General features: G+C 38.1%; 1 protein-coding gene across 5 annotated transcripts; it reads right to left on the reverse strand.

Moving 5' to 3' along the window:
• Nucleotides 1–1,427: 1,427 nt before the first annotated feature.
• Nucleotides 1,428–94,050, reverse strand: MBOAT2 (membrane bound O-acyltransferase domain containing 2). 5 transcript variants are annotated; one of them, XM_066179890.1, is made up of 13 exons: nucleotides 93,929–94,050; nucleotides 76,376–76,521; nucleotides 72,827–72,904; nucleotides 36,192–36,287; nucleotides 32,199–32,254; nucleotides 25,621–25,675; nucleotides 24,640–24,823; nucleotides 18,767–18,959; nucleotides 16,249–16,352; nucleotides 15,840–15,904; nucleotides 10,933–11,065; nucleotides 8,312–8,463; nucleotides 1,428–7,808 (listed from the first exon to the last, which is right to left on the reverse strand). In XM_066179890.1, exons 1-13 carry the CDS (start codon nucleotides 93,998–94,000, stop codon nucleotides 7,586–7,588), a joined length of 1,557 nt encoding a protein of 518 aa, XP_066035987.1. In that variant the 5' UTR covers nucleotides 94,001–94,050; the 3' UTR covers nucleotides 1,428–7,585. The 5 variants fall into 5 exon arrangements, with proteins under 5 accessions (XP_066035987.1, XP_066035988.1, XP_066035989.1 ...); XM_066179891.1 differs by lacking the exon at nucleotides 72,827–72,904; XM_066179892.1 differs by lacking the exons at nucleotides 72,827–72,904; nucleotides 76,376–76,521; nucleotides 93,929–94,050 and adding an exon at nucleotides 44,104–44,184.
• Between the last annotated feature and the right edge of the window lie 28,983 nt (nucleotides 94,051–123,033).

Genomic DNA, 123,033 nt, shown 5'->3' on the forward strand with positions numbered 1-123,033 from the left:
GTTTATTCAGTTTGGAAAGATCATGTGCAGCCCTTGTGGAGAAATAACTCCTTTGCTACTATGTATGATTCCCTTAGGAAGAACTGTAAGATGTACTGCCAAACTCTGGACAGATCTCCAACTCTCATCTAGTAAATAGGTTGAAGACATCTCCCACTAGAACCATTTCTGTATTCTGTACTGAAACATTCTGAATGTTATCAGGAAGTTACTCAGAACTAAGTTAAATATAGGCACAGGAAAATATCTGCTGGTTCCAGGATGCTCTTAATCATGACTGTTCCTGTGCAACAACTTAAGAATTTACAATACTTAGTAGCAGAAAGCTGTGTTTTATTTTAATCTCTACAAATGAGTTTTTCACTAAATACAGCAAAGTTTAGTTCATGAGGACACTTCATATTCCTGACTGACTGTTGTGAATGCGTATTTGAGAAGGCAATTTCCATTGCAGTCTAACTTCTGGTTAAAATAAATTTGCCCAAGTTTCTAAAATTGCATCTGTAGTCCTTTGTCTTGGAATGGCAAGTATTTTCATCTCCTGTGATACAGCTTGCTAAAAGAGAATTCCAAACACACAAGGCTCAAAAATACCATTGCTCCAGTAGGGCCTTTCAAGGGAACATCACACATTCCACATTCCTCTACGGTGGGACCCCTGGCAGAAAGAGATCTGGATAAGGATGTCTTTAAAAAGTTACACCATCTTTACAAAATTTGTACTGAAGTGGAATTAATACCAGATCAAAAGAAGAGAGAAAATTATTCAGTGTGAGACAGGAAGTGATGGAAACAGCCCATCTTTAGTAGTGACACATATCCCTTCACCAACAATCTGAGCTCACACAGTAAAAACCTGCAGGTCCAGGGGTCTCAGCCAGCTTAAGCATACTGTCACCAGCCAACAGAAACTGCCTAATCAGAGTCCTGGTAACTGAGTTTCAAAAAAAAAAAAAAGAAAGAAAAAAAAAAAAGTGCATGTGTGGTAGACATTTAGCCCTGCTTCTTTGGAACCAGCAATTAAAGCAACAGCTTCCTCAAAGCACTGAATTTGATTTCTCAGTTATAAGGTTTCCATTTCTCAAGCTAAAAACTCCCCAGGTGTCATATCCAGAAGTAGTGCTCATCGAGTAGCAATATGCTCTGAGATGGAAGGTTTAAATTGCTTAAGCACCTTTCCCAAGTAACAAGAGGCTAGACTCAAAATTCTGTTTACTAGCTCTACTGAAAAATAATTATACACATATACTTGTATATAGGCTTTAGAAAACAAACTAAATAAAAGCAATTTTGAACTAGAACATTCCAAATAACGGTGTTAATACATGCAATGTATATTTAGCAATCTAAAAGGAGAAACTGCATTAAAATAATTTTGTTCTTCACCACTCATTAAAGACAGACAGCAAAGAATTTAGAAAAACAAATTCACTTTTTTAAACTACAGTTTAATCAGATTTAAAGACACAAATTAGAAAAGAACATTTATAGGCAAGTTAAAAACACCTTTAAAACATAACAGCATGCTGCTTCTGCAGCACTGCTCAGACAAATTAGAAATAAGTAATTATTAAAATATCACAATCACAGTGTAACTAACAGTGGTATTTTAATTTTACCATACACCAACACTTAGTTTATGGATCTGTTGAAAAATAACACTTTTTAAAAAATATAGATTTTGGAATAATAAAAATGAAATTCACTGACAATGTATTATAGTCTGAACCAGGAAAGGCAAATTTAGGAATACTGTAGCTATCCACTTTTAGGGGTGTTCTCTCACCTTAACGTACGGGTGGTTGGAGGCATAACTACTTCTGCATTGAGGTAAAACTATTCCTTTGAATGTGTAACCAAGGCAGGAAAGAATAAAGTTCCATATTTTAAACTCTTAAATTGAATAACTTATCACAACATCTTTGAATAATGCTATAATACCCATCTTACACTATTTTTCATCCAATACATTTTGATTGTTCTCTTCTAACTTATCTAGAACACATCTGAGGTCTGGGATTTAAGAGTAACTACCTAATTACTACTGTAGCATTTTGACACCTTTGTCACAGTAGGACACATGAGCAGATTCTTCATAGAAATAGTCAACACCACTGGACAAAAGAAGGTACAAAGAAAAGATGTAAAGAGAACTGAAAAACACACAGAAAGGCAAAAGATGCATAGGCAAATACTCCTTACCTTATTGTAGTAATTGTTGCACCTTTAATAAGCAGTGTTGCACTTTTCTGATTACCAGTCTCTGGGCACCCCATTCTCTCTATTTTTTCTTTTGTTTGTTTGTTTCAGATTACACCGTCCCAGTTTTCAAGTCTAATCTGGCTAAAGCATGGGCCACAGCTGTCTATTCATATGACATATTGTAGTGAAACCTAAATGAAAATCCAGCCTGGGGTACCTCCCCCTTAGAGAACAAAAGAAGGGAAGAAGATTGTGCAGAGGTCTCTTTTGCCAAGAGATTTGTTTGGAATAAGGTGCTGGACTAAGTCACTAGCAATACAAAAACTTTCCTCCAGAAGTAGCCCTACCTCAGATCTCAGTCTGAAGTCACAGTTCTTCAATTCAAAATTTACACCATGTTTATATGGATATGCACATGGGTTCAGAAAATCTAAAACCATCTACAACCAAGACCAGGTCTAAGTCACTGGACACACAGCTAATGCACAAATGATGATAAAGTGGCAACATTTACATTTGCACATTTGTATACCTAAACTGAGCAAAATTGTGGTTTAAATATTTAATGTGATGAAAATTGATATATTTGATGGTTAAATTCTGTAAAAAACCTACAAAAAGCCCATTCTGAAACAAGTTTTTAAGAAATCTTTTTTTTTTTCATTTAGCTTTTACCATAATAAACAAGTGTTGCAGTATTTGTAGTTGTAATTTTGGAGGGTGATTTTGTGCACGTCTGGATTTCATGGCGTTGTAAAATGTCTAGATTAAGAGCAAATATGTCAAAAATCCAGCCAGATGTAGCATAGAGCAGCTGCAGCCTGGGTCACAAGCAAGTAGAACCTCTGCCTGGCTGTGCAAGTAGGGCTGGCTCCCTGCAGGAATTGCGTGGCACAGCTGGGACATGTTCTGACTAGAGACTTCTCCACTGCCATCCTTTTCCACCAAGACTGTGAAGATGAAGACCTACAGCACAAACCAGCTGAGATGCAGGCAGATCTGGTAATCTTATGAGAGTAGGCTCAATTCACTAGAGTGTCTGCTTACTTATTCAGAGTAGCATTTAAATACTTATTGAAGTACTTATTGTCAATTGATTTTTAAACAGGAAAATTTAAAAATACACCAAGTGCAGTTCAGAGTGTTATTGGACCTAAATAAATACATAAAGGTCAATCATGTAGTGAAATGCTGTGATGAATCAGCACAGAACTAATGTGTATTTTTTTAATACATAGTCTGCATCATAATTAAATCCTTAAATTTATTTCCATCTGTTTTTCTAACACTGATCACTTCTACATAGATGGTAGTATTTCAAAATTTTCGATGAAAATTAAATTCTCAAGCCTGATTTCAGAATTCGATGAGAATTAAAAGTGAAACAATTAAAGATAAGGAAAACGAAAGCCTAAATTATAGTAACTTGTGCTTTTAAATTTCTTTATCTTTCAAGGCCAACTTACAAAGTTGAACATGTGAAAGTTTACATATAAGCAAGTTACATATTTGTATGCAAACGTGAAGACACATTTGACCATGTATTTAAACAAATTGTAAACAATTTGTTTGCAAAACTTCTGAGAGAAAATATCTAGATTTTGTTAAAATTACTTTGATATGAATTAGACAGGAGGTGATAATCTCAAACATCTCCTCTGCATCAGAGGATATTTTACCACTATCCAAATCAATGCCATCAAAAGAGGCAAAATTACCTAGTGTGCATCCTGTCATACAAGCCTAGCATTTATATTAATATTACTTATTCCCCTGGGGGAAACAGAACAAGTTCTTCAAGCGTGAAATTTCTCTAATAAATAATTTACTATATTGGTAAAACTTAAATCATATATCAGTGTAGAGCTGCGAATATACCAAGGTCTCTTCATGGTCTTCTCACTAAAGTGTAATTTGTTATCAAGAGCATATTGAAGTGCATACCAATATTTTTACATGTAATACATTTTCAAATGTCACCAATTACTGAAATCTTGTCTACATGTCAACTTAAGGAATGGCCAGGGAAGAACAAGTTTCCTGAATAAGAAAGGCGTATCTGTAACTGCAAAGCTAACAAAGCCTTTTTGATTACAACAGTAGTGGGCACCACTGAAAGTATTATTAAATATGTAATATATATCTCTCTCATTAACACAGAATCATAGAAGTTAAAAAACATTAAGCAAGCAAATAGTTACTATCAGGGTGACTACATTTACTAACACTAACTCATTAAGTGCCTGAATGAGCCGTTCACAATAGGCAAACATCTGCAAAGCACCATAAAATTATGAATGATATGTTGCATTAATTTTTCATAGTGTGCTGATCTGCAATACAGGAAACACTTTTGCCTTTTGGATATACATTATTTACTAAGTGAAAGAATACTTAAAACCATGTTTCTTTCATGTCCAAAATATTTATAGGAAATATACTTTCTACAATTTTTGTCAGGAAGGGCAATAGTAATCACTGCCATCCTTTCAAATTCAGTATTCTCAAACCATGTGTGTAAAACCTAAAAACTATCTAACGCATTGGGGCTGGCTGCTCTTGACTGTCTGACTGAATGGATAAAAAGGATCCAGTGCGATAGCAAGGCAGAAAACGAGTAAAGCAGAGGGAAAGAAACATCAAAACCCCAGTCTGACTAAAATCAGAGTGCTGCCATTAAAATAAAACAGTTCTTTCCATAGTCCCCAAGAGAATTCATTCTCGTGAAGAGCAGATTTTTGTTGAAAGTACTTTTATATTTAACAATGGCAATTAAAGGGTAAATTCTAGGACACTATACTTAAATTCTGTGCAGAATCAATTAATTGTCGTATTTTCTTAGTTGCAATTACTTAATGAGTTCAAATCATGAAGGAAAAAACTCACGTCCAATTTTGGAACCCGTATTTTGCCACCTGTGCTCAATGAAAGCATGAATGTTTTTTCTTAGTTGTTTCAACTTCCCTCTATACAAAAGTTCTGAACAAAACTGTACCTCTGAATTCACTCACATTCAAGTACCAGACTGCACTACCCTAAACCTGCTTATTTCCTGGGAGCCTTTACAACTGTTTCCATATTTCATTAAGAATTAGTAAGCCTCCATGCCAAAACAATACAAATGGAGTACAAGAACATAAATAGGAAAACAGCACATTGTACTAGCATCCAAAAGTGTTTGTTTGAACAGATTTGGAGACTGCACCAGTAAGATGAATTTAAGTTCAAGAGTAAGAAATGCTGAAGGAATCAACCTTATTTCTACTTACCCACCCAGAAATGTGCAAATCTAATTGCTTCTTTTATGTAAATGTCCCTTCAAGTACAGAAAGCAAAAAAATGTCTTTCCTGATTCTGTATCTAACAAGGATGATCAAACAAACTAGCATGCCCTTACTTATTAACAACAAGAAAACCATAATGTGGTATCAAAGAAGCATATGACAACCATAACCCCATGTAAGGGAAAGTCTACCTGGGCAAAGTAAGGATTTAGAAGTCAGATTATTTTATTCTCCAGATAATACAGCTGTCACTGAAACAATTAACATCCCTGCTCATCCATTCAAACAGACTCATCCATTCTCATTTCATATTCAGTTCCCCCTTTCTGAGTAGATTAATTAGTGCTAACTCACATATATGGGAAGTTATGTTCCCCTCCTCCTGGAGTTTTAGGCAAGGAGCCAATGGCCAGACACAGAGTTAGGACAGCAAGGAAATAACTCTGACCAACTTAGGATCTGCTTCTTCAGGGAGTACTGTCATGATGTTTGCCTGGCAATATCCCCAAAGCTGAGGACCATTGCTGCACTTCTGGTAGTAAGAATACTCATCCAATACTGGAACTAGATATTTGATGAAAACTTTAGGTTTCAAAATAGTATGACAAAATTTTCTCAATCATTGTTAGTTATTAATCAACCAGCTGCATTATTTTTCTCTGGCATTATTTTGTATCTGGCTTAAAATTAAAAATAAACCCCACGTGGATAAGCAGTTTGTGTTTACTTAAAAAAATTATATGAAAATACAGAATATATGCAATTAAAATGTAGCCCTTTAACAGTAGTACTCTAGCACTGACCATAATCACAATAAATGGTCGGGAATAGATATAACCGCTGCATTGTTTCCTTGACACACTTCCATAATTCAGACAGTCAGATATTCTGAAGAATTCTTTTTCTTTCATTATGTTACCCAGAAATATGACATGAAATTTGCATCTAAAATTCTAATTCAAAGAAAAAGGTTTTCCTCTAATTCACACACTTCTTTGGATAAAGGTTCATCAATTACGAAGCATACAGGAATTGGTGGTGATAGTCATTTCACGTTTGACTACCTATGTGCTGGAGCTTCAAGGTAATTTTGCTATTTTATACTGAAGGCATCATCAACTAACTGATGCCTGAAACTTCAAAATAACTTTAAGTATTAAAAATTACTTTTTGTAAAACAGTTCTATTCTAGAACAAGTATTTATGGTATTTAAGGGCAAAACTGCACTTTCATTGAAATCCCAGTGCTTGCACATTGTCTTCTGTGCCTCGTGGCTGCCTTTCCCCCTCTGGCTGCAAAGCCCACTTGGCAGTGTTTTATTGGGTTTAGATACTTTAAAGTAAAAGAAATCTACATTAGAGCTATCAATCCCTGGAAAAGGTAAATCTTGAGGTGTTTTTAATCCATTCAGAAGGGCCATTTTAATCATTCAGAGTAATTATACTCTTTATCAAAGAAACCTAACTATAATTTGGCATCAATGTTTACAGTTCTGTGATGTACTCTAATAGTTTGAGATCCTTTAAGAAAACCCTCCAAATACTGAGATGCTTATTGCAATTCCCTTTGAAAGATTCCAAAGTCTTCTAGCGACTTTGCATCTCCTCTTTTTATCTTCTTTATAGCACATAGTGTTAGATATTAGAAATACTTTCCACATAAAATCAAACTTGAAATGCCCACTTAGAAACAATATTTCAGTAAATAGAGGGTTTAAGGCAAGTCATTCAGTTGGAAAAATTAATTTCCATTTGTTAATCCTAGATTGACACAATTTTATTCCACCCCATCAGTGCCTTGGGATACACAACGTACATTCAGCAAAGGGCACACATATGACCCTATGGACATACGTTGCAAGTCCTGAGTGCCCATTGAAATAATGGTAATATCTTCATATAAGGCGTGACCCACAGGGACATGGCATGGGAGGGGTTAATTTGTTTTGTTTCCAGTCTTGCTATTGTATGTGATTTTCCTAGGTAATGCATTCTTTTCTTACTAAATATCTTTGCAAACAAATACAAACCCCTTTAAAAGGTGCTAAAAATGGGTTTCTGAAAACATACAAAATATATTCATCATAGTATTTCCTCAATCACTGTTTTAATGCTTGATATCTGCAGGTTATTTCTTGTTTCTGACTGAAGCTATTATTTGTTGTGGAATAATTGTTCTTTTGCAAAAGACTTTCTTCTTCTAGTTTTCTGGACCACACTGGCTGGACACTTTCATGCTTTTTACTTCCTTTTTGAGTTCTTTTCAATGGAAATACCAACAACACCAGGATGCTGGCAATATGAAGACAGAAATAGCAGGAGCTAAAAAACAAACAGAAATAGTAAATCAATGAAACTAACCACTTTTACAGATATACTTTGCAATTAAGATTTGAAAACATTAAATTTGCTTTAAGAAAGTAAAAGAAGGGGAAAATAAGAAATTAAGTCTTCCCTCGCATTATTTAGGACTGAAACAAAGTATAAAGTGAACAAAAGTGTCCTTTCAACTTTTTTCACAAGTCACTTCTGGGAAGTCAAAATCTAGTCTTCCTATAAAATAGTTCAAGGGCACACAGTAATTTCAAAGATGTCCTCTGGTTTTGTTCTTGGTTGAGGTTTTTTCCCTGCCCCCTGAAAAATAAGTCTGTTATGACACGAAAATGTGAGCAATACAAGACACACTATGTTCAAGCACTAGAAATACAGTTCACTCAGCTACAAGTTGATCTTAGAATCATCTCAGTAAAATAGCTTCAGAAATCTTCTGCCAGTGAAAATACTATTCCAAGTTAAAGTAAACGAAACAGGTAGAATGTGCTTACCTGTAAAAGGTGAAGGAGGGTTTTACAGAGAGAAGTACAAATGGCACTACTGTGTAACTTATTGCTGCTTGAGTTGCCATCCATGTTACAATATCATAACATAGTTTAACAGCGGGAGATTCAACAAAATAGTGTCTGATATTGTTTCTTATCTGAAAAAGCAGATAATACTAATTAGCTGAGGAATAAACCTTGAGAGCTCAGTTTGTTGCATTGACACAAAAGTAATAGGATGAATTTAAATGCTACAGTTTGGTCAAATATTTTTGAACTATTCAAAATGCCCATCAACTTCAAGAGGAATTGGCTCAAATTCCCTGCACTTCATTCACCATGGGAATTTAAGCATTTATCAATCTAAATGGAATTTAAATAAATTAATCCTACCCTAAATCCAATGCAAACTTGCACTGCTTGTCTGAATGAGGCAGACATATTCTATCAAGCCATTGTGTAAATATAGAGGGTTGGAGTAAGTGAAGGCCAGAATGTTTCTGACAAAAGCTTCTATATATCAGCCATTTTCATACATTTTTTAATAAAATATATTTTAAGGCAAGCAGAGTATATATCAGAATATACAAAGTATCAGTTCTAATTATATATTTCAGGAATCTTAACTTCTATCAAGTGGAATTATTACAAAATGACTCAAATTTCTATGCTGAATCCTCTTTTGCTCTAAAATTCTGCTCAAAAGATTGAATACCAGAAGTATTTAAAAAACCCAAATCCAAATCCCACACCGGCTTGGGTTCAGTTTTATTTAAGTCTATAATTATAAAGACATCAGTAAATCTTTGCCTCTCCTTCCTTTGACTGAACTGTTATCCTTGCTCACACTCTTCTGTGCTGAAAAACCAAGATAGGCTCAATTCAGCCTTTGACCCCAACTTGATACCACCAGTGCCACCTCCTAGTCACCTGCTCTGAAGCAGTGCTCTCTGAAAAGCTGCACACCAGACTACACTGTTTAGCATCCTTAACCCTCAGCTTCTTTAGAACTCCTTGTTCCAAGGAATGTATCCAAGGCCAGCTCCTGCTGATTTAATTCTTTACATTAAAAACCCTTTTTGACCCTTCTTGTTCTTCTTATTTTAATTGCCCTTTAAATACCAAATTCCCAATCAGCCTTTGCTTAGTTACACTAAGTCAAACAAATCATTCTAGCTACATACCCTTCATACTGCCAGCTCCCTCTAGTTATTCCTATGGTCACATGCAAGGAATTGTTCCTGAGCTCTGTAGAACTCAGATGAAGCTTCACAAAATTTCTTGTAATCTTGTACTTTAGGACTTGAAGAATAACTTTTGACACAAATCTATGACTGCCACTAGTAAACACCCGGTTATGAAATGTGTAATGATTAAAGGCAGTAAAATAATTTGGACATATGCTTAAGCATAACAGAACAAAGTGTGGATCAGTGCTGCCAAACTTTGCAGTTAAAGGCTAGTAGAGTTAAATAACAAATATGCTCTAACATATCTTATTTGATATTAAGTACCTGTTGATACAGAAACTCAAAATATTTTTTTACTAGCCTATTGATTGATACATATGAAACATGAATACATTGTAGTCTACTAGAGAAGCCCAGGATGAAGGGAAGTGAGCACTCCAATTTACTGGACTCATCTCACTAAGTAAACAACTTTTATCTGTGAACTGTCCCAGAACCTTGACTTTTGCACCAGCCCTCTGCTGATAAATGTCAAAAGTTCCCTGTGATAGATCTGGAAGAAGAAGAAAGCTGTATCTATTGTAAAGAAAGGAGTCAGTTCTGTCGAATAAGCACTATACCTATATCTTGTGAAGAAAAAGAAGCATTTGTTTTATTGATGTAGTAACAACCTAAATCTGAAGTACCACCTTTCCCTACATATTATAGCAACCACAGAGCAGTCTGCTTCATTTCTCACACTCCTAGTTCTTTCAACAAAAAAGTGCTCTGTTATGCTGCTCTGATCTGATGTGTAATTTGTTCCTTTTTTCCACCAAGTGACTGATAAACCTGTTTCTGTTCTTACACAGCTTTCTCAGGCAGAACTGTGAGAGATTTCTTGGCAGATTTGCTGTTTCCATACGGTTCTAAATAGCAACTGCAAAAGCTTGTTAATATGACTGCATACTGGCTGACCAATTAGAAATAGTAACTGCACTAAAGATTTTTATGTGCTGCTTGTGGGGGAACATTCTTTAGTGATGATCCTCACAATAGTACTGGAGATAAATTAGAGATGAGGCAGACTCTAGAAATATATATAGAAATATATTGACACCTGAATTTTAACCTACTGATCATCACCGATTTTTTTCAAAATTATTTTAGATAATGTCAACCTGTTCAGCATGCTATAGTAACACACCATCAGTTAATAGTGGAAGACCTTCCACAAATTATATGCTACAAAGATGTTATAGGCTGTGTCTTGTTCATTTCCACCAATCAAGCCCTCCTTTTAATTAATCATTCCCATTGTTCTCATAACTAAAAAAAGTAAACACCACTACAAGACAGATTGTGTATCAACAATAAAGGGCATCTTTGGAGCAAAAAACATGATCAACTTGCTTTTACAAAACTTATTATTTAAGAAGATACTTGGTTGGTACTTACAGCTCGTGCTGCTAGTGTCATTAGTACTCCTGTTAAAAATGTTAAATAATATCCTGGATAAACCCCATGCCAGATGGCAGAAAGAATGAAGGTTTGGATCGTTGGGCTGAAGGTGGCTCGCTCATAGCACACTCTAGCAAGTCAGAAACAATTCAAGATAAGTAACATGAAACAAATCACCCACAGTCTTCCCAGCTATCATCGGTACCAGTTTCATCTCCAACACAGAAGTTTCAATGCAATTGGAGTTTTCTATTATTTAATAATGTTGTCACTCTATTATAGAAAACGCTATTCACAGCTCCCAATTCCAGCCCTCAGTGCTAAACTTGTGCTCAGTGCCATCACACATGGTCCTTATTCCTAATGAAGTGATATACAAGCATCCAAAGATGAGTTTTGGCATTAGTAAGTGATCTTGAGCCATCAAAGAATGTGTCTGGAAAGCTGCACTGGAAGACACAAACTACCCCCAGATTCTTGGGGTAAGTCAGGTACATGTTTTCCATAAAATAAGAGCAGCTTATAGGAGCAGGGGAAAACTAACAACTGCCTTCAAATTTGAATAAGAAAGAAGCTACAGTTGAAAATGTGTCTGTGTGACACAATTAGGTGAGCATGACGATGAAATTGTAATAAATACTCTAGTGCTGAGAGAGTATCAAATAAGGAGAATGCTGAACTCTGTGTTATTTTAAAATTGAGACTGAATTACTAGGCAAGGTCCTATAATAAGGAATTCTAGAAGGAAGAAGGGAAAAAGGAATCCAAGAAAGGTGGTTTCTAGAAGACAACATTATATGACACAATGACAAACCATCATGATGTGGAAGAATGATAGGAAACATGGTAAGGTCCTGATAAGGCTTCCTCAAGAGTTCTTTAATGCCTTTAATTATCTGAAAACCAAAAAGCAATAGGAAATATGGAAACAGATACAAACTAAAAAAGCAAAAATAAACACCACAAGCATGCATGAGCACAAATCTACAGCTAACATATAAAAATGAGTTTTACCTAAAAAGGCTATAGACAGCAACATGTAAAAAGATTTTATAACCACATAGCAAGTAACAGAGAAAGAGAAGAGAATGCACATCTGTTATTCAAAGATGACAAGCTAATGATACCGAGAGCCACAACATCCACTACTAACCTAACTACTTTACTGCAACTTCCACATAAAGAAAAGATTACTGAAACCTACTGATGTAGTCAATGTTGCAGAACGGAAGGTAAAAAGACAGGATCTGAATAGGGGAAGATTAAAAGTGTAATTTGCTAATTCAGTTTATTCCAGTCAAATAGATGGAGTACGTTTTATCTTATGAGGTCTTCAGTGGGATATGTGCCCAACACCCTCCTCTTCCTAAAGGGCTTCACTCACAGTGGCAATTAAGATGAGAACATGGGGCTGGCATAATACTCAAAACTCTCTGAGGACATTTGCCCCAAACAGATCACCTTAAAGAGGAAAGCAACATTGGGCAGGCTGAATAATAAACAGAGACATTTTTGACAAAGAATCTGTCAGCCTCAGGAGCACCAAAGCATTAGGAAAATTTGCAGTGAATCAGGGAGACATGTTGGAGGAAAATATTTTTCATCAAAACCTTGTTTAACACTGCCAGAAGTCACCTCACCAAGTCACCCCTGTCTTGGCCAAGACAGAGAGTAGCTGCATCCAAATAGAGGCCTGTCAGTGCAGTGCACCATACCAGGGAGCAGTGTCTCATCCCTGTCAGCTGCAGGCACATGGATTTGTGCCATGCTTTCCTATGGGGCATGTGATAGCAGTAGATTCACATCAAGCTGGAGCACCCACATTTCCCACAGGCAGTGCATGCAAGCAGGGTTTTGTATCCCACACATCCTTAGGAGAGGAGATGCAGTTTGCATGTATTTGTGTACATACACGTGTGCTTCTTAATTGGCTTGGGATTAGTTACAGAAGAGTGTTTAAAAATGTTTATTACACCAAAGCACTGAACACATGCAAAATGTTATGTGTTCTAATACTGCTATTAATTCAAAATGTATATGACTGGTGGCTAATTACATTTCATTAATAAAGTAATACCAAGTCTCCAATCTTTATTTGGTTTAAAGTACTGAAACTGTACCTGGAAAGCATTCAGGAGAGAACAAAACTCACTAAAATAACTAAGCAAATTTCAGCTGTATCAATGCAAGTGAGGTAAAACAGTACCCAAAAAAAATCATCGGATTTCAATTTCAAAGAGTCAAAAGTAAACTTAAATGCTTCCATGGATTTGGCAATAATAAATAATGTTCAAATGCTTCATTTGATGATCCTAAAAACAAACCAAGGAAATATGGTCATACTTCCTTGGTTTGTTTTTAGGATCATCAAATGATATATGGATATATGGTCTCAACCCATTTCACAACAGATTGAGCAAATCTATTCAAATATAGGTGGTTCAGGTTATCCATAATGCTCTAAAAGTGGGAAGATGCATCAAATGTTAAACAAGATACTGTTTTCAGCCTGGTTCTATAATTTCTTTACGAACTTAGGTGGTAGACTGAGAAGTATTTTTTCCACCTTGTCTTCCCTTCCTTTTTTGAGGTGGAAGGTGGGATGGACGAGATTGGCACTGTTTTCTTAGTAGAGAGCACTAGAATCCAAAATGATCTTGGCAGACTTGAAGGCTGTTCTGAAATCAACAAGATGAAGTCCAAAGCATAGAACATCTAACAAGAAAAGTGGAAGACAAAAACCAGTACCATTCCTGAAACATTACTGAAAAAGCATAGCTGAGTATGAATATGGATCAACAGTATGAAACACTGAGTATTAGCTAAGCATGAATCAACAGTAGGTTGTTGCAAAAAAAAAAAAAAAAAAGACAGATATAACACCTTTTCTAATACATCACAGTATTACCCAAAGAAAATAATTATAACTAATCCACTCAAAATAATCAACTCTGCCTCTAAAAAGCCAGGGAAAAACCTTGAAGGTCTTAGCAGAAGTACTACATCTAATCTAAGATGACAGGAAGTTTGAAAAGATTTTAGAATTGAGCAACAAGATCCACAGAGGTTTTGGAAACATGACCAGAGACAAATGGGATGAAATGGTTTCTTTGGAAAAGAGAAAGAATGGGCTGAGGGGGAACATAACAGCTCTCCCAGCCAGGAAACATTATAATGATATATTGTTGATATATGCTACTATGTAAATATCTGTTTTAACTTACATGCCTGTAACAATAATTGCTTTAAATTGCTGTATATATGATCTACATTAAATATTTACTAAACCTCTTTGTGATCTTTAGGTCCATTAACTGTCTTTTTTACACGTTTGTTTTTACATACAATCAGGGTTTAACTGATGGTCCAGTTTCTAGCAATTATCAGAAAAGAACAGAACAAATGCTAATGTCGTATTTCATGTGGGATAAATGGCTAAAGTTTTAAGTACTTCTTTAAATGGTAAAAAAGTGTGGCATTAAAAGTGGATGTTTAAGGTAATCCATGAGCTTTGTCCTCTACGCAAATGGTTCGAGCACTGCAACTAATCAAATGATTACTAACAAAATATATATTCTCTACCACTATTTACAGACCTCATATATGATCAGCTGAAACAATTTCTTACTTGCAACAATTCTTTCACAGGACATCCACCTTTCCACACCCTTTCACTTTGACAGAATCAATTTAGACTATCCCCACGGATTCTTCTATTATTGTTTTAAAAAATACTTATTAAAGGAGATGCTTTAATTTTTCTTCACATCCTGTTTCATTATCCCCCTGGGAAATTGATTTTCATTTCTTTTCTTTCAATTTTAAACAGAAACATTATGCTTCTTCACTAATAATTTTAGTTTAGAATCATTCCATTAAGGAAATTTGAAAGTTTGTTGAAATACAACCTTTTCCTATTATGTTTTAATACTCTCAAACTTCTGTTCTTTAACTAAATCAAAATAGCTAAATTATATATTTGGTTTTTGAAATGCTACATTTCAATATCTGCAAACACACAATTTTTTGCTGACTGTCCTAGCAACAGATTCCATTGACTATTGAGACAACCAGAATAATCACATAAAATTCAATTTCTTTTTTAAATTGGGTGAGCAAAATATTTAGGGATGAAATTATGGAAGAAAGAGAACATACTATGAAGAAATCTGATGGAAGAGACATCCTGTTGCCAGCTATCCTAGAACAAGGGGCAAAGTCCTCTAAGTAATCCCAAGAAAGGGGTCTCAGTTAAACCTGCACCTGTGGACAGGAGATCAACTCAGCAGTCTGACTGGAAGGGAAACAACACGCACATGCTACTCAAGAACACTTCTACTTTCTCCTTACCACAAAGAATCAAAATGAAGTAGTTCACAGGGCACTGTACCTGTTTCCCAGGCAAGGAAAAAGAGTGCAGCTGAGAGAGATTCATTTGGAATTTTTGCTGACAGCCATTGTAGGGTTTGATGTCTGTCATGCAGTCATAATGGAAGGAGCACAGAAAGTTCTCTCACAGAATGTATGGAAGTTCCTGTTCCACTCTCTGGCTAAAAATAATGCAGAGCTTTCACAGGCTGAGATGTACACTTTGCCTGCTGCTCTCAGCAACATGCACTGGCTGAATGCTAAGAGCGGGGAAAAAAGACACCTCCACAGATTAACATTTAGGTTCCCTACGGCCTGTGAAGAAAAACAGTTTCTATCATAACCTGATAGTTTACACTAAGAGAGAAGTCCTAAACTCAGAGGCTTTAATTCAAGTATTACAAGAACAATCTCCTGTAGAGTCGCTAAACAAGAGATGTTTTGTGGGAGTTAGCTTCAAATGTTATACCATCTTCAAAGAAACATTTATCTAAGAAACTTCAGTGGAAAAAAAAATTCCTTTAAGAAATAAATACCTTTTGAGCCAAAGTGCTGTTTGGATATTCCAGTTATCAAGAAACATCTTGAAACTTGTGGAAAACTGTAAAGTAAAACAAACTAATTATTTCCATAATTGCATAGTGTCACAATGTGTCTCAAAATTCTTGTGTATAAATTATACATCCTCCCATACAATTCTGTGATGAGTTGAGTAAGGTATTTACCCAACCACTTATAGCCACAAAATATTTTGGAAGTCAATTGACAAGTAGAACATGTTCAAAACAGGCTGTTTTCCACCCTTTTCTAAAGGTGTGAACACATCATTTCTGCCTTAAAACACACTCACTATCTAAAGGAATGAATGTGTAGGAAAAGTTACTGAAATTAAGAGCGACTATCTACATGGGCATGTAGGTTTTTTTGAAAGAATCAGAAACAAACCTCTATTTGCTGGATTCTCAGATTTGATATTAGATCCCAACGTGTAGCTCCATTTTTATCGTAGCCTCTAAAACCAAACCCTGCTGCATTATTAATTGCATCTGCTGCAATGAGACAAGAAGAAAGAAGTTAATTATAAACTGTATTACAAATTGTGCATCACACATGTAGTTTGTTCAAAACATTTATCACATTTTAAAGACTGCATTTATTTTTTTTTTCTTTTAAATACTGAGGATCACTTGAACAAACAAAAAACAATCCAAGCAACACTGGCTTCCAATTCAAAAATTGAGCAAAAGCATAAGAATGAGAGGTAGCACTAGCTACTTCCCAGTGCAGATGTTCCGTGTCTCCCATACCACCTACTTAGACTTGCTTGAGCAATCAGACAGAAAAACTCAATGAGATGGATCAAGACTACAAAACAGTGGCTGGCTGTAATGATTTGAGACAGCTGCTCAGTGCTCAGATGCAGGTCTTTGGTCTTCATTATGCAGCAACAGTGATGCTTAAAGCATAAAGATTAAATTGTGATGCCCTCTAGGCAGGTGCACATTCACAGCACCTCACGGAGAGCAGTGCAAACCTAACAGAAGAAAACAGTAATTTTCTAAGGAATGCAGAGCTTGTCAAACTTCCACTAATGGCACAAGGCCACTGTTACACCACCTTTGAATGTGAAGTGTATACAGTGCATGTCAAAGGTCAGATGTTCTAAGCAAACAATATTTTTCCCCTAGGAGCAAAAGCTGCTACTGTCATCTGGACTATGCAGGAAAATACATGGGATTTTCAGAGGCAGAAAGTGACTGCCTGTCACTTTCAGTCATCACCTTCACCTGAGCTTTGTTAGCTCAGACACTAACATTTCCTCAATTGTATTTTTCAAATTAGGATGAGCACATACAAGGAAATAAGGTGGTTTTGAATTTATAATGTTTTCCTTTATTGTGAAATTTTTTAAGAACATCTTTGACAACAAAATTTTCTGCCTTACATCTGATGTTGCTATGCCAACTTCAAACACTGGACAATAGTTTTATGCTCAATTAGAAAACAGTTGGAGACACAAACTCCATAATCTTTTGCAAGCTAGAATGCAAAGATCGTAACTGGATTAAGCATTCATTTTATTAACTAGCCTTTTAGTATTCATTTTAAGTAATTAATTTCATTAACACATTCTTTTAAAAAGTGTAAATGATAGTAATGTACAACTCAAAGGTGTAACATCCAGTAAAACTGTTAAAGCCCCTCACATTCTACTTCTACCATTGTAAGTTTAGATGAGACAAAGTGGAAGGAGGAAGACTAACAAACTAGAAGTACAGAGTTGGCACAGTTTATTTTCTTTGGTATTTGTCATAAGAATGCTAGCTCTATATTGCTAGCAAGTATAGCAAGTGCACAAGGAGGAATCCAACTGAAGCATTAAAGGCAAAAAAAGCTCAACTAAGATTATTCACTTTTCAGATGACTACTGCTATTTAGAGATGATGATATGGGTGTATAAGAGCACAATATTCAAAAGTATTTCTTTCCACAACAAGCCCCAGAACTACTATATCCAGACAAGCTGAAAGCATTTCATTCATTGACCAGGAATGAAACCAGCAGCTGTAAATGAGTCATGCTGCTCTGCTATCCTAAAGCTTGCTTTATTGCATTGTTCCCACAGATTCTCTCTCAAAAGAACTATGAGACAAATACGTAAAACTGGAGAGGAGGAGGAAGCTGATGAAATCTGTTGTGTGAGCTACTTTCAAGATGTCAGCTTACTTAAATAAAGCATCTTCCTGTTGTATGTGTCGTTTTTTTACAAGAAGCATGAAGGGAAATGCAAAATATTCTTTAAACAACATAATGTAATCAAGAGTCTTAAATAAGTTACTAAGGATGTTAACCCAACAGTCATTCAAATTTTTAGTGAAAAAAGACTAAAACTGAAATGTCACCCATCAAATTTTGAAAATGCCACCTTACTATTAACAACAGTATCATGCATTTGAATTCCAAAGTATTTATTTTCCTTCATGATCAAACAACATCAAGCAAATTACATATAACTAACCACAGAAAGAGGTTAAAATTAACTTTGAAGAGATGCCAAAAATAAAGATATAAAAATAAATTTTAAAAACAACAAACAATCAAAAAGGGATTGTACATCAGACTAGATTTACTAATTTTTTTCTTTTTTTTAAAGTTATTGTTCATTGAAACACTATCCCTCTCCAAAACTCCTTATGCTTCACTCAGACTTGTAAAGGAGATCTCATTTGCAACACTCTCCCGACACTGTGCTTACACTTCTGGTAGCTTTTGTTTCTCAAAAAAAGAGAGACACTGCTCAATGTACTTAATACCTTGAAAGACTTTAATGCAATCAGGTTTTCCTAAGGCCTCAAGAGGGCACTGCCACTTTTTAATACGCACTTAAGTGTGCACATCTCAGATGACTCTAAATACATGCTCTTTCTGTTATCATTGTATTTTTAAACATATTTAAACTTACCTAAAGTCCATGCAAAATAATACTTGGGTCTGGCAGCCATAAGAGACACATATAGGTAGAAAAACCTTACAGGCCACGATGCTGTAGCTCTGAAGTTATCATCAATGTTGTATTCCACAGGCAAAGTTTTTGTAATAGTCATGTGGAAGAGTAAGGACAGTCCACAGATCAAGAGTTTCTGTGCCACAGCTATCTGAAAATTTAAGATGGGACATTCTGTAAGTTTCATTTTTTTATCCTCTAGAAACGAAGGAAAGTTATAATCTTCCTTCCCTATAGAGATATATGCATACGCTAATTTTTCAGTAATATATGCACTAGCAACTTTAAAACAGTTTATAAAAAAATCTCTATTTTATAGAGACTTGAGGAATATTTTTATATTGACTAATATTGATCAAGCATTACTTCTGGCCAACACAACAAATTCAGTCTGACTACAGTGAGTCTCTAAAAGTCCTTTTAATAGCCAGAGCACCTTTTGCAACTCAATTTTGTTTTCTTATTTTCTTGTCAAATTAATGAAGCAATTAAGTTGTTAAGACATCATAACATAAAACACGTAATCTAGGACAAAGTAATATTATTACTGCAGAGATTCCAAAACAATGGCAAAACCTCAGTTTCTTTTCAGGACCCTTTGGCATAATGCAGGTGTTCAATTGCTGCCCAACTCAAAGCATCCATCATCTCTGTTAGATTATCACAGCACCTAAATTCTAAACCAACTAAAAAACTGAAATGATTCACAAATTTCAGCCCAAATTTCAACCAATCAGTTCAAGATAGACCTGTTTTCCTAATCAGAGTGATCAAGCTACAATGGGACAAAAAATACACTCACAGATGTGTGTTGTTCAGATAGGACCTAGTCAAATTTTCTCAAAACTCAGCTTTGCTATAACCACCACAGTAAAGAGTTTGTATTCGCAGTAGAACTTTTCTAAGGTTCTATTATAAAACATACAGATAGCAATATACACCTGACATTGACTGCTCTAAGTCACTAGTCTGATCCATATCCCAAGGACAGACACCATGTTTTGTGAAAGTCAGTAAGATACTAAAAACCAAGCACCAACAAAAGAGAAGTTTGAGAGCTAATTCATTTAAATGTAATTTTCAAGTTTTTATTTTATGTAATCTCGATATTTAAACATCACAGTTTTAATTTACATTACAATTATACAAAAACTAAACTTGAGAAGAAAGCAATCTACTTTTGTTTGAAGCATCAGAACAAAAATATAACCAGAATCTATCTGTCTATGCTGTTTCCAGTACACCCACCCAAACTTTTAAAGATAACATCCTGCTTCACTGAGAGTTCAGCTCCACAGTTTTAGTTTCAAAATAAAAGATTTCTTTTCAACTCTTTTCCATGATACAGAATGGAGCAGTAAATGTCCAACTGAAAGCACACACTTTGGCAAGACACAGTATCAAAGATTCACCCAGTTGCACAGAGGTAAGAAGTGGTACAACCTGATTAAAAAATTAGAATTGGAAAAGCTGTAAAACAGTGAGGGTACTTTTGGATATTGCTCTTGACTCAACTCAAAAGATATTTCAGAGAGGATCAGGAATACCAGCTACTTAAAAAAAATCAGCCAGATAGTTCAGGAGGCAACTACCTATTGGTTAAAGCTAATGCTTAATTATTTGTTTCTACTTGCTTTCTAGTAAACTTCATTTTAATACTTCATTCTATTACACGAGTTCAACATGAAGAGCATTTGTTTTCTAAAAACGTTCCTTTGTTAATCTAGAACTATTAATAATCTCTCTCTTTGGTACAGCAGGGGGAAAGTTCAGTTGACTTAACACCTTTCAGGATCTTAAGTAGAAATGAATGTTCATAAAATTAGTTCCTACTAAAACTAATGAATCTTTACTTCTGGTATGCAGTATCTGACAAATGCAAAAGTCTGGTACTTGTAGGTATCAGAAGGCATCACCCCAAGTTCTGAAGACATTTGCAAGGATTTAACTTTAAGGCCTAAGCCATAATTACAAGTCAATGTTCAATTCTGCAGGAGAAGCAATATTTATAAGCTGGTAGTAGTAATGTGCAAGTTAAAACATATAAAATAGGCTCTTTCCATCTGAAGATGACCACAAAGTCTCAAAAAATGTTTTGGACATTTATAATGTTATCTCTGTTCAAAGACCTGCTTTGTGCCACTGCCTCTATTTACCAATTTTTCTACTAGTAAACATGCCATTCACCTGCCATACAAATATGCTTTGTATTTCTCTGAAGGTTCTTAACTAAATTGTGGAGGTGAAAACATCTCTTTTAAGAAAGAGCATCAGGATTTCAACGAAATTTACTTTAAGAAAAAAAAATCAACACATACAGTACTCTGCCATAATTTAACTTTTTTTTTTTTTTTTTAATTGTACTACTTCACTCAATAATTATAAATCCCAGCACACTGATATCACTTACAAGGATCAGGATCAGGGACAATAGTGTCCTTAGAAAACTGTAGTGGAGATAAATCTCCCACCTCTACAAAGACAGGGAGCTGCTGTTTCCAGACTGGTTTAAGCAGAGTTTCTGAAGGCCAAGCCAAACACAGGCTGAAATGCAAAGCAGAGTCCTGCCCTGCCTCCACTCCTTTGCTGGAGGTTTGGCTCATGCTCCTTAGGTTGAGTCAGATTAGAGAAACAAATCAGATGAAAACCTAGATTTTTGGCATTGGGGGGGGAGGCAGGGTGTATTGTTTGCTTGAAAATTTTGAAAATTTTTTGGTGGGAAGGTGTGGTTGTATGTTTGGTAGGTTTTGGTGGTTTATTGTTTGTTTTTTCACAACGAGTTAGTTTCAGACTAATCAAATTACCTGAATCAGACTACAATACTGTGCACTGACACCAACAAAATTATTGTCCAATTACTGATGGAAATGCATTTGGTAAAACCTTCATTCACTTTCTACTACTTAATTAATCACGTTATTAATAAAACTTTCTTTGCCAAGGCATAAACTGGCAATCACTGAATAGCACAGTCACATAGGAGGGTTGGTCAGTTTTTAAAAGAATGAAGTCGCTCAAAGTTAAATTTCATTTACTCTTTAAAGTTTTCAACATAGCAAAATCACTGTTCTGTTAAGGAAATAAAAGACAGTAAGATGCAGGATAACTTTGACCTCAGAAGAAGCATGGAATACAAATTATTTTACAACAAAAAGGTAAAAAGACCTGGTCTAGTTTTGATGAACAACTGGGCATATCTGTATAAGAATATCAAATATGATCAACACTGGAAAGGGAAGAAGGTACTTAAGCTAGAAGACAGTTCCAGGACAAAACTAAATGTGCATAAGTTAGATGGGAATATAATTAGGTTGAAAGATAGATATCTGATTGGAGAAAGGGGCTCAGGAGCAGCTTTCTAATTGAAGAAATAAAGGTAAAACGCTCCCAGAGCTCAGAAATATTAGAAATAAATTACTACATAAACATGTATACTATATTAAAATAGACTAAAATATAGAGAGGAATCTTCAAAAATTTTATTTGAATGAACTTGTTCTGAAGTTGATAAAGAATCAGTACATAATACATAATACTGAACGGTATTAAAGCACGTTATTCTGAGGAGATTGGTACCTCAGATGATAATTATAGATAAAAAGTGAGAACATTATAACCTGTAGGAAGATTCTGCATAATAAGCAAGAAAGCAGATATCTGCTGACAGGAATCTTGTATTTTAAGGGTAGCCATAATAAAAAGAAACTTACAAAGACAGATATTAATTTCTGAGAGTTGACACCACTTTGAGCACCAACAACTGATAGCTTGCAAAAAGGCACAATAGGAAGGATATAAGAAGTAAGTTTTAATATGGTGACTTGATTCATTTAACATGCAATGAACACAGCAAAAGTACTTATCCAAGTTAACATCATGCAGTCAACACACAGTATAGAGGAGGAGGCTGGCATGAACTACTTTGGTTATGTAATTATGTTTAACAAGAAATGAAACTTACTGTAACTCAGCTCAAGGATTCTTTTTTATTTATGACATTAACATTTGCTGATCCCCACTACACTTCAAATTTTTGTGAGTTACCTAAAATTTATTCATCTTGAAATAATAACAAATTTAAAGAGTTAATATAAAGTTAATGGTATTTGAACATTCTTCTAGAACAAGACAATGAATATTTCAACCGATACAGCAAATGCAGTAAAATTGTCATTCATCTTCCTTCAAAAGCACACAATACTCACTGGTGTTATAAAATGCAGCCAGATTTCTCTAACACCAATAGGGAGATGAAATATCAGGAGCATAAACAGCTTCTCTTTGTTTTTATGTAAAAAGCTAATGCAGCATAAATTGCAAAAATTTCAAGCATCTTAAGAGCAATTAATTTTAAGGACAACCACTTACCTGAAAAAAGAAGCCATCATAAGTTTATATTTATTTCTATTGACCTTGTCCATATTACTAGCAAGATTATGTGGTAAAAAGCCAGGAAGTCCTATCAGACAATCAGTAGATGTGTGTCCATAAGTGCTGATACAGGCAGACTTTGTTTACCTGAATTCATTTGCAATAATTTTACTACATAACACTTTTCTGCAGAAACAGGATTTTAGTACACAAGACTTTACTGGCCCAAAACAATGTTTAGAAACAAAAGGGCCTGCAACTTTGTCAATACAACACATCAAAGCAGAGCGTGGGCCATGTGATGCCAATCTACACAAGGAATTCTCCCTGTGTCTTTCACCGTTCCTAACTTGTTTCACAGCTCACATGCTCCGTCAACTTGTGGAGCACCTTCAAGTGTTATCATCCTCCAGCCAAGAGTTTAGATTCCAGTCGTGCAAGTTACTACAATAACACAAGATAGGCAGAATGGAACACGCAGAGTCCTCACCCACTTTCCAAGGATGGAAAAGGCTGGAGATGCCCCAACCAATTGGGAAGCACTCCCTGTTGGCCCAGCTGTGGGGCCATAACCTCTAGATGGTAGAACAAGACAAGTAGCTACATGTGGGAATGCCTTCAACTGCTCCAAAAACAGTTGATCTCAAGCAGAACATGGGCAACTGGTGCTGGAATTAGCAAAAGCCATCCATGTGAAGTGTTCCAACTGACCCAACAAAAATTCTGCTATTACGTGAGGTAAGAATTATCTTAGGGACATGCAATTTTAAATGCCTCATACAGTATTATTTAAGACAATATGAAAAGAGTGAAAAAATAACATTCAGTACTCTGGGCATTAACCTAACTGGACAAAATTTTAGAAGTACCGAGTTTTGTGAGCTTTTGATTTAAATTCAGGTCATACAATCTCTCCTGTAAGGCACGATCAACTGGACTATCTTCTCTATGTTTTTGGTCCCTTCTCCAATAATGGACCAAAGATAAAAAAGACTTATGTGGCTTGGAGCACTATTCATAGTGTTACAGCTAGTACATCTTTTACTACATCTTCAGATCAAAATCTGTCTTTAATACCTCTCTACATGACTGCAGGCAGGAAAAATGAAACTATTTCTATGACTTTTTCAATTTTTTACATATGACAGGGTTTTTATGCACAGTATATGCTTTGAAGTGAACATGCATGAACAGTTTTAATTTAAAGATGGCTTTTTACCATATAAGCTTGTTAGGAAGTTCCAAATTCATCTGCTTTTATCAACAAGATCCAGACTGGAAACCAAGAGAAAATCTGCCTTTAAAAAATAAGCATACAACTTTTTGAACAGGGAACAATTCTGTTGATGAATGAACTCCAGATACAGCTCAGCAGTTATGCCTGTAAATGAAGAGTACAAACCAAGCTTTCCATGCAATGATTACATAAGCATCAGCACTGCAAGAGTCATACATCTTACATTTGGGGAAGGATCCGTTTGTTCATACTTTGTATCTTCCTTCCCATTTGCTTCAGACTGTTGCAGTTGGTATGATCTGCCTTCAATGAAAGTAATATAGTCTTTGTAAGAGCATAACGGGCCTGCCAGGATACCCATGAAATTACAGTTGTAACTTAAATACTCCAGTAGACTTGGCATGCGTCTGTAATTCAAAGACAAGCAACTTGTGAGATGGATTGTGTAGTCCTTCAGGATTTCCACAGCAGGAAAGGTCATACTCCATGCCATTGCTCACTCTGACTGCAGTAAAAACCACATGGACAAGAGCAGTTTGTCTTTCTTTAGTAATCACAGCTTGAAACATTCTACACATAGCATTTCTTTCCAACCCATACTGAGCATTTTCAGATAGACCTCCTGAACTCTATTGAGTTTCTCCTTCCTCAGTAGAAGTGTTTGACTGAAGCTGAGCCTGAGGAAGGCAAGGGAAGGCTGTTTTCCTAAGTGTTTGTTCAACTGTACTAACTTCTCTATTTTTCCCTCAATAACTGAATCAATAAACAAAGGTTTGTGTTAACTGGCAATAATTTCAATTAAAGCAAGTGTCTCAACACTCTCTTGCCCAAAGCAACATACTATTTTCAAGTGTCCTGAATAAAGAAATGAGAAAAAGCAAGTTAAATACTGAAAAACAGAATTTAACAATGTTTCTTTACCAGCTACTTCATATGTGTACTGTTTACTAGTCTCCTATCTGATATGGCATTCATTTGCATAGACTGCACAGAATTTAGAATGTATTTCTAGATAACTATAAAACCTACTTCTAGTGATATTTTTCAGAAGAACAGATGTACAAATTCAACTTCAAATATATAAAAACATGGATCTGTTTTACATGAGCTTGTAAACTCTGTCTTGAATGTGAATTGTAAGAACCGCACAGAACATTTAGATAGCACACAAAACATCCCCAAAGCAGAATGTCTGAAAGCCTACCTTACAGCCAAACACCTCTGTGATGGAGTCAAGTCTTCATTTTTCCGAAACATTCCTAGGAAAGAGGACAGGAAAAAGAAAAAATTAAGAAAACCCCCCCATATCAGTTAGCAGTTTCTTTACTCAGCAGAACAAGCCTCATGCTACAATGTAATTTCTTAATGCCTCAAGCAATTTCAGAGTTATTATGTCACATAACATTTTTGCTGGAGTTGGATCAAACAATTCTCACTTGACAAAATTACAAACTCTCATATCTTCAGTTATATCCAGCAGTGCCTAAATGTGAAATCACGTGGATTTCAGGAAAGCATTAAGACAACTTGAAAAAAGTGTTAACAAAAACAGTTCTCCTACATTGGTCAAAGTCTGAAGGTTTTAAAACCCTTTAGTTCCAATTCTGGAAACAAGACAAGCCCCAAACAGTGTCATTAGCCACTGCAGTTTTGATGCATAAAATTAACACAGTCCAAGAGAGATTTCAGCAATTCAAAACTTGTGGCAGACCTCAAGAACAGCTTTGCACAGCAAGTAAAAATTGTGACCAAAGTCCAGTGAAGCAGGCATGGCAGCAAAGGTGGCACAGTCTTTTCCCAGAGCACTAACAAGAAGCTCTAATCCCTGCTAGCAGAAGGGGGCAGTCCAAGTCTAAGTTCAGCAGCAAGACTGAATTTACCTACTTAGCTATTTCTGAAATGCTGGCAACTACAGACTTTCAACATTTTCATTTATAATGAAATACACTAATTCAGGGGAACAAAAAAAGTAGAGCTCCCTCCTTCAAACAGCCCTGGCTAATTAATACCAGCCAGCACTGCCTGCCAGAATGACCATTTCTGCTCCTCCTGCAGCCTTCTCTAGTGGCTCAGACACTTCCACATGCAGCCATTTCCTGCTGTTCATATTTGCATTTTTGCTTTGCCATTGCAAGTACTAAAATCTTTATACACATACCTCCCTAAAGGAAATCAAATTTATGGGATCACACTTCAATTATCTTACTCAGCAGTGCTTAAACCCAACAGCCAATTTCTAATCAAGTTTGACAAAAGAGCAGGGAAATATAAATATGAAATCCTAACGTGCTTTAAAAATAGGAGTTTGTATAGAAGTTATTCCTCCTCTCATAGAAAGGCTGCCTTCAACCCCAGTCTTTGATGCCAGTAAATCCACAGAGGGGAGCCCTTACATTTGATCCAGGTAAGTTTCAACTGGAGCCAATTTTTTTCGGTTTCAAAATCAGTCACCCTTATGACAAAAAAAAGGATTGAGGAGCTATGGGGACGTAACAGCTAATTTAATTCTATGACTCATGGAAACACTTGTTATCTACAAAGAAGATAATTCTGTTATCTTAGTGTGTCTCCAGTGTGGCCATGATCTACACACACTTACGGCTTCAAAACCACACTTCTATGCTCCAACAAAGCTGAGAATACAGAGGGGTTAACCAAGTTGCCATCTCCTTTCACTATGATCTGGGAAAATGCCTTCCTTGGTCCTGATCCTTCACAGTCAAAAGTCATCCCCATTCATGCTCACTCAAGGCAAGAAACTGAAGAACAAATTATCACCCCCTAACTTCACACAGCACCTTCTCTTCCTCATCATTACATTTTCACATCTTCTCCTTGGTTATGTAGCAAAGACTTCTGTGCTAATAAAGGCACTGAATAAAAAATGTGGAAGAAGAATTTTGAAAGATTCTGTAACCTTTAAGGCCATAACATTACAGTTCTCAGGTAGTGAATCTCTGAATTTAATACAAACAGAAATTTAATACAAAGACACCCACAGATGGATGTAGATCCCACCACATGACTACTGAAGTGTCCCAGACAGAGCCTTCAGCCTCTCACAGCTCACACAATGCAAACTGACTGGAGCAGAAGCCTCCTTTGCCATTATATTCTATGTCAGTATTTTATCCTTAAGTCAGAAAGAGGAAGCAATCACCCACTATGTCCAAATGAACTTGCATAAAGCCAGATTAGTCATTAAAAAAGACAGTCAAATGAAGTATTTCACATCATTGGTGTGGTATGAAAGCCGAGGAAAAAACCCTCAAACCTGAAATAGAAGAATCTAACCACTGAAATACGATCTGTGGTTTTGGAGACGTGGGGGGAAAGAAATGGTCTATTTAAGATGGGGTTTAGTTATACCCATACATGTACATGAAGTCATTTAAGGCCCAAATAACTTTGTAAGCAATGCACTTGCTGTCTCAAACATACTGCCTCCAAGTAAGCCACCATTATTTTTTCATTTCCCTATCTCACTAAGATTTCCCTCCAGCCACCAGATTCTTTGAGGTCAGGTTAGCAGCTTTCCCTGTTTTGTTGCGTTTTTTTTTTTTTTTTTAATGCCTTCTCAGTGCCTTGAAGGCCCATTTATCATTTTAACACAGCATGCAAGAACATGATCATCTCTGTCATACTCTTGAAAGCTTTCAGGAAGCTACCATTAAGATTTTTTAAATCATAGAAAATAAATATGGAAGAGGTGCTTTTATATTGATGCTTATTCAATGAGAGATGAATTTATAGATATATATATATATTCACTATTTCCCAGACCCATGGGAACAGAGACTTCATAAACCATAGCTGTTCCCCTACCTGCTACACATCAAAGATGAAGAACTCCCACTTCAGCAGCACACTGCTGCTAGGGAACTCATGAGGTTTTGTAACATTCCTCTGGGGATTTTAAGAACTGCCTTCTTCTGTCCTAAAGCAGGAGACTACCACAACTGCAGCTCTTACTATCAAATCACACAGCAGAGAAAGTAGGTTTTATCAAACATCTTTTAGAGAGTTGAAACAATTTAGTCACTCAGCAACTGTAACTCCATTTTCTCATCTGTAAAGCAGGAAATACTCTTATGTGCTTTCCTTGGTAAAACAATTTTGTAAACCATCAGTAAAAAAAAACCCAAGTGGTCTAGATCATGAGGAAGTTCTATCTTTACATTCCTTCTGGAGAGCCCATATCCTACCGGTAAGAAACCCAACACCCTTAGGCACACACCATTATCCTGCCACACAGACTTGATTGTGGGATATTATGACTGCTTCTGAGTTCTCACTACAACAGTGTTTACAAACATATCATGGCATCACCCCAGCTTTGTGGTTAAACTTATCCACTTTTATTTTGCATGGCAATCTGTCTAATCAGTAATTAATAATGTTTAGACATAGGATTTTATATTAATAATAAGCATACATCCTATTGCAGGCTCTGTTACAATTAGAGTAAATTTTGTGGTAGTGAAATGATGCACCAGCTGAGCCCAAGTGCATGTTGTTATTAAAACATTTTAAGACCCAAAGACAGACAATAACAGTTTCAGTTGTTACTACCACACTGGCAGTAACAAAGGGAAATAAGTATGAATGCCAACTGAATAGAATTGAAAAAAACTACAAAAAACCAAGAAAATTTACAAGTTGTAATATTCAGAGAGCCATAGAAGCAAAATGCAGGCACAAAACTATACTTGAAGGCTTAGAAGGGAAGATACAATATAATTCCTTTAACCACTAAGGACACATTTAATAAAAACATTATTTGGTAACTGATACTGAAACAGTAATCACCATGCTGTCACTATCATAAGAGAGCACACTAAAAAATAAAATAAATAAATAAATTTTAAAAAATAAGAGGTAGCTGGAGAGAGAGCATTAAAAGGAACTCCTAAGCTTAACAAGAAAGCAACAAGTTGCCAACCCCCCCCCCCCCAAAACAGCATCCCACCATGGCAGTTTCACTAGTATAATTAACAGAAATACTAGAAAACAATGTTTTTTGTTAAAGAGCTGAAAATTTTTTGTTCTAATAAAAAATAAAATTTCTTTTTCTCCCTTAACTCTGTTATTCTCCTGAAGTGTTGCATAAATGAATCTAAATCTTGCCACAAAGAATTAATATGGACACCAGCAGTTTCCAAGTTACGTAAAAACATTTCTGCCTTTAGAATATACATGTGAGATGCCAGGGGTAATCCGCAAAAAATACAAAGCAAGTGTTAACACACCGACTACTTGTTTTTGGCATTGCTCATTTGAGCAATAAGGAACTGCAAGTAAGAACTATCAGAGACTGAAGTTCAAAATGTAAATCAGAACACAGGAAAGGCACACTCCAAATCTCTTCAGGTGTAAGTTTGTGATCCATGCAGACTTCTGAGAAGTCTGTATTATGCAGCAAGCCTAAAGTACAGAATCACAGAATAGGCTGAGTTGGAAGCAACCCACAAGTATCGTCACGTCCAAATCCTACACAACTTGCATTTAATTTCCCTGCTTTAAAACATCCCTCATGATAAGAGCACAAGGGTGTAACAGTTATAGGGGTAGCTGTTATTTGTGTATGGGATTCCATACTAGTTTTCAACTTGGAATCAGGTATATCCATTTAGCTAGATAGACACTTGAATATGCAGCATGAGTGAGTGGCCTTTGTGGTTACATTCAGTTCACTCCAGGACCTTCAAATGAATCCAGCTGAAAACAACAAACCAACTGTCACAGAAAGATCAAGTCCAGAAGACTGGCCATTACCAAAAACCAACCCAGCTACCACTGGAATCTTGAAGTTTACCAGTAACTTCCAACACACCAACACGTTTTTTTCCAGCTGTTTATTTTCACTACTCTCCTTGGATGTACTGGTAAAAAATGAGGGAAGAAAATAAAATAAAGTAATTGGTGATTAATATAGCCAAGCTGATGTGACTAGAGGCTCAGAGAGCCAATAATCACTTGGTAGAATGATTTGCAACATTATCTTCTCTCCTGTCAGTATATTTCTAAGTAATTTTCAGTAGAAGCATGGACCTTTGTACAGTGAACAAAAGCCCACTGACAGCAGGGCTTGTTTTCACTAATTTTTCATAAAGGATGCCTTTTAGGTTGTCTAAGGTTAAAAAAGCTTTGCTTTAATGCAATCTTAGTCTCCCTGTATATCTTTTCTTAGCATTTCCTGATACCAGACTACCAGCTGCTCCTGAATTCACATTGGTCACATCAATTTTGAAAGTCATGTTCACACTGCAACTGTGACCATCCAACTCAAGGGATCTGCTAAACTGCAGACTCAACCAGAGAGAAATTATTCCAATATACTGTTAGCTACTCCTCAAGTGCTGACAAAGAATTTAAAGGTCAATGAAAAACAAAATTTCAAGTCTTATACTATAATTTAGTGCTATCTATAAAGAAATCCAGAAGGAAATACAAATTATCTGAATTAATTTAAGTAGGGAAAAAATCTAGTCTAGTTGGTGATGAAAGTTAACAATAGAGCTGACTAAATGAAACATTTGTTTAAAGATTGCCAGGAACACTCACATGCATGTTCCATACCACCACTCCACTATTTGTGCATGATGCCAGCAAATTCAGAATAGCTCTTTCCCCTAACAAAATAATAGTAAGAGGAAGCATTCATACTTGATACCAGAACTATTACTTCCTTATAATAACCTGTTTCCACTTACTTGTGTACTCTGTACTTCAGTTGATTATGGCTTCTAAGATTACTGCTTCTGAATATATTTTCTCTGGAAGTTAAACATCAATGTTTTTGACCAACTAGATATGTCTAGTACTGTTTATTTTCATTCATTGAAAAAATAATTTAAAAAGGTCTTTTCCCAACTTTTCATACTCCTGAATGTTTTTGCCTACAAGCTTCTCTAGACAGTGCCACTTAATGAGAATGAAAATAAAAGAAACACCAACAGCATTAAAGCTGCATGCACAATGTTAATAAGCAATATCAGAACAGCAGGTGTCTTGATCCAGGTGTCTGGAGTTACACTCCCAAATCTTCAGCTGACATCTGTAGCTCCAAGTGATTCGAGCTAACTGGACAGATTAATTAGATGACATTTTCAAACTTTAAAATTATTATTACCCCTTTGAATTTCAAGGTAACTAAAATTCCAACTATCCTACCCATGAAAACCAACATTAGGATTCATAGGGCCCACTTATCTGACGGATGCATCTGACAGGAGAAAAGACATAAACATAATTAGATAATCTTCCTGTTCACACCAATCTGTTAGCAGAGTGTAATTACCATACTAAACAAAATGAAACACACAAAGGTTTATAAAAACCAGCATATATGGCACAAACTAGGGAAGTGCTCAAGAATTAGCATTTTAAAACAGAAGGTGCTCAACAACTGAAATTACATGTGCTTTTTCTATCCATCCGTCAGCAACAGAGGCCTCTGAATAAAGAACTCCTTTAGTTAACTCTCACAGTCAATACCCCAGCCCAATAGAATATCAGTGCTCTTTAGACACTCACTCCAGAAGTGTCACTGGTCTTCTGATAAGTCCTATCTTCTGCACAGTGTCAGCATTTTTTGAGCTTCTGTAGAGTCTGAGCAACATTTCCCAGTACTTTCATTAGTAAGCATCAATGAAACAACTGAGACACAGAAATTTATTTTGCCTTGAAACACAAAACTGGTCTGAAGTAACTCCTGACTCACGATGAATTTCCCTTAAATTTATTTTGGATGGAAAATTAAACACAGTAAAGAAATCTTACCATCATGAATCTCAAATGCCAAACTAGTGATCTTCTGTGTAATTATCATCATTGGACTGTCACAGAAAAAAAAGAAGAAAGAACAATTTAGATACAAATTCAGGATTTCTTTCTCACTTAAAAATACCAGGAGAAGTTTAAATTAGGAGTCCAGGTTAACTACTCTAAACTGGAACATCTTCAACACAAGAACAAAGTGATTTGTTTTTTAGCTCAAACCATTGCAGAGTTTTCAATGCAATGAGAAGAATTTAAGCCTTAAATGTAGTATTTGATATCACCTTCCTTTTATTGCTGCACTAGGTTCTACAAATACAGCTGAAGTGTTTCACATGTATTTTCTACTAACAGTTTGCTTTTTTCTTTTAGGGTGAAGAGTAAAAAAGAAAGGACAGGGAAACTATATTCATTTTAAGTTACAGCAGCAGTAAGCAAAGGACAAGGAAACTATAGCAAAGTTGAATATTAAAATAAGCTATTTAGCTATGCAGAACATGTCCATGGTTTCTACTAACACCTGATCCTATCTTTGATTTTTCCATTGAGGAGTATTACTTGCTTCAAGTAAACATATCTGGCAAAACAAAAACCCAGCATAATTATGCTGGCTCAAACAGAGCTCACTTTGTTCTGAATTTGGTACACTTGAGTGAACCCTAAACTGTCCAAGAAATAGTCTGCCCTGAGTAGCCAAGTCAGTTTTATACTGAGAAATTATACCATTTTCATAGTATCTAAGAGCTTTTGCCTGATGTGAATGTCAACATTATAAACCTCCTCCCTGGGGTAGGGAAACAATGGGAAATGCATAAATTAAATTACTAGAATTTAGAAATTTAATTTTGCAATCAGATCTCAAAAAACACATCAGGGCTTGAATTTACCTCGAAGTATCTGAGCTGGAGGCAAAAACAAAACAAAACAAAAAAAACCCACCAAAGCAAAAAACCAACAACAACCAAACAACAAAAAAATCCCCAACAAACAAAAAGTCCTCACAATAAAATAATAATTCTGTACAACAGGCACTTAATTTTCTTTATGTCTTGAGTGCACTTGGCATTTTTATAACACATTAAGTTGGCACAGAAACACAAATCCAAAAGCCATCAAGTCCTCCTTCACTAACAGAGCTACACCAGTATTTTGCCATACGGTACAGTCCATCAAATTGATTTTTTTTTTAGGTAACAGTTAAAATGGTTTCAACATACACAATTATTTCCAGTCCTCAAAATGCAATCAGGGGAAAAAATTTCTATGCAACTACCAGTGCCCCAAAATCCTGATATCAAGACTAGAGTGACACACAAGGGTCTTAAAGGAAGAAGACGAAACAGGAACAAGTCTGGTAAATCCCTCATACCTTTTTCTAGCATTTAATCTGTAGGCCTGCCTGGTGCTGGCAGAAATCCCCAACTGACTCTAAACATAATGTGTTTTCTTTCTGTAAGCAGACATGTGACAGCATGGGTCCTGCCTGGTGGAAGGTGGATTCCAGGAGGAACTCAGTCAGCCCTTACATTAATTGCAGCTGATAAATCTGTCATTGTTATCATAGCAGACCCTGGTATTCTCATTTTTTTTTTTCTCCTGAAGTGGCTATTCCAGAATCATCGAATATTTGGCTGAGGAGCAAAAATCTAGAGACTAAAAGAGGAAGAGTCCTTCCTGGCACAGTGAGGCTGTGAAGCAGGATTTTAACAATCCCTTTTAGGTGCTGGCAGAAAGGCAAAGGAGGCAGCTGGGATCTGTTAGTACTGCAGCCAGGACCACACAGCTCTGCACAAGCAATTGCATCTCCAGCATGAAGTGTCCCCAGCTTTCTCCACTGTCAGAGCACTGAGACAGTCCCTGAAATTTTGAGCAGATTTTCTCAGCTTGTGCACCTCAGACAGGCACTGCATGCTAGGAGAAACACCCAGGTAAACACACATTCTTTTGGGGCTAACCACTATATGAATCCATGCCAACATCTTTAGAAGAACTTGCTCATGCTGGAGCTCAGCAGCTGGTTAGGCAACTTTAGTTATTTCCTTGAGCTTACTTTCTTTTCCCAGAACCAGAGAAACTTTTCTTTCTCTGCCTGTTTTGGAAGTAATCTCTGTCTCGTGTCAAGGGAGCATATGCAGTGTATATCAGAGATTTAATCCAATATGCATACATCGAGCTCCCAAATTGGTGCATGAAAGGGTGGTTTAAATCTGCCATCTCAAACATACAAAGAGAGAGTTGGATCTAGGCTTCAGAACAGTTCTGTCCAGAGCACAGAGCTCATAAATTATGGAATAGTTTGGGTTGAAAGGGACCTTGAAGATCACCTACCTCCATCATCCCTGCCCTGGGCAGAGACACCTTCAATTAGATCAGGCTGCTCCTTCCAACCCAGCCTTGAACATCTCCAGGGCTGGGATGTGGGAATCTTTGGACATGTTTAGACCTAGCAGAAATCTCTGAGCTACCACCAAACTATCAGAGCCACATCTGAAAGCAGTACAGTCACATTTGAGCAATGGCGTGCTCAAGCTCTACTAATTGTTTTGAGAATGAGAACAACAAAGTACAATTACACTGTTTCCACAGTCATGTCAGAACTTTGATCACTGCCAAGGTTGTACACTTTGGCCCTACAGTGAACTGGAAGGGAGAGCATCTGGATTACAGTTTCAGTAGTAATGGTGAAATTAAATTCAACATCAGTAAATCTAGTGTCTTTATGCGTATGACTGTGTTGCAAACTCTCATTATAGCCAGTGGAGATATAGTCAATAGAGTCAGGGGCATCTGACAAATGACCCAGTTCACGCTCAGGTAGATGCTGAGTGGTGGGTCAGCTGAAATCCCTTCAGGCTCTGCTGTCCACATCGATCACATCTCTGCTGACTACAATTAGAACTGGGATATCTGGCTTGAAGGCAGACACTTGGATGTAAGACAAATGTAGAAAGCTGTTTCAGAAGGTAAGAAGATAAAGATAACAGAAAAGATGAACTCAACCATAAGAGCTTTTGGCTTCAGCCTACAAGTTAATTATCTGGACTACATGACTGTTACCAATAAAGCCTGAGAAGTAACAAGGCTAACAAGTACAATTCGGCCATAGGTTATGCTGAACTACAAAGACCACTGCCAACCCACACTACCCCTGGAAAGTATTTAAGTGTTACTTTAAGCAGACTAGCAAATACTCCCCATATCTATTTTTTTTTTCCCAGAATATGCACTCTCCTTTAAATCAACAAAAGCACTATCACAGTAACAAACTTCTTCTAAGAAACGTTGAGCTTCACATCTCTGTGTCTGTAGCAGAAAAAAGATTTACTGATATGGTTTATTTTTATTTTGCCCATTTAATTCTGTTTTGCTCCTATACAATTCAAGGCAAATATAGGTATAAGTTCGTGATATAAACTGAGGGTACACAGAGACAAAACGTTCTGTTTCCAAGGTCTCTGGGACTACCTCAACATCCAGGTGCCTGTCTCCTTAGCTTTCTCCTTCTGGAACGTCTAACATAAAATGAAAAAAGAAAGAAGCTAAAAGCTAAATTCCATAAAATGTTCAGATTTTCCTCAAAAAGTGGTATTGGACTGTGCCAGACAAGCAAGTACACCAGACAAAATTGAAGGTTCATCATGGTGTCAAGGATGGTAGCAGACACTTTAATGGAAAAATCAAGGAGAAAAAATACCCATAGCCACCAAATCCTTTATGCCATTCAGACAGGAACAAGAGGCAACAGACAACACATTGGTGGTTCTAGTAAGAACAATTGTTCACAAAAATTCTCAGTTTGTATGATAAAAGCATAGTTACTTATATGTTTGCATGTGTGCCAATATGTACATACACACTCAGCATTCTCCCAAAGTTTTAAAGGTTGAAACAATTAATTGGGGGGGGGGGGGGGGGGAGCAAATAATAAAAAGCCCCACAACAACAGATACAGTATCACTCAGGAGGAAAAGACAGAAAGATGATCTTTCTCCTTACCCAGAAAAATCAGCAGAATATTGTCCATAATCAAAGATATAGACCCTAGTAATTTGGCACACAGTGAGGTATCCTAAAGCAAAAACAAAGCAATACCTGAAAAGAAAACGGGAAAAAAAAACTTAATTAGAGATCATAAACATTTCTCCACTAAATAAAGTACCTTTTCAATAGAGTTTAATCTCCAATTATTTCTACAAAGTATTACATAATAGGAATCCGTAATTACACTTTCATTCCGCCTGAGGTTATTTTAGTAATGTTTATTCTATGCAAGCACGTACTTTTTTATTTTAAAGTATGCAATACAACCATATAAATTCTATTGTCAGTAGCCAAAATATTTATTCACATAAATAAAGCCTAGAACTTATAATTTTAAGTGCCACTGTAAAAACTGGAAGTCCTATAAAGAGAAAATTAATCTGTTAAGGTTTTGGTGGTGGCATTTCTTTGGTTTGGTGGGGGTTTTTTTTGGGGGGGGGGGGAGTTTGTTGTTGTTTTTGTAGTTCAGAGTTAATTTTTGTCTGCATGAACATAGAAGTTTTGAAAATGATACATCAAATAATTTCCATTGCATGTACTGCTATGCATTCAAAATTCAGTACCACAAATTGTAGTGCTGCTGTTTTAAAATGAACGGGAAAAGGCAAGTAATTTTCAAATACACATTTTAAACATAGCCGAGTAAAAAAGGAACAAGGTGCCTTTTGTCTTCTGTTAAGTTGATCCTGAGCAAAGGTAAGAAAAAACACATATATGAACCGCCTTATGAAAGCGTTACACGTATGATAAAATTAGTTTTGCATACCGTTTTCTCAACAACATGCTAGTGAGAACTGATTTGCCAATACACTTCACAAAATCTGGCAGATATTCTTTGAAGTCCGAAAGGACAGTGAATGCCAGCAGGTACTTAACTAATCCTTTAGGACTCTAATACATGAACTGTAAAGTCTTTATTTCATGTTCACAAGACTGATGTGCAATTCCTACAGCAGACTGTATAATGCATCCAAAGTCCAGGTAGAATGAAAATATTCATACAACAAGCTGAAAATCACAGCCAGGACTGGATTTAGGTGAACTAGTGACGGACACTGCAAGACAACCTTAGAACTTGGATTGAATGACTTTCTTTTCCGGATAAATATTTTGCAAAAGTTTGTTAAGGTAAGAAAATCTAAGGTATTAGAAGTTATTCTTCAATCTGACACTTGCTATATAGAACACCTGCAGTTTAACCTTTAACTGAAAAATGTGCTATATATAAACCATTGAATATTTTAAAACATCTAACTTGGAAATTACAGATTGCCTTATATACCATTAAATTACATCTGTTTTGGTGAAAAAAAAATTTAGAGGGTCTGTTTTAGCAATAGTTTATTTCCTGCTTTCATTAACATCCATAATCCAAAAACAGTATTATACTGGGTGACTAAATGCTACAAAAGTGCTTGTTGGAAGAATACGCTGGCACAGGTTGCCTAGAGAGGTGACAGATGCCCCATCCCTGGAAACATCCAAAGTCAGCTTGAATAGGGCTCTGAACAACCCGATCTAGTTGATGTTCCTGCTCATTGAAGGGTGGGCTAGATGTCCTTTAAAAATCAATTCAAACGAATCCACAATTCCATGAAATAAATATTAGCCATCATGACCAGCGTGGTAGGGGTTTCTTACAACATTCAGTTAATACCGACACTGAAGTTTAAGTGCAGAAATGGAAGAAAGAAAAAACACCTCCAACTTCTTGATTAGATTCCAAATTTCAGTCTAAAACAAAAGCTGTCTTCTGACAGAGCAGTGAAATTTGCTGTTATGTTGCACTCACCAAACACAGCTATGAATCTTAACTATCTTCCAGCTATGTCAGCCACAGTTCCAAGTTACACACAGACTGGAAGACTGCAAAATTTTAACTGATAAATAAAACAGAGGAACTTGCAACCCATACAATGCTTTTCAACTTCCAACTGCATCTCTGCACATTAGCCATGCCACATCACATATCCCTTGTTGATTACAAACATCATTTCATCAGCCAAAGTGCAGGAAAATGTTCTCCCCTAAAGAAACTTAAAAGGTTTGACAGCTTGCATGATTCCTGTTGTTTCTTCTGCAGGTTTGTAGTGCAACTTGTTGATCATCCTAACTCTCACATAAATCTGCCTTTACTGAAAAAATTCAAATAGTATCTAAAAATGTTTTGAGAGCTTTCTAAAGTACTCTTACTGCATGTTTCTTACTCTCTTCAATGATCCGTTCACCAAAAACTCCCTTTAGATCAGAAAACCGAGTTAAGTTTTGCACAGCTCTACCACACCAAGTTTTACCCAACTACAAAGCTAATTACAGGCTGCACACAAATGCATCAGTTTAACCCAAGGCTAAATTTTCTCCACCAGTAGAAAAGCAATTGGTCTTAAAAGTCAATGTTACTCTGTACTTGCTTCTCACTGTATATTGTCCATGCAAGCAGAAAGACAAAAGTATTTCACACTGAACGTGAACAGCAACAGGTATGTCACAACATTGTTATTATTAGAAGTAACTTTTAGACAAACTGACCTGCAATGAACACTGTATTATGTAACATAAAAACACAAAAACATTCATTTAAAATATGTCTGAGACTAATTCCCAGGATCTTTTGTCAATACAACCTTACTTTATCTATCAACAGATGCAACAAATTCAGACATATCTGGAAGACACTGTAGCACATACCAGAAAGCAGAACACAGTAATACTTTTAACTCCCGATTAAAAGTTTAAAAACAAAAAATTCAGTAAACAATATTAGGTAGCCTATTATACAGAAGGGCTTTTCTTGTACAGGTATTCCATATAATATTTCAATTCCTTACAATTTTGAACTCCTCAGAACACTCAAAACAGTATGAAATTCTGTTCTACCCATAAAATTTTATCTTTGCTTTAGAAAAAAATATATCAAGTAAACTACTCAATATTTTTAAAAGCATATTCTAACGTATTATAAATGAAGTACCTTAAACTATACACATAAGTATTACAATATATAGAAAATACTAAGTAAGCAGCCTCTCCATGTACTTCTTTACAGAAGGTGTTCATCAAGAGAATATCCATATAATTCTATTTTTTTTAAAAATGGCAAATTAATCTCTTATTAGCAAATAAAATACCTTGTACTATTCACTATTCTTTGTCTAGTCATATTTTGACAAATAACATTAAGCAACATACACATCAGGAATTTTTACCTCCATGTATACATATAAAACCAAAATGCATCATTCTATCAATATGTTTATGTATACACACACACACACAGGGTTTGGTTCCTTCCTATTACATGAACTTTCTTCTAGTCTCCAAATGGAATTTGATATGCATTGCCTATTCCACTTTCTACTGCTAGCATTACGTACAATGACTCCTGAAACACCATTTCAGCTAATGCAGAAAACTTCCATCTCATCCCTGTAACCCTGGTTTTTATTTTCCTCACAAGTTTAGCACAGCCAACGCAACAGTCATGCCAGCATTGCTCACTTCAGTGCAAAGTGGTTGGATTTTGTTTGAACAGTTGATTTTCTTTTCCTGCAGGAAAGCATTTTTATCCAGTGTCACCTTAAAAATTCACTCCACATGACACAGCATCATGGTTTAACTCCAGCTGGCAGCCACTCCCTCATTGCCTCCACCAAACACCCACCAGCCAGGGGGAAAGGGAGAAGTGGAAAGAAAAGGTGAACCTCATGGGTCGAGATAAGCACAACTGATTAAGTGCAACTAGATATCATAATAATAAATATGCTGATACTGATAATAATAATTGAAATCACAAGGAGAGGCAGAACAACTAATAGAACCCAAGAGAAAAGTGATGCACAGTACAATTGCTCAACACCTGCTCACTGAGGAGCAGATCAATCCCCTTCCAGGTGACTCCCCCCAGTTTATACACTGACCATGACACTCTATGGTAATGGAATATCCCTTTGACCAGCTGAGGTCAGACGTCCTGGCCATGCCTCCTCACAGCTTCTTGTGCACCTCCTCACTGGCATGGCATGGGAAACTGACACGTACCTGCATACTTACAGTAAGCATTACCTAGCCACAACCAAAATGTCAGTGTGTCATCAACACTGTTCTCATACTAAATCCCAAGAACAGCAACACACCAGCTACTAGGAAGAAAATAAACCTTGTCCAGTCAAAAGCAGGACATACGGCAACCATCGTGCACATTATATATAACAGGAGGACATAAAGGCTCAGACAAAGTCTCCATCTAGCCCAGGATCCAGAACTGCGTCCTCCCCACAGCAGGAGCTCAAACACAGATGCTCAGGAATGCAGATCAGCAGAACAAGCTGCTGCTTCTGCTGAACAGAAACTGCTTCCCAGTGTTCTCCCACACTCAAACAATCAGCACTTTATAGACCCAGATTCAAACACATTATCCATGTGTTTAATAACCCTCAGCATACTACACACCTCTATTAACTTCTGGCTCTAAAGCACACCCTCATCTTTACCACTCTGTGTTGCTCCAAACACACTTGAGTAAAAGCTGTTAATTTTAACATCTTTGGCATAACTAGACACAAATTTCATAAAACTGAATTAGCCAGCAGAACCTACTTATATAATGCTTCCACATATTTAAGAATATAAAGATTACATACGTGGTTTAAAAGCAGAATTTCCATCTTTTACCTGTGTTCCTCAGAAATTTTGGGTTGCTAGTCAAGAAAGAACATCCACAAGAAAATTCTAGAGCTTTGTATCTGCTGATGAGCAAGCTTGAGCAGCACACAGATCCAGGCTAACAATCAGCCAACATACGTTATGTTTTTGCATAGCAAGGGGTGGGAGTTGCATTTTTATTTTACACTTTCGGGGGACTCAGCATCTAAGTTATAAAACGCATCTTCCTACCATACCTATCTCTGTTTGCATAAAATGTAGCAAAAATAGAACTGTGACCTTGACAAAGGCAGGATTTGAGAGATGTCACAACAGCTTCTGTTATTTTAGGCTCTTCTCATGCAGTAGAAGGACAACAGCACAATATGCTGTTTTGCTGGAAGAAAGTTAAATAAACCAATCAACACGGGGTGCTTTTTTACCAGCTAGTTCGCACACACTACACATTTAGCCTTGAAATAACGGCTTCATGTCTAGTCAAGATCTACTTCTTCCACTATATTAGGAAATAGTACTTTTCTTTAAATGTGTAATTATTCCATTTCAAAAGGCAGACCTACACACCATGTAACATTATACTGCACTGATTATTAAAAAAGGTCGACAGAATAGCCTCTGAGTTTTCCCAAGCCCTGTGCTGAAAGCTGCCACCTGGGTTTGCTGGTTTGTTTTTCTACAGATTATGGCAAATTAAAAAAAAAGCCTAAAAAAAAATTGAATTCTTGCCTCTAGGGTCAGAACTGAGTTCTTATTAAAAAACAGCTATATTAATTTTTTTAATAAGAATGATCATAATCACTTTGCATTGTTCACACAGAGAAATTCAACTCTGTGCAGATAGAACACACAATATTTGCTTACAAAACTTCAAAGGGAAAAAATGTACATCAAAAAAAAAGTCCAAAGTGTCAAAGCTAAACATCTAATTCTGCAATCATCCAGCACAAGCCAACAGAAATATTGATTAGAATTAGCCTAGTTTTGACTATCTGAGAGCTGCAAGGTAAGCTACTCTGTTCCTATCTGCTGTTTTTACACCTAGTTGCCTATTTACACAATTTCTTTATGTATGCTTTGTTGACATACATAATTAGTATTTCATAGGAAATGGATCCATTTTATGATATGAACAATAACAGCCTCAGAGTGTGTGCACCTCTGAAATACAAGCAATATTAATCCTTCTGGCCACTCAGAAGCATCTGATTCACACACTAGTCTGTCCCCTCTGATTACTTCAAGTGGAGATCCAAAATGCATTGAAATAAACAACAAATAAAAAGACAAAACCAGACTGCCTGTGAGCCCATTTCCAGAGATGGAAACATTCACACCACCATGCTTTGGTAATAAGCAATCTGACTATCACATTCCACCCATTTTCAGCCCTCAACTGAAGATTTTTGGGTCTGACAGCCATTTTAAAGCAGATTTACCAAGTGGACGAGTTCTCTAGCATTTATCTCCAAGAGCAGCCCGACACAACCCCCGGCAGGAGGCTGCAGAGCCTCCAGCAGGCCTGGCTGTCCTGGTCGAGTCCCTGGAGCCCAAGAGCCATGCTGGGTTTGCTCAGCCAGTAGAGAAAACCCTACCCAGGCCCCTCGGTCTCCTGTAGACAAACAGACACACAAGGCTGGGTACGTGAGGATTTATTAGCTCAGTTGTGCCAGAATCATTTGTGGTGGGCTTGACTGTTTGTTTACTGCAGATCAGCTGCTGACATTATCACTCGACTAATGTATTTTGATGTTTTGCTACATAATGGCAGTGTAATGGGTCGGTAAAGTAAATCTTTACCAAGCTAAATTAAATTATCATTCCAGTTATTAGCTACAGGCCATATTCCAAAGGCAACATTAATACATGACAAATGCAACGCAGATATTCTTGTAAAAAAGCCATACAAAAACACTTCAGATCTTCCACGTGCTCTCTAACGTTACATTCTCTTGCTTTCCAATCTCTCCCCCTGCTCCCTTCAATTCTGGAACACCTCAAGGACAAGGAGACCAGCTTCAGACTCTCATAAATGAGAGAAACATCATCTAAAACAGAAGACAGGCAGGAAGGAGGGTGCTTTCCTGTCTTCCATGGAATGGAAGAAACATACTGTGTGATTCATTCTTCCTGTAAGACTCCAAAAGGAACAAAGAACTAGGAAAGGTAGGAATAAAAAAATTAATTTGATCCCCCTAGAAAACTCAAACCTGAGAGTTGACTATGTCCAAAATTTAATGTTAAACTGAGATGAGACATGAGGGGTCACCTAAGTTCTCTCTCACTTGAAAAACCACATTGTGTTATATCAACCCCTATTTCTGCAATCACTTGAAAGTATAACAGTAAACAATGCAGATAAGAGCACCAAACCTGACCTTTGCATTTTAAAAAGCTGACAACAGTATAGAGCACTTAAAAACACAAAGAAGAAAGTCTAACAGCTTCACAAAAAAATCTGTAAAGGCAGAACTCCACGATGCTAGAATCTGCCTTATAAAGCCCTGATGAAGGAAGTAGAATCTTGAGATCTTCTGAAAAAAATGAGTACTCATAACCCAGAAAACAAATAGCTGACAAGCTGGTGCTGTGAATTTTCATCTATTCACTTATTTTTCTACATAATATTTGCCTAGCTAAAGGATGTTTCAGCATCACAGCATGCAAGTGATTTTATGCTTACTCTTTCTTCTACGCAATATGTAAGTAACTTTCCTGGAGAACTGTGCCCAGTATCATTAATTTTGCAAACCAGCAGAAACCCATAGACCACAGAGTCAGAAAATAGTCTCCTATTAGGATCTTAGTAGCAACATAACTTCTGAGAGTATTTTTAAGGAAATAAAAATATCATTACAGAATATTGACAATAATGGAACTACTGCAAGGGCTATCTTAAAGGACAGGCTTAATAGTTACAATGGTTTGGAAATGGTAAACTAGAACTGCTAAGAACAAAATAGTTTGTAATAATTCCATTTCAGTGGATCAGTAAGCTTTATACAAGAACTCAGAGGTAGTTTTACAGAACAAGTTATCTATGGCAAAACAATAGCAAGGTCAATCATTAAACCCATCACTGCTGTTAACTCGGCACTTGGCAAGTATCATCCTGGATGGAGATAAGACAAGAGCTGTTATTGCCATTCACCCACTCATCACCCTGCTCCAGCTACACACCCCCTTCATGCCCCATGCATATCCCCACCTTCTGCGGGGAAGGAGCCGATTCCCAGCTGCCTCAGCCCTCCAACTTCTGCTGCAGCCCCACATCTTTGCCTTGAGACACAACACCTGAGGCAGAGAACCGGTGTGGCTGCAACACGGCCAGGAGAGAGGCGAGGTTTGCTCAGTCATAAGGTGATGCCAGCTGGAATTTGTGTTCAGCCAGCCAGGAGACATTTTCTGCATGTGTTAAGGATGGCAGCAGCTGCAGAACATACGGGATATGATTTTCTGAGAAGGTGGTTGTGCAGCCAGAATCAGTACACAGGGCAGCCAGCAGATTAATAAACAACCCAACTCCCTGCAAGCGGCATGCAAAACAAAAGGCCACAGGAATCAGATTTAGTTACAAAAAACAAGTATTTAATGATTCCAAGACTAAAGGAAGGCCAGGAGTTTGTCCTAACAACCTAACACAGCTGCATTTTCTTTTAAACCATTTTTCAAAACAAAATGCCCTACAGAGGTATTTTATCAGAGGGGATGATGTTATTTATATTTCCCACCCTATTTTTTCCCTTGCCTCCAGGAAGGACTCAAACAACTATTTGTTTTCAGCAGGGTACTGAATCCACTGCAATCCCCACAGCTAGTCAGACCTGCACCAACACTGCAGCCCCACACCTTGCTGAGCTATTTACACCATCTTGCAATCAGACACACATCTCAAACAGCACAGTGGCTGCAATAAAACACTTCTGAAACAAATAAAACCGTTTCTGAAAAACACAATTTGCTTAAAACACGGCATAAATGAAATGTCTGCTTTTCTTCAATGCTTAACATTCTTTTAACCTGGAAAGTCTTATCCCTTCAGACGACTTCTTTCATTTCTGTCCAATCCCCACCCCCCAGCTAGGTTAAAGCACTGCTAAAATGTCCTATCTTCTGCATCCTTTAATCAATGCATGCTGATGTATATAACATTCACATGATGCATCAGCGTCACCACTGTCACAGTATTTGTCATATGGTCCTGCAGAAACACACACAGAGACCTAAATCAGCTGTTTCCTGCTCTCACTCAGGAGAAAACCTGTGGGTAGCTCCATTTTCTTTGCTCCATGATGAAGCCTGACACAGGAATAGAGGACGGCAACTCCTATTTTCGTGTAGATTTTTCTCACACATGTGAGAAACACTAGTGACTATTTCCAGGCATGAATTTGAGATACTCCACAAAAAAAGAATGATACACAATACACAAGGCACCCACTATGAAAAAGCCTTGCATTTATTTTTGGAACATTTTTCATGCTTCCAGTTAGCAATGGAAAACAAAACAAAAACAAAAACAAACAAACAAAAAAAAAATCCCCCCCAAAAAAACCAAAAAAACCCCCCACCACCCACAAAAAAACCCCCACAGCAAAATAAACACCTACTCAATGACAGCCCCAGTCATGGCACAATCATTTAGTGAAGTGACCTACTTCAACCACAGGCAAATGGCATTGCACAAAGATGTATTTATGATCTTCAAATTAGAAAGTAACTATGTTGCCCAAGTACATATGCACATATTACACATATTTGTATTTATATAACCCATAGATTTTTAAAATTTTGATTTATTGGAATATTATCTTGAGCCTATTTCATGTATGTTTGAACTTAGTGGCACTTTTGGCCTACCATAGTCACTGAACTGCTTTCACTCTGGTTTGTCACCTCCCTGCTCTTCAGTGGAGACATACAAACCACTCATGTTGGTCAGTTTCTAATGTGCTTCAAAAATTTCCCTTTAAATGCCCAGTGCAATCAAATTATCTCAGAATTTATTAAAAATAAGAGAAATTTAAAAAATTAGAATGGCTTATTACTCATACGACCTGTCCCTCACAGTAAGTTGTATGAAGTCAACTAATAGATACTTAGGGTAGATTTAATCACAATATATGCTAGTGGAAGAGGCTACATTTCTGTAAAAATGCAGTCTTCATGTCAATGCTAAGAGGAATAAGGAATTTCAGGTTGTTCATCAACTGTCCTTTGAGATATGTGATTAAAATAATGAATTAGTCACCTATATATATACCCATATTACTGCTATTTGTCAATCACTCCTCATCAAGGTGTTCCATTACCTTCCTGAGTTATTCTCTCTCTTACATTTCCAAATTTAAGAATTCACTATAGACCTCAACTTTCAACTCACTGAATTCACATAATAGAGAAAAGCCACTTAAGGTTCTCTGAAGAAAATAAGTAATCATCAACCTTACTTCAACAGTTTCTGTCTCCCAGCAAACACTTTTCACACTCACTGCCTAGAAATTTCCTCATACTCCTGGTTTCTTCTGTTTTGTACAAGCAGGAATATGACCAAACACAATGAGCCATTCTTTATGCAGGTTAAGACCTTTTGTTTCCTCATCACAAACTGAGCGTCCAAACAAATTAACTTCTCGCTCCCAAATCTTTTGCAATACTGATTTATCAACGAACAAAATCTTCTGCTGCTAGCAGGACTGTCTAGAGACAGCAAGTTACACACAAAGGCATCTGCAATCATTTTGCCAGCTCAAAGCTTCCTTTGTGAAAATTTTTATTACTTGAGTTCTTTTATCTACAGGTAACACAAAAGTCACAGGAGACTTTTAAAGAGATGTATTAATTTTAAACCTGAACTACAAAAAAGAGACTAAGAAGCAAGTTCATCTTGAGTTGTACTTTTCATGACAGGTACTATTCTGAATTAGAAAATGTACTAAAATGTCTTTTTCATCAAAATTCAAGCCATTATACAGTGGAAAACCCAGTATTTATTAAAAGCCAAATATTATCAATACAAAATTTGTTAAATTCAGAGCAACGGTTAAAAAAGTAATTTACAAGAAATAGTTTACACCTTTTTGTTCACAGCAAGAAATATACATTACATCGATATAGAAGTTTACTATGATTACAATGGCAAAGGTCCCACTGCACCTTAGACAATTCACTGTAACACCACTGAACAGCCAACACAGACAGACAGAATCAAGGAAGTGGACCCCAGCCTGGGAAACCTATCACAGATTCATCGTACGATTACAAACAAGTGGTTTAAACCAAGATCCACAAATGCAGAGTTCCTCTTTATACAGCTGCTCTCTAGGCATTCAAATTCCCACTGTATAAATCCACAGAACCTTTATATTGCTAAATTCACAGAGCTATTTCAATCCCTCTGACTGCCCCATTTATATAACACATACAGAAACACCCAGTGCACAAGAGCATTCCATGAACAAGTGTGTTACAGATTACAATGCACTGAACTAAATTGCAGGATCACAGCATACCAGATTGGAAAGGAAGAGAATCACCTGATCCAACCTTTCCTGGAAAAAGCACAGTCTAAACAAATGGCCCAGCACCCTGCCCAGCTGATTCTTATAAGTGTCCAATATTGGGGAATCCACCACTACACTGGGGAGATTATTCTAATGCTTGATTGTTCTCACTGTGAAAAATTTTCTTCTTATACCTAATTGGAATCTTCCTAGAAGTAACTTGTACCCATTACAAGTCATTTTTTCCCTTTTGTCCAAGGAATCATATGAAGTCTCCATTTTGTCTGTAGCCACCCTTTAAACATTGGAATACAGTGGTAAGGTCTCCCCTGAACATTCTTTTCTCAAGACTGAACAAACCCAGTTCTCTCAGCCTTTCCTCATATGGCAGGCTGCCTGATCCTTTTATCTTTATTTGTCCCCTTCTCTGGATCCTCTCCAGCCTGTCCACATCCTTTTTTGCAGAGCAGGGACCAAAACTGAACACAATGTTCCAGATGTGGCCTGACAATCACTGAATAGAGTGGGACAATGACTTCTTTCTCTCTGCTGGTGATGCCCCTGTTGACCAGCATCCTGTTGGTTTTCTTTGCTGCAGCAGCACAATGCTCACCCTTAAGCTGTTGTCCCTCAGAGGCCCCCAGGCCCCTTTCCCAGAGCTGCTCCCCAGACAGGCAGATCCCAGCCTGTGCTGCACTCCTGGACTTTGCTTTCCCAGAACTTTACACTTGTCCCTGTTGAATTTACAAGGTTCTGCTCAGCCACTCTTCCAGCCTGTCCAGGTCTTCCTGCAGGATGACACTCTCTTCCAAAGTGCCCAAATCTCTACCACATTTCATCCCATCTTCCAGATTACATTTGAAGATATTAAAGTGCACTGGGCCCAATATCAAGCCCTGGGATGGGCTGCCAGTTTGAAGTGGAGGCATCTATCACCACATGGCTGAGAGTGCAGTTTCTCAGCCACTTCCCCACCCACTGCACAAATCACTTATCTAAGCCATCACACATCAGTTTTTCCAGGAAAAGGCCACAGGAAATGGTATTGAAAGCCTTAGAGAAATCCAGGTAGACATCATCCACTCCTCACTCCCCATCAACCAAGCAGGCTGTTTTGTCATAGCAGGCAATCATGTTTGTCAAGCACCATTGCTCTTGGGGAATCCATGCTGGCCTTTCCCAATCACATGCTTCATCTGGCTTGTGATAATCCACAGGAAGATTATACAGAAAGAGGTATTTTGCTTTCCTAACTGCATCTCTGCACACCCTGGCAATGTCCTTGTAGTTTTCAACAGGTGTTCATCCACTTTCTGTCTCTGTTACAGTTCTCTTGGTTTTGAACACACTCAGAAGCTCTCAGTTAAGCCAAGGGCATCTTTTTCTCTGATTACTTCCATCACCTTTGAAGGGGATGAACTGCTTTTGTGCTCCCAGGAAAACATTCTTGAAAAAATCCTAGCACTCACTAGCTCTTTTATCCTCCACGGATCCCTGCCAACTGAGCTCTGAGTGAGCTGAAAGTGTGCTCTTCTAAACTTCTGGTTTTTTCTCAGTATTGCCTTCAGCACACTCAGCCAGATCCCAAATACCACAATATTGTGATCACTGCCACCAAGGCTATCATTGAGATATTACAGAACAGCTTTTGTCCATTTTTGAGCAGCAAGTCCAGCAGTGCCTCACTCCTAGTTGGCACATCTAACACTTGTATGAGGAAGCAGTTCCCTATGCATTCCAGAAATTTGATGTATGACACATCAAGCGCTATATGGTTCTTCCAACAAATGTCTGGGTAGTTGAATTCACTCATAAGAACCAGGTTCTGTTGACCTGAAGTTTGCTTAAGTGACCTAAATATTGCTTCACAGGCCCTATCATCTTGGTTTGGAGGTTAGTGGCAGACATCTACTCTAAGACTCCCTTTGGAGACGACAACTCTGAGTTTGACTCAGAAGCATTCAAAAGAGCCTCCATGATCACCACAGATGGCTATTACAGATTCGAGGTTCTCCTTAACATAGAGCACAACTCATTCTCCTCTTCTTCCCTCCTGCCTATCTTTATAAAACAGCCTATGGCCATCCAGCACAATTCTCAAGACACATGAGCTGCCCCACCACATTTCAGTTATTTCTACGATATAGTACTTTGTGGCTACACAAGGAGCTCCAGTTCCTCATGTTCCCCAGTTGGATGTAATGATGTGAGCATTGCCACTTTGGACCCAACCCCTCAAGTCCTTCACTTTAAAACCAAGTCTTACTCACCAAGTTGGTTAGCCTGTTGTCAAAGATTCCTTCACCTCTTCCGGACAGGTGGATCCCATCCCTCCATAAAAGACTACAGTCATTAAAGAATATCCCACTGCCATGAAGCCCAAATCCTCATGATGGTATCAGTCACAAAGTCAGAAGTTAACTCACATCATACATGTATTTCTGGCTGCATCTTTTCCTTTAACTGTCAAAATGGAAGAAAAAGACACCAATACTTTTCATTTGGACTCCCAGGGCTCTGTAGTTTTCCCGGATTTTAGTTTATGCTGAACTGCTTTATGGTCACTATTATAAGAACACCTAAATACTAAACTTGTCTACTCTCCAAAACAAGTTTTTGCTAGAAAGGGTGTAACATACTTATAAACTGCGTTCAAGTTAATCAAAATCACTAATTTTCAGATAGAACTTTTAATTTTATTCTAAGCATGTGAAACTCTACACTGTATGCCTTCAATTCTAAAAATAGTGTGATTGCCAGTCAGCCAGAAATTTAGAATGCATCCAGAAGCTCCTACGCTGCACTTGCCAGGAATGTCAAGACTTTGAAAAATCACATATATTATAACAGTCAAGACAAACTAATCTGTAACACGAGCACACAGAACACACTCTGATTATTCATTATTGTGAGGCCTGGCAGTATCACTGCAGTTCAGCTTCCTTCTGTATTTTCATTATAAACCAAATTTGAAAAACTGTTCCAGCTAAATGTGCATGTCCTGGTCTGTATGCCTTAAAAAAATACAGTTTAACATGTTTGGGGATTATGACACTTAGTAGTGACTTGAGAATATGAAAGAAAATCAACAGTATCTTTTAGTTGTTTAAGTAAACCATTCCATACGGTTTTGATGACTGAAATCCAGAGGTACCCATCAAGTCTCAGACCAGAGTAATGAGGACTCCTCCATGAGGGGTTTGAATCCTCCATGAGGGGTTTGTACTCTATTTATGTGAAACAAAACATGGTGAGTTTATATGCCCATGTTTTGCCATTAGCTATTTAATTAAACTACGTTTTCACAATGTGAATAAATCTTACTGGTTGATCTTTGGACCACCAGGTATCCGTCCAGCCAAGGCTAAATTTCAAATGCTATTGAATACTTGGGAGTGCTAGCTCTTAAATAACTTACAATGCTCTCAATGAAATCCCTCTCCTCTCACTTTTAGCTGTTGGAAGAGTTGAGAAAAGATTCTGTAAAGACATTACTAGTCTGAAAGCATATTCTACTTAGGTCTTTCTGTTACTTGGAAAATTTCAATTACAGAATGAGTCAGGTTGGAAGAGACTACAGTGGGTCATTTGGTCCAATCTCCCTGCCCAAGCAGGGTCATCCTAGAACACACAGCACAGGATTGTGTCCAGATGGCTCTTGAATATCTCCAGTGAAGGAGACTCTGCAGAGTCTCTGGGAAACCTGTTTCTGTGCACGGTCACTCACATAGTAAAGAAGTTCTTCCTCATGCTCAGATGGAACTTCCTGTGCATCAGTTTCTGACCATTGCTTCTCGTTCTATTGGTAGGCACCACCAAGAGCCTCCATCCTCTTCACAACCACCCTGTAGACATTTATATACATTGATGAGACCCTCTCAATGGCCTCTTCTCAAGGCTGAACAGGCCCAGCTCCCTCAGCCTTTCCTCAAAAGAGAGGAAAGGTCCTCTCCAGACCAACTTAGTAGCTCTCTGCTGGACAAAGGCATAAGCTGGATAAAATTTTAAAGATGGAATGCGTTTCAAACTTATGCTGGGTGTTAAGGACAAGCACTGTTTGCTGTAACACCATTTCACATATAGTCTTATGCCAGCACATACATTCAAATTAGAAAGAGGCAACAGGAATAAAAAGGGTGGTGGCAGTCTTGTGAGAAGACAACAGAATTAAAACCAAGCAAACAGATTGTAAGATTCATATTTTGTTTTAGTGATTTCAGCTGAATGCCAGAACCTTGTCATATTTCATCTTTGGAGATGCAAAGATAACAAATGTTGACTGAGAAAGGATGCTGGAAAAAAGAAACAACAGAAGCCATCATGAGAAAAAAACATTCCACTTGAAGCAGCATCAAGTGTAAAGGACACCTACAAGAGGGAAATGCAATCCTGTCACAATTCATAGAGAATTATATACTTAATAACTAAACATAGTAATCTTAAACCTTTCAGTTGATGGCTTATTGAAGTATTTTTCAGTCTATATGAAGCTCTGCCATACAGATCAGATATTTTGATTATAATTGAAAGCAGTACATAAGTTAGCCTTCAGCTGTTAGCAAATTAAGATAAGTGACAGAGCCAAAAACTCAACAGTGCACCCGTAAGTTATTTTTGTCTTTGCCAGAGAAGGTATTTTAGGAGACTATGAACATATTAGCACACCTCTAGCCTAAACTGAGTATTTTAACAAGACACAGACATGCTGCACTTCTGCAATGACTGAATAAATTTCTCAAATTACTTCAACAGTGAACGAATAAAGCCTGTGAATGCAATGATGTATAAAAAAAGTGAAAATGTCTGTCTCCTGTAAAATCTACAACTGCAAGAATAAAGGGACAAAGATTTTAATCCAGAGTCATAGTTATTCATCACGGCCCAATCACACTGGATCACCACAAAACCATGAGACCAGGTTTACAAGGCAGAGATGGAAACCTCAGACAATCAGAACTGCTGTTAAGCAGCCCACAGCTTTGTCTCATTAGTCTCAGATGTTTCATGAAGTGGTAATGCAGGTAATTTTAATTCAATGTGAATGCTGAGGCATTGGGTAGGTTTTTGTTGTCAAGGTCCACCTTGACTTCATATAGATCTACTCCTAGCTGATGACCAGCTTGAAAGAGAAAGCATAGGATGGCAATCGTTATCCAGACCCAACAGGACAAAATCCGGAGTAACCTCATCTGTCCCCACCACTGACCCTGCTTTGAGCAGGAGGCCGAATCAGAGACCTTGGTGTTCCTCATTCTATGAATTTTTTCTGTTTATTTAACTGTTAACAATTTATTAGGTGTTAATTTTTAAGATAAAATGAGACAGAAAATAAACAATTTCTTTTTTTAAAGCTTGCCATCACATCACAATATATGTGCATTACAAATATAAAACAATAGTGTTTAATACCTCTTTGTCCCAAACCAAGTTGATTTTCCTCAAATAATCCAAGTCCCTCCTAGAACTCACAAGAGGGGAGAGATGCACAGAAATAATGCCACGGATGCAGGGTGAAGCAAACCCTACTGAAAGAAATTACATTGCAGCAATGAATACTGGAGCACAAGTGAGATGTTGCCACATGGGATAAATGTAATAATTACACTTTTGCACATAGTTTCATCTGTACAGCACCTACATAACTCCATACAGCACATTATAAAATATTGCTGCATTTATGGAATTGTACTAAAAGCCTCTCACTGTAAAATCCCAATATTTTAACTTAATAGTAGGAACATGTACCTCCTACACCAACTTGTAATTCCTAAAATGTTAATTTAAATAGCAGATTCTGTTGCACTGTATGCATCACAGTTAAGTCAGATTCCTCTTACCACTCTAACTACAAAACTACTTACTCCCAAATACACATTTTTAAGTTGCAGAGGCCTGTAACTATAAAAGCAAATGTCATCTTACTTTTAGTACAGGTAGCAGAGACTGTAGAAAAAAATTAGTATTTTTATTAAAGACACCAAACACTTGTAAAGATTATTTAAAATAAATAACGGAAAAATGACAGGGGATCATCACACAAGAAAGGTATCAAAAAAACCCAAAACATTTACTTTAATAACTATATGCTCCAACAGTCACTATGATTTGCTGTGGGAAAACTTCAAGAAAAAGGCTTCACATGTGAATGACCCAAACTGCTTAGTCAAAGAAGGACAGGACTTAGGCAAAGCACCCAGAGTTAGCCACAGTTCTAAAACTGTGTGTCTGGATTCTCACACCCCTCTCCTCTTCATACAGTTTTTGAGAATTGTCTTAAAGGCTTTTACTTTTTTTGGGGGGGAGAACAGACACAAAAAGAGGGAACATGACACACAATAAAACCGAACAACACTTTACTAGAACAAGAACTAGAAGCTTAAATTCCTAACAGAAAAATCTGAGAACAAGTAGGGCAGCCAGAACAAAAAGCACATCCCTCCCTTTGTTCATTGTGTCCTTGGCAGACAGACTCATACTTCCAGCCAAGTCTAGCATATTCTGAACAGTGGCAGACTCTGCTCAACCACCCCAGTCCCTCAGAAGCTTTCCCTGTTCCCTCTGAGAACAGGCTGCCTGTTTCCAGCTCCTCACCACAGCCTTGCAGCCCCTCAATGAGCCTGGGCATCTGCAGCTTCCTCTGCAACTCTCCTTTTGCCTCACTTCAGCAGTTACTCAGTCCTTAACCCCAAAGCAAGCTCTCACAGGAAGACACAATTTTACCTCCACCTATCCTTCTCTTCAAAAGAAGAAACTAGGCATAATGCCTTTCACCAGCACTTTCACCACTATTGATTATGATACTTCTTAGGCAATTTTTAGGTTTTACATAAAGGATCAAACCCATGGCTTGCTTAACACAGCACCCTTGTCAGAATTGATACATCAGAAGCAGCTGTGAGAACCACATGGCACAGTAGCTCAGACTAGAAAATACCTGGTTAGAAGACAAATGCTACTTTCATAGTGAAAGAATGAGAGTTCCATTAGGACACTTGGTAAAAAGGCAAAAACCAGGCAGGCATAACAAGAAATAATGCCAGGAATACAGCTCAAAACCACTCAGATTAGAATGGATAAACACGATTACCAGAATCCAGTTTAATGGAAAACATTTTCTGACTCTTGGAATCTTCCACAAAAGCATCCAATCTTGATTTTGAAATACATTTAAGTAAAAAACTTATTGGTTTAACCATGGAAATATTTTTTCTGTGCTGCATCAGAAGCAAAGATGAACTAATAAATCTCCCTTTAAAAGTCTATCTCCAGAGGACTTTATCTTTGCTCCTTACAATAGGAAACCATTTTAGATCCTGACACCTGGCATTTACAAACCTTCCAGAACACTTTTTCTTTACTAGGCCCTTCTTAGCATTTTTCTACTCTTAGCCCCAGCAACATCTCAGAAAATTAAAACCTGTATTTCCACTACGAACTGAAATAGAAGCAAATGCCTGCTCCTTTTGAAAGGGGATTTTTAAAAGTAATTTGAGATTTACATTCTTCCTTAGGGAAAAATTAATAACCTGAATTTTCTATGATGTTCATATGCATCTCTATTCATAGCTAGAACTAGGTATATCCTTAAAAGTAGGTACATGCTTAGGGCAAGAGACTGCCATGAACAGAAATACTTATTTTTAGAAATGAGTAGTTCTGTTGAACAGGACAATCGTAACTCCTGCTTTTCTCAGCAGATCGGAAGAAGAAATCCAGGTTTCCATCCCAGACCCCTTCCCAGTCTCCTCCCCACTGTGGTAGGAGTGAAATGCACCTAGTTTCTCCTACGCAGGCAAACAGCTTTAAGCAGGTTACAATGTTACATCCCTTTCACTTAACATCCCCTTCAAGATAGCCAACTCAGACATTCACAATGCCTCATCTCAATTTTCTACACCTATTTTTTTTTGTTAATTTACCTTCTCCAAATCCATAATAAATGTGCAGTACTCCACGTGAAAAAGTCCTTGACACGGGGCTCAGAATTGCAGCACATTCCCTATCCATATAAAAACACAAGGTCCTCCCTGTTATTCTCCATTTCACGTAGTTTGCTTTACAAAGCTTCTCTTGGAGGTCATCCACGACTTACAGATCCCATTCCTAATTTTAAGCCACCACATTGCATGCAGAATCGAACAGCCTCCACTGAAGAATGTATAGCTGGCTTTTTCAGTGTTGAAGCAAGGCTGGTTTTTTCTGTCCATTTACTCTTTCCTGTTAGTTCTGAAATTCTTCAAAACACTGTTACCTGCCTCATTCAGGCAAACCTTGCCAAGTGTTGCCAGTAATTCAAGGGAGGTGACACATCCTCCCGACACAGCACTGCATAATGAGGCCACACCTGGAGTAGCAGGTGCAGTTCTGGCCTCTTCAGCAAGAGGGAAACATGGACTTAGTGGAGAGGGTCCCACAGGCCACAGGGATGATGAAGGGACTGGACTTTCTCTCCTGTGGGGAAAGGCTGAGAAAGCTGGGACTGTTCAGGCTGGAGACAAGAAGGCTCAGGGGGAGCCTTCTTCATCAATGTATGCAAATACCTGAAGGCAGAGTATAAAGAGGATGGAGCCAGGATCTTCATAGTTTTTCAAAGTGACAGGAGCAGAGGCAATGGACACAAACTGAAACACAGAAGGCATTGTGTCAACAACAGGAAACATTTTGTTACTTAGAGTGACTGCGCCCAGGCACAAGTCCTCCAGAGGGCTTGTGGAGTCTTCCCTCCTTTGGGATACTCAAAAGCCATATGGGCATGGACCAGGGCAACATCCTCTGGGTGGCGTGGCTTGAGCAGTGGGATTGGACCAGGCAGCTAACACAGGCTACTTCTAACCTCAACCATTCTGTGATTCGGTGGTTATTAGTGTCTTTTTCAGATCACTAATAACCATAATTGAGTTGTGTGGTCACTATATTTTCACCCAGAAACAGCTTATTTCCATTAGCTTCCTAACTGAAGATGACAATTGACAGCAGCCCTTTCTCTCTAACAAATGCTTAAACCCTAGGAACAATTCACAGGAAGCTGTTTTAGAGGCACCTTTTCTTTTTAATAGTAACAAAAACATGCAAATCTAATAGTCTGTAAATCATAAAGGCAGTATGGACAATTTCAGAAAGCAAATCAAAGATAAGGTTCAGAAACAATCTGTAGAAGTAGGAGTTGACAAATAAAAACACAAGTAAACTCTATAAAGATATTAAGCTAAATGATGCTTATTCATATTTAATCATTATACACTGAAAAAAATTTAGCATGGGTAAGATTTCCTTGAAATTGGAAAGAAAGGGCTACACTTCTTTAGAACATTGTCTTTAAACGCAGAAGGGGGAATTCAAAAAAAATCACAGACCCGTGAATTTGAAATCAAATACTATAAGAGTTTTTTACAGTGTGCATTTATAAACACCTAGAAGGTAAAAAGTACAACACAACTGAATCAAAAGCTTGTCCAGAACAAGTACGACTTGATTATATGACTGCAACTAACAGACGTGGCCTGTCACATGAGCATGACTGCCATCCATGATCAAACCTATCCTTAGCACAGCCAGTGTGAGGAACAGTCGGGACAAAGCTGATTTTCTTCCTAGTAGCTGGCACAGTGATGTGCTTTGGATTTAATGAGAATATGTTGATAACACACTGAAGTTTTAGTTGCTGCTGAGCAGTGCTTACTCCAAGTCAAGGACTTTGCAGTGTCTCATGCTCTGCCAGTGAGGAGGTGAACAAAAAGTTGGAAGAAAACATGGCCTGGGCAGGTGACAAACTGGTCAAAGGGATATTCCATACCACTGAGCATCATCCACAGGATAGAAACTGGGGGGAACTGGCTCCAGAGATCAATCTCTGCTACAAGACAGGCTGGGCATCAGTCAGAGGTTGATGTGCAATTGTACCATGCATCACTTGATCCTCTCCAATTTTATTTCTTTGGCTCCCTTTTTATTAGTATTGCATGGTACTTAGTTACTGGCTATGGTTAAAGTTATGCCTACAGCCAGTCAGCCTGTCTTAATCCTAACATTTGGGCTGCTGGAGAGTATCAATCCAAATCCAAATTGTACAAAAAAATATATTGACGAAATACCGTCAAATCATACCGATGTATCAGATATCACTCCATTAACTCAAGCCTATGAAAACAACAGGAAAAATTTAAATATTTTGGTATCAGTAAGTACACTAATTATATCTACAAGCAGACATTCCATTATAATAATTGCAAACATTCAGTTGATCAGAAAATCCTGGAAAAAAAAATTGAGAAAGGTTTAAAAGCCTCAAATGGAGCTGAATTAAGTTACATGCAAAGCACAGTTTTGGCTGTAAATAATCAGCCATAAAAATCTGTAACAGAAACCAACTATTAGGCAGCATTAGAGCAGGAAAGGATCTGTGGAAAGTAACAGCATTGCTAAACAGACAGAATAAGCCTTTTACTCTGCTTAGCATTACAAATATCTCAACCTGTTTTGAGAAGCACATCTCCAAATGACATAGAACAACTGGAAGAATTCCAAAAGCAGCTACACAAAAAAAAAAGGAGAGAGGCCTTGAAAACACAACCTAAGGAGAGATTTAAATAGACTTGTTCAGGCTTTACTTGACTGGAAGAAGACAATATAAACATAAGATTCTTGCAAACACCAGGGAAATACACTTCCCTACACAGATGAAAGGGGCTCAAACTACAGATGATTTAGGCTAAACTTGGGCTAATTTCTAGGGCAACCTAACTGCAAGCATAGTTAAGCACCTGTACAGGTTGCCAAACAAGACCAGAAACTTTAGAGAATTTTAAAATTATTTTTAAAGATTTCAAAATGGCTTGGATCTGAGGTCCAGATAAACTCTCAAATCCTTTTCAGAATTCTGTATTGGATTTTGTTTACCAAGGAAATATTTTTTAAAAGGAGAGAAAAGGGCTCTGCCTAAAAAATTTTCCAGTACACAGATGAAGAGACATCTGTATTTAAAGTATTTATAATTTAAAATCTGTTAAGAGATCAGATGCAATAGGCAGGAAAAACAGCTGTGGGAGCCAGTCAAGATACTGATGATCTGGCAAGACAAACTCAAGTACAGGAACAAGACACACCCACAGGAGCTGTTTTTGTGTCATACCATTCTAGCACTACTCAAATTTCTTTTAAATGCTTCCACTCTTGCCAAACCAAGGTTACATTTGCTGAAAAGATTTCACATTATATTCATGTACTTGGTTTTAAACACATTCCATATGTTAAACTTTCTTGATTGGGAGTACAGCTATGCTGTGAGGGCAGGCAGTCTACACCTCCCTTATCTCCTGATCAATGCAAACAAATATTTTCAAGTGAGGATGAGCCTTTAGCACCAGTAAATTCAGAAACCTTTGTTTGCTAAGAGACAGGTAACCTACAACATCTTTTTCTAATTCACAGATTGTTCAAATATTTTGTGTATTAAACTTGTTTGCAGTAACAGAACACATCACTGAATGTAAAAAAAAAAAAAAAACAAAAACAAAAACAAAGCAGTGTAAAAAATTGAACTGAGCTGAAGTTCTCACCCACACTTTTTTCCTTCTGTATGTATTGCCTTTACTCTACATGCTTGTCTCCTTGAAAAGCCACATGTAACATTTCTTATTAATTCCTTTGGGAAAGCAGGGACTGCAAGAAAGCAGACAGAACCTCTGAAGAAACGCAGAAATCCATAGACTATGCTTAGAATAATGGATTTCTAAATTCCATAAAAGAGGAAAAAAAATAAGCAAGATGCAAACCTAGTGACAGAACTCTAATTTGATCCAGCACCATCCCAAAGGGGGATACAAAGTTTGTGGCCAAAAGTTACATAGACAGCCATCCACTGTAAGACAAGTTATTTCTAAAATATTAATTTAAAAAACCCAATTGTGCATATATACCTCGGGTACAGGTGTAGAGAAGTTGTGGATTAAGAACCTGAGTTACATTCCATGTCCCTCCTCCTCAAGCAGAGATCCTGGACTCTGTAGCAGAACTGCACCCACACATTGATTCTCACAAGACATGCCCTGATGAGCACAAGTAAGAAACAGGAAGACAGACAAGCATGAAAATAGATAAAGGCTTCTTCCTTCAGAAAGGCACTTCCAGAAGTGTTAATCTGTTGACAAAAGTCGTATTGTTTTCTCCTTTTCAGCAACTCAGAGAAGACAGAGTAGAAAGAAGTGGAATACTGTTTCTAGTCTGCTCCTTATTTCTGCTGGTTTCTTCATAGTCTACCTAGTCTTCCAAAGGGTATACAAATCAAAACCACAGTAAAACACTTAAATACAGAAACCTTCTATGCTTTTAAGGAGAAAAGAAAACAAAACCAAAACCACCAACAATCCCTCCCATATTAATTTGAAAATACTTCTGATAGTCTCCAGTCCAGAAAAAAAGCCTTCAATTAACATTTTCATACCAACAGATCCTGAAGAATCAATCAAAAAATTTAATCGCTTTCTAAAAGTCTAAGCTTGTCTAAAAGGAAGGTGTATACTTGTTTCATTTATATGGTGACTTACACATTAGCAGTTGGTCAGTAGATTTCCTGCACCCTGCATTTTGGACAGCTTTATGTTCCAGTGGAACAGAAATGCTCTCTTACTATCTAGACGTGTTTCCTATGGATTTGGAGCTCTATTTATGCAATCTCTGGAAATCACATTTCCAGAGCAAACAGCAAAAAGATTAACATTTCATGAATAATACAGCATCTTTCATTACTACAGTCAAACAATCTCCAAAACAACCTATGATGTTTAAAGGGTAAAGCTACTAGTTCCCTTTGAGAAATTAAATCATCCCTTCTCCCAAGATTTAGTCAGAAAGCATGACGCAAAGATTTTAAAAAAAAAAATCCTCCTAACTATATTGGTAGAAAATAATATCTACCAAAGTCCCTATGTACACTAATTAAAGAGGTCCTGTTCCCAACTTGTTTTTCATGCTGTCTTTCCCTCTTACTTAGAATTTGGAATACTGAACTATATCAGACTACAAAACAATAAATGCCCAAGGATTTGCTATATCAGACTATAAAACAACAATAAATGCCCAATTTGTTGTTGTTTGTTTGGGGCTTAGAATTAAGGTGAAGCTTTTTGGTTGGAGTTTTTCAGTTTTCAATGGGTTTTGGTTATTTGTTCGCTTGTCTGGGTTTTTTCACAATCAAGATACCCTAGCAAGAACTATTATCTCAAAATGATCTTTTAAAAATATCCCTAAAGGAAATGAGATTCTGATAGATGCTGTGACAATATCCTGTATTTGAAAGAGTAGTTAATCCCTTGGAAAAGAACAGGAGCATTAAAATAATTAGGAAGTAGCAGGCTCTCTAATTAATATCATCCCACACAGAACCCTGGAAGAGACATACAGAAAATTCTTCCCTTTCTGAAGCTGAAAAGGCCATCTTCTGCCCAGACTTGAGCAGATACAGAAAAACGCAAGAGCATGTAGTACAAAACAGCCAGATAAATATCACCAGTTCGAATTTTAAAAAAATGAACACACCCTTCAAACTGAAAAGCACAGAAAGGTATGGTAGCTCACACACAAAAGGTCATGGTTCTCCACAGAGGCAAGAGAGGCAGGCAGAAGGAAAACAGCTAGGAGTTGCAACAGTTCATAACAATGCAACCATCAGCAGGTACTCAGAATGGAAATACAAGGTCCAGCTACCAAAAGGGAATCCCGAGTATACAAAAGAACAGCAAAGTTTGGTCTGCAGGACACATCAAGTCCACAAAAGATGGGTGAAGGCTTTGAAAACATCACAGATTTAAAATCATAGCACCCTCTTCACTCAGCTTCCAATCTTCATGACATGCAAAGAAAATTCTTAAAAGTCAAATTTATGCTCAAGCTGATTGAACCAGTCAGTCCATTTCATATGCACAAGCACAGCATTAGCTTCTATTCATTAAGGGATTGAAAAAAAAAGATTAAATTAATCACATACAACCCACCATGCTCTTCCATTTTTAAGAATCAAAAGAAACCAGAAAGAGACTGAACTATGGAACAACAATTCACAGCATGACAGAATGGCTTGGATCAGAAGGCACCATAAGGATCATCTAGTTCCAACCCCCCTGTCCATGGGTACTTTTCACTAGACAAGGCTGCTCAGGGCTCCATCCAGCCTGGGCTTTTAACGCTTTTGGGGATGAGGCATCCTCAACTTTTATTGGTTCCAGGACCTCATCACCCTTACAGGGAAGTATTTCTTTCTTATATCTAATCTAAACCTCTGCTCTTTCAGTTTAAAGCCATTCCTTCTTGTCCTATTATTACATGCCCTTGTGAATAGTCCCTCTCCTGCTCTTTTGCTGGCCCCCTTTAGGTACTAGAAGGTACTCTGAAGTCTCTCTGAAGCTTTTCCTTCTCCAGGCTAAACAGCTTCATCTCTCTCAGCCTGTCTTCCAGGAGAAATCCTCCAGCCTTCTGATCATCTTCATGGTCCTCCTCTGGACTTGCTCCAACAGTCTGATATCCTTATGTTGGGGGCCCCAGATCTGACTGCAGCACTCCAGCTAGGGTCCCACAGGAGCAGAATCAGCTCCTGGACCTGCTGGCCGTGCTTCTTGTAATGCAGCCCAGGACACAATTGGCTTTCTGGGCTGAAAGTGCACATTGCCAGCTCATGCTGAGCATCTTATCACACAACACCTGAATCCTCCTCAAGGCTACTCTCCATCTGCTCTCCACCCAGCCTGTACTTGCTTGGGATTGCCATGATGCAGGTGCATTGCCCCCTTGCATTTGTCCTTGTTAAACCTTATGGGGCTTGCAGGGGCCCACCTCTCAAGCCTGTCTAGGTCCCTCTGGACAGCACTCCTTCCCTGCAGCAGTGCTGGTTACACCACAGTTTGATTTCATTGGCAAACTTGCTGAGAGTGCACTCAATCCCTTCGCACTGGTCCCAGTACAGATCTCTGAGGGACGCCACACATAAAGGTCTCCACTAGGTCTCCACTCACCACAACTCTTTAACCTCATTAACACTAAAACAGAGACCTGATCTTTGGAAATCTGCAGATGTCTTCAGGTATTGCTTTATAATTAAAATTATAAAAGCAAAATCAATCAAACTAAAACCACTTCAGATACAGAAAACAGGCAAATAAATGACATGGCTAGAAATGCTTTTACAAAAGTAAATTGGGATTTTTTGAAGCTGATAGGCTTAAGTAGCTAAATAGCTTTCCTTAAAGAAAAACACCCTCATGTTTGATTTCCAGAAGAAATGTCCCTTGTACCTCAAAAACAGCCTATCTCATACAGCAGCCAGCTGCATGCTCTTACCACAAAGACAAATGGCATTTCAGGCTGCATTAGGCAAAGCATTGCCAGCAGGTCAAGGGTGGTGACCCATCTTCTCTACTGGGCACTGGGTGAGGTCACGAGGAATGTTGGGTACAGTGCTGTGTTTTCCAGTACAAGGGAGGCATGGACATACTGGAGGGAATCCAATAAAGGGCCACTGAGATAAGGGACTGGAACATTCCTCTTATATAGAAAGGCTAAGAGAGGTGGGACTACTCAGCCTGGAGAAGACTCAGGGAGATCTGAGATCTGATCACCAATGTCTGTAAATACCTGGAGGGAGGCTACACAGAGGATGGAGCCAGGCTCTTTTCCATGGTGCCCAGTGACAGGAGTGTACCCAGAGGCAATATGCACAAACACAGAAGGTGCTCTCCAAACAGCAGGAAACACTGGCAGAAGTTGCCTGGGGCACTGTGAACTCTCCCTCCTTAGAGATATTCAAAAACCATCTGGACATAGTTTTGGACAACTGGGTCTAGGTTGCCCTGCTTGAACAGGAAGGTGATCTCTGAGAGGTTCCTTCCAACTTCAACCAATCTCAAATTCTGCAAAGACTTTTCAGGCTGTTACAATTAATACGAGAGATTATGTCAGAAAATGCACATCAAAAAACCAGGACCTGCTCCTATATGAGTCAATCCCAGAACCCCAAGCTCAGAACTTTGCCATTAGAAAATAAGATGCTGACAGAGCAGACTAAGCAATCAGTTGCTGCAAGGGAAGGCTCACTGCTGAGCCTTTAACGAGAACTGTCTGGCTGAACCGAGGCTACCATCCATTTTCTCTCTCTGCCTCCTGAGATCTCTTGGCACCTAAAGCATCCACCAAGCAGCATCCATCTGGCAGGACTCCTATTCTGGAATCCCTCAGGCTCTCAGAGATAGGGTATTCTGAACTTGTCTGGAAAAATGAATCAATATTTCCATTTGCAAAAGATTCCCTTTAACAGAGAATCCTTAACTGGGCACAATGATAGTTCAAGGATTGTCTGCTGAAGTTATCCAACTACAACGTCTGATTACTTAAGTATAAGAGAACAGGTCGGGACAACCATAAATACACAAAGTCTGCAATTCAAGTACCAGTGATTCTGTTTGTGTTGTTTGGTCTCCTCTTTCCCACTCCATCTTCTCCCAACTGCATAATGAACCACAAATTGCATGAGTTACCTGTTAATCACTTCCTACTACAGTTCTTAACACACAGAGGCAGACAGGAACAGAGCAAGAATTTTCACAGCCAAGGAGAGGAAAGGAAAGTGACCTAATACAGATTGCTCAGGTATTATCTGTTCAGTGACTTGACCAAATGCCATTTCAAACATATGTCATCACTGTTCATGCCCTGTGGCATGAAAATTAAGGCAGTGTATACAAAACAAACTGGTCAGTGTCACCATGTCCCTTTGTGTTTGCAGAAGATGGAGAAAAAGCACAATTAAGAAACAGAAGATATTTTGTGATTGATCACATATTTTCACACTATGAAAGAGTAAGGAAAGAAAATCCAATATGTGATTATGAAACACTGGAAAAATACACTACGGACAAATAATGGCTTCATTTCACAACGAACACAAGCACACAGCAGGTCATTACCATCCTGATAATATTATTTAAACAAATGCCTCTCAGTGCTGACCTGAAGAGTAAGTTTACAAGAATTATACTGCATAAGGGATGTTCTTACATCAGGTAACACCTACAGCAGAATATTTAAAAGATTAAGAATGATTTTATTTCTTCATTGATTCTGCTCATAAACACTTGATGCTTGTAAGGAACTGATGTATTAGCAAACATTGGCATTGATTCTACCATTGCCCATTTTACGAATTTCAGAAAGCATCCCTTACCTAATTCCATTATTATTAACTGCTAAAACATATGGGATTTACTACTTCCAGCAAAAGAATTTCTTCTACCATAAGAACTGGACAGGGACGACATCTGATATTTGTGTGTTTGAGTTTATGTTGAACCTTCTATTTCAACTCTCATGCATAAGAGAATGATGTTTAAGAGCAGAAATCATTTCATACTCCTGAGGTAACTGCACTTCTGCACTGCAAAGGGAATACTTTTGCAGGGCCTTTGAAAAATGCACTGAGTAGTTATATGAGTAGCCAAACATAGCTGGCACAACAAACCAAACATTCTGTTTCTGGATGTCTTAGGCTCCTTTATTTAGACCCTTCTTCTATTTATACAGATTGTTTCACATATACTAATTGCTCAAACAGGAAGTATGGAAAAACACCAGAGAAACTAACCAGCCTCCAAAGCCACATACTTTACATCAAACCAACATCAGAATAAAGATTTATGTTAGAACACTTTTCAGAAGCGACTCATGAATCAAGTTTTGTTCTCACATCCAAATGCCTTAGTTTTTCCAGTGTGAAGATACCCTATCTGGACACAGATGCTGACACTTCAGACATTTATAAAAAACACAGCAAAAGTTGTTATTCTGCTCTCCAGCAGCTAGGATTGATGAAGCCATTGGCTTCTGATTGCAGCTCTGAGAGAGGCTTGGTAGTAAGGTCACACACCATTCTGGAAAGGTACCTCAGGCACAGTAATTGAATATAACAACATATGGCCACAAAGACCAAATTTTAATTTTGTTATCACATAAAATGGTAAGAACTTACTGTGGGGACAACTCTTAAGTAATCACAATCACACTGCTTACACAGATTTCTGAAGACAACCTTTAGCAAACCTACTGCAGTCAGGACAACTGAAAACCAACACCACCAAGACTACAGTTTTATATGAACATCTCTCTGCAGAAGAATGTACCTACAGCATGTACCAGTCAGTTTTTCAGAGCACCATGGTCATGCAGAGAACGAGATCCAGAGGAGCCTAGACTCTTGTTTCATTACAGCTGGAGACAAGTGGATACTGCTGATCAATGAGACCTCCTATCTTGTAGGGGGAAAAAAATAGATGGTTTTATAGGTTTTTCTTTTTTTATAACACATTTACCAAGTTTTAGTTGACATCTGTACATCTTACGTAGGGAAATGGTAAAATCTTACTATTTAATCTCACTGTATGCATACCACTTAATTTATACCTCACAAGATATCCTTAAAGTATTCAAGAAATTAATATTATTTAAAGACAAAAAGCTTTTTACAGAAACAAGGATACCTACCACTAAAAACAGTACCACTAAAAACAGTATCAAAGCCAGAAGACAGTGATTAGGCACATGGATGATGACAGCATATATTAAACGTGGTATCACAAATGGAAACTATGGTGGAGGGAAGCAAAAGAGAAAACCCCAACGAGCTGAAAAGCCTGACACTTATCAAAGAGTTTCCAGGATATAAGATTTAAAACAGACACTCCTAGAAAAAGCAGAATACCAAGAAAAAGAAAGCTACCCATGTGACTCTTGGTTAAAATGGTGCATTACTTGTATGCATTGTGCATTTCCATGTGGTAAGATCTATTAATAAAACAGATTATTCACTCTTTAAGTAATCATACACCAAATTACCCAGAGCTTCCTTTTGCAAGCCTACTGACTTCACAGTTCCTGTTGTGCCTGTGATGAGTAATGACTGCAAGAACTACTTAGCACTTGGCTACACTAAGTATTTTTTATTTCAGTATTATCCGGTTTTGAAGATAAACTCCATGCTACATTGTCTAAGGTACTTGTATCTTCTTACCAGATGTAAACACACAACAAACCTGTTAAAATACCACATACCTAAAACTTCCCAGAAAACAGAACGCCAAAAGTTCAGATTTAAGATAGGTACTGTAAACTGTACAGGAAATTTAAACCATACTGTGATTTCTATCTTTTGTTCTCCCACTTCTCTTCCAACATAATTCAATGCAACTTTTAAACAGAAAGTTTGAAACTTACTGCTCTAAAACGCTAAGCTTCTCAACTAAAAACAATGCCAACCAATACATAAAATTGCTTTCAGGAGGGCTATGTGCAAGAAATCCAATTTGCCCATAATGAAGAGGGTACAAGTAAATCAATTGTATACCTTCTCATAGCATCACAGAATACAGCAAGTTGAAAGGGATCCACAAGGATCACAGAGTCTAACTCCAGTTCCTGCACAGCACCATCCCCAAGAGTCACACCATGTGCCCAAGAGCATTGTCCAAATGCTTCTTGAGCTCTGTCTGGTACTGTGACCAATTCCCTGGGGAGCCTGTTCCAGTATCCAAACACCCTCTGGGTGAAGAACCTTTTCCTAATATCCAACCTAAACCTCCCTGACACAACTTGAGGCCATTCTCTCAGGTCCTATCACTGGTCACCACAGAGAAGAGATGAGTGTCGCTTCCCCTCACAAGGAAGTTTTAACTGCAGTGAGGTCTCCCCTCAGTCACCCCCAGGCTGAACAGACCAAGTAACCTCAGCCACTCCCCATACAGCTTCTCCTCAAGATCCCTCACCATCTTTGTCAAGAAAGAAGGGATTTGTTGGTTGAAAACTGGAAGAACATTGGTCTTCAAACATAACTGAAAAGTTAATTCAAAGTAAAACCACCTTGCAGTGTCAAATACTCCCTGTGACATTTCTTCATTACTCAGCCTGGCTTCCACCTGTTTCTACTGACGTAAAGACAAAAGACTTCTGTACTTTTTCTTGGCACAGTCTTTGTTTTATGTGTTTTGCCTTCACCCCTCTTTTTATTATTGATGCTACTACCTCTTATAAAAAAGGAAAGACAGACATGCTACTACTTGTTGCCTAACATGGTCTCCTCCTATCAAATTAACTGTCCCAAGTACAGCTGGTTTATTTCACTTTAAATTGAAATAAGCCTGATCAATTTAAGTTAACAGCAAATCTGGACAATTACAGGGTGAGGGAAAATTAAAGCATAAAAAGCTTTTGTGCAAGCTCAGATCAGATGAGAAAATCAAGCTACATGAAGTCACGTCAAATAAATCTTATGCAATTTTAAGCTATAAGAGACATTGAAGCAAGACACCAAAAGGAAATGGCTAGTATGCTTATGACAACTGGAACTATTCAGGATCATGACAGTACTAAGGAAGATTTGGGTTTCGCAGAGCAATCTGCTCTAGATGATCCCGCTTTGAACAGGCAGAGTGGGAATTAGAAACACTTCCCTCCACAGCTATTCCATGATTCTGTGATCTTGTCTTTAACTTCCAGTAAAGACACTTGATCTGCAAAACTGATCAGCTTTAAAAGCTCTAAGAAACTTAAAATCTTTAATTGAGACACTGGATTTTAAAATTAAGATGTTTGTATTTTTTAAATCACAATGCTTTTTATTTATATCCACCCTCCCTTACAGGGAAAAAAAAAACAAACCCACAAACAGAATTTTTATGGTTTGCAGTGCATTGGTATCAAGGGTCATGATCTTTTAGCTCCAACCCAGACAGTTCATACACCATCACTTGCAGGCAAAACTGACTTGCCTAACTTACAGCCAGCAGTTTCATTAAGAACAATGTAATTACTGTTTGCTGAGCTTGTCATATTTAGTCAAGTGAAATTCATCTCAAATGCAAGAAATTTCACCAAAGAATAAAAACATGGATAATTATGCTCTTAGAAAAGAAAATTTACTGTAATACATGGTACCCTTGCACATAATCTCTCTAACCCAAACACCACTGGCTCGATTCAGTCAATGCCATGCAACCAGAATTTTTAATCAACTCTTATTAGCAACTGTCTTCGCCAGGAGCTGAAGAAGAACATAGCTTTCACTGAACTCTTCTAGGTACAATTTATTCTGCCACTTCATTTTGTAGGGAGGCTGATTTATTTGACATCAATAGTTTGTTGAGGTAATAAACCATGCAGCAATGATAGCATGACTCAGAGCTCATTTGCTAGCAGTCAAGTTGCTTGGCAGCATGACAGGCAGAGTAATGTGCCTTGAAGAGGTATCTGTACAGATGCTACAGTTATTACCAAACAAATACAGAGCCCCAAAACATGACTTTATCAACTTTTTGACTGACCGATTGTGCTCAACTTCACTTTGAGCAAAAAGATTTAAAAAAGAAAAAAAATCTATATACAAGCCAAAAAGCTACTCCCTCCCAACAGATTTCCAACACACCCAGGCAATTTTACACTACTGCTTCCTTCCAAGATAGGGTTGTCCTCTACATGCTTGCAGAAACCAAACACGAAGCGTAGGAAGTAAGAGAACTCTCCTTCAGGTAAACATCAATACTCAATAAAGAACAGCTACTTCCTACAAAAGAAGTCCAAATTTTTTTCACTTTAGTTTTCAAGTGTGATAAAAGAGGTTTTATATGCTAATGGCATTATTTAAAAACTCTGTTCTTCTGAGAACTATGTTCTTTAGAGTAACATCAGCAATCAAGTGTAAAGTAAAATTTTAAAAAGGGAGGTGGGTTTTTTAAAAAAAAGACTGATTTAGACTAATCTCTCTGGAAATACAAAGTACAGAATCAGATTTTTTTCTAGTTGCATTAAGGCAGCATGTGTCTTTTTTGTACCAAACCAACTGAGAAGGCTAAAAGACTTTTAAAAAGCCCATGCGTTATCTTTTTCAGCCTCTCTACTTCAGTATCAACCTTTATAAACCTGCAGACACTAGATGATTCCTATCCTTCTTTCTCCCTACACCTCCACAGGGACACTACCTCCACCACCCCTCAAGATTAAATAAATGTATTTAATCTTTATTTTAAAGTACAGCAAAAAGTGATAGGCACTACAGGTACGAAAAATTCCTGTAACTACAAAATGCATGCTCATTAAAGGCCTTTCCATTCAAACATTCCAATTCTAGGAAGGATAATATATCAAGTTATTTTTCAATTTATACAGTCATTGTTTTAAGTCATGCATTGAGCTCTATTCAGGTTCAGTCAGGAGTGTCAAAGGAAGTTATCAAAGTAGATGAACTTGTAATAGCTACTTAGAGCAAATACTTTTAGAAGAAATTCACAAGGATTACTAGGAAATTCCTTCACAGCTGTTAACTTCAACAAGTGCTTACATCTCAAGTAATTGAAGACAGACATCCATTTACATGGTTATTTTTGTAATCATCAACTCTCCAGCATACAGAGAATCACTGTCCGGTGCTAGTCAGTGTTTCCGTTCACAATCTTCAGAATACAAGTCTGATTTCTAGGTAAGCATCAGAAAAATCATGACATTCAGCATTAATAAACACCTGACTGACAAATTAAGTGCCACAATTAACATGCCAAGGGAATTAGATTACTCAGATGGTTAAGACTTACTTGGCTCTAATCTGAAATTTTAAAGATAAAACCATCAAATCTCCTCCACATCTCCCATAGTTTGTCAGCCTCACAGTAAGGAGTGAAGGCAAAGGGGAGCCTTTCCCTCAGTCCTGGCTCTATCTTGGAGCACAAGGGAACTTATTGAGGAATAACATTCCTAAATCCCAGGGAAAGGTAGATCAGGAAGCACCTCCACAGATACTAGACCAGTTACAACCAAAGTTTGTTTACTCAAATTCAAATATCTCTTTATATTATCATGCTCAAACAGCTCACATACATGGGCATGGGAACAGTACAAAGGACTGTACATCCAACAGAACGAAACAGAACCACAGAATAGCAGACATAACAGCTACCATGAAAGGTAAAAGTGCTTTGGAGGATGCAAAAGTTTATCAAAAACATCTTCTTGCTTCAGAGGGTAAGGAAGCCTGTGTAACCAGTGCACAGCAACTGAACCAATAGCATTTTTAAAAATTTAATTATTGTTTAAGCAATTTTTAGAGAGCCTGGAGAGAGTGAGGAGCTACATTAGCAGGTAGGAATAACAGGAAGGAAAGGAAAAATGTTTTTCCTATCTGTACACACATGAAATCTACAGGACAGCTAGCAGGGCAGGGAAAAGAAGGAAACTTAGGTTAATGAGTGAATTTAGATAATAGACAAAAATATTTTCTACAATACACAAGTGCTTTTCCAATACAAAATCCACTTGGATCCATATTTACATCATATATAGGTATTTGAAGTTTGACTCCAAGGTTAAGATGCCCATGGAACAATGCAGGTAACCTGTAACTAGGATTGCCAGACAATGGGTCCCTCTACAATACAGAAAGTAAATTCCAAACCCGGGGCTATGCCAGTATACACAAGCACTATGATTAGTTGTACATAAGACACACATACCCACTAAAACATTGATATCCTCCAGTCCTGAGGCCAGCTGGTACCAGCTGCACTCTACTGTACAGCACTTAACCTTCAATCTCCCCTGGGCTCCATGAGACACATTTATACCCTGAAGACAAACACTTAGGTGGGGAGAGGAGTAATTCACATTAGTTTCTATTCAGACTGCCAAACAGAAAGCTGTAAGTGGCATTTTCCTGACAAAAAATTAAGTGTACCTGGTGCATTCCTTAGTTAAAGGTACAGGTATCATTGCTTCTGGGATACTCCAGCAGTGGAGGGAGAAAACCTTGTGTAGTCTTGCCTGTATCACCTACTACAAGTGGCTCCTCCAGCTTCCCATACAGCAGCCACAAATTGTTCAAAATTTAAAATAACAAATGACTGTTACATTTTTTTCTTCCACTGCAAAAAAGAGTTTTTTAGTTTTATCCAATGGCAGGCTAATTCATATGGTGACAAGGCAACATAGGCTCTGTAATAAATCTACGTTTCCCCTCCCAGCTGCACAGTAACAGCTGTGTATAACACAGCCAACATCTCAGTAGATCTGGCCATGCAGTTAAACCAGCTGGTATGAATTATGAGGATCAGGAATTAGTGTTGCCTTGCCACAGTGCAGGAAATCTGCCTACCTGTCTCATGCTATTAGGAATGTAAACCGCTGCTGGATTTCCATTTCCAACTTGTTTCGATAAAGACCAAAGTGTTCCTGACTGGTACCTTCCTTCACTGCATTTAACCACATTAATAATTTCTTTTAGAATATCAAGTAACGTAAGTAATATCTTACAATGTTGAATGTCTAAAGAGAAATTTACATGAACAAGTTGCTTTACAACAACCTGTAACCAAAGAAATATGTGTCTATAAACCAGCTATCCAACCAAATGAGGTTCTCTCACAACCACAGAAGTTTGAATACATGAGGATTTGAAGCAAATCCTGAAGATAAGAGCCTAATATGGGATATTTCAAAAGATAAAATTACATTCACTATCACAGTACAATTGAGCAAAATATTCTAACAGGCAGGAGGATCACAAAGTAAGGCAGCCCTGGCTTTCTGCTTTCTGTGTAAAGCAATTTTCCCCTTTGTTTCTTTTACCAGCATCTTTTCTAATAGCCTCACATACTTCAGGAACCTATTCAAGCAAGGATTTGCTATTTTTCTAAACATTTATGCAGGAATTAACACAGTAGGAACCTAATTTGTTGCTCGTCTTTAGGCTAGTGGAATAGTAAAACATATGCATACAGCAATAAAACAAATCTCTTCCCTGTTTCTAAGAATGACTGAAAAAGAAAAATCAGTGTTATTCTATATGGATTAGGATACCACGAATATAATCAAGCATTCAAACTTAAAATAATGTTGTATGTGTTTTATAAATGTATTCTTAACCTAAGACAGCATTCCTACTGATATCAAAATAAAAAGGAATTATAAACACTTAGTACCTAGAGAAATTTCTCACACAAACTGTCTTCCATTCAGACATCTTCCTTCTATCATCTTCAATCAACTAGCATTGGCTGTTTTCAAATTACATTTGTCTTTTGTCAACACCCAGAAACACTTAGGATTAAGCAATGATGAAAAAATAAGAATATGCAGAACACAAGAGATGTCTCAGTGGAGTATTATTTTAATGAGCTTTAGTTATTTCAAAAAGTTGGCAAAAATTCTCAGATGAGCCATCTTCCCTCCTGAAAATAAAACCATGGTTAGAGAATTCAAATACTGAAATGTTATGATACAACTAGAATTATGGTATATATATGTACCATTACAAAAAAAACAAAACAAAAAAAAAAAACAACAACCAAAACAAACACCTAAACAGTAGCATTCTTGTAAAAGCAAAAGAAAATAAATTTTAGAATGGAAACTTACTTGTGCATATTTTCCACTCCTATTATGATCATGATATAGTAGGAAATTCCACTTTGTATAACAAAATGTAAGGCATACCTAGGGAGGGAAAAAAAAGTAAACCCTCATAGCATTTTCTTTAATGACAATCAACTGCATGCACTTATTGTAAATTAAAGAGGCTCAAAGCCATCTCTGCTCCCAAAGAAAAACACCCTTCTATTCAATTTAAGTTTTTTGCTACCCTTCCTTTTGCTGAGAACTTCTTCCTTTAGCATAGCACAGAGAACAGTAATGAACAAAAACTTGACACCTAGCTAGAATGCTCCAGCTCAATTGAGGATACTGCAAATGTTGCTAATTATTAAAATACAAAGTCTACATCTTAAAAAAAATCAATTTGGCATTATTTCCTGAGTAAATAACTCAAACAACATGAAAGTTCAGGGGTTTAATTTCCATACTCATCTTTATACTCACTTACAGCAATAGATATTTCAGATAAGGCCAACAATTTCTTAGTATCCACAATATTGTAAGATTTCCCTCTCAATAGAAACGGCATCTGTGTCCAGCCGGTCTCTTTATCCCAGGTTGTCAGTAACTTTTAAAAGGGATGGCGGTGATGGTCACAAAAAATACACAAAAAACAAAGCCCTACAGACGAACAAGCCACTGATTAATTTCACAGAGGTGGTCTGTTTGTTTTCCACAGCTTACCACCACAGCTATCCCAACACCATTGCTTTGGGGGTCTGTTTTGGTCTTTGAAGGAGCCACACTTCAGTAAGCGGTAGAGCACTGGTATCAAAGCAGTGCCAGTGAATGGGGAAAAGAAGTGATCTTTAGTAACTTGATTTTTTTCATTCTGGTACCTTAAGTGCCTCAGTAACACACTTACATATGCTCAAGTGACTCGACTCATCTACTTTGGGAATTTTTTTTTCCCATAAAAGGAGCTATTATTTTGTTACAGCAATGCTGTTTTCTTTCAGCTTATCACCAGCAATTTCCTAATTTCACTCCTCCTCTACTCACAAGGAAATCATTTCAAAGATTTTCAACAAGAAAGCCAGTTTTATTCAACTAAAATCCTTCATCCTACACATGATGAACAGAGGCAAAACAAATCACTTGGACATGAATTAACCTTGAAAGATCTTGACTTTTATGGAAGATCCAATTTGTACATGCTGCCATGCTTTACTTCTAGTTTTTCTCATTTAGGATGGGACTTCCTAAAATTCAAATGTGCATTTTAATATAGCAATTGCCAATTTAAAAAGTATTTACTTGCTTTTTTATCAGCCAAGTATTAGCAATATTGTGTAGCAGAGACAGGCATTAGGGAAATGACAAAAACTTAAGATGTTTGCTTCTTAAACAAAGAAAGGATACTAAGATATAAAAGCCTAAAAGACTGTGGATTGACATGGAGTACCATACCAGAATTACAGTCACTGAAAACATTTCTCTTTCAGAGCTGTTAACAACAGCAATACGATTGATCGGATTCAAACATTCAAAGGGATATATTGAAATACCACACGGAATAATAATTTTTAACTGCATACAAAGGGTACATATTCTGGGCCTTTTATGCTATTTACTATTATGCCAAGGGAATTTTTGCTTCTCTTCCTTTCCTCTACCACCATCACAAGTATTACAAAAGTGACTGAAAACCAAGACACTTGAAATTGAAGAGGACAACATAACTACTACTAAATGCCCTTAAAAGGGTGCAGATTTCAAACAACTTCCCACATTTAAGTTTGCATGATCTCATCTATCAGTTACTAAATTCACTAGTAATACTATATAACAAAACAGTAACAGTTTCCTTCTTGTTAAACATGTTTATAAGACATGCTACAGCACAATCCAGGAGTCACTAAAGATGCATACTCAGTTCCTTGAGAAGAGGAACCAAAAAAAACCAAAACACTCAAAAAACCTGCTTGTATGATATGTACTTAAGCAAAAGGAAAAAGCATTGACAGAAATACAACAGAAGTACCAATTTCTTAAAGAACATGTACTTTCAACATCTCAAATTATGTTTTCATAATTTTAAAATCGTCTTTAGCTCCATAACTGCAAAATAGAAATTAATTGCAAATATAATAGATTCAAGTATGATCCAAAGCAAATTAGAATAATGTGGATTTCTACTACAGCAGAAAACATCTCATTTTTTTTTTTCCAGGGCATATTGCCAGTGAGAAGTTTCCACAGATTTTTATTTATGACTGTTGGGAGTAGAGATTGTTTCTTTCCAAAATCTCCCATACCCAAAATTCATATATGAATATATTAGTAACCCTTTCTAATTAGAAGTTATAACTAATGATTTCTGCTTCTAAAGCAATGGATACAGAATGTGCTTCTAAGCTTACACAGCTATCAAAAAAATTCTCACACAGTAGCTCCTATCTCCCATATCATCCTCTTTATCTGTTGTGCTAAGGCTGAAAGTCTTTGAGATCAGATCATCCTCTCAAAGCAAAATACCATGGCAACATGTTTAAGAAATAGGCTGGAGTAGTAGAGTTTTATATAAAAGTAAATCATGCATGTAAATCTAAGGAATAAAGGTTACTGATTTCTTTTCCTGAAATTTAAAAACAATATGCATCAATCAATGTTGGGAGATCTCTGCAACATGGCAATGTAGAGGCCAACACACTCTGCATGTGCAGGGACAGATGCACACACACACACTGTGTGCATCTTCCACCTGCACAACAGCTTGATTAATACCCCCCAGTTCAGTAATACTCTGTAACAGTCAACATAAATAAGTCTTTTATACACTTAAGGCTAAGTAAGCACCTTGTTTACAATGCAATAAAATGAAACTGGCACTTAAACCATCTTGGGAAGATGTGAGCCGTTCAGTAAGCTATTTTTTGAAGGAAAAAAATATACAAAACTAACTGCATACCCTTCTCTAACTTTATTAACATTCTGTCTTGCTTCACTGTGAAAAGATCAAGATACACAAACAGCAGTCATACAAAATATGTGTTTGAAAAACATCCACATCTTCCCTCCAAATCATTAAAGAAAGAAATTAAACCATGAAACAGTCTGAAGTCAAATCCAGCTCCTTTCCAGCTGTTTTACACTACTAGGAGTATCATTACATATATTTTGAAGATCCAACAACTCTTCCTAAAAAAAGGTCGCATTATATTCAATATTCAGAAAAAGACACTGAGTTATCTCATGCCATGAGTATTTATGGGGAATTATCTTAGTCTCCACATCTGTGCTGTGCCTCAAGAGAATACTTCTCCAGCAAGTTTACAGGAAAAAAAAAACAGCTGTACCAGTTAAACAAACTGCACCTGCTTAATCTTCCCAAAACCACAGGGAGCCAGTATGGCAGTTACCAGTTTGCAAACAGATGATCTTTCAAAATTTGTGCACCTCATCAGAATATTTAAGCTGATTTCTGTACATTTGCAGCAGCTAAAACCCCCACAGAATTAGGCAATAAGACTCTTCATAACACAGAAATAAAAATTTAAAAGTTCCTGAAAAATGAATTTAAGTGCAACTTACCATCCAAAACAAAAAAGTGCAAGATAAAGGCCCAAGAGTGTTGCAACAACATGTCTTATAAATGGGCTAGTTTTGCTTGAATGAAGGTATGTTCGAAACCAAACAGCCGCAAGCAAGGCAAACAGTTGGCACACTACAAAGTTGACCTGCATAAAAAAAGAAAAGAAAGAAGATCTCACACAAGTGTGTATTAAAAATTAACAGAAATATCCACACATCTCTAGCAATTTGCAGAACCTGTAGCCCTGCCATGGCTTTTACCACAGCACGTCTAAGAGCTTCTCCCACGAGTCCCTTCCTGGCTCACGCACGAACTATCTCCCGCGAGCAGCTCAGAGGAAAAGATGTATCAAACACATGAGGCAATATGTGCAAAAACCAAGAAAAGAAAGTCATGTATTTTTCTGTACATTTTCTAAATACCAAACCACTCCATCAACCATTAAATCACTTCCGCTCTCCCAGTAACGTGAAAATCAGAGCTGCAGGTTTGGTTTTTTTTAAGTGAGCAGGACTTGAAGCTATGCATCAGCTCCAAAAATCACTGACAGATCACTTCAGTAGCCTGTGCAGAAGCAGGGCACAATGAAGTGCATTTCAGTGCTATGTAATCAGATAAACAGCTTGGCTGCACACTGCATTTTCTTTTTGTACATTCAAGTAGGATAGTTTCAGAAATTCTTCCTCCCTTCAGGCCATTTACTCTAGAAGATAGAAAATTTCTTGTATATTAAATATTTAAAGACATTGGGGCACTGAAAGCAAAAGCAGAATTAAATAAAACTAAATCAGTGAGTAAAAAGAATTGCTCTGATTGTGGCCTGAAAAAATTTAACAGTAAGGGCACAAATTCCTCAAATGCAACAACCACCACCAAAAGTGGCTTAAGCTACAAAAAGCTGGATAAATTACTTTATTTCGGAAATAACATTTCTCACTTCACAGATTTTACTTTTTACTCACATAGGAAACTGCCTAACAATTTTCCGTGTCTAATAGTGGCATCCCAAGTCATCACAAGCAACAGCTTGGGAACCACTGCTTCAGGTCATAAGCACTTCAATACAAGAAACTTGCACATCCTGCATGCTTGACTGGTCCTCTGCACAACAGCGTTTTAGACTGTTTGATGGCACTTAGCTGAAATACATAATCTTTAAACCACAGGGTACAGTGACAATACTATTTTTATGTTCTTAACAGCAAGCCTAATACCTGCTAAAACAAGCCTAATGGTGTGTGCAGCAACAGAGTCCACGCTTGCAGTACTATAATTCAGCTTTGTCCATTCCTTTGTTATTTTTCAAACAAGTTTCAGGCATAATAGGTAAGGGTCAGAGTACAAAAACATAGTCATTTAGAAAGTAGCAATTAAAACAACAACTACAGAACTCTCATTCTTGTAACAACTGAACCATCCCAAAACCTGTAACACCAAGTTAAAGCATTAAATACTAGCAGGGAAAGAGACACAGAAGGCAGGGCTGTGCTTTTTAAAAGGAACAGTTCCCTAAATTAAACTGTTCTCTAAACGGTCGTGTACACTTCTCCATCCGTTCTCTTACTCCCACATTTCTATTATGCTTTTAACAGTATTTGAAACATTCTAAATAAATGAGGAGATATTCTTTCAGGGCATAACTTGACCTGTTTTCTCTCCTTTATAAGCAATGATGCAAATGAAACAGAGCGAGGTTTATTACTCAAGATGATTCTATGGATTTAGTGGAAAAGTTTCATACAAAACAGTCAAGTGAACCACTGGAAGGGAAACAAACATAGTTTAAAAAAAAAGAAGGCAAGAAAGAAAAATTAAAACAAAAAAATGTATTATTAATTCAGTATCAACATTTGTATGAATATTTTTTACAGAAATTATGCTATGTAACCCACAAAGCATGTTTCTGACCCAGAGAATTCATGTTCTAGACAGACTAGAAGGGGAAGGGAGACAGAGAAGGTTGCATATTCACAGATACATAGTAAAGCTGAGGTAAAGAGGCAGAGGGAAGAAATGAGCATGAATATCTGTCCTGAAATGGACACACCTGCATTGCTGGTTTTACTGAATGCCCAGACATTAGTGCTTTGACTGTAATATAGATAATTTACCAACTGGTATCACAAGGTGTCCTTTTTCTGACTACCACTAAAGGCAAGGTAGCAAGACCCAGGGAAAAAGGAAAGTCATCATCTGGCTCCTACTAGTACCATGAAAAGAGTAGAGAGGTGCTTGGCATTTCTCCCCTGTATCAACTCTATAGGAGCAGACACTAACAAAACAACAAACCCTGAATTGCACAATTCAGGATGAGCCTGCAGGTTCAGGAATGTGTAAAACCCTCACACAAAACACAAAAAGCAAACCTGAGAAAGGATTCAGCAGGAAGGGAGTGAAAAGGGAGTACACCTTTTTCAGGCACTTGCTCTTAGTTTAGCTATTTACTCCAATAATCAAACCTGTATCTGAAAAACAGTATCCCATTAATTAAAATACAAACAAACAAACCAACCCCCACCAAAAAAAAAACAACCCAGAACACCTTCCCCAAGAAGAATATTTTGAGAACAGCAATAAAATGCAGGATAACACACCTTTAGATCAACCCCACAAGCCATCTTCCAGGGAGGTGAATTTATTATGTCAGTTTTTCAAACACAAAACTAAGTGACCCAAGCAGCAGAAACCTTTTCCAAAAGCCTTCCCCACAAATGAATCCAAAACTGGCAGTGCCTATTTTTGAAGTGCTCTGACCCAAGAAAGTGCACAAACACATAATACTTGGAAATCTAAGACATCACTACAATGGTCACACACCACCCTGCATTTCTTCTCCACTCTTACCAATCCCATCCTTATCCTTGTCTCAGTGCACCAAATTGCAGATTCCAAAGCACCAAGAGCTCTGCAGAACTTGTAAAGCTCCCAAAGCTTTAAACAGACATCTGTAAAATCAAGCTATGCAACAGTTAAGGTTTGAAAGCCGCGCAACTTGAGTTTAGCCTTTATACATACATACCTACTTCTGACTATATTCTTTCTGCTGCTTCACTCTATTTTCCCCAGCAGTAGTTCTGATTCATTCAGCAAATGGACAATTGCCCAGTTTTTGCCCTCATCCTGTGACCCATTAAATCCTTACCATCTGCATTCTACACTGAACAGAAAAACCTTACATTTTATGCAGCTCTGTCCGTAACATGGTAAGACTACATACAATAAATGCAAACTTTGCAACAATTTCACAAGATCAATATTCCTATTCTAAAGGTAAATGACCAGCACAAAAATTATGAAAGCCCAAAGGGTAAAATAAATGCCCACTAACTTTGATTGCTCAATTTCAGGCACTCAGTGCCCAGTTTTTCAGACAGTACTTTTAATAGAACTTTAACTGGAACCGTGCTTTGAAAATATAAATTCAGCTGCTATTCTGATTATCCAGTATGCCTACAAATCAGGCCCGAAGTATCTCAAAATGCAAGCAAAATTTAAAATCATCTCTACAATCTATTTTTTCCCTATTGTTTCTCCAGCTCACAAAAAATCTCTGGTTTATTATTCAAATAAAGGAGCTCATATGGAAGAGTTTGTGAGTACCGCTGGGCAGAGGCACAGGGGTAATGTTCATCAGATACTTATTCTGACTTTTGAGTATCTGCTGTCACAGGTTACATATTCACTTGGTAAAGATCTTGAATACTTGAGTACTTACATTTTAAAAGAAAACACAGAATTTCTACAACAAAAATCAAAACATACCTGTTTGCCATTACCTGTGGCTTTCAGTCCACAGCACTCATTTCTACCACTTGTACCCATTTCCACATGGAAAGAAGTTTCATCCCTTGCCAATACTACAGGAAGTAGAATGAGAAACAGACTCTGTGGGCTCCCAAATTCCATCACATGCACTTCAAACTCCAGCAGTGAGATAATACATGCATCATACAGTGTTTTAGTTCAGATCAAAAAGGGGCTCCTGAAGCCTCCCAGTTATCTGCACTTCATGTGCTTTGGCAGGGGCTGTGCAATAGTGTCTGGATACACAAACCTGATTTCCTTTAGATTAAACTTAACTAGAGTATCTCCTCCAAAGGCAAGTAAACATTTAGCACATGGACTAACCTAGGCAAAAGCAGTATTTCCCAAAATTACTACAGCACCCATATTGGATCTTCAATGCCAACCACTTCATCCCACAGAAACATTTTTCCTGTACTGCACTACTTGGTTTAGTAAACAACGCCAAAATTTAACATTTAACATTCAGCCTGTTCCTAATCTTCCTGTTCCCATCTTAAGCCATGCTGACCAGTGTGGAACTGACAGACAGCTTAATTGTATCCACACTAGAGAGATGAAGAACTTGCCTTCACATACACAGTTTGCCTTGAAAGGGTGACAAAAATTATCTGGCTGCCTAGGAGACAAAAGGAACACACAGCAAACAAGCAGGAACAAGGACAGAGCTGGACATCATCTTGAAAGCTTCCATGAAAACCAGGCACTCAAGCAAGCAGTCCTTTGGCGACAAAAGTTATATATACAAACTTCAACAATTGGGAATGGTACACTTGTGTACCTCATAAAAACTCAGGTCAAGCTCTTCTAACATTGTGAGTATGGGCAAAATACACCTCGCTAAACACCATATGACTTGGTCAGATGTGAGCAGAACACCCACAAAGAACAAAGACAACATGTTCCCTAAATCTGCATGATTCATTCTTCAAACCAAATTGCAATGTGCCTCCACGAGGTCATAAAACCTGTTCCAATAAGCAGCTTCAATTTTACAAAAGAAATAAAAATTAAAAAAAAAAAAAAAAAAAACAAAAAACAACAACAACAACAACAACACCAAACAAGGTCTATTTAGAGCTGAGATTTCATGGGGGGGAGGGCAGGAATTATCTTGCCATAGTTTCACCCTGAGCAGTTATAACTTAGCCCATGTATAAGAAAGCAAACAGAATTTTTTATTCCTCCTCAGGTACAGGGTATCAACAGCTCAAAATCTTACAGAGAGAGCAATGTGTAAGGGAAAGTTATGTGCACATACTAATAAAAAACATACAACTATAATGTGAATTATCACCACCAGTTATTCAGCAATGAATGATGTGAGTGTGTGTTAGACATACTAAGCTATTACAGTTCCTGCTGTGTGTAACCTAGCAATTTCAAAATTAAATCCACTATTTTGGTTCAAAACTAGTTATACAAACACTGCAATTTGTAGGCACAACTCATGCCAAATGTAATAGTAAAACATGAACACATTCACAGTTTTAATATTTGGAGTAGCTACACAAAATACAAATCCATTCTATCATTAGCTGCATTAAGCTATCTACATAAGAAATTCTCCATTTGCATGACCTCTGCAAACATCAGTAGAAAGTATATAATTTTTAAAGACATTTATTTTAGTATTTTAAAAGAATTAAATGTAATTTATGCCATGCTTTTGTGAAAACAAAGTTCTTGCTAAGGAAAAAGTATTTAAGGAATCAATTTGTAACATAAAGAAAAAAAAAAGAAAAAGGTCACTGACTGTCACAAGGATTTTCATCCTCAAGAAGAAATTCTAACATAACATTGGATTTGAACAGCTGGAAGTTTCTAACACTGCAACACAGACAGCATCTTTAATAAGTCATTAAAGAAATTTAAGCCCACACTAAAAAGAAATAGAAGGAAAGTTTATTTCTTCTACAAAACTAATTTTAATATATGCAAATTTTATCTACTAATCCCCTCCACATAAACTATATTTTAACATCAAAAGCCAATTGCTGCAGTCAAGGCCTCCAGGATCCTGCTACTTCACAGCACAAAGGCATTTGCCTCATTCAGAAAAGTCGCCAAAGTAGAGAGGGAATTTTACTGATACAGATAATTCCTAACTGGATGGCACAAGTAAATCATAGAGGCCCACACAGCCTACTAATAATCCACTGAAAAGCAACAACAATGGCACAAAGTTTTGCTTACCAGCTATAGCAAGATATGGAGAGGCACCCAAAGAACAACATTTCCGACAAAGTGCCCCACAAGAGAAACTGGTTTAGCAGGTAAAGCACCAAAGATGACCCAGGAATGCTGCACTTTACTCTTTCTGCCAATGACACACACAAACTCTTTGGAAGTTACCTTGTCTTGGGGCATCTCTGTTTTCCCATTTTTAACAAGTTTTCTCAAATAAGAAGAAAAGTAAGTATTCAAACCTCTAAAATGCAATGAATGCCTTTGGCCTCAATAAAACACTTTGGATGAATTAAAGCTTATGCAGGGTTTTTTTTTTTTTGGGGGGGGGGTGTTTTTCTGTGGATTTTTGTCTGTTTGTTCTTTTGTGGGTTTTTTAAAAGTTATTCTTGAAAAAAAAAAAAAAATGCAGCACTTCTGTTCCTCTTGCTGATGAATTAGGCTTTGAAAAAAAGACTACCCAGACAGAAGCACTAAAGCCTACCTGATCAAGTGCAGAGTTTAAAATAAAAAGTTTAAGATGCAAGATGCTTCACAGACAACAGTCAAGAATGTGTGGATATGGCAATTCTGCAAACAGGGATTTAGGAGTACTCTCCTTCTTACAGGAAATGTTTCTCTCTTGGAATTCAGCTTTCCTGAGGTGCAAGATACCAGCATTACTTGTCTCCCTGTCTAGAGCAATTTTTGGCCCTCTATTCTACCACAGAAAGTAAGTTAGGACCTATACTTCCTCATTTATCTGACAGGGCCAGTGAGCAAGGTGCACTAAGCAGCATTCCTCTCCTCCAACCTTTAGCTCTCCTTTTCAACCTCTATGGCAACTAGAGAAAAAAAAATATACTTTTTTAGGGGAAAAAAAAATTGAATATGAGCTACAAAACCACTTTGAAGTGAGTTCTTGCAAGAGCTAGGAGATAAGACAGAATAACATACGTATACCTCAAAAAGACCTTAAAGCTCAGGCTTTAATATCTTTTCTAAATCTGTAGGGCCACTTCAGCAGTAGCATTTTAAACACAAACCTCTTCAAGCACGACGTTTGTTGACACATACTTGTCAAAAATTGCCAAATCTTATCACAATTAATAAAGCATCAGCTGTGGCTTGTTCCTTAAACATCATTATTTTCTTGTTCCTGCTCCAAGTTAAGTCAAAACTATTTCCCTTTCCCACCAAAACAATGAGTTGAGGAATGAAAAACATCTACAATAGTTCAAGAAAAGTTGGTTATAACACACAGGGGAGTTAACGCTGCTCCACAGCAACCGCACAGCATTATTGATGGATATTCTTCCATCCAATTTCTAACCTTCATCACGTATAAAAACAACATCAAGTATAAATACAATTATCCAATAATTGCCTAATGCCAGACAGCTAAGAACTAAAGAGTGAGAATGACTATTATTTGAAACCAATGTCAATTTTCCAACTACTGCCTGAAAATTGCTGCACTAATATTAAAGGGGAGAAAAAAAAAAAAAAAAGGAAGTAACATTTTCCACAGTAAAGCTGAAAAAAGCAATTCCATTACAAGGCTCAAAAATCAAACTGGTTGGTTAATTTTCTTCAATTTATTGGTAAATGTCAGGAAGAGAAGTTCAAACATAATGGCAAAGGTATTTGATAAAGTTCAAAGATACTTAGAAGTAGTTCAGAGAACCTTTCTTCTCTGAATGATACGAAGAAACAAGATTCCTCTTTCAACCAAAAGGACCATAAATCTTGCAAAAATGCTTTCAAATGCAGTTTTTATTCAATTAATACTCAGTGCCTTACATGATGAAAATATAACTAACACTCCTGCTGTGAAGTCTCAACCTTGCTTCATGGGTGAAACATGAAGAAATTGAGAATAAGCAGCAGTGACTGTTTTGAAATCATACCAGTATGAGAGATGTTTGTGTTAAGGCACAACGTTCTTTGTAGCAAAGACTGTATTACTGAGTGTTTATACAGTATCCAGTGTGAAGGGACACTTTTACAGATGAAAACTCCAAGCACAGTTCTCTAATAGCAGCCACTTCCTTAAAGTGCTGCTTCTGTTTGTGTTAGTCAACATCAACATTGCTGGAAAATGCTTTTCAGTACTGGACACATACACTTCATCTTCCCATTAACTTATTGGCAGCTGAAAGGACTTACATGTAAGATCCTAAATGTTTTCTTTCCAAGCTGATTTCAATCCCAAATATCAAATCCAGTTATGACATAGGTTAGTAGTAGTATTTCTATTTCCAGTATTAACTCCCAGTTTCCAGTTTGCAATTCTTAAGCATGCTACAGAGAGCGAAGCACATAATGAACAACATGATGTAGGCAATAGTAATCTGGTTTGTGAAATAAATGAGCATCAAATCCAATAAGCTTTTTCAAAGAAGGCTTACTTAATCATTACTCAGAATTACTCTAAGATAAATTGTATGACTAAAGATGTAAAACAAAACATCAATGTACATTTTATAGTGAAAACAACCAAAACTAATTCATTAAGGATAGGAAGATATTGGCTGAAGGGTGTTCTCTCTGATGGGCTCTTAAGAATTCACCATTATAGATCATGAGCTGTCAAAAAAAGCTATTTATCCATGGAAATACCTAAAATCTAGGATGCAAGTTTGGTTCAAAGGTGAAATCAGACTAAGAACACTGGCTTGGGGGTTTTTTGTTTGTGTGTTTTGCTTTTTTCTCTCTGAAGAAACAATAAGGACCTAAACCACTTGCTTCTGTTAAGCAAAAACTGGTTTGGCCAGTTAAGGATTGCAAGTCTCAGACTATCACGGAAAAAGAGTTTACAACATCACAACACTACAGCCTGGCATTATGTTGGCAAAACACAGTTCCAAACAAAGACCAGCTCAGTTACTGTGCTTTTAAAACCATGGATTTTTATCACACACTTGCAGTGCACATGCACATAATGAGATGAACTCAAAATCTCTGCTCTGTCACATGTATCAGCAGTACACCAACAACAAAATCAGCTGGAAAAAAAAACCGCTTTGAAGTATTAGAAAACAGGCATTCTTTATTACAGTGCTGGACACTTTCAGAGGATATCTTCTCTAATCAAATGTGTGTGTGAAACTTTACAACAGGGTATTTATTCCATCATGATCACACGTACTCATTTTAGTGTACTTCTGAGCTAATACATAAACATCATTATCCCTAGAACTCATTTGCATGCATCCGTCTCCTACTGGAAGCCCCTTTATGGTTCTAGAGGGTTGTCTAAAGGGGTCTCTGGTGGTCAGACTCAATGAGTGCTTCAATATTACAGGTGACCTTCCCTTGAACTTTTTTTTGGGCATGTGTTGTCATTTCTTGAGACAGAACTTGGCCAAAAGAGCCACTATATTCCTCATTATCTGTTTATCCAATAGTTTCATCTATGTTTATCGTCCTGTGCGCATACTTTTACATTCTTTTATCCTTTTTTGCTAGTTAATCTTTAAGCTCCATCTAGCAGCTCCAGGGGAACTGAAAATTTCTATTCTTTGTGTCTTCCATAAATACAGGCTATTTAAATGTGTATTTGAATGCAAAGTTTTTATTTTAAAGCCCAGAGAACAACTAAAGTGTTTGAAATTTTGCAAAAACTTTATAAGCTACTCACTTTCCTAGGCATTTAAAAATAAAGCAAAATAGCCAACACCTATGGAGGCATCTTTCTCAAATGCAACCAGAAACTGACATTTTCTCAATTAAGATCTACTTCACTACAATTACATTCTCCTGGTAAGTGAGAAACTGAAATACATCTTAAAATAAGCAAGAGACATTGAAAGTAAGTCTCTTGTCCATATAGCAAGCACAAATCTGGTAACAACAGCCATTTCAATTAGCAAGTAGAACAAATATTCCCCATCTTTAAAATGATCAGCTTCTCAGTGCTCTCCATGAGAAGGAAAAAAAAATAGCAGAGGGCTTCACTACACTCTCCCTTGAACAAACTACTATACAACAAAGTCTGTATTCCTCCATGTCTGTTATCTTCCTGCTTTTCCCAAATCAGGAATCACCCCCATGAGATCGGTCAAGTCTCATCTCCAAGCACCATAACAGCAGCCCTTTAAACATCTACAGTATGCAGCAATCCATATAAGCAATGGACACTACTTTGAGATGCTACATTTTTTCAAATTAATTCCATTTTTAATAATATTTTAGTAATATTTAGAATTATACTTCTATATTAAAATATTTTATCTGACTTCTTACATTCAATTCCATTATAGCAAATGATTTGCTAATGTATTCTAAGGGAAGACCTTCTACAAGTCTCAGCTATCACTGAACTTCTAAAATTCCTGCAGATTTGTGAGGACCTCAAATTCTTTCTAGCCTTTTCACCATGAAGAATAAAACCCAATTCATTTTAGTCTGGGCCTTCAGTCCACTTTTTCAATGACATGCTTAGTCAATTGAATGATTGGGGTTTTATATATGTGTGTATTTACACATACACATAAGGCTGAGAGGAAGCAGTAGAATCAAGAGCATTACTCAGCCAAAAGGCATGTCAGAAAGGTTACAAATCATCTGTACAGGTTGCATTACAGTATAGAATATATCACTGTAGTAATACAACTAGTATGCTCAAAAGCCACATTTCACAATAAGTACACCTTCTGCAGCTTAGGTCACTTTAAGTGGAAATAGAAGAAAACACCAAAATCCCAACTACAGAAAATCACAACACTATAGCCAAACCAAAATAGCTTCTTCACCTTTGGACATATTATTCTAGAATAAAAAGCAGAGCTATGGAAATTTTCCTCTGCCAAAGATGGCTTAGCTACCAGGATGATCACTTAAAACAAGTAGGCTTAACTAACACTTATCCAATGTTGCAGACAAATTTAAATTCTCAAACAGATCTGTTCACTTAAACAAGTGCTAAAAGACTAGCTAAAAGACTAACAATGTTGATTCAACAGATGTTGAATTTAAAATACATCCCAAAGGAAAGAAGGGAAATGAAATATCTATACTGAAGAGCTACATCAACTTTTTTTGTAACACAAATACTGTGAAGATGCAGACATCAAGCAAATAGGTTTTCACTTGGCTACACATAGTTGTTCTCACTTTTCAGGAGAAAATAAAACGCCAGCCTAAACTCCCTAGTTCAAGGGAAACAAGGAAAAAAAGTGGGCACATTACTCAGGAAAAGTGCACATCAGTCAAAATAATAAATGTGAAGAAAGCGTTCTATAATCAAGGCTGCAAAGGATGTATCACAGTACCTCATTAGGTCAACATAGGAACAGGTAAACATGAGTTAAAAGTCAACAAATGGCAGGAGTACTGAATGATAAAGATGACTCATCTATTTCAGTTTTACTGGTTTTCAGAACTCTTGCCTAAAGTCAGCACAGTACTCAAGAAAAAGCCCACAGAGAGAAAAGCACAGCATAGCTGTGGTACAAGAGATTTACAGCAGAAACCCTTCAGAAACAGAAAGCAACACAGCGGTAACCATGCACCCCATAAAAAGTGACTCTTGTTATCTTCCTGATGCCTTACTTTTTTTTCTTTAGTAGGCTGTTCTTTGAGCACTCCACTATTTCTTTCCAACATCCCAGAACTGCAGTATTTTCATAGCAATATTTGAACCCCATTTTGGATTCAGAAATGGGTTGTACTGCCATGAGTGCAGGTGAGTGCTCACACTTACACCACCTCAATGACTTGCATAAGGATGGAAAAACAATGTGACAAAATAAAGCAGAGGTGTACGTACACTGTTCAGGTAAAGAGGGTTTCATTTAGATGTTTACTGTAGAAACCTTAGGTGTAATAATATTTCAGTTTTTCCACTGCTTTGCAAAAAACTGAAAACATACCCAGTATGAAAGCATGTGAGAGAACAAAATTCACTGCTGCTTCTGTAAATACTAGAGAATTAAAGCAGCTCTGTAATTTACATCTTCACAACAGTATTCATGAACCTGAATAACATAGATGTATTTCCTTCTTACACTAAATCTTTCTATCACTTAATAAATCTTTTCCAACACTAAGACCAGTGTTTGCTTTCTTTTCCAACTCTGTTCATGGCAGATTTCACCTCTTCCTTCAAGATTGTCGCTTTCTCTTGTCAATTTTTCCTCTTATCCCAACCATTTCACCTTGCTCTACATATTTTTCATTGCAGAGTTAACTCTTTACCTATTGTTTGTTGAGTAAGTCAACACTTAACCACTGATAGTAAAACCTGGGAAAGGTGTCACTGCATAGGACCCTTCTGATGATACATTCCCTCCCTTCCAAGAGTCCAAAGGGAAATTAAGAAACCACTAAAAACTTGGCTAGCACACCCAAACAATTCAAAACATCCAGTCACTGAGAACAGCACATACAGAATGAAGAGCTGAACTTTATTTCCAGCTTTGTTTTCACCAAATACAGTCTCCACCTAGCATCATACAAGATCATGCTTTGCCATCCACCCTTCATTCTCCTGACTGCTGCTAGCAGCAGATAAGGAGAGTACAGGGCAACACAGGGGCACAATTTGTTTATCCTACCACTCCTTTGCCTTCAGTGTTTGCATTTTACACATCCATGAATGCTAATTTTACTCACATCTATTACTTATAAATTTCCTGGGTCATATCTGAAAAATCAGCAACAAGCTGCTCTGGGGTCCACAACCATACATAATGGTCTAAGAATCAATGATGAAAGAAGGAAACTTGGGACACTCTTCACTTTATTCTTTTTTTCTAGCTTGATAATGCTTCAGTCAAATGTCAGGCCATCTAAATTCTGGACAGTTATACAGGACAAACATTTTGATATCCATTCCATGTTTAGACAAAAAGGTTTTTATCCGACTAAAACATTTCAGCCCTCCAGAGGCTACATTATGTTGCCTTGGCAGAAAACAAGGGATGATAAGGCAGCACTAATGCTCCAAATTTTGTGAAATAACAGAGATCTAACTAGGAGACATACTCAGATGTACCCTGCAGGAAAATCAGGCACATAATGCATCTCAGCAAAATTCTCTACCCCACCTCCAAGCCTTGCCTTTTCTCCAAACTACAGCTGCGCTCACCTCCAAGGCAAAGGAGAAAAAAATTGCTAAATTGCTTTCTTACATCACATGCATGTAAGAAATGAGTATTTCATAGATATACTCAATGAAAAAAAATTCCTGCCCACTCTCCTTGAGGGCTTAAAGGTGAAACATGGGCTCAACATACAGCAGCGTTTTTATGTGGAATCAAGTGTGTTAAGGGCATGATGAAAGCAACCTGGGCAATTCTCTGTACAAGGAAGCATACACAGAAAATTATGTAAAGGTACAACAAACCGGCTTATGATCACTAAATGAAGGAAGTTTCTGTGGTTTATGCAATTCATGTTTAAGAAGACTTGGATTTTTACATCTATTCTTAATTTAAAAGGCAGTTTCGATTCCTTGAAGACTGATGGCACTCACATAGAAATTTGTATTTATTCTACACAAATAGCAAACTTAACCAAATAAAAGCTAAAACTAGACTGAAAAAAAAAGAAAACCCAAGCCAAAAACCAAGAGAAGTGTGGAAATGGTGAAGAATTTTTTTTTTCTTCTGTTGAAAAAGCAGTGCTTATTTTTACATCCTGGAGTTTATGACAAGTGCACAACCATAAGCATGACATTTTATTCTGTCCACATATCTTCACATAGCTATACTGTTAGTAGTTGGAGCCACATTCTTCCTTTTCTTATCTAGAAGATAATCACTGAAGTTCAGACTGATAATCACTTAGTTCAGACCATTTTTCACGATCTCAAGATCAATCTCGTAGACAACTCCTAAAAAGTTGATGTTCACATATTGTCATGGTCAGCCTCCTACCTCGCCTGCTCAACTATTCCTCTACTACAAATTATCTATTTCTACAACAAATGAAGGGCAGAAATAACACCTACAATTTCTGTCCATTTTCAGTAAAAAAATTTTGCTCCCTCTGGTGGAAGCAGTGAAAGCAATGATTATTCTCTGAACTCCCCTAACCCAACAGAGACCAAAAAGAAAGCTTTGCTCTCCTAGAAACACTGTCAAAGCAAATTTAAATCTTTCCAATTTCATGACAAGTAAGCTGACACATCATCAAGATTAAATCACTTGTCAATAGAAAATCAGCAAGGTAGTGATAGAACTGGAAACAGATCCAAATCCAACACATTATTTGACAGGCTCCACCTTAGAGAAAGAAGAAAGAAGCAGTGGCATAAATATGACACGAGAACAGACAGGAAAAACATAAAGCTAGGTGACAGATGAAACTACAATAAAATAATTCAAGTTGCAACCTTAATGCATTATGCAACACATTCTAGCAGCCCAGTTTTTATGGTAAACCTCCCCATACTTCTTTTGAGAAGTTGTCCAGGTGGGAAGGACATGGCTACTTTCATTCCTTCTGTCCCCTGAGAAGACACAAAGAATATGCAGTACATTGACATTTATTCACTCATTCATTAACTTTAAGACCTAATGTGCCACAGCTGTTGACAGAATGCTTCCTTTCCTGAGCAGCCTACTTACATTCTCCCAGATGTGTAAAGAAGCAGTTTTTATGAGGCTTCACTCCCAAGCAGTGATTTTTTTTTCCTACTACAAAATACAGAAGAAAGGTAAGTTAGCTGTAGGTTCTTGCTAACACCAAGCATTTTCCCTTTCAACAAATAACTGAAAATAACAAGAGAAAAAATGGCCCAAGAAGCCTATTAAGGACACATTAACTATTCCAAGTAGCCCTTTAGGTTAACTTGGTGCAAGACAAAACAAGAACCAAAGGAAATACACACAGAAGCAGAAAACAAGTTCTTCACCATTCCTTTAGCTACCTAATACTCTAGTTCCAAGAAAAAATGTCTAGGAATAGAAAACTGTTAAAGTAACAAAGCTTTTCTCCTGCAACACAGTTGGACACATAGAGGAGCCTGCTGTGTCAGTTGGCTCTGATGGAGCTCACCCTTCATCTTTTTTCCAACCAGCACATAACCAACACCATTCCCAAACCTCTGCCTCTCATTCTGCCAAGCGTTAAGTAAAAAAGCAATCCATTTCTCACACTTGATCCACACAGAGATGTGGATCTGATTGATTAATCTTAGACATAGCAATTTCACCTTGAATTTAAATTTCTGCTTCCATCCACTGCCAAACAGGGAAGGCTCTCCATTCATTTGTTCGAATGCCAGAGAGTAAGGCAACATGGACACATGCTACCCCAATCTGTCTTCCAAGAGCTATATGCCTTAGCACAACAATTAGATAGTAATGGCTTAAACCTAAATCACAATTTAAGCAACATTTTGGATAAAGATTAGTATCTACTTGTGGTCAAAACTGAAACGGAGTGTAGAAAAAAAATCCCTACTGATCTCCAGCAGTTCTGAGTGCTGGTATTATACCAGAGTGCCTATTTCAAGCAGCTGCTATATTGGTATGACTGTAGTCATAGTACAGATTTGGAGCAAGTAGTAGAAACAATGTACTAACAAAAAACCTTCATTCTTCTATTATTTTTTCAAAGCACTGCTACATTTTCATTCAGAATATGCTTATAGTATCACCAAATGTCACGCATAATCTCTGACAAACACACCAAAGAGTATCAGCACTTTCTTTTCTTCCCTGCCCTCATTATCTTCTTCACTCCCTTTGATTTGATTACACTGAACACAATTCACACTCTTTCTGTATTACAAATTTACTATCAAGATAGAATCTTGAGCTGAGGTTGCAAAAAAAAAATGCCTTTTTTACCAGGTTTTTTATAGATATGCTCTCCTCAGTGCAGCATAATTTTCAAGCTCTTCAATTCATACTCCAGTCACAATCAGTGCTCTTCATACACAACTGGACCTATATTATGTACAGTCCATTGATGTCTTAAAATAATGTATGTCTGACTTCCAACCACTTCTAACAAATCTTCTAAACTACATGTTTAGCCACACTCCAACGTGATTACTCCCAAAAGCTCCAACAGAGCTCAAAGTGTACTTAATAAAAACTTCATGGCTCTACAGGAACATCTGTTGCAAAACACTCAATACAGGGAAGTCTAACCAGGCTTTGATAAAAAATAACTTCATTATCATCGAAATGCCATACCCACAATATTAAAACAATTTTGGTAGTAGCCACACCATGTCATAAAACAATTACACTTATGACTACCAGTATGAGTAGAAAATTATACACCACCAGCATCCTGCCATAAAAAGATGGTCAACTCTGATGTGTTTTACAGTACCCTGTAGAAGCTGCACGTGTTATGGAAATAAACACATGGCACCTGGCAAGAGCAGCTTACTGCCTGCGGGTAAGAGGCACTAAGCCATGAGGTGCCATCGATCAGGTATCATTGCAAGGGGTGCCCAGTATCTATTCCAGCACAGCAAGCTCAATTTCAACTTGCCTGTTTTACCTGTTTTCTAGAAGGTACTTTTTCATGTATTCCCTTAATCATGGTTCCATTCAAACAAATGGCTGGGGAATGGGGGAAGAAAAAAGAAGAATGAGTAACTCACTCACTTCCAAAATACTTTCACTAGGCATGCTCCTTCCTCTGTATTTAATTTTCAGTTACTTCTCTCACTTATTAGGTATATTTTGTAAAACCAAGCCATCAAAGTCTCCCTCTGCTGAAGCACAGACTGTTTCCTTTGATGTGTTTCACTCGTATGTACATGAATGAAGCATTTAAAAAAACCCATCATAACATGAAATTTCTTGGTACTACAAAATTTATATAAGGAGTTACTTCAGATTTTTTTTCTTATGTATTCCTAAATACATAAATATTCCGTAGATTTAGGAGGTCTAGACCATTTCCCCATTAACAAACATTCTGGTCCAACTTCAGTGATTAAACTCAGCAAACCTCAGTTTCCCAATCTGATTTTGTAATCTTCTGATATTTCGGGAAGACACTAGGATTAACAGCCTTCAGGAATTCTTATATCACTTGGACAATAGATACCACAGAAACGCTCTGCCTACAAAGCACATACGAATTCCCAGCAGCATTGTGTGCGGCGCACATTATTTAACACCGCGTGTAAACCCCCCTGGCAGGCGCATCCAGGCGCAGAGCCCTGCTTTGCATTGACAATTATTACCCAACCTTTGCATCCCTAGAGCTGATACCGGCCCCATTCCCAGCTGCGGCTCCGCATCTGGCCGACTGACGCTGCCAACAAGTTGGGGCGAGGCAGGGCCGGGCAGGACAGGGTCGGATGCGGGCGGGATGCTGGACCAGCCGAGGCGGGCGCGGAGCGGGCGCACCTGCCCGCGAAGCGCGGCCGCCGCCCCGGCGCCCCCCCGCCCGCGGGTGCGGAGGGGAACCGCGGCCGCCCCCGGCTCCGGGCGCTGCCCGCCCTGCCCCGGCCGCACGGATGGACGGACGGATGGATGGATGGATGGAGGGGCCGCGGGGGGACGGGGCGGGGCAGGACGGCGCGGAGCGGGGGCGCGGTGCTGTCCCTCCCCGGCGGATCCGCGGGAGCGGCGGCGGGGCGGGCACCTCCCCATCCTCACCTGGTCGACGGGCAAGCGCACGGCGTTGCTGAGGGGCTGCAGCAGCGTGGAGCCCGTGGTGCTGGTGGCCATGGCGAGGCCAGGGAGCCGCTCCCCGCCCGGGCTCCCGCGGCGGCGGCAACAACGGCGGCGCGAGCGGCCCCAGCCCCGCACGGCGCCGTGACAACAACGGGCGGGCGCGGTTCCGCCCATGACTGACGGCGCCCAGGGCCAATCGCTGCGCGGCGCCGCCGCGGAGTGACGGGCGGGCTCGCCCAATCCCCGCCCCCCCGGCGGACTGGGCGGGACGAGGCGGCCCCGCGGCGGCCGCTCCGCGCTGAGGGTGGGTGGGAGCTGCGCGCAGCGCGCAGGTACCGCGGCGGGCCCGGCGCTGTCTCACCCGATCCCCGCCTGCGCTAGGGTCCAACCTGGGCTGGTTGGACGTTCTTCGTAGGAAGAGCTATTAGATATTGGAATGGGCTGCCCAGGGCCGTGGTGGAGTCACCGTCCCTGGAGGTGTTTAAGGATAGACTAGTCAGTGCTGCTCTAGTTGACATAGTGGTCGCTCATAGGCGGCACCCGATGGTCTCGGAGTCTCTTCCTACTTGATTCTGTGATTCTGAGCGCTGACGTGCGCGGGGTGAGCGCTGAGGGCGCGGGTGGGTGATGGATGCGGACACCTGGTGGGAAGCGGCACTTCCCTGCGCGGGGTGGGCAGGCGGGGACAGCCGGACAGGGAGCGCAGTGCTGGCGGAGTGGGTGCCCAGGTGGCCCCTGAGGGGTGTCTGTCGCTGAGGGCAGCGCCAGACCGTGTGGCTGCAGATACCTGTTGAGGTAATGAGGAGCTCAGGCTACGTCCGGCTCCGAGCCCTCGCCCCTTCGCCCAGGCGGGCACACGGGCGCTCAGCAGGGGCATACACAGAGCTGGATGAGTGGTGGATCCACACTGGGCATGAGGGTGGCCTGGAACCCTGAAGTAGTGGCACAAAAAAAGGGTAAAGAAACCCTGTTTACAGCCATGGACTTAAGGAAGTCTGTCTATCATGGCTGATACTAGTACTTCTTCAGTGGGTTCAGTCTAACAGAGCTGTTTCCTTAAAGAAAGCAAGAAGTGCTGTGGTGATGGCAATAGTACTGAATTAATGCACAGCACAACTCTTCCACCTGTCCCATCAACACTGGCCACTGTGAAACAGAGTAAGCACTTCAGTGAAGGCATCACATTAGGGAAGTGCAGAAAACTCTACCAGATGAACTTGTGCAGTAGGCTACTTATTAAACCATTTTGATTTAGTGCCCTGCCTGCCTATTTACATTGGAGCTTTCTGTAGATTTTTTTTTCCTATGGAATAACTGAAATACCAATTGTTCTAAAAGATGTGGTGAAGGAAGTTCCAAAGGAATATTCTGGTCATATCTTTAAAGCTGCTCAGGAACTCTGTGGCTCTTGAGATAAAACTGCAAGTTATTCCTTGCAGTTCATCAAACATTTTTTAAATTTTTTATATGTAGCACCTCTAAGCCACAATACAATCAGAAATTTGCCATCAACACAAAAAAAGTCAGCATTTTAAGCATGGAAAAGATGAAATGCATTGTCCAATGTCCTACTAGCAGTCTGAGTGTATCTGGATTAGTGGCCAGGTTGTAGTGATTTACATAGCCATTTGAGTTCATGGTTAATGATAATTGGTATTAGGAAAATGGAGGTAAGTGTAATTATCTGGAGACACACGTTGTTTTTCTTACGGAATTGCAGACTGCATTCTGTACTTATATTTTAGCTTGTAGTAAGGTCTTTTGTCAGAATTTGAAAAAAATGGTTAATAGGTGCAAATAAGTGGTTTTAATTAGATTTCTTCACTGCATGACAGGCAATTACAATTGTGGTAGCATCTGCAGCTGCAGAAGCAGTAGCATAGTCTTCTTGTAGTAAAGCAGAAAGAGCTGCTTTCAGAAAGGGTAAGAAAACCCCCAAACTTTTCCCAATTAATTCTGAATCAGTCTTCTAAATCTAAACCTGGAAATTATATATATATCTATATCTATATATATATGTGAATCGCTTCATAGGAGAGCAGTGTCACTAGGCTTAGTACAGTCTGCATTACACTGTTTATATGTATATATATGTGTATGAAGACACAGCTCACTTTATCTGATTTTCATTTGTCAAGAAGATACATGTCTACACACAGAAATCTTTGGAAATCTTAACCTAAGCATTCTCAAATGAAGCCACAGAAGAGGTGCTTTAGAAAAGGCAGATAGCTAATTCTGAATCAGTCGAATCACTCCAAGTTATTCTGGTGTGTCTGTATAAATCCATGGAGGTGCCATTACTGACACTTTGATGAAATACTGGCAGCAAAGAATTGCCCTATTGAGCGAACTCCTTATTTGCAATTAACAAAATGCTTGAAAACAAATTCATGATATCACAGCATAAATGTTGGTTGGATTTAAAACACTGTTGTGTTTGGTTTTTTTTTTCTGGCAAGTTGTACTCTTTCATCAGTGTATGTATTCTTGCAATGCTCAGAAAATAGCAAAAATATTTCCTATATGACTCCTAGGAGTTCATCTGTCAAGGATACATCTATACTGTGTATCACAGTATTATCACAAATAGTTTGCACCTATGGCATTAAGTTACATAATTATGTCTTTCGCAAGTTTTCAGTGGAGAAATGTGGTGTTTTGAGAAGAGTTACTCGTGCTCTTATTTAGGAAAGTGTGTGTTGGGAAGCACAACATCACAGAAATACGTCTTGAAAACAGTTTAAAAAATCATAGTCCCTTTGTTGAAACCCTCCCTTGAAGGGGGAGATTGGTTACATGGAAGAACAAAAGGTGTCCTGGCCCACAGAAAATCTAAGTTTGCAATTAAAAGTGAAGTGCACAAATGTTATTCGAGAAGAAAGTAACAGAAAATAAGGGATTTCTGACAGAGAAAATGTAGCTTGTCTTTGATGTCTGCTGTGTAAATGTATGGTAATGACTGGCACTGGCACTGCGGTAAAACTAGGTCTTCTGCTTTTCCTCTTTTTCTTTTCCTTTGAAAGAAGGTTTTATTCCCATGTTTTCAGAGAACTTCCTACCTGTGTGAGAATACTGAGTGTGGGAAGGTGAAGCATTGTCTGGTGACAGGTAGCATTCTGCATCACACTGACACAATGACAATGCAGTTGGTCCTGAAAGGTAAATGATGCTGTGGGAAAGAAGGCTGGTGAGTGATACACAGAAGCTGATGTACTGAGAGTAGCGAATCTGTAAAATTTCATGTGAATTGGACAGTTTTCAGTAAACATGGCTTACATTCCTACTGTTTACAATATTTTCATGTAAGAGAACAAGAAGTGATACTTCCACAAGGAAATTCCTTCCACCAAAAGCTGTCAGACAGAATGCAGGAGAGTGTGGTAATTTAAGTAATTCCAGGAGGGTGGCTAGACATATCATGAACAACTTCTGATGTTCTACTTCTGATTAAGTTTTTATGGTCTCATAAATGCTTATGGTTCTTGGGTACAAAAATAATCACAAAGGCACCTCAGCCCTACAGAGATTCTTCAATCTGTCAGAATAAAGTAACACTAGAGGCTTCCTGTAAACTTTGTTTATTTGAATGACAATATAAGATATTCAGGTGCTAACAGTACCAGTCTTCCCATATGACACTCTACAATAAAATAACAAAAGGAGAAGCACTGTGGCAGAGGACAGGAAGGGATAATGTTTCTAGATGCACCATTGGGTACAGTTCTTGTTCCTCTTTGTTTGATAAGGCTATTCTAGGAACACATTCAGAAATTGTTCCTATTCAGAAAATAGGAAAAATTACTGAAACTCCTTCTGATAAAATAAATGAAAAGGAGAATGAGTTTCAGTGTTACAGGATTGACCACTTCTGCACAGTAAAGTCTTATTTTAGTCTTTCCTATCTGGCTTGCTTAGCCTGAAATATTTGAGACTTCATTCCAAAGAGAAGAATGTTTCTGCAAAAGCTGATGTCAGTCAAATGGAAATACTTTTAATTCAAAAATCTACTCTTAAAATTTAGGTATTTGTATTTTTGTGTCACCCTTCCTGCAAAGCAGTCTTTTGTTATATCTTTAAATATACTGCACAGCACAGTAAGGCTTACATCATCAGCTGTTTTCTGAAGTGATATAATCTTTAATTAGCCATTTCAGCTATTTTAGTAATTTAGTGCTCTGTGTGATTCCTTAATGTTTATTGTTTTTCTTCATGATGATACTGTTGATTGCTAGTTCAAGTAATGTTTGTTTCTCTCTCTCTCTCTACTTACGAGGAAAAATATAAATACCTTTCCACAGTTTAGATACAAGATAGATAAAGTCTCCCTTTGGCTGTTTTAGCAGAATGCTTTGGTTTCAGATTTCTGACTTATTTTAGTCTTAGAGCTGCTCTGAGAGTGAACTACCTTCTTTGTTATTTAGGCAGCAATCAGTTTCAATCATATAATTGACTTAGATCATCTTTTCTTCTTCTAAGTGCTTACATCTTGGGAATTCCCTTACCGGGAAATGCATCAGTGGCTCTCGAAAACATAGTGGCATGTTCAGCTCAGACCATCTTGGTTTTTAATTATAGCACAAAGTGTGTTAACAAAATCAGGCAGAGCTTCTAAAGAAGGATGAGTGAAAGCTGACTAAAGTTTACTGTTCAGCTGTAAGTATCAACTCTTATGTACAGATATTAGAAGTTGTAATTTCTTTGCTAATGGAACTTCCTGCCTTCATGACAAGGTCAAGCCAACTGACTTCAACAAGAAGTTACTCTGATAAATGGGTTACGTTTTAAAGGCAAATTCTACTAAAAGATTCTTTATGGAGAAACAATCCAAACTGACAGTGTACAGCATTTCAAAATGCAGTGCCCCAGGCAGTTGGGGTTTTGTTGTCACTCTGATAGTTGAAAAGTTTAGGAAATGAAATAAAGCAATGAACTTCAAAGCTAGGTTATGAGTTTAAGAAGAGCTGTTTTGAGCTTAATTAAATATTTATTATAGACTGTGGGAGATACATTGGATGGGAGAGGCTGGTGATAACCTTGCAAGAAACCTACTACTATAAAACAGTAGTAAAGAACTGGCAAGTCTACCTTTTTCCTTGATTTAACTATTAAAAAAAAACATATTCAGATGAAATGTACATGAATAAGTGTGCAGTGAATACATAAGCTAGTTTTATTTCCTGTCATACTGTAACAGCAGGATGTGGAAATAACAGCTTTTACAAGTTTCTCAGGTTTCTGGGCTGTCTGTGTATCATGTCTCCTTGTTTGAAAGGGGAGACCTGACTTTCCTCGATATCAGATATTACAAGATCTCAAACTAATCCTTGCTGCTTAGAGAGCTCAGTTCTCAAGGTTCCTCCTACTTGCCGTAGGAGAGTGTAACAAGATAGGACTAAGATTCTTCTTTATTTGGATTAATTGTTTTTTAAATAATAATATCTCTTATTCATCCCAAAGTTGCTTTAGAGTTGCTTTTAATGCCAAAATAAGCTTTCAGAATAAAATGAGTTTAGTCTAAGAGCAAAGGTTGAACTGTAGGAGGGGATGCAAAGTAAATAACAAAAAATGCAATTTAAAATTAGGCTTACCAAGTAAGTTTTCCTTTCGGTTACTGCAAGTTCACACTTAACTTAAAGGAGAGAAGGAGAATGACGGCATTTTTTTTTTTCTGTATCCCAGGACTGGCTTGCACTAAATAGCTTTCTCAGTCCATATGATCATTGCTACTTAGTTTGGGATGGTTCTGCCTTGTTTTTATGCATTGTCATGTTCAATCTTGTCATATTTCTGTTCAGTAAGAAGGAGGAAATTTTCCTTCAGGAGTTTCTGGTGTTAGTCTTGTGTGTTCATTTGAGTTTAAATTATCCTCCTATTTTTGAAAAATTTTTAAAGTTTTCGTCATAAGAAATCTTCAGTGTTCATGTGCCTTATTAGTTTCATTGTCTGCCATTCATTTTAAATTCTTTATTACAACTGCACATATCTGCACTAGAAAGGATAAGGTTGGACGTAAAACATTTAATTCCTACTTGTCCCATCATTCCTATTATTTCCTTCTCCACATACTATTGGGACTCTTGCCCTTAAAGTTTTTTCTCTGCTGCTTCTGACTCCAGCAGCATCAGTCAGCACAGCTTGAGGTGCCTCCTCTGTGACAGCCACCATGTCACAATGGATTTTTTAGTGATCAGAACTGGTGGTGTGTGCCAGAACCAGGCTGAGTGACGTGATGAATGGAAAGTAAGCACTTGGGATGTTTGACCTGTCTGCTGCAGCCAGAAACAGCCCAGTGCAATTGAACTTGTCACTGGATGTTTCTGCAGTTGCTCTGGTACTCACCTGCTTCACCAGTGCCTTTTTTTTGCTTTGTACAACATGCAAGAAACTGTTACCATCTGTCCCAGTGGCTGAGCTGAGCCTTCTCTGTTCAGAGCAGCAGGACAGGCTGGTCAGCTCAGAGGTCTACATACCTGAGAGGAAATGGACAAGAGCCTCTCACTGTCAGCCACTGAGCATAAAAATACTCCACTGAGGTTTACTTTTGCTCATTGTATCTTAGCTTGATGTCCTGTCTGCTAAGTGTCCATCTGCAAGCATAAGGGGATATGGAGTGTGTGCATTCTCAAAATACAAATTTGTGAGATAAGTCATAATACCATAGTCCTCCTAACAACATGCCCAAAACTTTAGTAAGTAATGTTCTGGGAAGAGTAGTCAAAGATGCATGCTAGTGTTCAGGTTACTGAGAGTTATCTCAAGTCATATACAAACTCATATATGTGTTCCATTTCTATAAGTGGTGTTACTTGCATAAGTGAAGTCATTTGCATAAAGTTCAGTCATTCAGTCAAGGAGCACTCTTCCTAAAATTGCACTATGTGTACCTCAAACACTCTAGGATATAAATTTATTTTTCAGAAAACCAATCTAGGAAACTGAAGAAGCATCTTATTAAATTGAATATACTCATTGATATATATATGTTATTTTCTTTTTCCTTGATAGTTCAGTTAAATGATAATCAAATAATTAGATATATTTATTCTGCTGTGCTTCATTCTTTTCACCCTTTACATTGTGTGTAAAAACAGTGTTTGTCTATTATCTCCTCCATGGTTTTTTGAGATGGGTGTTTATGATGAAAGTAATTTTAATGTTTCAAAACTGTACTTTAATCAAGGTGTGAGTATTTAGGGTCATGAATGATTGAACAGCCTGAATTAGAAGGCAGTATTCCATCTCTTTCTTCAAGTTGGTAGCACCTTCATCACTTCTCTGAAAATCAGGATTTATTTCTGCATATAACAAAATCTGTACATAACATCAACTGCTGTACCAGTTGGAATAGTCCATTTCATTATGTTTTGTCCACAGATCTTTGTTGTAGACAGCAAATCTGTCTGACATTGCTGTTTTTTTGATGACCCTGCTCCTAGCTTTGGCGTTTTTATTGACTAATTATGTTTACTTTTAATAAAGAATTACTCTTAAAGATTTCATAGGACCACTGCATCTCCTTGTCTAGAGTTTCTGTGAAAGAATGTAAAACAGACAACAAATTTAAAATTGTGTATTTATTCTTTGGAAATCACTACCAGAACATAAAAGCTTTCTTAAGTGTATTTTAAAGAATAAGTAACAGTAGAGATAATTTAAAATCATGAAGGATATAAATGTTTAAGCCTTGGACTTTTAGTCACTAAGCTCAGAAATTACTGTTCGCTCAAAGAAATTTATGTGTAGATTATTATGTAATTGACTTCTCAGATTTTTGCACCTTTTTGGAAGATACTAGGGACAGGGAGGATACTAAACCATTGATCGATTCCCTAGTGCTGTTAAGTTGCTTCTTCTCTTCCCATTTCTGTTATAAAGTTATTGTGTCACAGTGAAGAAATACTAACTGCAGGATCCTGCCATATATAACACTGCAGGGGACCCTTGAAGCTGACTGGAGCCCTGTTCCTGCAATGCTTCAGTCAAGTTAATATCATGAACTGTGTGATTGATGTTCTTAGTGCTGCACTCCCTGCTGCTTTAAACAGGAAGCTCTTCCAGTGTTGCTTCAGCTCAGCAAACAAGGCCACTTCCTTAACAATACAATAACAGGAATTCGATCAGAAACTTCAAAATTCAGTTCTTGAAGGCATGGCAACAATTGCTTTCATTCTTGCATTATCTGCAGTATTTAGGTAAGAAAGTTATGGATTTTATTTGAAAAAAGAATGCTTATCTCATATTCTTTTCACAAGGATGAATTTTTATGATAATTAAAATATTGTTCCAGTTTTGTGAGAGATTTATCATCTTTCTTTCCCTAGACTAGATTTATGTTGCCAATAGAACTGTATGATTCTGCAGGAAACTGTGCTTAGCTACTTATAACAGCTTTTCATCTTTCAAGGTCCATGTTCAGGACTAAGAACAGTAGTTTTAAACAGATATTGTTCGGGTGCAGGATGCTCAAGAAGCATCTCTCAGTCATTGCCTGCATTCATCTGCTACTTCTAATACAGATACAAAAATATTACAGCTAAATTAAACTGAATTATTCATACCACAGAACTAAATTACTTGCCTTGGTTTTTACTGGTCAGATTTGCTTTCAGGGATCCTAGGCCATGGAGATCAGTGGAAAAGTCTGGAGCTCTGAAGACTTAACCTCAGTAGAGGATGATTGAGTTAGGAAACATTTAAACAGGTGGAGTATACACAAGTCAGTAGGATTTGGTGCGATTCAACCATGCGTGCAGGGCAGCTCTCAATTGTATCTGGAAGGTCATGGAAGTCAGAGGAGTTTTCTGGGGCCTGTAAGAAAGCAAATGTCCATGCTGTGTTCCAGAGGGACAAGAAGGAGATGCAGGGAACTACAAGCCTGTCAGTCTCACCTAAATCCCTGGGAGAGGGTAATACAGCAAATCCTCAAGAAAATTATATTCAAATATATCATGGACGGGGTGATTAGGAGTTGGCAATATGGATATAAATGGAGGAAACTTTGCCTGACCAATCTGGTGACCTTCTGTGATGGAAGAGCTGGTTTTGTGGATGAGAGTGGCACATGTTATTTATCTTGGTTTTAGCAAGGTTTTCAATGCTGTGTCCTATAATGTCCATACAGACAAACTGACGAAGTGCAGACTAGATAAATGAACAGTCAGATGGACAGAAAACTGGATGAGCTGCTGGGCTCAAAGGGCTGTGCTGGGCACAAAGTCCAGCTGGAGGTCAGTCACTAATAAAGTACCATGGGGATTGACACCAAGGCTTATACTGGGCGGTGCTGTCAGAGTGCACCCGCAGCAAGTATCCAGACAACAGAAGGTTGAGAGGAGTGGTTGAGACCAGATGTATATGCTGACATTCAGAGGGACATCAACAGGCTTGAGAAATGGGCTAACTCTTGTTCTTGAACCTCATAAAATTCAAAAAAGGGAAATGCCAAGTCCTGTAGCAGCTGAGGATTAACCCTCTGCACTAGTACACATTGGAGCCTGGGAAGCAACTTTACAGAAAAGGATCCAGGGCTCCTACTGGGCAAAATGTTGACTGTAAACCAGCAATGTGCAGTTGCAGAAAAGGCAGCCAACAGCAGCCAGGCATTGCCAGTAGGTCAAGGGAAAGAATTCTTCCTCTCTAGTGAGGCACTGGTGAGACCAATTCTGGGCTCCCCAGCACAAGAAATACATGGCCCATAATGGAGAAAGTTGAGTGAAAGGTCACAAAGATAATTAGGAGAATGGAGGATGTGTCATACAAGGAGAGGCTGAGAGAGTTGGAATTGTTAACATGGAGGAAAGAAGGCTCAGTAGATCTTATCAATGTGTGTAAATACCAGAAGGGATTAAGGTAGTAAAAGACTAAAGAACTATCTTTTCACTGCTGCCCAGAAAGGGCAATTGGTAGTAGGCACAGATGGAAAGACAGGAAATTCCACTTAAATATATGGAAAACTTCTTTATAGTGAGTGTGGTCAGCCACTGAAACAGGTATCCCAGAAATTGCAAGTTGAGGCTTTTATGTGCTACAGTGTCACTAAATAAAGGGGAAGCAGCATAAAGATTCTTCTCTCCGTCATTTTATTGAATATTTGTTTAGTAGCTCCCATATACTTTATTGAGCTTGGAGTTGTCTGGGCTGGTGGGAGGTTTTGGATAGTGCCAGGTGTGGCACTCAGGTAAATCACTCCTTTTCCTGCAGGTTATTGCAGGTTATTGTTAGCTGCGCTTTTACCTACTCTGGATTAAGTTCTCGCCCCCCACCCCTTTTTTTTTTTCTTTTTTTTTTTTTTTCTTTTTCTTTTTTTTCCTTTTTTTTTTCCCCCTATGTTCTTTATTTCTCCTCCCATGTCCTTGTGGGGTATAGTACGTCACACACCTGGAGACACACCACACTTAAGCTTCAGGTTCTCCCTTGGATAAGGGATTCTACAGCCATTTTTCAAAGTTCAGACATTTCTCATGGATCTGCATTTTCAGCTATATGGACTTTAGCAAAGATTCAACAGTTTCCTTTTCTTTTCAGCATAGGCTCCAACTATCTCGTTTTGGCCAACATGCAATTAGTCCAGAACAACTGCAAAGGCTTTCCCTCCATGTTTTTCAGTAACAGATGGGTGTTACTGCTTGTGTGTTTGGGAAAGAACACAAAGACTGGACGTCTATTTCTCAGCCATCTGCTTCCTTGTCAGCCTCTTTCTTTAAACCGTGTAATGGAAGAGGAGTAGCAGGGTCTCCAGCATGATGGTTTTACGTAAATAAATAAAAAGGTATGATTCCTGCTCAAAACATTTACAGTAAAAAAGAGAGAAATGCCAAGAAAATAATCACTGAGGATTCATATAGGTATGTAAGTTGCATCACGTACTATAAAAAATATTAATCAATTCAATATTTCAAGTAAATATGTATACAATTCCACCACAGATCCTAAAAAAACAGGCAGAATTTTATTTTTAAATTTTGGAGCACTACAGAAGACTATGTATATGTTTTATACCTGACATGAAAAACCCTGTTGATAGACGTGCTTGTGTTGAAGGCACTGAAAATTTTATGCTGTTTAATTGCATTATTCTCCCCCTTGCTCGTGTAGATACTTGGGTTTGTCCTGCAAATTGGAAAATCCAAAGCTTTTTTTTTTTTTTTAAATCCCCATCTGCTTTCTGAAACTTTTGTAATGTTGTAATAGTGCATGCTGTGCTGTTTGGAACTTTGGTCTGTATTTTACTGGGAGGAGCATTTCTGGTTTCCTACAGGACCCAATAAAATAACCTTCTCCCCTTGGGAAAGTGATTTGTGGTTTTTTATTAGTCCAAAGCTAGAGTCTATTTTAATCCTCCAAAGCCTGCACTTTACTGAACTAGATTCTGACTTTCCTGCTTACTAATGTGAATTAAAAACAAAACAAAACAAAAAGGCAATAAAAACACGGATCTTCTTTATGTCTGCAAGTCATGTTTTCTTTCTGGGGAACAATGCGCAGATTTGCTGCACAGAGGCAATACAGCACTGAGGAGGAGATAAAGCAGGAAGGAAGGAAGCAGTACAGGTGTTGAGGACTTCATACTTTGTGGGCTTTTCAGAGCAGGAAAATCTGCCTGAAATATCTAGTGTCTTAGTCAAGAAATGGTAGAGATTGGCTACCCTGAACTGGCTTTGAAAGTAAGCTACTAGACTCAGTTGCCAAGCCATATCATCAGGAACACACCTGAAACATTTTTTAGTTTTTAGAGTGTTCTACTTATAGGATACAAATATTCCCTTAATTTCACTATTTGAAGAGCCAACTTAACCTCAAATAGTAGTGTTCCTCTCTCCTGCAGAATTAGGAGACTGTTGGTGAACATTCACAAGCACCCATTTGGATGAAGCCTCTGTTTCAACATGTTCTGAAACAAGTGAACCTACACCTCCTTGGACAGCAAAAACCTATGGCCACACATACGTTTCTCTATCACAGTTTAGGGAGAACTGAGTCTGTCATCTTCTAACGTGGCCTGAAAGCAACCTGACACAATAAGGGATGTGCAGAACATTTTGTTTTTAGTTGTTCGTAGGTAACAAAGTTACACAGTCATAAAGCAGTCACCTAATCAATGTTGACCTAGGCCAAGAGGCATTAGTGAAATGAATGCTGAACTTACTTAATTCCCTGCCCTTTACAGATATTTTAATAAGTAGTTGCCTGCAACCATGTACAGCGTTAAGGTGCAAAATGTCTTGCAACATGTTGTCCTCATTTCTTTCATGCTGTGTGGTCAATATTTGCTTGAGCTTCTATTTGTGATTGTTCTTCTGCCTGGGGTATTTTGTCATAGATTAATTCACAAAATGTACAAGAAAATATTAAAATAGCCCCATCAGATAGTTAAGAAAATGTACTTTTAAACTGTGGTATTGTATGCAAACAAGCCATAATTCAAGCTGTGAAATGCTTGGACTGGGACAGGAGTTGTAATTTCTTCTGCATTTGAGGGTTTTTGTTTCCCACATATCTCTTCCTCATTTGGCGTGGACTGTGGCCACTATGTGAGGTCACACAAGCATCTCATGAAATGCTCATCTTAGCCTTTTTCATTCTTTGAAAAACAACAGACCAAAGTTTAGAGGAGTTTGGGGTGCTTGCCTCTGAAACTGGAGGGGAACTTGTAGGATGGGGATCGTATGTCCCTGTGTCTGTAAGGAGACTTTTTTCTCAGAGCCTGGCAGAAGTGGCTTCATCACTGAGCCAATGCTCAAAGTGTTTCTGGTCTCTGTCCACATAAGGATTTATTTTTCAAGAACCCTGACAGGGTTTACAATTCCCCCATGCCTGCAATAATTTTTGTGATTTTTTGCCTCTTAATGTGAGTAAGGGATGCATTTTCTCCTGGCCTCACACTGTGGTGACCATGTACTCATGCTCTTCTGTTTTTGCAGTATTTGCAGTGGGAAAAAACAGTTTCTTCAATATTCTTTTTTGGGTATCAAGACCTGCCTTTTCAATGTGAGAATTAATTACTTTTTTGTGGCTTATCTGCCACAGCAGAGGGGGAGGAAGTGATTTGTATGTAGTTTATCACCAGGTCCTCCCAAGACAGAGGTCTGCCTCTGTGACTGTTCAAAGGCCCCTTTGCCTAAAAGCATTGGCTCTTCTACTGCCTGGGACAGCTTCCACCTCAAAGAGACCAGTAGAACAGACTTCTGGTGTTCATGTTAACCTTTTCATGTTAACAGATGTCACCTACTAAAGCAGCCTCACAATTAAAAAGTTAATCAAAACTTAACTTTGCTAAAACTTTTCCTTAGACTAATTCACAAGCACTATCCTTACACAGGTGATGATGATAATGATTAGTGAAGTACAGGTTGCAGAATTTACCACACGCCATAAACCATCTTCACTTAGGGGACAACCTTCTACAAAACCAGATATTTCTAGTATAAATTAACCTTGGAGAAAGAGGTTTAAGGAGATGGTTGACTTAACAGTTCTACAGCCCTTACTGAGATAGTGTTGGGAAAGGGGCTGCACCATTACCAAGGGTTTCAAAACAGCATGCCCATCAGTGATGTCTCACTGTGAAGAAATTGGCCAAGTATAAAAGGCAGCTTCCTTTAGGGGGAAAAAAACTGTATGAAATGGTTTCCTTTGTAGATCACTATCCCATACCGGGTTGGAGATGGCATTCAAACCAAGTAATGCAGCATAAGCTCTCAGCTGCTTCTGAAAACTACTTCCAATGTGAGCTGACTGTACTTGTCTGCAAGTGCTGCAACCATGACAAAACCAGACTTCTTGCAATTTTAATACTTACACACATAATTGTGTATTTAAAATACATTAACCTTTTGTGGAAATTGCTGAGACATATTTTATTACATAATTTAAAAAGCCCAACAATATGCAAATTCAAAGTGTTACAATTGCTTAGTTTATGTATATAACCCCCCTCCTATCGGCAGTCATCCATGCAAGCAGGAGCCATAAACTTCTTACTTGGTTTCTTCCATTTCTAACTGTAGATTGTAACCATCTGTGCAGAAATCTCCTCCCTGTTCATAGAGATGTTCCTCAAACCATAGCAACGTCTGTGCTTAATATTTTGACAGTGTCACTCAGAGCATGGAAGAATATTTTCCAGTGCATCAGGTCCCCCAGTAATTCTTCTAGCATGTAAGGGAACTGTTTGTTAAGGAAGTTGTTCCAGACAAGGTGTTAGGATAAATGGCCACATTTGTGGAATGCCTTTCTACTCTCTTGTCATTTTTGTCCTTGGAAAAAGTGACTTCTTAAAAAAAAAAAAAAAAAAAAAGGATTTCAGAAAGCTGAGTACTGAAGGCAATGTAAGCACTTTATTGGGCTCTAATTAGCAAAGGCTGGAGGTCAAGGCATGTCGAGGCACTGTTCAGATCCATTGCCATTCAGGAGGTTAGACATACGCCTGATGCTCCCCTCAAATTGCTGTGAGCACTCTCGCTCAAAATGGCACTGCTGCAATGAGCTTAATATATCAGCTGAAGTCATGGGGCCCGTGTGTCCCTGCCGGGATCTGACCAGGAATTTACTGTATTCTTCCTACTGATGACTGCATGTCAGGAAAGTGCATGACTTGGGCTGACGGCCTGGAGGAGCCCCCAGTAATGAGAGGCTGTAGGCCAAACAGAGTTGTACAATACTGCCTCAGTAAAGCAGCAAAATGGGAAAGTTTGTCCAAAGAGCAGGAGATTTGGGAATGGTGAGTGAAGGATGTGCTGGCTTAACTCCCAGCAGCTTGTGGTTCTGCTGCAGCCACAGTGCAAAAGGGCAGGAGGAAGTGGGGCCAGCAGCTGAAGCAGGTGTAGGAGTGAAATCTGAGCCCCTCGAGTCAGGCTGCCTTTACGCCACAGAGCGAATATAGGAGCATGGAGATGCTTCCTGGGTGCTCCGAGCAGAGGCGTGAGCAGAACTCGCTCCCATCCCAGCTGGGCATCAGTTTCTGGTGTGTGCTCAGGGACTGGATTATACCAAAAATAAATTCTCATCTTTCCTCATAAGGAATGTGGGGGGTTTGCCCATAAGCAAGATTTAAAACATAGCACAATTGGACACACATTTTCTTTACTTGTATATCTGTTGCATCATCCCAGGAAGGCAGGCACTCTCCTGAGTATGTGGAACAGTCTGTCTTCCTCAAGATATGGCTGAGAGGGCAACTAGGAGGGGGGAACCAAGTGGCCACATCATCCTGATTCATCCTGCACATGTTTTCGTTATGTGACTACAACCTTGTTTCCCACCAACGATAAGCTTGAGATTTCTTAATTTAACATATGATCTAATTATGAACTTTTGACACTGCCATAAAACTGTTGTCCTTAGTATTATTTTTTTGTCTTCTTTCCAGTGCTCTAAAGTAGAACTCTAGATTGAGCACAAGATTACTCAGGAATTCAGGCTTAAATGCCAATTTTTGTTTAATGATAAACAGTAGTAATTTAGTACTAATTATATGTATACAGTTCTTACTCTACAGCAAGTGCATAGCACTTTACAAGTATGGATGGAGTTAGTCTGATAGTCCCAAGATGATGTAAGTAGGCATAAATTTAGGCACTTAACATGAAACAACTCTGGAAATGCATATGACTAATAAAAGTGTGTAATGCTTTATGCTGATTTACTAAGCCTGTTGACTCACTATGTAACCAAAATCCAGTTAAAGGAACTTGGGGAGTGGCTGTGTAGGACAAGGGGCAAGGACTATACAGGCAGGAAGGGTTTGATAGGGTGGGACACTGCAAACACAAGGCAGAAAGATTTTTGTTTCCTCATTTTATTTCTTTTTTATGGCTGTCAAATTCCAGAAAGGGACAAGTTACACTGGTTGTATCACTGAGAAGGCTGGGCACAACATCTCTTCATGTAAGAACTGCCTCTGCTTTGAGATGGGACATTTGAAGAAGAAAGTGTAAGAGGAACACCAGAGTAGTGTCACCTCTGCATAGCCAGTCTGTGGCTTTATTTGACAACCACCTCATGTATTTCCTTCCATAAATTAATCAAATCAGTTTATAAGCTATGTTTTATTATTTGTCTTTGTAACTCCCATTGGAAAGCTTTTTCAGGAGCTCAGTGGTTTATTCTAGTGTCAGGAAAAATCAGCTTGGGTACCTGGATACCCACCGTGTGCTTTAATTTGAAGAGCACACCTCCTTTCATCTGCTTCTTTAACTCAAAACTTACTTTAAAGTCCCGTTCCCACTGCTGACCCTGCACTGGAAACGTCCCTTACAGGGCACCTGGCATAATAGCTTTTCCTAGTATTTTAAACCGTCTGTGTGTTGTTTCTTTCAGTTGTTGCCAGTGCCCTAAAGTAATCAGTACAGGTCATTTGTTGTAAGTACAACAATTTAACCACAGTGAACTGCATTTGCCATTGCTTTGGTACGTGTGTTTTAAAGGTTTTCTTTAACTATTCCATTCATATATTTATGCATTATTTTGATTTAGCCACCCAGCGTGCTGGATTTGATTGACAGCCCAGAATTCAGTGTTCACTTGTGCTGCCTGGCATTACAAGATTTTTTTCTTTTCCCTTGGCAATGTTCATGGATCCTTAGCAGAAAGAATGGAGATCAAGTTAACAAAGCTGTACACTTCCTTTGCTGGCATTAAATAAATGCTGTACATTTGGAGTCATTTCAGCTGTTCAACCCACTTTAAGTCATTTTCAAACCACTGTCAGACAGCCAGAGGAATCCACTGAGCTCTCCTACACTTAAGAAGAAAACCTTGCTTTTACATTTAGAATAACTTGTTAATTTTGTTTTCTATGTACAGCTAAAAATCAGAAGTAATTTTTTATTGAAAAACAGACCATGAGTTTCCAGTGCTACCTGACATAAATCACAACCTACAGACAGGTGAGTCCTAAGCATCAAGTCCAGTGCAACCTCAAGCAATTCAGAGGGGCTTTAAAATTTTCCACAATTAACATCTTTAAATGTAACTCCAATAGCTATTTTTATTCTAGGATTAAGCAAGAGTGTATGTTGTTCCACAGAGTTGGTGGCCCCTTCTTAGGCTGTTGATATAGTTATGACAAATTGCTCTGAATGAAATGCATCACAACTCAATACTAACTCTCGTAGCAAATTCCTTTTTACCTGCGGTCCTTAAACTTTGTTGTGGAGAAACAAGAAAAGTTGATAGAAAGAATTGGCCAAAATGTTCAAGAATTTGTATTTGACAAACACTGAAAATAATGAAATGTTAGTCAATTGTGATTTTATCAAGGTTTTTTTCACGAGTGCAGTCAAAGATGAAAGATTTCAAGCAAAAGAGGTTTGTTCTATTGAATAATATATTGTTTGCTATTGTACATCATTGGGGAGAGCCAATAGTTACTTCTTGGAGAGGGATAACAGTGAGATTCAACAACTAAAAAGAATGCAGTAAGTGTATGAAGCAGTAAAGGAAACAAATCCTCTCATTTGCTGAAAAAAGAAAACCGTGGTTAAGGACTATTGTAAGCGAAGAAATACATTTGTATCTGATTCTATAAGGGATGATTGTATGAACTTCTATTTATGTTCTAATGTTGAACATTTATTTATGTTCTAATGTCCATAGGTATTCAAACTGCATTTGAATAACATTTTCCAGAAAAAAATAGTACCAACAGGTTTAAATATGATAATGATTTTTTAATAGAAATAAAGTTATTATCAAAGATTGTGATGAAAGACCAAAAGTCACAAGGAATGGTCAAAATAAGGTTCTCCTGATACATTGATCCTTTAATTAGACAGAGAGAAATTGTAGTCCCATTAGCAATTGAGGTTTTTATGCCTTGTGAGGGTAAAAGATTGAAGAACAACAGTTCAGTCATCTGGACCACCTCTTATGTTTGTTGTTTTGGAAGTTCTCTTCCTCCCCAGTTAAGGCTGCTCACAGACCTGAGCACCACCTCTTTGCTTCAGATACTGTGGCTAAGATGAATTCTGCCTTCACAAACCTCTCTAGCTTTCAGAAATTTGTCAGGTTCACCGAGAGAAGTGAAGTTCTTTCCCTCATGATTTTAAGTGCTATAGAAAAGCAGAAACTGAGGTTTCAGAAGATAAATAGCCAAGAATATAGGAATTCATCAAGATCTCAGTGGCCCGATTAAACCATTGAAGACTCAGCTCATGAAAAACTGAATATACTAATAAAACTGTGAGTCATCATTCCTTTTTTATTGATTCTTGTTATCTTTCTGTATCTGAGGCAACAATAAACATGATTTATATGCACTGCCTTTAATTTCCCGTGGTGTTCTAATCTCACAGTGGTGTAGGGGAAAAGTCAATGAAGATGGATGGTGAGCAGACTGCAAACTGGAAGGCAGGCAGCAAATTTCACCAGAAATTGGGGTGGGGTGGGAGATCACATTGCAGAGATACGTAACTTTTACATCTCTAGAGCTGATGCCATTTAGAATATATTAAAAGAAAAAGAATGATGTGATGGGTAAGGCAGGAAGATGGTCCTGTCTGTACCTACAGAAAGTGCCCATTTAAATCTCCTTTGTGGATGGATTGAAATGATTGCTTAACACTTATGATGCTTAACACTTATGAGCCTTTATTCCCTCTGCACACTGCTGAGCAGAGACAATTTCTGTGAAGATGTCTTCTATAAGGTCCAAATAATATAATTGATGTTGATGGAACCTGCTACAGCAGTTCTCCTCACTGCGTCACATGGACAGCATAACACACATGGCATCACAGGAATTCCAGTGCCTTCATATACATTTTCTGTGTCACATGGGTGTTCGATGGAGAGTTGCCTGGAAATAGGCTGAAGGCTCCTTGGCAGGATCATTCACAAAAAATTAATCTAATCTTCTAAAATATAGGCAGACTAGAAGAAAATTACTACAGGCTATTTTCCGGTTCCTTCCCTTTGGATGCATTGTTGGGGCTTTTTTGTTTTGAAACAACATTGAATTAGCTGTGAAATCCTCCCCTTTCATTTATTGTCTCTGATAACATCCTCTTTATGACTGTATTCCAGTTACTGCTGAAATGGTGCCATTTCACTAAATGCTATTTATCTTTGCAAAAATGATGGCTCAGCCTGCAGCTTCTGGCAGAGCCACGACCCTCGTGCCTCCACAAAGACCTCTGCATATGATACAAAAGAGGCACCACTGGCTGCCTGTGAGAATCTGAATGAAGATGAGATGCCAGAGCACTTGGCTGAAATGGGAATCAGTGCTGAGGACAGCTACCCGGAAAGTGCTTAGGAGTGCAAGTGCAGATACTTACTGACTTCCTTCTAAAATTACTTACTGTGGCTCAAGAAATCCAGAGCATTGGTGTGCAAACAGGTCAGTCATGGGCACAGAAAATGCAGAAGTAAAGCAACTAGGCTTCTCGAAATGCTGTATACCTCTGTAGAGAATGCCTCAGGGAGAAAAAGAAAAAGCCTTTCCAAGGAGCAGCTTTTTGTAGGGCCGTGGCAGCCATTGTTGAGGGGTATCCCTGGAAGCCCAGCTTTGTTTCCAGTTGCTGTTATTGGAATAAGAAAAAGGTCACATTCTAAGGCAAAAATAGCATAAGCCTTTATAAGCAACTCCTTCTTTATGGTTCATTTTGTGGTCTCACCAATAAATTATTTTACAGTTTCTCCCAGAGAAAGACAGCCCTACAGTTAGAGAAAACCCCTTTGGGTTCTGTTTCACAGCTCCACTATCCTTCTCTTCTCCAGTGAACACAGAGATCCTTAACCTACTTTTACGTTATTATGAGGCTTAGAGCCTGTGCTGCTCCCTTTGAGGACAACTGGAAAGCTGCCACTGACTTCAAAAAGAGCATGGGCAGGCCTCTTGTTAGTTAACATTCGTAAAGTGCTTGGAGGTGCTTAGACAAGAGATGTTACATAAATGCAATTAATATTGTCACTTGGCTGTCAATACTGCAAGGCTGTGTTGCACCTTGGTCAGCAGGATCTCCATTCACACTCAGAACCACATGGCTGAGGATTAGGGGTTAGTTTAATGCAGACAAATAATCTCCCCAAATTCAATGCAACCATTCATCTACATAAATAAAGCTTCTATCTTTGTCTAAATAAGGAAATCTCTTGTTTGTGTGGAAACCCTTTAGAAGTATATATTAACACTAACTCTTATTTCTGGTGCAATTATAAAACACAGCTACTTGTTGAGGCGTTGTATGTTTGAATCATCACAGATGCCCTGGGAATAGCAATATAACAACAGATACAGAAGGTGAATGCTATTTAATACTAACAATTCAACTGTTCATGTTGACTTTTGCCAGTTAATAGTCCAAATGAGCTTTGTCTTCCAGTGGCAGAGAAGTCCACTAACACTGATGAGTTGTTTAGGTTATTTAAGTACTTTAGTGCCTTTTGTTCCTTTCACATTCCATGAGAACAAAATTATTTTGTTTTCATTTTACAGAATTCACATCAATATTCCAGATTCTGCGGGCATTTCTTAGTGGTTCCATGCGTTAACTTTTGAGTTAACCTTGGGCAGTATTGCTCGACTGTATCATCTTGAGGCCACTACAGCTGGAGATTTGAAAAAGAAGTTAGAGGCTTGGGAAGAGACTCCAATAAGTGCAATGTCTAGAAACCACCTACTGACATGGAATGGCAGTAAGTGCTGACAAGGAAAGGGGGTTATGCTCCCCTGGGGAGGATCCATGGCACAGGGCTGGTAGAAAGAGGTGGATTTCAGGTGAGTCTCAGCTCCTTGCACCAGTAATGGCAGTGGGCTGAACAGTGAAATCCACTGGAAGAAAGGCAGTGACAAGCACAAATCCCTGTCCTGTGTAGACAACTCACATTCATACACAGGCTTTATGTTGTATGAGCACAGTCATCATGCAGTATGAGAACTATAATAATATATGATTGATTTAATTATGTTCCACGAACCATTGCCTTTTTTCCTAAAAATTTAATCCACAAGATAAAATCCGGCATCAAGTCTTTTGACAGATTTTCTAATACGATGTAAACTTCCCCTTTTGTATCACACCCTTGCAATTCTCCGTCAGCATTCCATATGCATTTTTTGTTACTGAGAGCCTAAAATTGAAATTTTTAGTAGTTCCTTTTGTGTATTGTCAGCGCTTTGTTGTCACGTGCTGCAAGTATCAATAAGTTTGGTTATTCTTAACAAAAACAATGACATGTAAATGATTAACATGGCTGTGTATCTACCGTTTCAGATTCTAGTTTACTTGTTTGAGGTAATTACCAAAGATATATGAGGATCATCTGTGGATAATATACTTAAAGAACGAAGCATTCTTGTAAAAGTTAGCATTATTCAATTACAAAACTAAAAATATAATAAGTCAAGAGGAATTTGAAAGGGCAACTATAATGCACTTTATCAAATCAAACAGTCAGCATTTGCATTCCCACATTTCTTTCATGTTCAGCACATAAAGAAAGCAATTATTAAGGTAGACAGCTGCTTTAGTAGTCCTTAAGTGTTGGAGAACCTGAGATACAAGGATAGTTCAGGCAAACATTTGCAAACAGTGCAACTGAGCTGTGCTTTTCATTTCTTAGACACAGAAGGTGAGATATCTGGAATGTGATGGGAAGAAGTGTTTAGCCCATTATTCCAGTCATGACCCAGCAATGATGATCAGTTCATGCATGATTGATATATTTGGTATTTGAATACTTTGAGACACAGCCTTTCTACAGTAGTGGATATTATTCACTATTATTGTTATTCACTCTAACTGCTGCTTTGCAGCCACTTTTAAGGTTAGTGTTTTCAGAGCTGCTATTTCCTTCTGTACAAACATGACTTTTCACTCTCTTACAATATTTGTCAATATTAAATTGTGAAATACTCCTTTGCACTCTGTTCAGCAAGTGATGTCTATAAAAGTTAGCTTTGTATTTTCAATTTCTGCTCCATCAGTCTTTGTGCTGCACAGGGATGTTAAAGCCAGCTCAAGAGGAGCTCACTGTAGGCTCGTGTTGCTGAACAAACCCAGCTGTTTCCAGGCTTCACCAGTTCCCCTCAGCCATGTGTTAGCTCCAAAGTTCAAACAATTCCTCAGCCAGTTTGATGACTGATGAGTAGATTGGATAGAGATTTGGAATTTGTCTGCAATTTGCCAGTGATAACCCAGAAGTGGAATGTTGATGCTGCTCTCTGAGTTAGTCAGATGTGGGAAGCTTCTTACAAAACTTCATTTGCACTATGTGGACAAAAACTTTCTTTTCTCTCTAATGCTTGAGAGTAGCTATTTTACGCAGTCTTCAGGGTGACTGATTAAAAAATTAATGTATATCTGCTTAAATAATTTAAATGCTGAAGTGTGTTAAATCATCAAACTGGAGAAATAAGGATGGGTATTTTGTCTATTCTACTTCTATTCAAATTCAGCCAACTCAGTATTTTATGCCCGAAAAAGATTTACACTGACATTTGAAAAGAAATGTTGAATATATGTTCCTTGTTAAAAATGTGTTCATAGAATCACTAGAATATCCTGAGCTGGAAGAGACTTGCAAGGATTATTAGTCCAGCTCCTGACCCTGCACAGGACAAGCCCAAGTCACATCACATTCCTGAAAGCATTGTCCAAACACTTCTTGAACTCTGTCAGCCTTGGTGCTGTGACTGCTTCTGTGGGAAGCCTGTTTCATTGCCTGATTACCCTCTGGATGAAGAATCTACCTAATACTCAGCCTAGACATCCTCTGAGTGAGAATTGATTAAGTGATAAGGTCAGTAATTGGCAGTGCCTGACTATAATGCATTGAACCTGAAGCTCCTTCGGATTGGGATTCCATTTTGCAGGGAGAAGACAAAAAAGCATTTCCCTCAGTTCTGAACATATGAGGAAAGGTAAAGGGTATTTCTCCTGGCCATTTATTAAGGCAGGTCCAGTCCTGCCTGGAAGCCAGCACTCAGTCATCCCTTGTGCAGCTCCACTGAAACAGATGGAGTTGGCCTCTGCTAAATGTAAGCCACCCTCTTAAATGGTTATTTAATCATGTCTGGATCTTACACCTAAGTATTTTTTTCTTAATAGTTTTTTAAAAAATACATTTTCAGTTACATAGCCCCTTCTCCTGTACATTGCTTCACAAGAGTGGACAACTCTTGACTTGGAAGTGGTGTGCACCATAGAACACTGACTTCATGCTTGAAAAACTACATGGACTTGTCATTTCCAGCAACTTGGTTTTTTCCTTCAATAATTGTATTTATGAACTGAAGCAAAAGAAGTAGAATATAGACCAACACCGAGACAAAACCAGCAGCTGATTGCACAATATGGACAGCTGGGTTTTGTTTTCAGAGGACATTCAGGAAATATTTTGTTATATTTGGTACTCAGACCCTCTTAACTCAAAGAGGATCTAATTTATATCAACTAAATATTGTAACAGTGAAAATCCTTGTGGCAAGCACAAGAAGTATGTGGTAAAACAAGAGACACAAAAAGCTGTCCGAAACATTGGATGTCAGCTATTTAACTTGTTAGAGCTGATTTATTATTGACAGTGGCTCCCTACACAGACTGTTATCCATTTTAAATTTGATACAGATCTTAAATACATGTAAATTCTGCCCAAATGCTGAATATTCCGTTTTTGATGCCAAAGCGCCACTTACTACTGAACAACAGCTCCAGCTTATTGAGAGAATAGCCTGTGCTATGACTGCAGTGGTCAGAGAATCAGATATGACCAGTATGGAAGATATTAGGTCCTGGGGTTTTTTTCTGGATTTGGCCACCTCTCCCACAGGTGAATGGAACTTTTAGTTTCAATGCTCAGGTTTCATTTCCTTGAGCTCTTAAGAGCACATGACCTGTATCGTTCTTGTTGTAGAATCTAACTAATGATGTGCCTACCAAGAATTTTTATGTGAATCTTTTTCATTCTTTCTTTGCTCATTTCAAACTTAGCTTCAATTCCGGAAGGAAAAAAAAAAAGAAAAAATAAAAATAAAAATAAAAAAAAAAATAAAAAAGCCGTATAGCCATGAGCAAGTTTTGAACAATATTTAGCAAATGTTATGATTTCTGTGGGTATCCATATTCCTTTCAAATTGTGCCTAGTTTGGCAATCATATGAGTGCACTATTTTGTAATTCACCAACATTCAATTATACACCACATTATGAAGTTTATTGCTGAACAGTTTCTTATTTCTTAGTTTATTTCTCATCAATTTACTGTTGTAGTTAAGAAAGGACATACATATATGGACACTGAGAGAAGACTTACTCTGGGCTGTAAAAAGGAGCCAACAGTTTCAATTACATTGTCAGGTCATTATTTCTTACCCCTAGCAGAAAGGTAGCATCCACACTTCAAAATAAGATGCTAAGATTTTATTACTAATGGCAGGCTGGCTATGGTAATTGATATTAACTGTTTTAGTTCTAATGCCTTCACCACAATAACTTAATTAAGCAATTGAACCTGACAGGCAGCACATTGTGGAGGGATTGTTGCATGCCTTTAATAAAACATAAAATAAAACCCGAGGAATTTCAGCTACCAAGAAACCTCTGAAAACAAATCTTCTGTCCACCTTGTTAAAAAAAAAGAAACCAATGGAATTTTAGGAAAGCAGAAAAAGGACATAGGTCAGTCTTGCATTTAGTGGTCTAAGGTTATTTATCACCACTCAGAAAAATCTACTCATAATACTGCATTTAGTTCTAACCCATTGCAGGATGACTTTTACCCTGGAACCAAGATTCAAACAATGGTTTCGTGTTAAGATATTTTTCCATGCATTCTCACAAAAAGCAAGAATCATTAGGGAACCATCCTGAAGATGTTCTTTTGAGGAGTGAGGAGAAATGAAGACAATCTCCTCTCATTACATTTGTCTGCTTTTCTGGAGACAGCTGAAAAGACAATGCAAAGAAATAGTACTAGCAGTCAAGAGTTGGTGGGATAGAGCCCAGTTTACTTGAGCCAAGCCCTGTATTACTTAGAGCTTTGCCAGCTGACTGTATAGTTTGCAGCAAATGAGTTTTTATTGACTAAAGACCTAGTTCTAGAGCCAGTTATGTAACACAGAAATGCCCAAATCATTTATTTCACTAAAACAGTGAGGTGAGCTGAAATTCTGCCATGCTAACAAAAAGCTAGGTACTTATCACAACCACTCTACTGACAGGGACTACCAGTACAGGTGTACTATAATGCTTTGCAAAACTTTACCTTTGAGTATTTCATGTCTAAATGTAATGTGTCAGAAAAGGAATGAGAAGATTAGGCCAGTCAAAGCCAAGCCAGGAGTTACTCTTTTTTTTTAAGCTTTTGAGTTTAGCATGCTGCACCCCATATGGAGAAATTCTAAAGACTTTGTTTAAGCCTCTTTCAATATGGAGCAATGAAACCAAGAGCAACATGGAGGGTATTATGTTGCAAAGAAGTTTTGATGCCTTAAACTTTAGCTTTCATGCTTTTCAGATTCTGTGCTGCCTAGGTGTGTAGTTCTGAGCCTCATATTCAGTGTTAGTAAGCTCTCTTCACAGAGTAGGTAGACTAAACAAATCCTTTTCCTGCTGAAGGCCAAGGACAGTGGTTACAAGTTTTCAGACCCAGAAGCATAAACAACAGTGGGCTGAAGAGAGAACACAAGGAGGATGGAACTTCATAATCTGAAGCTGTAATTGGACAATTAACCCCATTATGCAAATGGACAAAAGCTTATAAAAATGTGAGACCTCATGATGGGTCGTCCATTTTGTGACCATTCTGGGCCCATCTTGGATGTAGCCCTGGCCAGGCTCTTGTACTGCCCAAGGTGTATCCTTAAAGGCCTTTTAATAAATACCTACTTTATCCTCAGCTCTGTCTAGTCTCTGTTCCAGGTCAGCCTTCCCAAGGCATCAGTTCAGCTTTGCTCTACTATGAGGTTTTCCTGGTCTATGTTCAGTCTTAAGTACCTGAAGGGCACTGCTTGTTCTTGTTGGATGCTTGATCAATGTCAAGTACCAAGATATTCACTTAGCACAGACTCCTCACTGTATCAACGTTGCATTGCATTTTGAAGGCTATTAAAAAAAACAATTGACTTCATCTTCTGCTCTCTTCCCACATCCCCCTTGGACTTACCAAATACATCAAATATCCCCCTCCTGTCTTATATCTGATGTTGGTGACAGGCTGTCTTCACAGGAGCATGTGCTGCCCATTGAGGATCAGAAGATGTAACAATGGAGTTTTTTGACCTATGCTGGAGTTAGCAGGTAGTCAAATGAAGAAGATGCCATTTCTATTTAGTTTACTGAACAACCACTGGTAAATGAGTCGATGCTGATGAGGGAGGAGGAGAGCTGTGAAGGTGCCTGATGAACTTCTCATGGCAGTCCTTATCGAAATGCCACAGAGGCATTTCTGCCTCTTTGACACCAGAACGAGGGCTGACATTCCTTTTGTTTCCCTTTCTAGTTATCTCTCTGATATGCTTTCTTCCTTGGGCTGAGGATAATCACATTAGGAACATACAGTGCTTCTATGTTTAGATCTCTAATTAATTTATTCAATAGGGTAAGCATAATTACCCTCATTTTGAGCCACTGTAAGAAGATGAAACAATTTGCTCAACATTTCACCTCAAATCATTGAGATATATGCTTTTATATCTATGAAAATTCCCCATTTTATTGCTTTCAGTAATGACTTGTCACACTTACTTACACCCCCTGTGTCCCACATCTCACTTCCAAGCATTTATTTCCAAGTGAACTCCACACTAAACTTCTGTCCACATTACCCTGTGATGCAGGTGAGAGGCACAGCCTCACACAGCAGCAGCAGTGAAGGAATCTGCCTAGCAGGGTACTGAAGGTAAGGAATGAAAACTGAAAATTTTCCTGTTTACTCTAAATAAACTGATACATGTTGATATTTAATTTCACCTAGTCAGCTATTTGTAAGCACATCACTTCTTAAAGGAAGTTAAAAGTTATTTGTAGAGGTTCAGTAATTCTGAAAAAAACAGTCTGTAGCTGATGAATCCCAACGCACTTTTCTGTTCAGTTGCCATTCTTTGCTGAAAAGTTGCACTCATAAGCCAGAGTCATTCAGAAAGTTAATTTTTTTTCAGCTCTATTTTGTGAGATTTTTTAAAGGAAGGGAAAATTTAAAGGAATTTTGAAAAGCCTTTTGGCAATTGCATCCACAGCAGCACATGTATTCTGTTCAGCACAATCATTACACTGGAGCACAAAAAACCCCAGTTTTCATTTGTTGAGACTGACTTTTAAGAAGCTTTCTCACCAGTGCATACAATTTGGTCTGTGTATCCTCTTTTGTGGCCATTATTAACTCGCAGTGTGGGCTATAAACCCAGGCTTCCTCATCTGGTGCCAACTGGCATCTGTCACCGCTCTCTCCTTATCTGCTACCTCTGCCAGTTCCCAGTGTGAAATGAGGCCACGCCACGTTATCGTCAGGATTAGACCTAATGCACTGAGTTCTGTTTATTTTTACCAACTTATTTAGATTTCCAGACTGGGCATCTGATGACCAGAAATGCTGGTGTTTTAATAAGCAGTAAATCCATACAGATGCAAAGCCTGACTATTTCCTCTTGCATTATTTTGTGTATCTTTAGCGGGCATGCAGGAGATGCAAAATCCTAAAGCACAGAAAACCCTGCAAAAGTTGCTTCCATACCACTGCCATGTGTGTGTCCAGTTGCTAGAAGGACCAGGAGACATGAGGAAGGACAATTGCCTGACTGTGGCAAGAGGCACCTGGAGCAAATTGAGCTAATGCCCTGCAGGTATTGGCCAGATATTTTTTCTGCTACCATTTCCTAAACTAGCTGTCTCTTTATTAGATACTGGGATAAAATGGATGAACAATAAATGGATTTAAAACTTCCTCCTGTAATACATAATGATGATTAGATTAAAAAAACATATGATTCATTTATAACCCTGATCTGAAACTGATGGAACTAAATGCAAACTAGATCAGATGCTAAGGCACAAAAGAGCAGGGACACAAACATGAGATGTGCAGTTTTGTTCTCATGTATGGAAGAACATAAGGGAACTCCATAAAGAGAAAAAGCATCTAGTAGCTATTCAATGCCAATGCAGAAGTATCCCTACACAGTCTTTCCTAAGGGTTCCAGTCCAGTCCATTTAGACACAGCCAATCTCTTAGTAGACATTTTATATAGGAATACATTGTACTCTTGGCCAGCATGTTTCTTCACAAGCTAAAGAGAGTTCTCATTTTCTTCCCTTCATTTTTTTTTATTACTACACAAATTTTTTTCAGCATTATGGATGTTTACACCTTTTTTAATACTTATTTTCCTGTTAAATCCCCCAGTACCTTCTCTACCTTCCTTAAATTAGCCACCATAAGTCACTAGTCAGAAAGTAATAAAAACATCAGGCTTTCATTTAATAAAACAAGGTTAGCAAGGTTAAGACAACAAATGGAAATTAAGCAAGCCTCCAAAGCAAAAAGCTGTAGAACACTTCCAGAGGGTGTCATGGATTTCAAAATTTTATGCATGTTCACAAAGTAATCAGATTAATGGAAGAAAAACACTTCAAGTGCAGTGAAAAGAAAGATGTCATCTCTCAGCAAGTCAGTGAGTTGCAGATCACTGAGGAATGGGTGGTGAGCTGGGGAAGAATCACACATGCTTCCCAAGCACCTTGTGTCAGGCACTTTCGGGGAAGAGTAATGATCTAGATGGACCTCTGGCCTGGTTCAATACATCAGGCCTTACAGTTTTTTATTATCCCTTTGGGATGGGTGGATTGCCTGCTTGATTGATGTAATTTATCTACTGTATCACACAGAAACTCTGCCAAGAAAACAAATTACTATATTCGTCATAATGTTGCTGGGACAGAGGTCGACAGTGCAGGGTAGCACTTCTGGGCTGATGAAGGTACAGCCTGACAGCCTGGGAAAGGGTTTCAGAGAGAGATGCTTAAGGTATGTGCTTGTGTGTGGGAGAGATAGACTGGATAAATGCGCAGCAGCACCAGTGCCGCTCGGGTTTTGCTCCTCACCCACCTCCCGTGGCAGAGGACGCATCCCTCCGGGCAGCTCAGCGAG

Source organism: Chamaea fasciata, unplaced genomic scaffold, assembly GCF_029207755.1.
Source record: "Chamaea fasciata isolate MVZ Bird 193981 ecotype frontalis unplaced genomic scaffold, bChaFas1.0.hap1 SCAF_3, whole genome shotgun sequence".
NCBI classification, from domain to species: domain Eukaryota; kingdom Metazoa; phylum Chordata; class Aves; order Passeriformes; family Sylviidae; genus Chamaea; species Chamaea fasciata.

What these genes read in the sequence shown, in the direction of transcription:
- MBOAT2 (XM_066179890.1), bottom strand. Translation starts at nt 94,000, where the DNA reads ATGGCCACCAGCACCACGGGCTCCACGCTGCTGCAGCCCCTCAGCAAC. An exon ending in TTATTTTGCATGGACTTTAG is followed by an intron (nt 16,353 to 18,766) that starts GTAAGTTTAAAT and finishes GTCTCATTGCAG; the next exon opens with CAGATGCAATTAATAATGCA. An exon ending in CCCTCCTTCACCTTTTACAG is followed by an intron (nt 7,809 to 8,311) that starts GTAAGCACATTC and finishes TTTGTTTTTTAG; the next exon opens with CTCCTGCTATTTCTGTCTTC.